The following is a 144,179-nucleotide window of genomic DNA, read 5'->3' on the forward strand; positions in this document are numbered from 1 at the left end:
CTTACAGTGGAATGCCAACTGATGAATGGAGAAGAAATGATGGAGTCAGAAAATCACCGTTTGGCAGACAGCACAAGTAACTGATTTAGCCCAGAAACACAGTGGATGCTAATATGCAGTAGGTGAAAGTTTGAGGAGGAATGAGCTAACTACATAGCCTCAAAGTACCTTCACAAAATACTTCTTAGTAACACAATTTTAAAAGGTAACTTTGTGATGAAGAAACCTGGCAGATAGTTCCCTACTCAAGAAGTTAAGGCTAATAGCACAAGTAAAGGAGCCAATAGAAATATAGGCTATCTAATAAGACGCAACGATAAGAACACAGCACTGCTTCAATGACATCCCTGCCAAAAAAAAATGTATAACCTGAATGTAATCATGCGGAAAGATCAAATAAACTCAAATTGAGAGATGTCTGACAAAATAGCCTATAATCTTCAAAAGTGTCAAAGTAATGAAAGTCAGAAAAGATCTGGTTGAATGGAACTAAAGAGATAAGATAACTAAATGTAATGACTGATCCTGAATTGGATACTTTTGCTATAAAGGACATTAATGGGATAACACATAACTTGAATGAGATCCGTGGATTAAATCGTAGTAACGTATTATTGTTAATATTCCCAATTTTGATTTTGTGTAGTGCTTATAAAGGAAAATTTCCTTGTGTCTTAGTCCATTTGTGCTGCTATAACAAAATACCAAAGACTGGGTAATTCATGAACAACAGAAGTTTATTTCTCATGGTTTTGGAGGCTGGAAAGTTCAAGATCAAGATGCCAGCAGGATTGGTGTCCACTGAGAGCTGCTCTCCGTTTCCAAGATGGCGCCCTATCACCGCATCCTCTAGAGAGAAGGAATGCTGTGTCCTCACATGGAAAAAGGGATGGAAAAGCAAGAGAGTGCTCCCTTCAGCCTTGAGCCTTTTTCCAAGGGTGCTAATCCCATTCATGAGAGTGGAATCCTCATGAATTAATCACTTTCCAAAGGCCACATCTCTTAAAACTGTTGCATTGGGGATTCATTTCAACATGAATTTTGGAGGGGACATCATCGTTTAAACCATAGCACCTTCTTCGTAAGAAATATACACCAAAGTATTTGGGTGTCATGAAGCATTATGTTGGCAACTTACTCTCAAAATAGTTCAGGAAAAATAACACCTTTTGTACTATGTCTGCAGCATTTCTTTAAGTTTGAAATTGTTTTAAAATAAACGCAAAAAATTACCTTCCCTTTCATGTAAGTAATTAATTTATTCATTTTATAATGGCCAGCAAAGCATATGCAATTAACTTATTATAGGCAGAGGCCAAAAAAAGTCAATGTATCTGATTATCATTAGTGAGGTTTTCATTCTCTGAAAGTATCATGCACATCTAAATTGAGACTAGAAAGAGCAGTGATATGCTCAACGAAGGTAGCATCTTCGGTTGACCTCCCTATTTGGAAGAAGAGAAACAAGCATTAAGACTGCAGTTTCAAGGTGACATGGTTTGGCTGTGTCCCCACCCAAATCTCATCTTCAATTGTAGCTTCCATAATCCCCGTGTGTCCTGGGAGGGACCTGGTGGGAGGTAATTGAACCATGGGGCGGTTTATTCCCGTGCTGTTCTTGTGATAGTGAATAAGTCTCACAAGATCTGATGGTTTTATAAAGGTGAGTTCCCCTGCACATGCTCTCTTGCCTGCCTCCATGTAAGACATGACTTTGCTCCTCATTTGCCTTCCACCATGACTCTGAGGCCTCCCCAGCCATGTGAACCTGTGAATCCATTAAGCCTCTTTCCTTTATAAATTACCCAGATTTGGGTAGGTCTTTATTAGCAGCGTGAGAACAGACTAACAAACAAGGTTTTCTTGCTTTTCTCACCTATAACTCCATTCTATAGCATGCCTATAGGATAATCTAGATCACAGTTGAGTTGGGTCATCATTTTGTTCAATTTGTTTATACATTCACTCAATGTTGGCAGAGTGAAATACTAACACAGATGTCACCCAATGTGTGAAGGGTTCAGGCCAAACAGTGCAGGCGGAACTCTACAAGCAGAAGGGTCAGCAGCAGGATTGGCATTTCATGGACACACATGTGTGGGCTCAGAATGGCTAGACACTCCAAAGGTTGTGCTCCAGAACAGAAATCTTGCCAGCTCCTTCCTCCTGAGAAGAGCCTTGCATGAGGAGGGAAAACGATCTGAGCTCAGAGGAATTGCACACCAGTGCTGGGAATGCCAGTTGTCCAGGACTGTTAGCATTTAGAACCCCTGTAGAGGGAAGAGGGAGCCATCAAGCCTAGCCAGCTTGTTGCCAAGCCATCCAGAGATAGCCTCGGGGGTCATCCAACAGACACTCCTGTTTTTCCCACCACACTCAGTTCTGGTGTATCCATAAACAATTAGTGAACTTTTATGTACCTGGCACTTAAATAACTCACAGTAAGATACCAAGTACATCTCCCAAATACTATAATAAAGACTGGTCTGTAATAAGTACTACATGAGTAGTCCAAGTATTAACTACAGAGGAGTTTTTTAGGCCTTCTCGTATTTGACCCCCAGATTTGACCCCCAGATTAAATATCACCTCCTCAGAAAAGACTTCTCTGACTTCCAGAGGAAGGCCAAAACACTAAATACATTTGCTGAGTTACTGATTTCTTTTGAACATTTCATCACACAGCAGTGTCACTACAGTCATTTTGCTGCTGCTGTTTTCCCCCAGGGGTTTATCAGGTCAGCTCAGTTGAATATGAACTTCGAGTGTATTTCATACCCTAGGATACTCACCACTGTTTGTAGGTGGACTTTCCATTAAAAACAATTTGCTGTCTTCTCTGTTTTTACAAACTGGAGCTTTGCCTCTATCCTTGCCACTGACAGTGAAACCACTACTGTGAACAGTCTGAAAACCTGTTTTCAGTTTTTTTGTACATTTGTCATTTGGCAAATTGGTCTATAGGCAAATTTGGGCAAATGAGGCTTCCCTGACTTAAGTCGGCATGGATTTCCACTTAACCATTTCTCTATCTCCTGGGGAGTACTCTCAAATAGTTGTCAGTGTCAGCACATTTATTCAGTGTTAGCACATGGTGACACTGAATAAATATTTGTGGAATTAATAAATGAACATCCTGGGCAACATGGTGAAACCCGGCATCTGCAAAAATAAAAAATAATATATAGATACACATATATATACACATACATATATGCGTATGTATATATCTATATATATACACAAATACTATAATAAAGGATGGTCTGTAATAAGTACTATGTTAGTAGTCCGAGTATTAATTATAGAGGAGTTTTTTAGGCCTTCTCATATTTGACAAGTATATAGTGTGTGTGTGTGTGTGTGTGTGTGTGTGTGTGTGTGTGTGTATATATATATATATAAAAGCTGGGTGAGGTGGTGCATGCCTGTAGTCACAGCTACTGGAGAGGCTGAGGTGGGAGGATCACTTGAACCCAGGAGAGTGAGGCTGCAGACAGGCACATCACACCACTGCACTCCAACGTGGGCGACAGAGCGAGACCTTGTCTCAATAAAATGAATGAATGAAAGGCTCAAGAAAGAAAGAATCGCTTTTACTGCTTAAAATCTATTACTAATTTAATCCCTCCAAATGATAGGAAGTAGACAGCATAGTCAGTCCCACTTTACAAATAAAGAACCCACAACCAGAAAGCCCATGGTCATTGAGCTAGGAAATGAAAGAGTCAGAATTTGAACTCGGGCAACAATAGTAATAAATGAAGAAACAACTTAATGTCCAATAAGTAGGGTATAATATCTAAGTATATGATAGATACTATACAGTCATGAAAAGTGTTGCTACTGGGGTCAGGCATGGTGGCTCACATCTGTAATCCCAGCACTTTGGGTGACGGAGGTGGGCAGATCACTTGAGCTCAGGAGTTCAAGATCATCTCGGGCAACATGGTGAAACCTCATCTCTACCAAAAATACAAAAAAATTAGCTGGGTGTGGTAGCACATGCCTGAGTTCCCAGCTACTGACTGAGGATGCTGAGGTGGGAGGATCGCTTGAACCCAGGAGTCAGAGGTTGCAGTAAGCCGAGATTGTGCCACTGCACTCCAGCCTGGGCAATGGAGGGAGATCCTACCTAAAAAAAAAAAAAAAAAAGCTACTGAAACATTCCTAAGAATGAGAAAATGTTTATGCTATAATGTTAAGTAAAAATAAGATACAAATTGTGCATTACTACAACTATATTAAAATATATACAAATTTATGTGCAGAGAAAAGATTTTTAAAATGTTAACAGTGGCATTTTAGCATTGGAATTACAGTTGCTCAATACCCCAGGATAGAGAAAGGTGATAAATTAATAAATCTTGATAAGAGTATCAGTATGTAGTGGAAACAGAATGAGTGAAAACAGATGGCATAGATGGCATGTAAGAGGGCAAGTAAAAATATAAAAAGTAACCTAATTATTAGTATTTTTTTCTGAGTGTGGCAGAGACAAGGCTGTTCACATTGCCTTTTCTTCCTGGACAGACTACATTTTCCAGCTTTCCCTGGAGTCAGGTGAAGTCATGTGACTGTGTTCTAGCCAACAGAATGTGAAGACTAATTTGTGCTGCATTAGGCCTGACCCACAAAAGTCACCTGTGGATGACCCTGTCTCTACGTTCTTGCCCCTTCTGTCTTGATGCAGATGAGCAAGGTGACCTTAGAAGCCACGTGGTGAAAGGAGACTTGGTCCTGGGTCGCCATATGGAGGAGAGCCACATGCTGAGCAGGAATACCCTTTTTGGACTTTGCATAAGTGAAAAATAAGTGTCTATTTGTAACACTGTAGAGACTTCAACTAAGATATTGAGCAATATCCTCTACTAGTGTAAAAGAGAGAAAAGTAAGTAAACAATATATGTATAAAGCAATAAGCTGGATTACCACAGAAATACAAAAACATCTAAATATGCTCACCACTCTCAAATATCTTACAGTGAAGATGGAGGGTATATACACAAATGAAGATGACAGTTCTCAAAGATGTAGCCAATAAGTGCCAAATTAATGATGCAGACAACACATGCTTCTAAATCAATCAGGATTCCCTTACCACAGGAAGAAAAGACATAAAAGGGGCCAGTTCCATAACAAGAGGGTTAGCTAGAATACACAGTAAAAGGAAACTGCCAGTTTCATTTCAAATGACTGTGAGTAGGAATTGTTAGACCTAAAAAAAGTTTCAAAAGACACATTCATAGAACACAAAGCACTTGGTAAATTTAGTAATAGATAAAATTACAGACTCCAGTACACTGCCTGCCTCCATAAAAGCAAATAATTCCTTTTTTTTTTTTTTAAGATGGAGTCTTGCTCTTGTCACCCAGGCTGGAGTGCAATGGCTGACTGCAGCCTCTGCCTCCTGGGTTCAAGTGATCCTCCTACCTCAGCCTCCCAAGTAGCTGCAATTACAGGCGCCCACCACCACGCTCAGCTAATTTTTGTATTTTTTAGTAGAGACAGGGTTTCACCATGTTGGCCAGGCCGGTCTTGAACTTCTGACCTCAGGTGATCCACCTGCCTCAGCCTCCCAAAGTGTTGGGATGATGGGCGTGAGCCACTGCACCCGGTCAATAATTCCACTTACAATGCTCTACTGTTCAGTTTATTCCATTCTTTTAAGTGTGGATACCCTGATTCCCCTTGGTTTTTTGGGGGGTTTTTTTTGGCATATTTATATATATATAAAATGTTTGAACTGGTGCAAATTTTTAAAGTCCAAGTCTCTCAATTCAGTTATTCATTAATTTATTCATTCCAGAAATTTGCCATCATGTGCCGGGGAACCAATTACGTGCTAGTAAATGACTAGTAATAGCAACAAAGGAGTTAATGAACAAAAGACCTTTTTCTCTAAAAGAGAGTGTAGTTAGTGTTGAAACAGGTGGGTAGAGCCCATGTGACAGAACAATTAGTGATCTGGGGAAGTCAGAGAAAGCTTCAGATATGAATTGCCCATTTGAGCAGGCATGGAGATTAGATGAGGAGGCATTTTTCAGGCAAAGCAAACGGGGAGGGATTTCTAGGTGGTGAGAACATCTTGTGTGAGTATGTGGAGTTGTGAGAAAAAGCATGGCCGGCGGTGCAAGGGCCAGCTTTGCGGTTCGTGGGACGGAAGGGAAAGAGATGAAGGAGTTTGTTTTAGGCTGCTAGTCATGGGTAACCAACAAAGGTTGGTGAGCATCCAACTAATATGTTCAGGTCTTCGGTTTGTTTTGAAGAAGAGGAGGTCAGATAGCTCTGGCAACAGGGTAATATATGAGGAAGTAGAATAAGCTTTAATTTTAAAAATTGGATTCAATGGAGACATTTGAGGGGTGAAGGAGGTAGGGGGAGACTGTATGGCACAGGATACTACGGGGAAAATTCCATGAGGTTTTGTTTTGTTTCCTTTAGTGTTTTGAGAACAGAGAAGTCCTATTTGTACTGATTAACTTTTAAGTGCTTATGTGGCAAACAGAAATCCTACTCCAGATTCACCACTGCCACCCTCTGGAACCACGGCAAAAAACAGAACAGTGTTTAAAGTCAGTATTGAATGCTGATAATCTACTTGAGTGGTTTCCAGCCATTTCATCCATGGACTTCTTTTATTACCTAGTCTCCCCCACAGATTGAATCTATGATTTACAAAACTCAAAGGTATCATTTATTTAAAATTTGTTAAATTTATTTAAAATGTATTAAATTAGCCGGGTGTGGTGGCATGTGCCTATAATCCCAGCTATTCGGGAGGCTGAACCAGGAGAATTGCTTGAACCAGGAGACGGAGGTTGCAGTGAGCCGAGGTTGCACCACTGCACTCCAGCCTGGGTGACAGAGCGAGACTCCATCTCAAAACAAACAAATAAATAAAGTTGCGAACATGTTTTGGAATTATATAGAGGTGGTGGTTGCAATAACATTGTGAATGTACTACATGCCACTCAATTGTATACTTTGAAATGGTTAATAAAGCATGTGAATTTCATAATTAAAAGTTTTTTTTTAAATGCATAGTGAAAAGTCTCATCATTGTCTGCCCTCAGTGTAGTTCCCACTACATCCATAGGTAACCTGTGTTCTTAGTATCTTCAGAGCCCTCCAGTATATCTATGCACATACACAGAAATGGATAGCTTGTTATCCCCGCCCTCTCTTTTTACACAGATGCAGCATATTTTGTAAGTTATTCTGTGCTTTGTCTTTCTCAGCAATTTATCGTGGAGATCTTTCTGTGGCCTTGACACTCTTGAACACTGCAGGCCACTTTGTTCCTCAATGTGGTTTGTCGGATATTTCCTGATTACTAGATTCAGGTTATGTGGCTTTGGTAAGAATACCACAGAATGCATCTTCTCTTTGTATCTTATCATGTGGCACTTGATTTTGATTTTTCAATTGCTAATGATCGTTGTTTGATCATTGGATTGTAATAAGATAGTGTCTACCAGTTACTATAGTGAAGAAGACTGGAATTAGCCAATGTTAGAAGGAATCCTGGTTCCTTTAGTGGGGAGCGGTTTCTAGAAACTAAAACCTGAGCATTAAGTATGCTCATTGGTATAGGTTGATTCCTTTGATTAGTGCCCTTGTAACAAATTTCCCTTCCTGCCACTGTCCCCTCCCCTGCATTTCTTCTTCATTCCATTCAGGTTCTGACACGGTGCGCCAGGTCATTCTGCATGGACATCCTCCTCGCTTCCTTTAGGCTCTGACACTCCACAGCAGGCCACCCTCTTCCCTGCAGTGTGGACACCCTCTTTACCCCACTCAGGCTCCAACACTCCCCGTCAGGCCACCCTCTGGGGATGCTTCATTCTACTTGGGCTCCAATGGTTGGTGCTGGGCTGCCCCTCACCACGTGTGACCACCATCCTCACCTCCTCAGGCACCAACTTCCCATTTTGCCCGCCCTCCTATGTAGATACCTTCCTCCTCCTACTCAGGCTCTGACACCCCACACTGGCTGCTCTCTTATGTGGATGCTCTCCTCCCTCCATTTGGACCACTGTGACTACCCCATACCCCAGCACAGGTGCATACTTTGCTCACTCCATCTAATGGTTTTAAAACCGTATCTTCAGGAAGGATAGAGGAACAACCTTGTATTAACTCCTAACATCCACTACCACTCTGGAAGAAAGAAACAACTTTCCCTGTGTCATGGGAAAATAAGCTTAGTGAGGGCGGGTAACAAGTTCCCACTAGTAAGTACTGGGGGCAGGATTCAAACTCAAGACTCAAATCTGGCCTCTAGAACCAGCATTATCAACCATTATGTTGCCAATCATATAAAACAATCATATAATGTGCTATTAAATATACTGTTTTTATTATCTTCTGCTACCGATATACTGCCTTCTATTTTTGAGACAGAGTCCCATTCTGTCGCCCAGGCTGGAGTGCAGTGGTGCCATCTCAGCTCACTGCAACCTCTGCCTCCTGGATTCAAGCGATCCTTGTGCCTCAGCCTTCTGAGTAGCTGGAATTACAGGCGTGCGCTACCATGCTTGGTTAATTTTTGTACTTTTAGTAGAGACGAGGTTTAGTAGAGATGGAGGTTTCACCATGTTGGCCAGGCTGGTCTTGAACTCCTGGACTCAAGTGATCCACCCACCTCAGCCTCCCAAAGTGCTAGGATTACAGGCATGAACCACACTGCCCGGCCTATACTGCTTTTTTAATATAACTCAATATATATGAACAAATTGTAGGCATCCACTTATTTTCTATCTCATCTGTTTTCCAGGTCCTTGATTGCTAGTTCCCTCCAGCTCCCTCTGCATTTAATGACTAATAAATGTGGTTTCCGGTCTGGACTAATCTCTTATATCTTGAGTTATCAGGCGAAGTAATTTTCTGGTCCATAAAGGGATTGGTCTCCCCATAAATATATAAGGTGCTACTTTTACATTGGTTTTACATTACTTAAACCAAAGCTCTAGGGGATAGATTTTGATTGATTATAAATGTAGAACAACCATTTATCGAACATTGACTACTGACCAGATAGTGTACTGCTTTGCATATATTACCTCATTTAATGTTCTTCATTTAATGTTAACCCTGTGAGAGTCAGGAGAGAAGCACAACTTTAGATAGCAAGGAGTAAACCTGCTATCTCTCCACAGGTGCCGAAAGGAGACAATGAGACTCAACGGATCAGAACAAGACAGTTTATTACACACAGCAAACAGCAGAAGCATCGTCATAGCTGTGTCAGCCTCCCTTGCCCCCCAAGTCCCAAGAGGTGAAGTGATAGACCTAGACAGATAGATGTCAGGCACACAGTGGATTCCAGCACAGCTGAGGAATCAGAGCCAACGGCCCAGAACTTTTTGAGCAAGCAGCAGTTTAGCAAGCAGTAAACAAGTAGTCCCATATTAGTAATTAGTGTTAGTTATTAGTAGGTCACATTGACCTACTCACGTGCCTATGTACCTTGCTACAGAAACTATTCAGTATCAGGAGATGGATAAATACCACAAATATTGTATCCTAATAGCAGCCTTATAAGATGGGTATTGATCTGGGCATGGTGGTATACACCTGTAATCCCAGCCACTTGGGAGACTGAGACAGGAGGACTGCTTGAGCCCAGGAGTTTGAGACCAGCCTGGGCAACATAAGTAGAGCCCACCTGATTAAAAAAAAATTTTTTTAAGATGGGTACTATCATGATCATCCTCTTTATTGATGAGGAGATTGAAGCAGAGATAACCTGCACATGGCAAAGACAGGATTTGAACTCAGACAGTCGTGGCTCCTAACCACAATACCAAGTTTCCTTTGTTGGGGTTCAGAAAATGATACCCCAAAGCATGGTGCTTTGACATACCAATACTTTGTACTAAAGCAGCAGCCTCAGAACTAGGGTCTGTCTCTGACCTTCTCCCACCCCCTATCTCTTGCCCCTCCTCCTCTCCTGAAGCACAGGAAGAGACTTTTCTCTGAAGTTCCCTTATCTACTTAAATATCCAATCCACTGAAGAGGAAAACAATTGTCTTCAGTCTTCTTACTGAAATTTCATTAACCAAGGAAAATTAAACTCATATCACAGAGGAAAAGACTGAAAATCAAACACCGTACCTACAGCCCAGATGAACTTTGTCCCAGACTATTGTCTGTTCTATGGACCCATTCATCTCATAAAAATCATTACTCTTCTAAAATTGCTTACATCCTGCATTCCCTTCTCCCCTATGAATAAGGGTATATAAACTTCTAGACCTTATTGGGTCTAGTGCTACTAGAATTGGGCATTCAGCTTCCTGTGATGCTCCCCTGCGCATAATTCAATTACGCTGTGCTTTTTCTCCTTGTAATTGGTCTATCGTCTATTTATTTCTCAGACTCAAATATCAAACCTCAAGAGGTGAGAGGGGGGTTCTTATGTTCCTACACCTTTGAGGTATGATTGTCTCTCTACAGTGGTACAATGGGCTTTGAACCACCAAAAAGATTTGAATTCTAATCTAGGTTCAGGGTTTGTATGATCCAAGGAAGCTCATATATTTTTTAATCTTAACTTCTTCGCTAGACAGAATACCATATCTCTCAGGTTTGACAAAAATATATACAAAAAGCTTCCACCAGACAGAAAGCACTCAAATCTTGGATTTTTCCTCCTTTAAACCTATTCCGACCATACCTGTAGCTGATTCTGGCCATAATAAAAAAAAATAATAAGATGTTGGAATTATGAGAATAAACAAAATAAAAAGAAGAGCTCATCAATTTCAAAAGTAACTTCGTAAATGCTATCCCTCTTCATCCTGCATTAATATTTGTATTTCTATATATTTGTTTATTTGTACTCTACTTAACCACATTTTTGGGAGCGGCAGCGTGGTATAAAGGAAAAATCTTAGGCTTTGGAGCCATTTTACCTTCCACATGGCTTTTGACAAAAATACATAATCTCTCTGAAGCTGTCTCCTCATCTCTAAAATGGGGATTATAATAATATCTACCTTGAAGTACTGTGAGGATTTAAATTAGACAAATTACATAATAAAATATCCTGGCATAACATGAAAGGCATTCAATACATATTGGTCCCCTTCTTCTCAAAGAGGTTTTAAAGTTCCACAAGGGCAGACATTACACATTCATTTTACTCACCTCAGTAAATATTTCTAAATCATTTCATAAATTCCTTTTTAGATGATTGTATACCACTGGAACTTTTGTGTTATAGGATAAATAATGGTAGAACTCACCAAACTGTTCATCCTAATTAACAATTAGGGGTCATTTTCTTCATATGTGCTCAAAATGTATTCTATCTCATCTTTGAAAAATATAAAGCCTGTTATTTCCCCTATATTTGAACCAATTATTCTGATGAATATTCTGTGGAGCTATATGCCAACATGGCAATATATATATTTGCTTTTAAAATAGTAATGCCTTATAACCTAGGAATTGTATTTTTAAGAATTTATGGTAAAGAATCAAAAATACACTCGAAGATTCATGTAAAAGTATATTCAGTGCAGACTGTTTATAACAGGAGGAAAAACGAAAATAATAGAATAATATGTTATCACAGATGCAAAATACAAAGTATAATGAAGATATTAAGCCACCCACACTTTAGAAGAGTATATTTAGTCATATGAGAATTTGCTCAATATAAAGTGAAGAAAACAAGTTACAAAACTGTGTGTAGGCCGGGTGTGGTGGCTCACACCTGTAATCCTAGCACTTTGGTAGGCTGAGGTGGGTGGATTGCCTGAGCTCGAGTTCAAGATCAGCCTGGGCAAAGTGGTAAGACCCCATACCTACTAAAAATAAATTTTAAAAAATTAGCAAAACATTAGCTGGACATGATGCTGCATGCCTGTAGTCCCAGCTACTTGGGAGGCTGAGACACGAGAATTGCTTGAATCTGGGAGGCGGAGGTTGCAGTGAGCTAAGGTCGCACCACTTAACTCCAGCCTGGGTGAAAGAGTGAGACTCTGTCTCCAAAACAACAACAACAACAACAACAAAACAAAAAACAAACAGCAAAAAAACTGTACAGCTGTTGTAAAAAAAAAAAAAAGTACATATGTTACAATAAAAGTTAACAGTTTTCTTTGATTGGTGGGATTACTAGTGATTTTAGGTTTACTGTTTAGAACTTCCATATTTTCCAAAATTTTGCATAATATTTATAATTAGAAAAATATTAATGACTTATGCCCACTTAATTTTAGTAAGGTATTTAAGATTAAAATTTAATATGGGCCAGGAATGGTGGTTCGCACCTGTAATCCCAGCACTTTCGGAGGCCAAGGTGGGTGCACAGCTGGAGCCCAGGAGTTTGAGACCAGCCTGGACAACAAAGCAAGACCCTATCTCTACAAAAAGAAATTTAAAAATTACCTGGGTGTGGTAGCACATGCCTGTGGTCCCAGCTACTCGGGAGGTTGAAGTGGGAGGACCTCTTGAGTCCAAGAGGTCAAGGCTTCAGTAAGCCAAGATCACACGTCTGCAGTCCAGCCTGGGTGACAGAATGAGACTGTCTCGAAAAAAAAAAAAAAAATTTAACATGAAGAGAAAAACCAAACTTAAATGCACAATCTTTACATAATGTGTTTATTGTAGTATTTTGCTTCACTTCACTGAGAAAACAGCTAAAGAGTCAGGCTTCTCAAGTACATATTGAGTCTTTGAAAGGCAGCTTCATGAAGTAGAAAAAGCAGAGTTTTGAAACCCAGGTATGTGGTCCTGAGCAGGTTATGAGGCAGAAGAATAGCGGCTGGAGGCAGGGAACCTAAGGCCCATTCATGCTGACTGGGTATCAGAGGCTACTCCCATTTCAACCCCTCCTTTTTCTGCGTGGCAGTTGAAAAATGAAAGTACCTCTTATTGGTCCCCTCCTGCAACCAATCGGACCGGTTGTGGGCCAATGGGAAACCTCTAGAGGGCATTCAAACCCCAGAAAATTCTGTGACCAATGCTCTTGAGCCGCTTGCACCAGGCGGTGCCCACCCTGTGGAGTGTACTTTCATTTAAAATAAATCTCTGCTTTCGCTGCCTTGCTTTGTTTGTGCGTTTTGTCCAATTCTTTGTTGAAAACGGCAAGAACTCGGACAGCTACCCTCAACTGGTAACAGTTACCTGCTGGGCCTGCTTCCTCATCTCTAAAACGGGGCTGTCACCCCGAATCAGACGGTAAGGTAAGATTTCCACAATTGTTGAAAGAGCCTGACACATAGTAGGAACTCAAAGTCTGTACAAAGACTTAAAGTTCATGAAACAATATACAAACTAAGGAAGAAATCCACTTAAGTTTAGGGTGAATAAATCTAATAACTGTTTGGTAAAAACTACACTGACAATGACTGTCTTGTCAGTGTTCAACACTTATGTGAAACACTGAGCTTTTACAAGGCCAAGCCCCGTTTTAGGTTAAATTCTCGCAACCACGCTGAGGATGGTTCCGTTTTTAAAGCCGCGTTCCTGCCGTGGAAACAGTGGCCCTGAGGGTTAAGACACTGCCCAACACCGGCTGCGCCTGATAGACGCAGGTTCCGAATGCAGGCCCTCTCCAAAGTCTTGCCCACTGCTCCACAGTGCCTCAACAACCAACATTTCATCCTCAACCTCAAATCCATCTCTTCAGGGCCGCAAAAAAGCGTTACTTCCCAAAGGGCGTGTTCTCCAAGAACTGCATTTAGCATTTCAGATCAGAGTGAGCCGAACTCACTAGGATTACGACAAAAACCAGTGAGATTCAGATAACACCGTTACGTCGAAAGTTTTAATCCGTGACAGCGGAAATATTGCTTACGCCCTTAGGTAATTTCAAATGCACGTAAGAAGGCCGTGCCAGTCTCTGCTGGCGATGCAAAAGAAAGATGGGGCCGGCGGGGTCGTGGGGGGTGGGGGGACATGACACCGTATCCCAGACACAACCTGACCTCGTTTAAAATAAATTCTGTATCCGACTCCCTTCGGTGCGTTTCACCGCCCCTAGTCTTGTCTGGCTACCCCCGAATTCCTTTAAAAGGGGTTGAAATGGGTGTTGCAGAAGAGAGAATACTCAGGTAGAAACGGCCTGCGGCAGAGGCGCCCCCAAATCATGGAACCTGTTGGAAGAGTGAGGAAGGAACTCTGGGATCCTGAACATTCTCACGGGTGTAAAAAGACAAAGTAAAATCCCCATTAACCAAGTTGGGGAGAAGTCACATCCGTCACACAGCCTCTCCCAGACCGCACATTTACAACACCGGCCTGCCTCCAGTCCTTGGCTGCCTCACCTTGCTCCTCAGAGCGGGTTTCCCAAGACCCGCGCGCAGCCGGCCAGGCGCAAACTCAAGCCGCTGCTGGTTGCCAGGAGATACTGGTCCAACCATCTCCTCCAATCAGCGCGCATCTCTTTTCGTCCAATCACAGAGGCAGGAAGGGCCGTGGTGGGAGGTGAAAGGTCACACTCCTGTTTGGCGGCCATTTTTCTTGAAATTCAGCGGCTCGGGACCTGGGGTACCTGCTGTAGTCACGAGGGACAAGCGGCAGCCTGGTCGGCAGTGAGTAGCCTGCAATATTCGGCCGTGGTTACGATGGTAAGGAGAACGAGAACGGCGGGAGAAGCGGGGAGAAAGAGAAGGAGGGAGACCACCTCGCGGGGCCTAGTGGTTGCTTCGCGCGTTTCCCATTCATCCGCGTGAGGCGCCGCGCACCCGGTCGCCAGCTTCTTTCACTCTGCTTTTAGGATTTCTGAGGCGCGTGCTCCTCCCGATGCCTTTCTTTTTCTAGGAGTGCCCGTGCCTTCTCCTCTTTGTTTGAATCCGGGCTTGGGATATTCTTATTTGTGGCTACAGGGTCGGGGTAAAACTCAAAGAGAATTTGCACTTCCCACTTAACCACACTCCAAAATTCACTTTCATTGCATGAAAGTAATGATACGGCCATGCTCTAGTTTAACTCGGTTGGGGAAGACAGACAGTCAAAAAATAACAAATATGCAATTGCAAGTAATAAGTGCTAAGAAGAATGCAGACAGGAGGCTGTGAGGGTGCGCGTTAGACATTTAGAGGCTTAGTCAGAGATGGCCTCCCTAGGAGGTGGAATTTAACCTGAAGCCTAAGTGTCATGAAATAGACCCTTTAAAGAGCAGGAGGAGGAGTGTACCGAGCACAGAGAATAGGCGCATAAGACCTGCGGCCGGAAAGAAAGCTTGGTCAGTTGGAGAAATTGACAAAAAGGTACAGCCACTTGCAGGAAGAGTGGTTACGAGATGGTGTCGGAGGAGCAGGCGTTGGACAGGACCTCTTAGGCTGTATTGGGAGGTTTTGATTGTACTCCAAATCAATTGAAAATGATTGAGTTGGAAGCCATTGAATCATTTTAAGCAGAAATATGACAATTTGATGTGCACTTTAAAAAATCATGTTGCTGTGGTGGATAATAAATTGGAGAATGAAAACTGGAGACCCATTAGGTTATTGGAGTAATCGCCGCATCAAGTCACTCCGAATATGTTTATGTTAGAGGGGGTTAGTAGCCAAGTTTCTTAGTTCTGTTCTTTCTTTGACTGGTGAGTGAGCAGAAAAAGGCAAAAACCGAATTCACTGGAGATGTTAATGGTTTGCTGAGCAAACTTTAAGTGATTGCTATAAGAGGCAGTGCTAGTGACAAAGTCATTTAGGACCTAGCCCTAGCTTCCACAGTTAAAGACTGTCAAGCGTCATCTGCCCTCTGCTTCCTTCTGTAGTCTTATATTTGGGACTTTGACTGACAATGCTGAATTGTATGTCCCCAAAATCACCTTGTTGCTTCACTCTTCCCTCCTTTTACATAAGTAGCTAGCCTTGCCTGGAACAGGATTTTTTCCCGCTCTGGAAATAAATTCTCATTCTTTAAAACTGAGGTTAACTTATTTCAGGCAACCTTTCCTTTTTTCCCTGGATTGCTTCGGTACCCTTGTGCCTAGTATATCTCCTCTTATTATGTTGCAATATGCAGTATAATTATTTGTATGTGAGGAGCCCCCCTCCCCATCTCCAACTTCTTGACAGGGACTCTGTTATTTATTTATGACAAGGTCTTGCTCTGTTCCCTAGTAGCCGGGACTACAGGTGTGCACCACCACATCTGACTATTTTTGGTAGAGAAGGTGGTCTCACTATGTTGCCTGGGCTGGTCTTGAAATTCTGGCCTCAAGTGATCCCCCTGCCTTGGCCTTCCAGAATGCTGGAATTACAGATATGAGCCACCCTTTCTGGCCCGCATTTTTTTTTTTTTTAAGTGCCTTTATCTTTGTTTCTTTAGAGCTCAGAACAGTAAGTGATGTATGTAGTCGGTGTTATCTTAAGTGAATAGTGAGTATTTTGTTTTGATGGGTTAAAGGTGATACTGGCTAACTGGATATTTAAATTTCCCTGGTACTCTCCAATAAATGAAAGTGAAAATTGTGTACTAAAATAATGAGTCAAGAGTTTTCTTCATTTGCATACCACAAAATATTGGTATTTAGTAGAAGAGAGTTGGTGGTGGGAGGAAAAATAATTAATTGGATCCTTTTTTGTTCTTTGTGCAGAGTTTACCCCTCAATCCCAAACCTTTCCTCAATGGACTAACAGGAAAGCCAGTGATGGTGAAACTTAAGTGGGGAATGGAGTACAAGGGCTATCTGGTATCTGTAGATGGCTACATGAACATGCAGGTAAGCTAAAGAGCTGTAAAGGTCATAACATTGCATTTAGTTTGCTTCACCTTATTGCTCAAAGGTTTAGTCTGACTAATAAGAATACATACAATTAAATTGACAAATGTACGGCAAAATTAAAAAATAAAGTCAAAGCCAGGGAGGATACTATGATATACTAGGTACAAGACATGGACTTAAACCAGAATTCAGCCACAGATTTTATTCCTAGTAGTTAAAGTAAGAAGAGCTCAGACATTTAATTCATAATAATACTGTAAGGGAAACACACTACTTTGCTGGAGAAAACAAAACATTTCTCATCATTTAGCCCTGAAAGAAAGTTTTCAAGTGAAATTCATGAGTCTTTTAATGAATGATGCTAAAGGCACAACACCAAAGTTATTGAGGAAATTCATTCCTTCAGGGGAAAGACACATCTGCCGAAGAAATTGAACTGACTGTATGTCTGTCAAATGAGTTTCTGTAAATGATTCAGCCATGTGTTTTGGTGGGGTTTTTTTTGTAATTAATTTTCTTTTTATTGTGGTAAAATATACATTACAATTTTGCCACTCTAACCATTTTTAAGTGTATAATTCAGTGGCACTAAATACCTTAACATTGTTCTACAGCCATTACCATTATCCATTTCCAGAACTTTTTTATCATCCAAAAGTGACATTTTTTGCCCATTAAACAGTAATTTTCCATTAAACAATAATTTTACAATTAAACTTTAAACAATAAGTTTCCATTGCTTCCTTCACCTAGCTAACCCATGGTAACCACTATTCTACATGTCTGTGAATTTGACCATGCATAATACCTCATACAGATGGAATCGTGTATTTATCCTTTTGTGTCTGGCTTGTTTGACATAGCGTAGTGTATTATTCAAGGTTCATCCATGTTGTAGCATGTGTCAGAACTTCCTTTTTATGACTGAATAATATTCCATTGTATGGATATACCACATTCTAATCTGTTTGCCTCTTGGTGGACACTGGGTTGCTTCCCTCTTTGGACTGTAGTAAGTAATGCTGCTGTGAACACGGATATACAAATGTCTGTTCGAGTCCCTGCTTTCAGCTCTTTGGGATATATACCCAGAAGTGGAATTACTGGATTACTGGTAATTCCAAGTTTAATTTTTAAGGAGACCAAGCGTGGTGGCTCATGCCTGTAATCCCAGCAGTTTGTGAGGCTGAGGTAGCAGATTGCTTGAGCCCAGGAGTTTGAGATTAGCCTGGGCAAGATAGCAAAACTGCATCTCTACAAAAAAAATACAAAAATTAGCTAGGCATGGTGGTGTGGGCACCTGTATTCCCAGCTACTCAGGAAGCTGAGGTGGGAGGATCACCTGAGCGTGGGGAGGTTGAAGCTGCAGTGAACTGTGATCACATCACTGCACTCTAGTCTGGATAACAGAATAAGACCCTGTCTCAAAAAACAAAAAAAATTTTTTTTTTCCTTTTGAATAACTGTCACGCTATTTTCCACAGCAGCTACGTGGTTTTCCATACCCACCAGCAATGCACAAGGGTTCCAGTTTCTCCACATCCTCACCAACACTTGTTATTTTCTATGGGTGTTTATAAAATAGTTATTCTAATGGGTGTGAAGTGGTATCTTATTGTGGGTTTGATTTGCCTTTTCCTAATGGCTAATGATGTTGAGCACCTTTTCATGTGTTTATTGGCCATTCGTTTATCTTTGGAGAAATGCCTGTTAATGTCTTTTGCATATTTAAAAAATTAGTTTGGGGTTGTTGTTTTTTAATAGTAGTAGTTTCCCGCCAGGTTTTTAAAGGCTATCAAGACAGGTGGTCAATCCAATCATGAATCCAAGGATTCCATACTTGTTAGCAGAGTACTCAAAGGAGTACTTATGTAGGCAGAGAGCTATGATTTTCCTTAACTTAGGCAATTACCACCTGAGCACATGACACTAAGGTCCCCAAAACATAGTTTGAGTTTGGACAATTCCCTAAACAGGAATCATTTACCAAGACCATAGAAAAATCTGGGAAGTATATGAATTGTGATTAAAATATTCTGGAATTAGTGGTGATAGTTGCACAAGGTTGCACAGGTTTTTGAATATACTAAAAACCACTGAATTGTACACTTTAAAAGGGTGAATTTTATGCTATGGAAATTAACATCTCAGTAATAAAAGATTTACCACTTAATAATTGTTTTAGATTAATATAGCTTGCTAGTGACCCTGCCAGAGTTAAAAAGTGTCTAAGTAACCAACCACTTTGAGTAGTCAACCATATTGATACCAGTGTTTGAATTTGTTCACTCAGCAAATATTTATTGATTCCCATTATGTGCTTGGCACTGTGAATATAGCATTGAACAAAACAAAATCCCTGCCCTCAAGAGTTTATGTTTTAGTGGTGGGAGGTGGTAATATAATGTGATAATAGGTGTGATAGATGCCATGCATGAAGAAAAAGAGAATAGAGAGACAGTATGTGCAATATTATATAGGATAGCCACTCTGAGGAAGCGAATTCTGGAAGATACCAGAATTAGTGTACAACTCAGGTGAGTGTCTGGGGAAAAGCATCCCAGTTTGAGGGAATAGCAAGTACAAAGGCCCTGTGGTGGAAGCATGCTTGGTATGTTCAAAGCACAGCAAAAAGGCCAGAGCAGATTGAGTTAAGGGACAAATGACAAAGTTAGGTTAGAATGGTGGCCATAGAGAGCCTGTTAAGTGATGGTGAAGACTGAATTTAATACATGATAGAAAGTATGTGGAGCATTATTGTGTAATTTAGAAACCAGTTAAATGTCGTAATTACCTTTTACAAAAAATTAGTTGCTCTTAATACATTATTTCTTATAGCCGTTACATACAAACTAATTGTCTCAACAACTTCATATATTTCAGACAAAACTATCATCTGGATAATGAAGATTACTTTTTGTTTTCTATAAGAGAGGGAGTAACATCCAGTAGTAGTGTTCATTAACATGTTTTTCATGCCTTATGTCACATCCTATTTTGATCCTTATTGTTAAGCCGTGTTTTTCTTTTCCTTTTCCACATGCCTAGTTGTGAAGGAAACCTCCCTGTCTCCCTTCACTCCTGTTAGTGTAGTCGCTGAGTCCCAGGTGGCATTGATTGTGATTTTTCTTTTAATTACAAGTAAAGATTGTTACCTATATGTAGAAGGAAAGCTAAACATTTTGATATAAAATTAGAAATAATAGGGTTCAACAAAATAACTGTAAAAGTCACTGTTAACTATTTAACTTTCACTTAAGAACTTGTTTTTCCCTGTTTATTGGTACATAATTTTAAAAAATTTTCTTATTCAGGCCCAGATGTGGTAGCTCATGCCTGTAATCCTAGCACCTTGGGAGGCCAAGGCAGGAGGATCACTTGAAGGCAGAAATTCAAGACCAGCTTGGGCAGTATAGCAAGATCTCATCTCTACAAAAAAAAAAAAATTGTTTTGAAGTAGCCAGACTTTGTGGCACATGCTTTTAGGCCTAGCTACTCAGGAGGTTGAGGCAGGAGGAGCCCAGGAGTTCAAGGTTTTGCTCAGCTATGATTGTGCCACTGCATTCCAGCCTGGGCAACAGAGGGAGACCCTGTTTCTTAAAAGACAGGAAAAGAAGAAAATTCTAACTCAGTTATCTGCTTTGGTTGCTGACTAATATAAAAGTATTTGGCATGCTAGCCATAGCTTTTGTATACCCATTTGGACACCTCAATATGATTTATGTTTTACTCTGAGAAAACTTAACGTCTGGTTCTTTAGAATGAATTTTCAGAAAACTTTTTAATCACAATTTATTCATAGAGACTGCCTTCTTCCACACACTGTTTTGATATCTAATGGAAAGAAATATTATATAACCTGGGAGATTCAGAGGCTTATGTTGAGACAAACTTTATTATATATTTGTTCTATATCCATGAATATTAATTTTATTGAAGGTTTATATGAAACCAAAAGTACTACAGTAGTAATAGAAAGCTCATCCTCTGTTTATTAATTATAGATAAATTTGAGTTGTTGGTATAGGAAGGTCATAGTAAGTTCTCTCACCAGTATTAGCTGTATTGTAATATTTTCCTCCTGTGTGATTATACTAATTTATTTCTTTTTATTGAAAGCTTGCAAATACAGAAGAATACATAGATGGAGCTTTGTCTGGACATCTGGGTGAAGTTTTAATAAGGTAACGAACAGCAGTGGTATATGTAAGGAGTTACTGGTGAGCATTAGGAATACCTGTTCTAAATATATTAGTGCCTCAATTTTGGAAGTACTTTTAAAAAAAAATTACTATTATAATACTTTATAATTAGACTTCAAAAGTCTTTGAAATTGTTAAACTTGTCAAAGGTAAGTTTTCAAATGTTTTAGAACTGGCCAAAAGATTTTTCTAGTGTTAAATTTTCTGGCTCTTAGCTATAACCTTTTACAGTGGCAACCTTTTGCAGTGGCCTTCATTGCAAGAACTTAGTTTTGAATTTTAGTTGGGTCTGGCTGTTTGTAAGGATTTTTGTTATATTGATTCTCTGTACTAGCTTCAAAGCTTCAAATTCTGGTAATTGTTTCCTTTGGAAAATCATAAAGGTGTCATTTTAACAACCATATGGTGGAAAATAAGTGCAATGTGCTTTTCAACAAGTCTATGTAAAACTCTTTTTAAAAACAAATATATTAAAAAATTTTTTAAGACAAGAATATTGTAAATATAGCATTCAGTATTTTCATAATAAAAATACAGTAATTCAGATCATTCTGGTTGGAACAACAAAATGGACTTTTTGTATTTACAGGTGTAATAATGTCCTTTATATCAGAGGTGTGGAAGAAGAGGAAGAAGATGGGGAAATGAGAGAATAGCATCTTTTGTTGGGGATTTTTTTTTATATATATATTTCTAGACAATAAAGATTTGTTTGTTTTTCAACTTGACTTGCGAACTATTTGTATTCAGATATTTACAAGCAAAGCTCAAATGTTGAACCAGTTGGGAAAGATTACTCACAGAACTAATGCTTTAAAAGCCACCGAATTTCATTTAAGTTGCTTTTCTTTTGTAAGCTCAATACTCTTTTTTTTTTTCCCCCATAAAGGATAATTATATGCTTTAGATATTTTTATGAAGGTGAATTTCAGACCTTTTCTTGTAAAATTATCTATTAGCTGCGACCTTTTAAGTGCAACGTTTTCAAGTTATTTTTGAGCCACTTTTAACATGTATAAAATTAAACATTTTCTTGGCATTAATAATATTCTGTCTTATTTTACTTAGTCAATAAATTACATGTTAATTCGGTGTCAGTATAAGCTAAATGCACATATTGTAGCTAAAACTGAAACATCCTCTAAAAATTAAAATGATTGTACAGACAGGGCACAACAGAAATTGGGAACTGACATTCAGGCTAAGGGCATATGATTTGTTTACTAAGGAGAAAAAAGTTCTTTGAACAAAACGTAATGTGGAATAAAAACCGGTCTCACAGTTATGTTCTGAGACCATAACTTCGAGGTTAAGTTTTAAGCCTTTCAAAACCCTTCAGATATTTTAGAGTTATACATTGTTAAAATGTATATTCAATAGTAATAACAGCATGCTATGAACTTCCCTACAGATGGGTTGAGAAAATATATCATTTACATTCTCATGTTGTAAGAGAATGGCCATTATTACACTTCAGTGGTCATTTACCATACAGTTTTATCAGTAAACTATCTTTGTGTATCCCCAAGTGGAACAACTCAAAGTATAGATAACAATGTTGAGCTATATGGACTAATACTTATGAATAAAGACTTCAACAAAAGAAAATAACTTATTCCTAATCCTATGGCCCTCAGAATAAGCGCCTGTCTTCCTCAAATTGATTAGGCCTGGTACATGGGGCAGAATATTGTCATTAGTGAAAGCCAAGATTTACAAAATATACCTAAGACATTCTGGTAATAAAATGTCTTACTGCTTTTATTCAAGTAAAAAAATATTCTTCCTCTTGTGCTTTTGTTTTTGTTTCATTGACTAAAGGTAGCTGCTGTTTGTTAGCAGATGGAGGTTTTGAATGATAGACAAGTCGTCTTCCCAACTGAAAAGAAAAACAAAATACTCAATATTTACCATTTTCTATTGAAATTTGTGAAATACCAATATTAACTTGATTTTTACAAGGAATAATGTGGTTTGTAATATTAACTAATCACAGTTAAAAAGGACTTGTAACCTAACGGATGTCTAACATGCTAGGCAAAGTTGAGTAGCAAACTGGACACCAATAAGTATGCAGAAGGAGCAACAGTTAGGTTTTATTGGGAAGTGGGAAAACTTAGGTAAAGTCATCCAGTAGTATACGGTTCAAATGTGGTCAACCTAGAAAAGCACCATGTTGAAGGCCACCATTTTCTCAGTAAGTGCCATAGCCAGTTTTTCCTTCATGGTTGGAAGAGATGGCTTTCTCCTGTTGAGCACCTGACTAGCATTTAGAAATCTTGTGAAGTCCAGAAAACCGTGGACCATCTTGAACACTGGCTGGCTTCTGGAGGTGTTCCCAACAGAAGAGGCTTTGGGAAACCCCTAGTTCATACCTATTCATTCTCTCTGGGGCATATATACTCAAGTATATTACTACTTATTTTTCTCTTTACTTTTGGGATTCCCTTGCCTGCTTTTTATTTTGTTTTGCTTTTGTAGCTGAATTTGTATAAATTAAATGTATAAGTGGGAAAACTGCCATAATTCTGTGAGATTTGATGGGACATTGCCACTGTGTTCAAAAGGCACTATTGACATTTTAGGACAATTCTTATGTGAGATTGTCCCCTGCATTGCAGGCCCAAGAGAACCTAAATAACAATAGCACTCTTCCCCATCACTGTAACAACAAAAATGTCCTTGGGGGACTAGAATCTCTGAATTCATTCTGCAATATCAGAATTTTTCACTGTCAGAGATCTTTGGTAACATTTGTTATTAATACTGTCTGAAAAAATTACCAATGATGAAGTGTCCTAATTGGGTCAGCTTCTATCAGAGGTCATTGTGTGTTGTTGATTTATCAGATAACCATTTTTTCCCCAATTTTTTTCAGGTTTAGTTTTTATGCTCATTTTTAGTCTGTTAATTCACTATACATCAAGTATCCATGATGTGCCAGGTATTAGGGATACAAACGTCATAAAACTCATGGTCTAGAAGGAAAGGTGAATATATTAAAAAATAATTTCAATTTGGTGGGTTTACTAAGTAGTCCATGTGGAAGGGTGATGAATGGTTAATTCTTGGGAGGAGAGAACAGGTGAGGAAAGTCGTCATGGAAAGAATTGAACTAGATAAATACCCTTTTTAAGGTGAAGTATTTCAATAAAATATTTTGAAGTAATCATCTTTTTGCTATGGCACATATTAATTCCCATATTTCAAAATTTTTTTCAAGTTCTTACCTCAAGAGGTTGGTTGTCAGGCACACAGTAAGCATTCGTTATGCGTTAGCTGTTACTATGGTAAGAATCAGTGTCCACAATAGCTTTGCAGATAACCAGGAAATTGTCCTTCTGGAATATATTTCAGACTGTATCCCAGAGGAGGGAAAGAGTGGCATATAAAACAAAAGGCCCTCCTTACCCTGTGTAGAAGTGATGGACCACATGTACGTGACTGCCTAATCCCAAACTTCTGATTGGACAGGTGGTCTTGCAAAATAAGAACTTTGGCTTCTGGTCCTGATTCTGCTGCTACGTCATAGTGACTCTGGGCAAATCATTTTGACTCCAGCTGTCAATCTCATTATCTTTACAATATGGGGATTGTACACAGTCCCCACAGTTACATGCGATTCTCTGGGTTCACTTATCTCCAAAACATTACTGAGTGAAAGAAGCCAAGTTCCTAGCTATCAGTAAGAAAAGGAATATGTACATAAATACATATATGTGTATGTATATTTCCAGAGCGATGCAAATGAACCTGTTAACAGTGGTTGCCTCCAGGAAGGGGAACTGAGGAAGACTGACTTTACACTGAATACTCTTGTATCTTTTGAACTTTGAACAATATGCTTTTATAATCTATTCCAAAAAACTAAAAAAAAATTACCTGATTTTAATGAACCTAGGGCTAAAGAAAAAGAGGAGAGAGAAGAGGCTTCTTTTACTAAAAAGTGTTTAATTGAGAACTAGAGAGCCACTAATTTGAATTATTCTAAAAGTAACAAGGAACCAGAGAGACCAATTGAAGCTGTGAGCAAGAAAGATTATCCTTCTGAAGTTCAACCTGGATAAGTTAGACGAATAAAGTATTTTGTTTTTGTACCACAGAGGCACTCACATATTGATATGGCTGGATCTATTAATAGCAAAACAAACCTTTTTCTTTGGTTGTGCTACTGCTTTTTCCAGAGCAGCTTTTAGCCTTTCCTCTTGGTGTCTTTGTTTTTCTCTCATTTTCTCATCACGAAACCTGTCACAAGAAGGGAGAAACATTCTTGTAACTATAAATCACATTAAGAAAAGTACATTACTCTTTGATAATGAGCCATGTGAATAGAAGACCTCCTTTAAAGTTAAATGAAAATGATACTTCATCTTTACTCATAACAATGGCTTTTGAATATTCAGGTAAATCTCAAAAACAAATACTATTTTGAAATGGGAAGAAATTTCATCATTTTGGAAAATATAAAATATACCCAGATCTTGGTCTACCTTTTTTTTTTCCCAAGACACAGTCTCACTCTGTTGCCCAGGCTGGAGTGCAGTGGCATAATCTTGGCTCACTGCAACCTCTACCTCCTGGGCTCAGGCAATTCTCCTGTCTCAGCCTCCCAAGTAGCTGGGATTACAGGTGCATGCCACCACACCCAGCTAATTTTTGTATTTTTAGTAGAGACGGGGTTTCACCATGTTGCCCAGGCTGGTCTTGAACTCCTGACCTCGTGATCTGCCCGCCTTGGCCTCCCAAACATTTCAGCACTTTACAGATAGTTTGTATTATAGCTACTTGAATTAACTTTCAGCTACTTTTTCCTCTTTTTAAACCTTTCAATTGAAGTGTCACATACATACAGAAAAGTACACAAATGCATAGCTTAGTGAGCTGCCACAAAAGTGTACCTTCCAATTAATCTTTTTGAATAATATCCTCAAATTATGAGCAAGAAATGCTATTTGTCATACTCTCTTCAGGGTTATTTTGAGGGAAAAATTAATCTGTGCAACTTATCAAGTACAAAGTGGTGAGCAATAGGCACTAAATACGTGATAGCTATTTTATGAACCCATTTAATGATATTCTAAGTGTAAGGTTTTATACTAGGGAATGGAAATAACATGTACTGAGCATTTCTATTGCAAAATTAGGTGCCCCAAACCATGAGGAAAATCAGCTAAAATTTTTTTTTTGTTTTGTTTTTTTGAGACAGAGTCTTGCTCTGTTGCCCAGGCTAGAGTGCAGTGGCACAATCTCGGCTCACTGCAAGCTCCGCCTCCCAGGTTCACGCCATTCTCCTGCCTCAGCCTCCCGAGTAGCTAGGACTACAGGCGCCTGCCACCACGCCTGGCTAATTTTTTTGTATTTTTAGTAGAGACAGGGTTTCACCATGTTAGCCAGGATGGTCTCGATCTCCTGACCTCGTGATCCACCCGCCTCAGCCTCCCAAAGTGCTGGGATTACAGGCGTGAGCCACCGCGCCTGGCCCAGCTAAAATTCTTTTTAAGAAGAATGTAAATAATTGGAATTACATTCATGTATCACTGCTAAAAATGAGTTGTAATTACACTTTGATGCAAATATATTTTTACTGTAAAAAAGATGCAAGTGCTGTTAGTGTAGTCATAATGAGGTCATCTTAGGGAAGGAGTAACTTTTCATTTATAATTTTTTTTAAAGCTTGCTTTATGTTCAATAAGATCCCATCAGAATCACCGTAATATAGTCTGGACTTCATTTTTACTATGGGTAAGCATACCTATACATCTGTAAAGTAGTAGGCAATAACAAAATATCTAATACAAGTGGCTAATATTTGAGTGCTTACTATGTGCCAAGCATGCTCTTGTAATTTACTTGGATCATCTAATTTAATCCTCACAACAACCTGTAAGTACCATTATTACTCCCATTTTACAGATAAGGAAACCGCCTAGAGTGCTTGTGTTGCCTAAGGTCACAAAGTCATAAATAGTTGAACTGAACTCACTCAGCATGGTCTAATCCCCAGCCTGGTAGCCAGAGTACTAGTTGGCCTCTCAACATGTTTTTTGCTATTACATGAACATCATCCCACTTGTAAACATTCTCTACATGCCACAGTAGGCTAGGGGTCATATTTACAATAATCATTGCCTCAAACTAGGACAGTAGGCCCTCCATATTCACAGTTCCACATCTGGGCATTCAACCAACTGCAGATTGAAAATATTTGGAGAAAAGCCCCAACAATAAAAATACTACAAATTTTAAGGAATACAGTATGACAGCTCTAGCATTTACATTGTATTAAGTAGTCGAGAAATGATTTTAAAGTATACAGGAGGATATACGTAGGTTATATGCAAATATGCCATCTTATATGAGACATAAGCATCTGCAGATTTTGGCATCCTTGGGAGGTCCTGGAACCAATCCCCTACAGATACCAAAGGACAACTGTTTGTCCATAAAAGTTCTTATTTAACTTGGTATGGAAATTTGTAAATGAATGCATTCTGAAAGGCCACGGTCAGGACATACCACCCTCAATGCACAGATCTCCTTTGAAGGGCACCAAGCTATGCAAGGGTATGAGGGATGGGGTGGGGCTCCAGGGACGATAATCCTCATGTGGTTGTCTTGAGGAATAAATGAGTGAACGTTGCGTAAGTGTTGGCAGTTATACACTGCGGAAAACCCTCACTATGTAGCTCTGACTGTCAAACAATTCATTAGGAATTAGGACCCCTTCATGGGAGAACTACAGGTAGATTGAGTCTGCTTGCAGTTTTCCCATGACAGGCTCCTAATTCTATGCCTTGGGTCCTTCACCACCAATGCAATTCTCCTTCCCCATGATAGGTAGTCAAAACTTTTCATGTAATTACTTATTCATAAATTTTATATAATTACGAAAGATTTGCTTTTCCAGGCTAGTTTGTCCATCCCAAACTAGGTCAGTTGCCCCTGGTGAACTCTGTTCACCCAGTTCCTTCCTTCGCAGTGCTCATTACCATTGGTAATGACACATTTATTTCCTAAGAATATTTGATGAATGTGTCTTCCACGCTAAATAATAGCTCTATGAGGAGAGCAGGGCTGGATTTCATTCCTCCTCACTGTGTCCCTATAATATGGCATTACACAAGAGACTTGCTAATGTGTTTGTGGAATCTGAGCAAAACCAGCTACTCATTAAGTCATTCTTATCCTTATTGAATATACTTTTGCCGCCGTTCTTTCTGTTTCATCCTCTCAATTGCCTCCACATTTTCTCTGGGAATGGATTCGATGAGATCACACAGTTCTACCAGGCGAGACTCTACTTTTACCAGCTTTTGAATTGGGTTGAGGCCGTCATCCTCAGCATCCCCAATGCAGACTTTGTATACTTCAGTAATCTTTTTACTAAGTGAGTCTATCAGTATTTCCTGAGATTGAGAAGAGCAGAAAACATTAACATCACATTGCACATTCAATAAATATATAATACCATTTTACTATATTACAGTAAAAACCCATGTATATGCTATTAAATGTTTACTTTTTTTATTATTATTTTTTTTTTTTTGAGATGGAGCCTCGCTCTGTCACCCAGGCTGGAGTGCAGTGGTGCAGTCTCATCTCACTGCAACCTCCGCCTCCCAGGTTCAAGCGATTCTTGTGCCTCAGCCGCCCAAGTAGCTGGGATTACAGGCATGCGCCACCACGCCCAGCTAAATTTTGTATTTTTAGTAGCGATGGGGCTTCACCATGTTGGCCAGGCTGGTCTCGAACTCCTGACCTCAGGTGATCGGGCTGCCTTGGCCTCCCAAAGTGCTGGAATTACAGGCGTGAGCCACTGTGCCTGGCCTGATGTTTACTTTTTTAAAGGAGAAGTTTTAATAAAACAGATCATTGAGAAAATGCAGCAGTGACATTTAACTTATAATTTATAGTCAGAGCATTACTATAGTAACACCTTGGATTATTTTCTTAAAATATATTGAACTCTAGATATAAAAAGTAATTATAATGGGCAGAATATTTTTTGCTTGAATGATTTTGTATATCTGACTCCCTGAGAATTCAAATAGAGGCAACAAACATTTTAAATCGTTTTTTGCCGCTCAGATGCATTTCCTTTTGGCACAATATGTAACCCAGTTCCCTTCTTTTTTGCATATATTACTCTGTTATAATTGTGAAACTATAATCATCCTATATGATAGTTCTCTGCCTTATCCTTATAGACCAGGAGAGCAGGAGCTACATCTTATGCTTAAACTTACGACTAAAACAGTGCTTTGCACATAACTGTGCACTGGATAAATGTTTGCTGAATAAATGACTGAATGCATTCTCTCAGAAAAAAAAAGTTGCAAGCAAACAGGTACCCAGGCTGGCCTACTAAAGCCTTTTTAGAAGTATCATTTTCACTGTTTTCGTTGGGAAGCCGTTGCAGTATTCTAGTCTAAACAAAAGCTTAGGCCAAACCTTGCTGATCCCCGTACCTCGACACTGTGCCGTTTTAACTGTAGGTGGAGATTCTTAAGGTGGTAGGTAACTTGTCTCAGGACCGTAAGAAAATTGTCATCCTCTTTCACCATTGTGAACCCGGTGTTTGCAATTAAGAGGAGCTCAACAAACTGCTAGGCAGTGTGAATCACTCTCTAGGTAGTATTCTGCCCCATTTCCTGCTTCCGCTCAAGAAGATGAGCATCACCATAAATCCAGCGACAAATAACTCTCAAGACAGATGTGGCTCCTGGAGCCATGGGAAGCCCTTCCTGGCACCATGAACACCTTACAGAGCCACCAACACAATTACAACCCAAGATAGGATATCAAGAGTGTACTTCCAACAGCTTTTCTCTTTCACCTCCTAGCTTAAAAAGCTTTCTGATGGTCCTGTTTAGCATAAAGCTCCTTTTTACCTTCGTAAGGTAACACTCATTATATTTCCTATTTACATGAATGACATGATCCTTTTAGAAAACTTGGAGAAATACATAATAATAGAAAACAGCGAAAGTCCTATATTGGCCATAAATTTCCCTTTTCCCCTTTCTCTAAAATAACACTATGTTTCTTATTTATGTAACAGCACGTTCTTTTTCTAAACCTTGGAGACATAGAAAAATATAAAAGAAAATAAAAGTAACCCATCGGATTGAAATATTGTAAATTGCATATGAAAACAACATTGCTGCAACGTGAGTCACTAAATAAAGCAGAGAAAAATACTTTAAAAATATATTCACCACTGGTTTTGAGGAAAAATAACTTTAAGATGAGAGTGGTTGCTAGTTGATGGAAATTTCTGAAGGAGACCTGTTGAACACTTAGATGGCTTTAGAGATGGATGAGCAGGGCAGTGGCTTTTTCCGATGTCTTTTCTACACCACTGCCCCCTCCCCCTTTTTTTCTTAAATTCCCTCTTCTAAGAGGAGAGAAAATGGCGAGAAGAGATATTTCCTTAAGATCACAAGGTAAGAACAAGAGATAGGAGACAGGAGAGGAGAATGGGATGAATGAAGGTATTCATGTATGAAAAAGGGATTGAGAGCCTGGCCTGACAAAGCAAAAAGGCGAAGAAAAGGGAGCACAAGGCACAGGCCAATTGACGACAGCGAAGGGAAGTTTCAGCCCCATCCCTGGAACTGCCCCCAGATGGCAGGCCCAGCCCACCGTACCTAGGAGCTGTCAAGAGCGTATGCCCGGGTAAATGGGACAGGAATTATGGAAGACTGATAGCAGAGAACTTCAGGTGCCTTTCAACAGTGAATGGGAAGTGATATGACCAGAGCAGTGTTTTAGGAGGAATCATTGTATCAAAACTGGAGAGGGGAAGCCGGGGATGGATATCTAGATGTCAATGAAAGTCTTTTCAAACTCAAGGGTTCTGTCATTCTAATCCATATCACATTCTGTGTGTTGACTGTACACAGTTCTCTCAATTGCAACTCATCGGCTCCTTGTGCAAAGAAAACAGTAAAACCAGAGATAAACACATTCCTCAAATTGAACAATGGAGCAGTTTATGTTCCATTTCATGTTCGGTGAAGAACTAACAACTGCTACACTAAACAACATGGATGAATCTCACAAACATAGTGTTGAGAGAAAGAAGCCAGACATGTTACAGGATTCCATTCCAATAAAGTTCAAAAACAGGAAAGCTGATTGATGGCATGAGAGGTCAGGACGGTGGGAAAGAGGGCTGGGAAAGACTGGAAGCAGGTGTGAGGAAGGTTTGCAGGGGCTGATAATGGTGTATTCCCTGATCTGGGGGGTAGCACACGGGTGTGTTTGCTTTGAGGAAATTCCTTGAGAGGTACACTTGTGATTTGTGTACTTCTCAACATTACATTGTACTTGAACTTAAAATTTTATTTTAAAAGTAAAATACTGGATCAAGGGCAAAATTTTTAGGGGATTAAGTGTCATTAAGAGTGTGGAAGTTTTGAAAGAATAAATTTCATTTCATACTGATAGCTCCAGAGTAACATAACTTGTGAATATCACAGTCAGATATGTCAGTTATACCTCAATAAAGCTGGGAAAGAAACTTAAAAAATGAGCTGCAGTTAAATTTACTCCAAGGATTATGTTTTGTATATTCTGAGATCTGAAAAAAAATGGAGGCAGAGAAGCAAAAAATCCTAAGAATACCTTCCCTCCCAATTTTCCTGATTCGCCTCCCCCTCCCCACCCCCCCATTTCACATCTCTAGAAGACACTACGGATTATTAGTCCCACTTCTCCAGAGTGTGCAATACATGAATGCCAAATTTATACTTGCGATCAAAATTTCATGGATAGCCATTTTAAAAGGAATTTTATGTCAATTCTACTTTCTTTCTTTAGGTATCTGGTTGCCTCAATGTTAAAGAGTATCAAAAATGCCACTTTTATTTTTTAATAGTTGCACCAAATTTGGATGAAAGGGGCTTAGTTGGGGTGGGGCAGGGAGGAGGGGAGATATCACAAATATTTATCAGACATTTTGCATGTCAATTGGTTTCAGAATTATTTAAAACAGTTGAAGTGTGGAAACCACTCAAGTGTCCATCAATAGATGAATGAATAAACAATATATGGTATAAACATACAATGGAATATTATTCAGCCATAAAAATAATGCAATCCTGATACATGCTACAACATGGATGAACTTTGAAAACATGCTAAATGAAATAAACCAAACACAAAAGGACCAATACTGTATGATTCTTTTTTTGTGACGTACCTAGAATAGTCAAATTCAGAGAGAAAGTAAAATGGTGGTTTCCAAGGGCTAGGAGAGGGAGGGAGGAATGGAAAGTTATTGTTTAATGGGTATAGAATTTCAGCTTTGCAAGATGAAGAGTTCTGGAGATTGCAAAACAACGTGAATGTACTTAACACTACTGATCCGTACATTTAAAAATGGTTAAGATGTTAGATTTTTATGTTGAAAAGATGATGAAAAAGTTGTGGAAATAGTGGTGATGGTTCCACAACATTGAGAATGTACTTAATGCCATCGAATCGCATGCTTAAAATAGGTAAGTGGTAAATTTGGTTATGTATATTGTACCACAGTTTTAAAAAAATGGTTAGGAAAAAAACAGCACTGAATTGAAAGGTGGCTATCATCACACTTCTTGGCTCCGGCAATGCACAATCCCATCCCCTACTAACTCATGGCACTATAACCCCCTAGGAAAGTGTGTGTGTGTGTGTGTGTGTGTGTGGAGGAGCCATAAACAGCTTGTGCTTTTTGTAACCCTGTTCACCTGTGGGTAAGGGAGGACAGTCTTCTTCTGATGCAGTTACCCCTGTGTGTGTGTGTGTGTGTGTGTGTGTGTGTGTGTGTGTGTGTGTGGAGGAGCCATAAACAGCTTGTGCTTTTTGTAACCCTGTTCACCTGTGGGTAAGGGAGGACAGTCTTCTTCTGATGCAGTTACCCCTGTGTGTGTGTGTGTGTGTGTGTGTGTGTGTGTGTGTAAGGGAGGACAGTCTTCTTCTGATGCAGTTATCCCTGTGTGTGTGTGTGTGTGTGTGTGTGTGTGTGTGTGTGTGGAGGAGCCATAAACAGCTTGTGCTTTTTGTAACCCTGTTCACCTGTGGGTAATGGAGGACAGTCTTCTTCTGATGCAGTTACCCCAGTTCAACCTCTGTTTGAAAATCAAGTTCACATCCATAAATGTGATGTTGTGGCAGGCCAGTCTCACTAACGCAGGCTTCCATAACAACCGTTTCAGTACTGACTGAGTGGTTAAGTTCAATATTGAAAGCCAGTGCCCCTATACAAAGGCTGGAATGTAACAAAAGCCCACCAAGAGTTTTGCCTAGGCCTTTCCTGGGCCTTAAAGTATGACAAAATAATGAAGGAATTCTTAACAGGACCCATTTAGGATTAAGCAAGTTTTATTGGGGGTGAAGAAACTCCCCAGGCCTCCACAAACAAGTTTACTGGGGGTCTGAAGGAACTACCTAAACCTCCCTGATTTAGCAGGAGACAAGATAAGGGTAATCACCCCAGCACCTGGACCCATTTAGATTAGGTAAACTTACTGAGGCTCTAGAGGAAGGTCTTCAGGACTCAGACCTTAGTTATAGATGAGAAGAAGTTAATCACTTACATCTTTAGATGAATGCACACTTACACATAGACATATAGCTTAGAAGGTATATAAGCTCTGGAAAACTGTAATTTTGAGTTGGTCTGGCAATAATTTCCAGGCCTTTTCCCTGTAACTAGTTACAGAAATCAAAACTCTCTTCCTCCCCTGTTAATCTGCATCTCATTATTAGGCCACGAGAAACAGCAGCCTGACCCTCAGTTTGGTCTCAGAACAATGTTAGCCTCCTATGTTAGCTTTGAATTTTTATTTCAAAGCTATTTGAGGTTTCTATAAGGTATTCAATGTTAGATGGAGCTGGTTGTGGGTCTAAAAGCTAACCTAATCCTTCGTTCAATAAACATTTATTGAGCACCAACTTTTAAGGGGACCCTCAACTGAACTAAGAATAATAAGTTAATCCCTGCCCTCGAGGGGGTTTGCATCTAGCTGAGAGATGAACTTCTCAATAAGTAAGTGTACTAGCACACATCACAGCTGTTTTGATAATGAGTCTACACAGGCCTGAAAAGGCAGAAATCTAGTACAGGCTCGGTGCTGGGAAAATTTTCTAGTCAGTGTTGAGTCCCTGTTAATTTTGTTGATTCACTACTTCCTCTGTTAATTACTCCTTGAATTACCACCAAAATGATAACACACAGTGAACTACTACATATGTCTAGGCTCTGACTAAAATAAATGTATTTCAAGGGGAAACTATGGTCAATATCACGGATTGTAATAAAGCAACGTTTTAAGAGAACTCCAATGCCAATTTGAATGCTTTCTGCCTATGTACATTGGCTATTACATACTGGCAAGATAAATTCCAAGCTGGCTTTCCACTTCTGTCGTCAATCTAGGACTTGTGATTTGCTTTAACTCCCCTATTCACATACTTAGGACACAGGGAATAAAAATTACAATCATGAGCCAAAATGAAATCACCATAGGCAAAGAGTGATTACCTGAGCATCTGAATTAAATTCTCCAAAGCTAAAGAGCCTGGACCTTAATTGCAATTCTGCTGCTTTCTCCTCTTCTCTCACACAATTAGCTTTAAGCATTTCTTCTTGCTCCAAAAGAAACTCTATGTTGCTATTTCTATTGCAAAAGAAGAAAGAGACCCTCATCTGAAATTTGTGGTTAGTGAAATAGCCATCAGTCAGGAGCTTCAACACTCTAGATCATGTGTCAAAATCCATGTAGTGAGCCAAATACAAGCCTGTATTTGAAGACATTGCCAAAGTACATGCAACTTTTCAAGTTAAAATGAGAAAAATACATGCACAAATCCTGCTTTTAACTTCCATCAGAAGGCATTTGCTTCCCCTCCCCTACTTTTGTGGTTCCCCTTGAGTTCCCCCAAATAGCAGCAGAGCGGAGGCATCAGGAACCCAGTGTTCTCAAATGTGGCTGATAATCAGAATATCTGGGGAGCCAAGAGGGAAAATATAGACTCCTAACTCCCTCACCTAGAGATTCTGATAAGATCCTCTAGAGATGGATTCTATAGATCACCCTTTCCTGACCACCTGCACCCACCCTGTCCCAGAAAATCTTATTGTGGAGGTGGGTGGAGGGCCACCAGACACTGTGAGGACTGGAAAAGATACAAGGATTAAAAAGTCTCACAGATGATAATGGGTAGCTGTGAGATAATGATTTTTAGGTTCTTACCTTCTGAACAAATTAATTTGTCTTGAAGTTAAATGTAGTTTGACCTATTGTTTAAAAAGATTTTCATCTTCTGGCCCAGAAAACTTTCTGAAAAAAAAGATTCTACACATTTTTGCAATGAGTAGATATAAAGATCTATTCTCTGTAATTCAACTCTTTTTCAAGTTTGTAATATTATATATTTTTAGATGAGGAAGGAATTTTGTGAGGGATCAAATCCAGCCGCTTTCCCCTGACAGAAATCCTTTCTATATTTGCCCTGATATCTTGACAGGAACTTTATAAAATGATATAATATTTAATCACAAAAATTGTTTTTTGAGAGTCATGGCCAGTGACAATACATCTGTTAGCATTATCATCCACAGCATGATTTGGTAAAGTAAATGACAGCTAGCCAAGAGGGTGAAAACTACGCTGGACAAAAGTTAAGGCAGTAGGTACCATTTTAATTCTTTTTAGTCTTTTTTCAAAATATCTTTTATTGTTACTAGCTAGGAAAATATGTTGACAAGTGAAAGGAAGTAGGGACAAAATTAAAGCCAGTCTATTCTGTGTAAATGTGACATCTACCGTTTGCACTCCACAATGTAAACTATTAAAAACCCCAGCCTACATTCACAGAGACCACGAGGAAGAGCCACATGTGGATGAGTTGGACCCAGCCTCTGGTTAGAAATTGCTTAATGGAATAAATATACTTGTTTATAATGACTTACGTTTTATCCTGTATAACTTTTTCTCTTTTGTTTACCTCTTCAAGATTTTCATCTACATCTTGGGAATATTGAAACAAAGTAAGATTCTGCTCTTCCAGCTCTCTGAGGACTTGAAGTAACTCCTCTGGTTCCTTGAAATAAAGCGCTGGCTCCTAATTAATCAATAATGAAGAATATAATTTACTTAAAAATACGCTACCTATGCACATGTGACTTATCTAGAAAATATAGTGGGGTAAAGGAAGGTATTTCTAAGCATGAGGGAGATGCAGGTAGGGATTTGTATGGGAAACTCGTCTATTTCCAAGTGAGAGCTGGCTCTCAGAAAGAGCACATTTGAAGTGTTGTGGGGAGAAAAGGATATTAAAAAAGGGATGGGGAAGAAAAAAGGAAGAAGAGGGCGAGGAAAAGGCAGAAGAGGAGGCAAGTACAGGAAAAAGGGAAAGGGAGAAGGAATAGAAGATGACAGGAGGCTGAGTGAAAGTCATTTTCTCCCCACATTTTAATTATTTTATATTTATATGTGTTACCTTAAACATTTTTTAAAAAAATGACTTGGGCATTTGCACACCCATGTTCCTCATTATTCACAATAGCCAAGACATGGAAGCAACCTGAATGTCCATCAATAGATGAATGGATGAAGTCCATGTAGTGTACACATACAATGGAATATTATTCAGGTTTCAAAAGGAAAGCAATCGGCCGTGTGCAGTGGCTCACACCTGTAATCCCAGCACTTTGGGAGGCCGAGGCAGGTAGATCATGAAGTCAGGAGTTCAAGACCAGCCTGAGCAAGATGGTGAAACCCCGTCTCTACTAGAAATACAAAAATTAGCCAGTCATGGTGGTGGATGCCTGTAATCCCAGCTACTCAGGAGGCTGAGGCAGAGAACTGCTTGAACTCAGGAGGCAGAGGTTTCAGTGAGCCAAGATCATGCCACTGCACTTCAGCCTGGGCAACAAGAGTGAAACTCCGTCTCAAAAAAAAAAAAGGAAAGAAATCCTGTCATGTGCTATAACATAGATGAACCTTGGGTACAGTATGCTGAGTAAAATAAGCCGGGCACAAAAAGACAAATACTGAGTGATTCCACTTATATGAGGTATCTAAAATAGTAAAACTCTTAGAAACAGAATGTAGAATGGCAGTTGCCAGGGGCCATGGGAGGGAGAAAAGAGGAGTTGTTTAATGAGTATAGAGTTTCTGTTTTGCAGAATCGGAAAGTTCTAGGGATCTGTTGCTTATAGTTGACACTACGGTACTGCACGCTTAAAATGGCTAAAATGGTAAATTTTTTATATGTTTGTTTGTCACAATTTTTAAAAAAGATGACTTGGGTAAAGTGTGTAATATACAACAATGAATGGTATTTGTTGTCCCTTTTGAGTTTCTGTGGTTGCATTTAGGGTGATGTTAGCTCAAAGTCAATCTTGCAGCAATAAAGGGTTGTTTTGTTGAAGGCCTGTTTATTTTATGGTTCAGCTACCCAATACATCACAAGTCCCAATAAAATGCAATCAGAAAGTGGCTATTTTTACCAGAAGATTGTTGATTTTATATATATATATAAAATATATATATCCTAAATCATTACCTTCTTCTAGATACTTATAAAATGTCTTATGACAAAGATAAATTACATATCCAATTGGAGAATAGTATCAAAATTATATTTCTTTCTGGAAGGTTTTGTGCAATATTTTGAATGAAATATTTTAATTTCAAAAGAATAAATGATCATCAATATTTTTCACCAAACACAATATTTAAACCAGCAAATATAATCTAGTTACCAAATCAAAGTCCATTTCATCATCTAAAAGGAATTCCAAACTGTCTTCTGAACCGAAACTTTCAGTCAGGCTGTAAAAGAAAAAAGAAAAAGAAAATGTCTGATTTGTGAGCCATTTTCTGTCAACAGGTTTGCATTCCTTTCTAAATTGTCTTTGGAATGCAACTGTAACATAATTATTTTCAATAGCAAGTTTAGCCCTTTAGGGAACTGCTGATTGCAGAAATCAATGGATTCCATGAATATACAAAAGAAAATTGGATTCTGTCCCAGACAAAGCTGACATACACAAACAATGAGACCACATGGGAGGGCCATACCATATGGTACCAATTATTTGAGGTGTATCTATAAAGTAAGGTAACTTTATTTTTAAAGAAATACATGACAGCCTACATTGCCTCATCCCTTTGTCCCTTTGAATACATTCTTCTTGAGAATCTAAATGTGCTCTACTGCTCAAAGTGAAAGCTGTATCACAGCCTTCTGACTGTCCCCAAGTAAGGCAATGCTTCTCTCTTTAAGAGCAGATTTTACTTCTCAAAATATCTTCTAATCAGACTGACAAAATGTTGGTTGGGGCGATGGACAATGAGGTACCTCCTTAAAGCATAATCATGTGGCTTGAAAAGTGGCTCTGGAAAAATCCTGTAAGAAAGATGAATGGAAACTGATTGCAATATTAAAGAGGCAGGGATAGGGACAGAGTAAGTTGGCTGTTGGTGTGATCTAGGTCATTAACATTTTCAGATAGAGGGCAGTGATGATGTCAACGATGAGTAAGTGTATGGGGAGGGAGGAGAATTTAGAGATATATGGAAAAACGAAATAATGGGAACCAAAAATAGAAAGGGGTCTTGGGGCCATAAGAGAAGAGACAAAGATGACTCCAACATTTGTGGTCTGGAGCCTGGAAAAATGGAGGTAGCACTCATAGGAAGGAAAATGGCTTACAGATGGGATAAGAAAAAGATTAATATTTGCTTTATTCATGTTGAGTTTGAGGGGACAAAATACACACCTGGAGCTGCCTGTTGAGCAGTTGGAGAGAAGGTGTGGGAAAACAGAAAAGGCCAGGGACATAGATTAGTTTTAGGGAAACATACCCTGAGAAAGCATTTGATATTACAGTCTACCTTCTCTGCTCTTGGGTTGAGCAACATCACTTTCTAGTCACTCTCTTCCCACCTCTCTGATACTTTTGTCGTCTTTTGGGCTCCTCCTCAGTCTTCTTCCCTTCTCCTTCTACCCATTCTTTTGGGGAGACCTCATCCCTCTCATGGATTCAACCACTGCTAATACACCAATGACTCCCACATCTCTATCTCTTTCTTGAGCTCTAGATTTCGGTGTTCAACCTTCAACTGGACGTCAGTACCCACAAGGCTGTCCCATAGGGAGCTAAAACGAACATCCAAAATCACACTCCTTCTCTTTTTCCTCAGGCGGGCCTGCTCCTCTTACTGGATTCCCAATATTATTGGATGGCAAGACCATGCTAGTAATCTGGGAGTTATCTGTAACCACTCTCTTTTCCTGACACTTCCCTCAATCTTTACATAAGCCCTTCAAAGTCCTGTCAATGCCACTTCCCTAATGTCTCTCACAGCCTTTCCTTCTTTGTTCCCGATGCCATTATCTGGTTTAGGCAGTCCAATCTCTTTCACCTGAATTGCGACAATAGGCTCCTAACTGGCCACTGTATCTCTAGTTTGTCCTCCACCATTTCATTCTCTAAAATACTGCCACATCCATTTTTCTAAAGTGCAAATAGGATTGGGTCTCTGTCTTACTCTTCCTTAAAACATTCAGTGTCTCCCCAGGGTCCTTGGAACAAAGCACAGACTGCTGAGATAGATAGTATCACCACTTCCCTGCTTATGGTGCAGTGCCCATATACTCCTTGAGCCTCTCCCCTTTTTACCCAGAATGATAAACCAGTCATTCTGACACAACCAAACTCTGTCATCTCTGTACCAGAAAGCACTCCCTCTTCCAGAGCTTGTCCTCACAAACTCCTCCTCCTCTCATAGACTCAGCTTAGAGGCAACCTGCTCTGAAGCACATTCACCGATCCTGCCCTTGCCCTCCCATGCCCTCACCTCTCCTCTGGGTTAAGAGTCCTACCTTTGCATGCCTGTGGCACTCTGGGCTTATCCTTCTAATAACGTTATCACATTGTATTGCAATCAACTTGTCCGTCTTCCTCCCTAAATGGTAAGCCCCATGAGGGCAGAGATGGTCTTTTATTTATTGTTAGGGCACTCAATAAATATTTGTTGAATGAATGGATGAGACTAGGAGAGTGGTGAGCTTTCTGAGGGAGCGAATGTGGTGTCTGCATGTTACTGTGTGCATCTAGATGCAGAAAAGGCATTTGGCAGGATTCAACACTCATTTTGATAAGAACTCTCAGGAAAACTGGAACAGAGAAGAACTTTCTTAACTTGATAGAGTATCTACATCTACAAAAATTCTCCAGCTAACATTATACTTAATGGTGAAAAACTAAATCCTTTCAAGACTGGGAACAAGACAAAGATAACTGCTCCATCTACTCTTATTCAACATTGAAAGTTCTACCCATTGCAATAAGGCAAGAAAAAAAGATAAAAGGCATAAAGATCAGAAAGGAAGAAATAAAGCTGTCCTTATGTGCAAATGACATAATGGTCTACGTAGAAAATCCAAAGGAATCTTTAAAAACAAAACAAAACTCTTGAACTAATAAGTGAGTTCAGTATGGTCAGGGTATACAATCAATTGTATTTCTCTATATTAGCAATGACTTCATAGACACCAGAATAAAAAGTACAATACCATTTACACTTGTTCAAAAAGAAAAGACAAAAATATTTTGCTATAAATCTAACAAAACATGTATAGGATTTGTAAGCTGGGAACTACAGAAGGCTGAAGAAATCAAAGAAGATCTAAACAAATGGAGAGGCAGACTGTGTTTATGGATTGGAAAATGTAGCATAGTAAAGAAATCAGTTCTCCCCAAATTGATATACAGGGTTGTGTTAGTTTCCTAGGACTGATGTAACAAACAACAGCTTAAAACAACAGTAATTTATTCTCTCACAGTTCTGGAGGCTAGAAGTCAAAAATCAAGGTGTCAACAGGCCATGTTCTCTCTGAGGGCTCTAGGGGAGAATCTATTAATGCCTTTCTCTTAGCTGCTCCTGTTGCCAGCAGTCCTTGGCTTGCAGCCACATCGCTTCAATCTCTGTCATTACATGGCATTCTCCCTGTGTCTCTGTGTCTCTTCTCTTGTAAGGACACCAGTCATACTGAATTAAGGGTCTACCCTAATGACTTCATCTTACCTTGATTACATCTGCAAAGGTGTAATAAAAAATATGTTTTTTCCAGATAAGGTCATGTACATAGTACCATGGGTTAGGATTTCTTTTTTTTTTTCTTCTTTTTTTTTTTTTTTTTTTGAGACAGAGTCTCGCTCTGTCACCCAGGCTGGAGTGCAGTGGCCGGATCTCAGCTCACTGCAAGCTCCACCTCCCGGGTTTACGCCATTCTCCTGCCTCAGCCTCCCGAGTAGCTGGGACTACAGGCGCCCGCCACCTCGCCCGGCTAGTTTTTTTGTATTTTTTAGTAGAGACAGGGTTTCACCGTATTAGCCAGGATAGTCTCGATCTCCTGACCTCGTGATCCGCCTGTCTCGGCCTCCCAAAGTGCTGGGATTACAGGCTTGAGCCACTGTGCCCAGCGGGGTTAGGATTTCAACTTATCTTTGTGGGGGACATAATTCAACCCATAAAAAGACTTAACACAATTCCCATCATAATTCCAGAAAGATTTTTTGTAGATGTAGATAAGATTATTTTAAAATTTATATAAAAAGAAAAAGGAGCTAGAATAGCCGACACAGTTTTGAAAAAGAGGAATTACATAAGAAGTCTCCCTGACCTTAAGACTAATAGCTACAGGCCATTTTCCGTTCCCTGTGTTGTGTCTTGGAATCTGGAGCAATGAAGACGTCTGTGCTCTTAGGCAGGTCCTTCCTGTTTTCTCTATTGTTTTGGAATTCTTCTGGACTCAACCCAGACCTAAGACACAGATCTTCAGTGGATAAAGAAGACACTGGACTGCAGCAATGACTGAGTTGACTACTGATGGCCTAGGTCACTGTCTGACTTGCAATAGTTTCAACGTGTCCTGATAATTGATTGTTAGTCAGAATGAAAATAAGGCCCTTTGATAACAACACAGAAATTAAAACTAGCGACATACACCTGGGAGATAACTGTCCTGTAACAAGACTGTTGCCATTTAACTATAAGTTTTCTTACCCTGTCACTTCTTGTAGGATCAAGAAAATTATGTTCCAAAGAAATGATGTTGCTATATTATCAGAGATCAGTTACAGATCAGTGCTGCATACTACCTATAATTTCTAGTGGTTTGCTTTGTAAAGAGGCTTAAATTCCCATCTGTGATGCATTTTGGAATGAGTGGATTTGATGTCAACACCTTGAAAGATATCACTCAAAACACAGAAGAACAAGAGTCATCAGCTCCCACACAAAGTGAAACATGTGAACCTAATTTTAGCAGTGTTAATTAGGAGCAACTATTCACGAGTCATTGCATCAATACCGCCTGTGTTATAACATCCTCTCCTCCCTAAGGCATGGGAGCAAGTGGTACATACTTGTCCGGGAACCAGTTCCATTAATACTATGGTTGTATCTGTCCAAAGATAAGTAGCAGTATGTTACCAGTTTCACTACCTTTGGATTTTGGATAACATATCTATACTGTGATATTTACACGTTTTAATGAGTTAATTTTAAGTGTAATTGCCATTCTAACTTTGTATGTGAAATCAAGACCACACGTAATAAACCTTGCCTATATTAAATAATAAAAATAAAAAAGTAATAGCTACAATAGTCAAGATCATGTGGCAGGACAGTTATATAGATCAATGGAACAGAATAGAGAATCCAGAAATAGGCCCCAGTAAATATGCTTACATGATTTTTGACAAAGGTGCAAAAGCAATTCAATGAAAGATGCCCTTTCAACAAATGGTGCAGGACCAATTGAGATACACAGGCAAAAAAACACCATCACCACAATCTAAACCTCACACTTTATACAAAAATTAACTCAAAATGGAAAATGGATCACAAACTTACACGTAAAACTATAAAACACTTAAGAAAAAATATGGAAAAAATCTTTGAGTCTAAGGCTAGGGAAAATGTTTTAGAATTGACACCAAAAGCATGAACTATAAAAGTAAAAATTCATAACTCGAAATTCATCAAAATTAAAACTTTCACTCTACAAAAGAGCTTATTAAGAGGATAAAAAGACAGTCTACACACTTAGAGAAATTCTTTGCAAACCACATATCCCCAAAGGACTAATATCTAATTATATACAGAATTTTCAAAATCCAACAGTTTTTTTTAAAAGGCAATTCAGTTAGAAAATGAGCAAAAGATATGAATAGATATTTCATCAGAGGATATAAAGATGCAAACAAGCACACGACAAGATGCGCAACACCATTAGCTACTAGGAAAATCAAATTAATACCTAACAGAATAGTTAAAATAAAAGACAGTGCAAACACCAAATGCTGTTGAGGATATGAGGAAACTGGACCCCACAAATAATGCTGGTGGGAATGTCAAGTGATATAGTCACTCTGAGAAACAATTCATCAATTTCTTTAAAAACTGAACATGTGGCCGGGTGTGGTGGCTCACTCCTGTAATCCCAGCACTTTGGAGGCCGAGACGGGTGGATCACCTGAGGTCAGAAGTTCGAGACTGACCTGACCAACATGGTGAAATCCCGTCTCTACTAAAAATAACAAAAATTAGCTGGGCGTGGTGGCAGGCGCCTGTAATCGCAGTCAGGAAGCCAAGACAGGAGAATTGCTTGAACCTGGGAGGTGGAGGTTGCAGTGAGCGGAGATTGTGCCATTGCACTTCAGCCTGGTCTACAGAGCAAGACACCATCTCGAAAAGGAAACAAAAACAAAAAAGACTGAACACACATCTACCACCCAACCAGGCATTACATTCTAATTATTCCAGAGAAGTGAAAATTATGTTCACACAAAAGGTGGAACAAAGATATTGCTAGCAACTTTATTCATTATATCCCCAAACTCAAAATAATCCAGATGGTCTCCAATGAGCAAATAAACTACAGCACGTCCATACCATAGTATACTACTCAACAAGAAAAAGGAACCAACTACTGATAGACCGAACAACTTAGGTGAATCTTCAGAGAATTATGCTTAGCAAAATAACCCAATCCCAAAAGATTACATACCGTAGATTTCCATTTATAGAACATTCTTGGAATAACACCATCATAGAAATGGAGAACACATTGGTGGTTGCCAGGGGTTAAGGGGAGGTGGGAGAGGGAAGTGGATGTGACTATAAAAGGGCAACATGAAGAACCCCGCGCTAATGTTCTGTATTTGATGGCATCCATGTCAATATCCTGGTTATGGTATTGTGCTACAGTTTTGCAAGATGATACCATTGGAGGGAACTGGGTAAAGGGTATATGAAGTCTCTCTGTACTATTTCTTACAATTGCGTGTGAATCTAAAACGATCTCAAAATGAACATTTAATTACAAAAAATAGCGATTGCCAAGTGCCACAGAAGCGGATGTCCAGAATTCAGAGGGTGCCTAGAATTCACAGCAAAATGTTTCTGTTTTCCTCAGAGATTGTCATGATACTGTGATGCTGGCCCAGATCCCTTCCTCTGGGCTGGTGTACCCAACCCAGGCATCAACATATTTTCTTAAAGAAGCTGTCTTGGGGTAGAAAGGGTTGAGAACGAGTGACTTCTGACATAATGAGTACAAATGAGCGAACAATTAAGTGAGGGGGGAAAACAACAACAACAAAATACTTTATGATCCTAATTGCGGCAATTTTGAATCACATGGTGAAACTGCAAACACACAGGCTAGCAGAATAGCTTAATAAAAAATAGGGCAGTGGATTCTGAGAAGCAAAGACCCAAGATGCAAGGGGGCAGATAGTTTCTGCAAATAATAGCTATAGATACTTAACAAAGAATGGAGAGAGGCCTGTGAGATCTCAGGAGTGCACAGAGATGGCACCACTGCCTCCAGGATCTCTTACAACAGTTTTGGATACATGACATAGATGTTGAGAAAAGGCTAAAAGTTATTTGCTGAAAACCATTCCCAGTTCCCAAGGGAGTTAGTCAAGTATATACTGTACTTTGATTTGATTTTCTCTGAGGTGCGAGTCAGGATTCTGCTTGGCTTTCCTGTTCAAAATGTCCAGGTGAGGCCGTGCCGTTGGTGATGGTGGAGTGAAGAGAAATAACATGGAATTAGAAATAAGCCCATGCACTTGGGGCAAGGTATTCATTTTTCTGCACAGACATGCCCATTACTTCTTTATTTAAAAAATTATTTTATTATTGGAATAATTGCATAGAAATTGGAGGTCTTTTATTCTATTGAAACTGAGTTGCACGCATAAGAATAAAATGAAAGGCACACACTCTTCTAAATGCCTCAGGGAGAGATCACATTTTTGGCTTTTCCCTCCAAAGCCCTCACTGTCTATAACTATATATCACTCACCCCATTATAGTGTGTAGTTCAGGAGTGCAGAACTATGTACTATTTGTGTTTGTGTACGTGGGGTCTTGAAGAGCACCTGAAATATTTATGTCTCCAACAAATACATGGTGAGTAAAGGAAAGAAGGCGAAAAAATGGATGAAGAAGAACCAACCGGATGGGTCCCGTCACCATCTTAAATTATTGTTTCAGCTTTTTTTTTTTTTCTTTTGAGATGGAGTTTTGCTCTTGCTGCCCAGGCTGGAGCGCAATGGTGTGATCTTGGCTCATTGCAACCTCTGTCTCCCAGGTTCAAGCGATTCTCCTGCCTCAGCCTCCCGAGTAGTTGGGATTAGAGGTGCCCGCCACAAAGCCCGGCAAATTTTTGTATTTTTAGTAGAGATGGGGTTTCACCATGGTGGCCAGGCTGATCTCGAACTCCTGACCTCTGGAGATCCACCCACCTCAGCATCCCAAAGTGCTGGGATTACAGGCACGAGCCCCCGCGCCGGGCCTATCTCAGCTTTTAAGCTGGTACCCTAACATGTACTACTAAAAAGTATTGTTAAGAGGTGTTATTTAAACTGAGAAACTTCTATATTCAAAATTTCAAAGAGAAGAGAACATTGACACCACCTCCCACTCCCTCTACCCCACCCCTGCCCCCACACCCTACTCTAGATCCTCCAACAGGCAAAATAATATGTCTTAAAGTGAGCCAAAGTAGCCTCACAGCCCAAAAGAGTTTACTTTTCAATCAGCTGGCCAGATGCACAATGCTTCAGGCTCATACCAGGGTCATTTCTGGGCAGGCAACTTGTATTCCTGACCTTTATCCCACCACTAAATACATTCCAAGGTTGATAGTAGGATACAGGAGAAAAGGAGTCCCCAGGGGTCAGCCTGTATTAGGGGCTGCAAACTCGGATGGATACAGGGCAGGGCAGGTAAAGGAGTGGAGTGGTCCCAATAAAGACAAAGCAACATGAGAGATCAGACCCCTCCCACGGGAAAGTTCCCAACTTGATCCCAGACATCAAATCTTGTGGTTTTCAAGAGAAGATAGAAATACAGATTTTTTTTCATGAGATATGCTTATTTTTACTTTATTTATTTATTTATTTATTTTGAGACAGGGTCTCACTCTGTCACCCAGGCTGGAGTGCAGTGGCACCATCACTGCTCACCGTGGCCTCGACTTCCTGGCCTCAAGTGATCCTCCCACCTCAACCTCCCGAGCAGCTGGGACTATGGGCATGCACCACCACACCCAGCGAATTTTTGTATTTTTGGCAGATATGGGGTTTTGCCATGCTGCCCAGGCTGGTCTTGAACTCCTGGGCTCAAGTCATCCACTGCCCCAGCCTCCCAAAGTGCCGGGAGTAAAGGTGTGAGCCACCATGCCTGGCCTACATGTGCTGATTTTTAAACATTGGCCACCGAGCCAAACACCACCAAAACACTGGGGCCAGATAGCACAGCCCAGTGGGGCCAAATCTCTGGTCTGAATTTGTGATGCAGAGCGGGAGAAGGAGGGTCATTCCACCAGGGAGGGACGGTGATAGTGAAGGACTTCTTGGAGTTGATGGTGGGTAGGTTAGAACTACCTCTGCTCTAAATTAATCCTTTTCCCAAGGGTTAATTCTCTGAATCACTGGCCAAAGGCAGTCACCTGGTTGCAAATGGCCTGGTTTTCTGGGCCCTGGGAGTGGGCCTGTCAACAGCAGAAGGCAGGCCTGCGCCAGAGAAACGAGGCGCCTCAGCTTGGAAGGACTTTAGGACATGTGCTGGTTAGCCAGGGGATGTTTCAGGGACCCTCTTCCTCTGATTCTCTGCCTATTCTATCCACTCGTGCACCTCTCGGCATTTTGTGATAACATGAGAGAGAGAACCAGAGCCCCTGGCTGCTAGGACTGAGGGTGGGGTGGACACAGCCCTCCATTTTCCAGGCTGGCTTGTAGTCCTGTCTCCACTTTGAAATGGACATTCTCAGGTTTTACTTTCATGAGTCCCAAATCTACTTTTACCTTGGCTGTCTCTTTCCTGAGAAGCATCTTCTGAAAGGATGTCTGTCCCCCCAAACTCCTCAAGAATGCCTTCCTTTTTACTCGAATGTAATGATAATTCTAGAAATGGAAAATGAAAAGGAGAGACAAAAAGAAAGATGGGGGGAAAAAACACTGCTGAGAAAGAGAGCTTTGTCTCAGGCTGAAGATAGAGTTATTGTCAAAACTTCCAGGGACAGAAATATAAGTTGGAGACATCATCAACCAGCAAACATAATATGCAGATGGTAATATGCAAACGTAATATGCAGATGGTAATAAACAAACATAATATGCAGATAGTAAGGACTGGTCTCTGGGATAGGAGAAGGTAGGAGAACTGACCAGTAGGGCGCTAGGACATCTCCATTTTCAACATCCTTCTGTCGTAACTCCTAAAATCCCAAATGTTAGGTATTCAAGCCTCTGGACTGACAGACTTAACTAGTGTCTGAACATTCTCTATTTAGATGATGAACCCAGAACTGAATCTTTTTTTTTTTTTTTTGAGACAGGGTCTTGTTCTTTTACCCAGGCTGGAGTTCAGTGGCACCATCACAGCTCACTGCAGCCTTGAGCTCCTGGGATCAATCCATCCTCCCACCTCAGCCTCCTGAGTAGCTGGGACTACAGGTATATACCAGTATGCCTGGCTAATTTTTTTTTTTTTTTTTTGTAGAGATGGGGTTTCACCATGTTGCCCAGGCTGGTCTCCAACTCCTGGGCTCAAGTACTCCGCCTGCCTTGGCCTCCCAAATTGTTGGAATTATAGGATTGAGCCACCGCACCTGGCCCAAGAAGGACTAAATCTTAAGTTGCTAAATGCAAATACTTCTTGGGTTTTTTTTACCCACTTGTTTTCTCTCTTGTGCAACACCATTTAGCTTTAACCAAATGTTATCATGTCTGAACACTTTACACATATGGCCTAATTTAATCACACTCGGCACAGTGAGGGATGCAGGGAACCAAGCAGGGAACCCATTAGTGGTGTGTTGGTAAATGTTTAACAACTAACTCTCTAGAAAGCAAACGCCCCCTGATTTGTAGTCCGCCAATTTCTGGGGTGTAAATGCTCCTATCCTGGAGTAGTGGCGTCAGTTCTCAGCTGGGCTGCCCCTGGCTCCCATCCCTGCACTGCATCCTGGAAACTCTCTCCAGGTAGTAAGCTGAGGCAATCCTAGGGCTCACCTCACTGGTTTCCCCTCTCCAAGGGATCAATCTACTTTGCTGTTTGATGTCCAATGTCTGAAAATTCCTGTTTCATATGTTTATCCAGTTTTTCAGGCAAGAGGATAAGTCTGGTCCTGTTAGTTGAAAGTGCAAATCATCCCCTTGATTTGTGACCCCGCTTTCACTTATTACATTTTTTTTTTTTTTTTTTTTTTTTTTTTTTTGAGTCAGGGTCTCTGTCTTTTGCCCAGGCTGGAGTGCAGGGGCATCATCATGGCTCACTGCAACATCCTTCTCCTGGGCTCAAGCAATCCTCCCACCTCAACCTCCCTAGTGGAAGAACTACAATTGTGTGCCACCATGTTCAGCTAATTTTTAAATTTTTTTAGAGATGAGGTCTCAGTATGTTGCCCAAGCTGGTCTCAAACTCCTGGCTCAAGCAATCCTCCCTCCTTAGCCTCCCAAAATGCTTGGATTACAGGTGTGAGCCACTGCACCTGGTTAAATTCTTATAAATATGTAATGGGGCCCTTCTCTGATCCGCTGAGCTGACCTAATGCCAGTACATGACTGTTTCGATTCCTGAGATTCCATGATAATATATTATATACAGTTTTAAAGGATTTGTAATCTTCCTCCCGTTACCTTCCTAATTCAAAAGTATTTGCTTATCTTTCTAGATGAACCTTTGGATCATTGTGCAAAGCTCTCCCCACCCAAGACCCAATTCCCTGTCACATTTTTGGTAACATTTTACTTAAAATTCCATAAAATTATACATTAGTTTTAGACAATTTGGCAACTTTACATATCAATCTTTCTATCTGAAAACATGACATAGTTACATAGTTTTCTATTTCTCAAATCTCCAGGTCACACACATTAAGGTTATTGTTTTCTTAGATTTAATTTCCTTGTATATTTTCCTTCCTTCCTTCCTTTCTTCCTTCCTTCCTTCCTTCCTTCCTCCCTCCCTCCCTTCCTTCCTCTTTCTTTCTTTTGTTCTTCTTTCTTTCTTCTTTTCCTTTCTTTCTTCCTCTTTCTTTCTTTCCTTTCTTTTTTTTTCGTTCCTTCCTTCCTTCCTTCCTTTCTTTCTTTCCTTCTTTCTTTCTTTCTTTCTTTCTTTCTTTCTTTCTTTCTTTCTTTCTTTCTTTCTTTCTTTTCTTTTCTTTTCTTTTCTTTCCTTTCTTTCCTTTCTTTTTTCTTTCTTTCTTTCTTTCTTTTCCTTTTCCTTTCTTCCTCCCTTCCTTCCTTTCTTCCTTCCTTCCTCTTCCTGCCTGCCTGCCTACCTGCCTTCTTTTTTGAGACAGGTTGTTTTCTTAGATTTAATTTCCTTCTTTTCTTTCTTTTCTTTTCTTTTCGTTTTTTTTCTTTTCTTTCTCTCCTCTCCTCTCCTCCTCCTCTTCTTTCTTTCTCCTTTCCTTTCCTTCCTTTCTTTTTTGAGACAGTCTCACTTCCATCACCTAGGCTGGAGTGTAGTGGCATACTCATGACTTACTGCAACCTCGACTTCCTGGGGTCAGGTGATCCTCCCATCTTAGCCTCCTGAGTAGCTGGGAGGTGCGTGTCACCATGCCCAGCTAATATTTTGCTTTTTGTGGAGAAGGAGTTTTGCCATGTTGTCCAGGCTGGTCCCAAACTAAGTTATCTGACTGCCTTGGCCTCCCAGAATGCTGGGATTACAGACATGAGCCACCATGTCCCACCTTCTTGTGTATTTTCTAATTAATAATATTAGTTTACTTAGGTTAATAAAACATAAATGACGGCCGAGGTGGGCAGATCACAAGGTCAAGAGATTGAGACCATCCTGGCCAACATGGTGAAACTCCCTCTCTACTAAAAATACAAAAATTAGCTGGGCACGCACCTGTAGTCCCAGCTACTCAGGAGCCTGAGGCAGGAGAATCACTTGAACCTGGGAGGCAGAGGTTGCAGTGAGACGAGATTGCTCCATTGCACTCCAGTTCTGGGTGACAGAGCAAGACTCTGTCTCAAAAAAAAAAAAAAAAAGAAAGAAAAAGCCACATAAACGACTTAGTGTCTGTTTACAGAATCTTTTAATAAAATCAAATAGCCTCTCAGGGTTTTAGAGGGGATTTCTAGGTATGCTACCATATCAGTTGAAAATAATATATTTTATCTTTCCCCCATGCATATATTTTTATTGCTTTATGCTACACTCCAAATCTCATGTTGGAATTTGGTCCCCAGTGTCAGAAGTGGGGCTTAGTGAAAGATGCTCAGGTCATGGGGGTAGACCCCTTGTGAATGGCTTGGTGCAATCCTGATAGCAATGAGTGAGTTCTCACTCTCTTAGTTCCCACAAGAGCTCCTTGTTGAAAAGAGCCTGGCACCTGCTTCCCCTCACCGTTGCTTCTCCTTGCACCATGTGGTCTCTGTACACGTTTCCCTTCTGCCATGAATGGAAGCAGCCTGACGTAATAATTAAATAAATGCTGAAATAAATGCTGGCACCACACTTCTTGTACAGCCAGCAGAACTGCGAGCCAAATAAACTGCTTTTCTTTATAAATTGCCCAGCCTTAACTGTTCCTCTAGAGCAACACAAATGGACAAAGGCACTTTATATCTGAAATTAGCCCAAGTTTCCAAATTAATGATACACAATAACAGATATAGTGAAAATCTTTGTTTAGGTTCTGTTTTAAAAAAAAATCTATTTAGATAAATAAAAAACATTGAAGCAGATGATTTTGGAGTTAGGAATATTCACTTCATGGAAGTCGAGAATAAGTAACTTACTTGCTAATATTTTTGGAAGGATGATATTGGCTTTACTTTTTGATGCCTGTGCTCTTTTTAGTGCTTGCTGGATTTGCCAATGTTTTGGAGACAATTGCAGCAGAAAAAAACCATATTTCATGTACTCCTTGAGGAGGAATTCTGTTTTTGCTATTTCACTACTCAAAAGAAAGAAAGATATGATTAGGTATATCTGTGTGAAAGCATGTTCATTAAAAAAAAATTTACAAAATTTTTGCTCTTGATTGTGTACTGAATTAATAATTTAATTATCAAAAAGGATAAATATGGCCATAAAAATATGGGCTTCAGTGAAATATGAAATGAGATGAAATAAAACTTTAGGAATGCTGTTTAAATAAAACATGTCCCAGGATACACACACATTTAGAATAGACATGATAGTTTTACTCGACTTATTTATTATTTCTGTGGGAAACACTGTATTACATTTTAGACATAGGGAAAAATTAGAAGGTAGCAACAGGACCGGGCACAGTGGCTCATGCCTGTAATCCCAGCACTTTGAGAAGCCAGGCAGGTAGATCACCTGAGGTCAGGAGTTTGAGACCAGCCTGGCCAACATGGCGAAACACTGTCTCTATTAAAAATACAAAAAATTAGCCAGGTGTTGTGGCAGGCGCCTGTAATCCCAGCTACTTGGGAGGCTGAAGCAGGAGAATTGCTTGAACCTGGAAGGCGGAGGATGCAGTGAGCCGAGATCGCACCATTGCACTCCAGCCTGGGCAACGAGAGCCAAACTCCATCAAAAAAAAAAAAAAAAAAAAAAAAAAAGTAGCAAAAGGTGGTACATTTGTAAGGAGAAGAAAGAAACTAACACTTAATGAGAACCTACTACTGTAGGCAGGACACACTACAGACATATGCTTATCCTCAGGACAGCACTTTAAAACAGGTACTATTGTTCTTATCTTGGAAAGGAGATGTAAATGGTAGAGCCAGTACTCAAACCCAGGTCCGTCTGACTCAGATGCCCAAGCTCTTGCCAATACTGAGTGACTTGGACCAAAAACTTTTGCCCAGCTTCACATTGCATTATAGTAATTACATTACAAAGTGGACAGAGAGGGATGTTAAAGTAACAAAAGAAGGCCCACTTGAAAGGGAGCTTCCAAACCTTTATCTTTCAGAGCCTTCGTTGTTCAGACCCTCACCAATACTCTTATCAATAGTACTTTGTATCAGTGTTTTCAGCTTTAATATTTCTATCTGTCAGAGGCTTCCTTCAGCCCTGGTGCGAGAGTGATATTCAAGGGTCAGTAAATGGCTGCCTCACATATCACCAGTTGGAAGATTGATGGGAGCCCTTCCTTCTATGGCTGCCTCCGTTTTAGATTGAAATCCTCCCGGATATGCTACAAAGAACACGGGGTGACAACTGGCTGGAACGATACAGCTTCCAAGCAAAAGCTTCAGAAGATGCCCCCTTCCCTTTCCAGCGCTACCTGTAGAGGAGGCCTCCTGGGGCCATCTCGAGCCATAAAGAGAGTAGAGAACCTGCTGCCCTTGCTCCACTACAGGCTTGTTTTTTATGATCTCCTGCACCTTTCTAGGATGATGTGACACATAATCGATCAAAAGTTCTCTTCGGCAAGGCCGTTTGGAGGGCTTAACTCGGTGGCTAGTGTGCATAAATGCAGTACTTTGCACTAAAATAGAGGCTGCTACTCTAGCTCTAGAAACATTCTATAAATGGATAGAATCTTCTAATTGCATTAGGGGGTGAAAGAGAGAAGGAAATGCTCCATCTTGGAGCAGCTTCAGTTTTAGGCTCCTAAAATAGAAGAGCCTACTGTAGCCAGAATGTGAAACACACATTCTGTTAGTGCAGTTGGTTTCCGAGAAATCAACTCTGCTTCATTTCAGACTAGCTTGTCTGAAGGATGTAAGAAGCCTAGGACCTAGTTCTAGAGGAGAGGTAAGCATCAAGTTCTCACCAAGGAAAAGTAAGTTTAGCATTGACCTGATACCAACACTACAGTGTCTGCTGAATCATGAAATTAGTGTCCAAAAATGATGACAGAAGGAAGCTTCTTTAGCTACTTAAAATTAGTTAGGCCGGGCACAGTGGCTCATGCCTGTAATCCCAGCACTTTGGGAGGCTGAGGTGGGTGGATCATCTGAGGTCAGGAGTTCGAGACCAGCCTGGCTAACATGGTGAAACCCCGTTTCTACCAAAAATACAAAAAATTAGCCAAGCGTGGTGGTGTGCACCTGTAATCCCAGCTACTTGAGAGGCTGACGCAGGAGAATCGCTTGAACCTAGGAGGTGGAGGTTTCAGTGAGCCGAAATCACGCCATTGCACTCCAGCTTGGGCAACAAAGGCGAAACTCCCTCTCAAAGGAAAAAAAAAAAATTAATTCAGGTGAGTTTCCTTGACCATGGAAGGAAACATCCAAGTTTGAAAAGGGGTGGCAAATGGTACAATTTTACCCAACACCTGCTCCAATACTTTTTTCTCTTTATAGAGCTTAGCTTTTTAATTTTTATTTATTTTTACTAGGGATGGGGTCCTGCTGTGTTGCTCAGACTTCACTTGAACTCCTGGGCTCAAGCAGTCCTCCCGCTTCAACTTCCAAAGGAGCTGAGAGGCAAGCAGTGTGCCCAGCAGATCTTAGTTTTTAATAACAATACTAGTTTCTACTATGTAAGCATAAACATAAAAAATACTGCCCATGATGATTGTAAGATAATTGTAGAATGAGTCCCAATTTCAGAGATGTTAAAATGTGGGGGAAAAAACGTCTCAGAATGAATGAAAAAGTGCAACCAGACTAAACTAAAAATATACAAAGAAAAAAATGAATGAATGAAGAAGGGCACTTAGACAGTAATTTATTGTTTATTCCTGATTGTTTTGCTTCAACTAATTTCTTTGCTTCTGTATCTACAAGTTAGAGAGACTTTCCAGCCACATACTGTCCTGATACCCAGGCAGGAACAAAGCTTGATGGACAGGTTACTTATTTTTAAAAATTCGTTCATACTTATGACATCATCAACTGATAAGGATGATCAGGATTATTAGGTCTTATCTGGCATAAACAGGTTTTAATGGGTCGTGGAAATTTGGCCACGAGAAGATTGTACCCACCCTCACCTTTTCACTGCTTGTACCTCCATGCTTGCTTTCTTCAGCTCTGCTGTCATTTGGAGTTTGTTTATAGTTTCCTGTGCTGCCCTGAAAAGCAATGAAGATCTGTTAATTTACTTCTTAGAAACAAACAAACAAACAAAAGAGGTGAGAGGGGTTTGGCCAGAGTGATGAAACTAACAATTTAAGAGCGTCTACAGATCTCTGGTCGTTTTCTCGAAGGAACTCTTCAAAGGCCAGTGCATCATCTTGGAGCTTTTTCTCTGCTTTTTTGAGTTGCCGTTCCCTCATTGCTATGTCTTTTTCAAACTTTTTGATTGTGTTTCTTTTGGTTGACAAAGCATACTAGGGGCATTGAAGACAGAGGTGTAAAAACATGATTCCACACACAGCAAGTAAACATTTGTATTGGAAATAATAGTATGCCTAAATCTTGGAGCAATGGACTTTATTTCTTGAAGGAGTTTTATTTTCGGGGATTATTAGAGGGGAGACTAATTTCCCTCTCTTACTTTTATGAAGAGGGTCAGTGTTATTCCAAAAGAGCTCTGCCCTAGAAATAAAAAATAGCTGCATATTCCTCCAAAGAGCAGATGCATCTGGTATTACCTACAGTGTATTACCCTCTAGTACTTTCTGGGATTTGGGAAACTGGGCTGTCTGCAGTCACAAAAGCTACCAGCATCTCTGCCAATAGGAAGACCATGAGAGAAAGCAGTTTCAACTCTGCCATGCCAGTGGTGCATTCCTGGGAGCCAGCCCAAGGGTACCACATCTAATTGTAATCAAAAAGGCCTATTTAGATCCCCAAACACAACTTTGACATCTGCCTGCTATTTCCTTCTATTTTTTTGGTATAGAATATAAGAATCCACGTGGTGATTTTTGTTTTGTTTTGTTTTTGAGACAAGGTCTCGCTCTGTCACCCAGGCTGGAGTGCAGTGGGGTGATCTTGGCTCACTGCAGCCTCAAACATCCAGGCTCAAGCAAACTTCCCACCTCAGTCTCTCAAGTAACTGGGACTATATAGGTGCACACCACCATGCCTGGCTAATTTTTGTATTTTTAGTAGAGATGGTTTTTGCCATGTCGGCCAGGCTGGTCTCAAACTCCTGAGCTCAAGCAATCCGCCTGCCTTGGCCTCCCAAAGTGCTGGGATTACAGGTGTGAGCCACCACACCCAGACCCATTTGGGTTTTTAATGCCATACAGGAAAAAAAAAATCATAAATAAGGCCACATACATTATAATATAAATGAATTTAAAATATGGAAATGAGATGATTTTAAAGCGATAACAACCATGGTATGTAATGTGATATCTAAAGAGGGTCCCAACTCTGCTATAAATAAAAAAATAAAGATGCCATGAAGCCACTTCAGTTTTTGAAAACTAACAAGTTACCCAGAGTTAGCCAAATTGATATCTAAAGAGGGTTTTTGGGGTGGCGTTGTTTTAAAAGATGGGGTAAATAGGCCGGGCGCGGTGGCTCAAGCCTGTAATCCCAGGACTTTGGGAGGCCGAGACGGGCGGATCATGAGGTCAGGAGATCGAGACCATCCTGGATAACCCAGTGAAACCCCGTCTCTACTAAAAAATAAAAAAAAAAATTAGCCGGGCGAGGTGGCGGGCGCCTGTAGTCCCAGCTACGCGGGAGGCTGAGGCAGGAGAATGGCGTGAACCCGGGAGGCAGAGCTTGCAGTGAGCTGAGATCCGGCCACTGTACTCCAGCCTGGGCGACAGAGCCAGACTCCGTCTCAAAAAAAAAAAAAAAAAAAGATGGAGTAAATAGTAGGATGTTTGTATGTTGGTGGCAATAATCCAGCAGAGGGGGAAAAATAATAGTTAGAAAAGATGAGTAATTGTAGAATCATTTTTGTAATTTTTTTCTAGCTTAATTGAGGTATAATATCCAATAAACTCCACATTTTTAAAGTATACAATCTGGTAAGTTTTGACATATGTATATACTTGGGAAATCATCACCACAATCAAAATAATGAACATATTCATCACCTTAAAAAGTCTACTCATGCCCTTTGTAATCCATCCCTTCTTCCCTCCTCCCCAACTCCTTTCCCAGGCAATTACTGACCTGTCTTCTGTCACTATAGACGAGCTTGCATTCTCTAGAATTTTATCTAGTGAAATTATAGTATGAACTATTATTCTATCTGGATTTATAAACTTAGTATAACTATTTTGAGTCATCCATGTTGTAGAGTATCCATAACTAATTCCTTTTTATTGCTGAGTAGTGATCAGTTATGATGATGTACCCCAGTTTGGTTACCCATTTACCTGTTCATGGACATTTGGCTTGTTTCCTACGTTGGGCTACTTCGAATAAGGTTGCTATGAGCACATGTGCTTTTATTTTTCTTGGATAAATTCCCAGGGGTGGAATGGCTATAAATAAGAAACCATTCTTTATTTCTGACCCAGGAGTCTGGTGTCTTCTATTGAAACTATGAAACTGTATCAGACTAACTTCTTAGCTTGCAAGTAGGATAGCATTTTTGATCTTCATAGCTCTGGAAACTAGGTCCTTTGCATTTCTGTATAAAACTTAGAATCAGTCTTTCAATTTCTACAAGAAAGACTCGTGGGATTTGCATTTAGATTGTATTTATAGATTAAATAAATTAATCTGTAAATCAATCTGGAAAGATTTGGCATCTCAGCAATATTGAGTCTTTGGATCAATGAACATGGTATCACTCTCCATTTTTTTAGGTCCATAACTCGTACGTTATGGTAGTTTTAAAATAGATTTCTTCGGATTTTCTGCAGAGAGGATCATGTTGTCTGTAAATAAAGACGGTTTTAATTCTTCATTTCCAATCTGGATGTCTTTCATTTCTTTTTCTTGTCTTATTGCACTAGCTAGGACCTCCAGAACACTGATGAAAAGAAGTGGTGCAGTGGAAATCCTTGCATTGTTCCTAATATTAGGGGGAAAGCATTCAGTCTTTCACCATTAGATATATAATGTTAGTAATAAGTTTCTAGTAGATGTCTTTTTATAAAGTTGAGGAACTTCTCTTTCTACTTTGCTGAGAGTCTCTATCAAGAATGAATTTTGGGTATTGTTGAGTGGTTTTTCTGCATCAATTGGGATAATCATATGGGTTTTCAATTTTAATTTGTTAATGTGTATTACATGGATTCATTTTCAAATGTTAAATTACTTTTGTATTCTTAGATTAAACCCTAATTTGTCATAATGTATTATCATTTTTATGTATTATTGGATTTGGTTTGTTACATTTTGTTCAGAATGTTTGCATATATGCTCACAAGAGATCTTGGTCTTTAGTTTTCTTGTCTTCTAATCATTTTATCTAGTTTTGATATGAGGGTAATGCTGGCTTCACAGCATGAGTTGGGAAGTATTCCCTCTTTCTCATTTTTTTGAAACAGTGTGTATAAAATTAAATTTATTTCTTCTTTAAATATTTGGCAGAATTAACCAATAAATCTGGGTTTTTCTTTGTGAGAAGATTTTTACCTGTAAGTTCAATTTCTTTAAGAGACATAAAACTATTCCATTTATTTCTTTCTTTTTGGGTAGGCTTTGGTAGTTTGCATCTTTCAAGGACTCTGTCTATTTCATCTAAGTTGTCAAATTTATTGGCATAAAGTGTTTATAATATTAAATTCACAATATGTCAATGTTAATAATTTTTAAATGGGTATTTCATGTCCCAACTCTGCTATAAATAAAAAAATAAAGATGCCATGAAGCCACTTCAGGTTTTGAAAACTATTACAAGTTACCCAGAGTTAGCCAAATTGAAAATTTCATATCGTAGTCCCCAAGACTGCTCTCACTTCTGACGCTGACTGTAAGTTTGAGGGGTTCCCCCAAATACTGTCAGTTTTGGTAATTTGCTGGAAGGACTCACAAACTCACTGAAAGCTACTATACTCATGGGTATAGTTTATTAAAAGGAAAGAATACAGATTGAAATCATCCAAAGGAAGAGACCCATAAGGCAGAGCCCGAGTGAATTCTAAATGCAAAGCTTCCAGTGTTCCCTCCCCACGGAACTAGGAGGCGTTATCCTCCCTGCATCTACATGTGACAGCACACACAGAATACTGTCAACAAGGGAAGTACAAATGAGCTTCAGTGTCTAGAGTTTTCACTGAGGCTTCATTAACTAGGTATGATTGGTTGACCGTGTGGTTGATCTGTCTCCAGTCTCCAGACCCTCTAAGTGTGACCCAAAGCCCCACCTCTAAGTCCCATTGTTAGTATTTCTGGGATGGCCAGCCCCCACCCTAAGACTGTCAGATGTGACCAGTTCTACATTAAAGAAAGACACCTTTATTAAGTATGATATAGATTACCACCCAGAAGTCAAGGGCAAAGGTCAGACTCTTTCTGGACAAGGTCGAATTTTTTACTACAAATAGTTGTTCCTTGGCATCAACAGGAGATTGACTCCAGGATCCCCAAGGACACCAAATTTTGTGGATGCTCAAGTCCCTTATATAAAATGGAATAGTATTTGCATATAACTATGTACATTCTCCCATATACTTTAAATAATCTCTAGATTAATTACAGTACCTAATACCAATGTAAATGCTATATAAATAGTTGTTATACTTTATAATTTTTCAAAATTTATATTATTTTGTTGTTTTTTTATCATTTTTTCTCAATATTTGTGATCTGCAGTTTGTTAAATTCTCAGATGCTGAACCTGTGGATACAGAGGATAGACTGTACAAGTCTTTTTGATAAGTGGACACTTCACCAAACTAGTTGAGGAAGGGAGGGACATAGCAAAGAAAGGAAATGAGGTATATTTAATATAAATGTCCTAAAATCCTAGTGTATCTGTCAAGCGCCACCTTAAACTACCTAGGACATCTGTTATGTTAGTAGGACTTTATAATAAAGACCAAACTCATACCCAGGAAATGCTTTTTAACAAACGAAGCCATCAGGTTCTATTTATAACTTTATCAGTTACTTTAAGTGAGATATTTTATGTTGATTGTGGCTGGCAGTGTACGGAAGTACTAACTAACTAAATTTATGCCCCAAAATGTGTGATGTGAAATTAGGAAAAGTCAAGTACATTGTTATTTACTCATTAGCATCAAAGAGTTTAATTGAGACATGTTAACATCTTTAGATTATTTATTTATTTTTTTAAATTTATTTATTATTATTATACTTTAAGTTCTAGGGTACATGTGCATAACATGCAGGTTTGTTACATATGTATACTTGTGCCATGTTGGTGTGCTGCACCCATCAATTCGTCAGCACCCATCAACTCGTCATTTACATCAGGTATAACTCCCAATGCAATCCCTCCCCCCTCCCCATGATAGGCCCCGGTGTGTGATGTTCCCCTTCCCGAGTCCAAGTGATCTCATTGTTCAGTTCCCACCTATGAGTGAGAACATGCGGTGTTTGGTTTTCTGTTCTTGTGATAGTTTGCTAAGAATGATGGTTTCCAGCTGCATCCATGTCCCTACAAAGGACACAAACTCATCCTTTTTTATGGCTGCATAGTATTCCATGGTGTATATGTGCCACATTTTCTTAATCCAATCTGTCACTGATGGACATTTGGGTTGATTCCAAGTCTTTGCTATTGTGAATAGTGCCGCAATAAACATACGTGTGCATGTGTCTTTATAGCAGCATAATTTATAATCCTTTGGGTATATACCCAGTAATGGGATGGCTGGGTCATATGGTACATCTAGTTCTAGATCCTTGAGGAATCGCCATACTGTTTTCCATAATGGTTGAACTAGTTTACAATCCCACCAACAGTGTAAAAGTGTTCCTATTTCTCCACATCCTCTCCAGCACCTGTTGTTTCCTGACTTTTTAATGATCGCCATTCTAACTGGTGTGAGATGGTATCTCATTGTGGTTTTGATTTGCATTTCTCTGATGGCCAGTGATGCTGAGCATTTTTTCATGTGTCTGTTGGCTGTATGAATGTCTTCTTTTGAGAAATGTCTGTTCATATCCTTTGCCCACTTTTTGATGGGGTTGTTTGTTTTTTTCTTGTAAATTTGTTTGAGTTCTTTGTAGGTTCTGGATATTAGCCCTTTGTCAGATGAGTAGATTGCAAAAATTTTCTCCCATTCTGTAGGTTGCCTGTTCACTCTGATGGTAGTTTCTTTTGCTGTGCAGAAGCTCTTTAGTTTAATTAGATCCCATTTGTCTATTTTGGCTTTTGCTGCCATTGCTTTTGGTGTTTTAGACATGAAGTCTTTTCCCATGCCTATGTCCTGAATGGTACTACCTAGGTTTTCCTCTAGGATTTTTATGGTATTAGGTCTAACATTTAAGTCTCTAATCCATCTTGAATTAATTTTCGTATAAGGAGTAAGGAAAGGAGCCAGTTTCAGCTTTCTACTTATGGCTAGCCAATTTTCCCAGCACCATTTATTAAATAGGGAATCCTTTCCCCATTTCTTGTTTCTCTCAGGTTTGTCAAAGATCAGATGGCTGTAGATGTGTGGTATTATTTCTGAGGACTTAGATACTTGACAATAAAGGTATAAAAATGTTCAATTCATTCATTTTGTAATTATTTTCCCATTAAGTGCTTGGCATCTCTGCTTTACCTATGGTAAATGAATATGCATATAGACATAGTAAATAATCATGTTTTCAGTTATACACCTGGCTTCTAGTTAAAGTTTTTGATGGCAGGAAAAAAAGCCTCTATCATTTTTTATAAAAGACTCCACAAGGGACCTGGCACACTGTTCTGACATGAGTAGGTATCAAGAAAGCTGGAGGGATTCTAGAATTGTCTGAATTTCCAGAGTGCTTGGATTCCCACCATATTCAGCCAAAGCATCAGGAGAAGCTGCATTAAACAGGGCATCTCAGGTGCTATCCTGGTCATAGGAGAGATAAGTGGGGAAAAAGGAACAAACTAGAACCAGATATTTTCTAGAATAATTTTTCTGATAGGTTCCAGGAAGTATAAAAACCTTGTCTGGGATATTAGAATGTAAATCCTTTGAGGGGCAGACCTTTGCTTTGTTTACTGCTTGGCACATAGTAAACTCTCAGTAAGTATTTTTCAAATTAATGAACACATGAAAAAACCGACCTGTTCAACCAATATATTTGGGACATGTAATAGAAAAGCAAAATGTCAAGGTAAATATTTGACAACATTACACAAGAAGTCTTCCATTTGGCTAGGGGAGCAAAGTTATTTTTACTACCTCGAGCAGAAACCTGTCTCTCTGGTCATTAATAAATTCATGGACAGTCCTTTTTGTGTCTGAACCTGTGAAGAAAGTTGAAATAGACTTAAGTTTGTGCATCATCCTTAAAAATGCTGTATAAAATAAAAGCCATATAATTAAATTATTCTACAGTATGTATCCGATCTTTTAAAAATACTATACCTTCAAATAAACCTTTTCCTAACCACTCAAGTTAATTTAATAATGGTAATTACAATTTATTTTATGTCTATCATATTCCAGAAACTTCATTAGCCACTTTAAACATATCACTTAATCCTAACAACAACCCGAATAAGGTACTTACTACTATCCCTATCCTGTCTGTAAGGTCCTGAAGTGTAGAGCTGTCAAAATTCTTATCCAAGGTCACACAACTAACCTAAGCCTGTTCTGTACCAAGTAAGACTGAAGTATTTTAAATCTTAATGTTTGGCCAATCTACACATAAAACCAAAGCTCTTAGGCAAAATCTTTTTGGGCTCATAAACCAAATTTATGTCAGGAAAGGAAAAGATGACAACTAGTTTTACCACCTAGCAATAGAAAATACCAAATATTTCCTTTCAAGCTTTTTTCATTCTGGAAATTTATACATATGCTACATTTCAATAATGTTCGCTTCATAAAAACCAACAGAATGTGGCATAAAATAAAATCTCTTAATAAGAATGTAACTATAGCTAGCAGAAGAAAAGAAATAACTAAAATCAGAGCACAACTCAATGAAATTGAGAGGAAAAAATAAAACCATACAAAGAATCAATGAAACAAAAAGTTGGTTCTTTGAAAGAGTAAACAAGATTGACAGACCACTAGCTAGATTAACAAAGAAAAAAAGAGAGAAGATCCAAATAAGCACACTCAGAAATGACAACAGTAACGTTATAGCTAATCCCACAGAAATATAAAAGATCCTCAGAGACTATTATGAACACCTCTATGAAAACAAACTGGAAAATCTAGAGGAAATGGATAAATTCCTGGAAACACACAACCTCCCAAGATTGAATCAGGAAGAAATTGTAACCCTGAACAGACTAATAATGAGTTCTGAAATTGAATCAGTAATAAACAACCTACCAAACCAAATAAAGCCCTGGACCAGATGGATTCATAGCCAAATCCTACCGGAGGTACAAAGAAAGGCTAGCACCAGTCCTACTGAAGTTATTCCAAAAAAATCAAAGAGAAGGGATTCCTCCCTAACTCATCCTATGAATCTGGTATCATCCTGATATCAAAATCTGGCAAAGACACAACAAAAAAGAAAACTACAGGTCAATATCCTTGATGAACATAGACACAAAAATCCTCAAAAAACACTAGCAAACTGAATCCAACAACACATCAAAAAGTTAATTCACCATGATCAAGTGGGCTTTATTCCTAGAATACAAGGTTGGTTCAATATACACAAATCAATAAATGTGATTCACCACATAAACAGAATTAAACCCAAAAAACCATAGGATCATCTCGATAGACACAGAAAAAGCATTCAATAAAATCCAATATCCCCTTATGATAGAAACCCTCAACAAACTAGGCATGGAAGGAACATACCTCAAAATAATAACAGCCATCTATGACAAACTAACAGCTAACATCATACAGAGGTAAAAGTTAGAAGCATTTCCCCTAAGAAGTGGAACAAGACAAGGATTTCCACTCTCAGCATTCCTAGTCAACATAATACTGGAAGTCTTAACCAGGGCACTCCAGCAAGAGAAAGAAACAAAAGCATCCAAATAGGAAAGAGGAAGTCAAATTATCTCTCTTCACTGATGATATGATTCCATATCTTAAAAACCCTAAAGATTCCACCAAAAGAATCTTAGATCTGACAAACAACTTCAGCAAAGTTTCAGGATAAAAAATCAATGTACAAAAATCAATAGTATTTGTATACATCAATAACATGCGAGCTGAGAGCCAAATCAAGAATGCAATCCCATTTACATTACACACATACACACACACACACACACACACACACACACATATACACACACAAAATACCTACGGATATTTGTAACCAAAGAAGTGTAAGAACTCTACAATCAGAATTACAAAATGCTGCTGAAAAAATTCATAGACGACACAAATTGAAAAACATTCCAGGCTCATGGATTGGAACAATCAATGTCATTAAAAATGTCCACACTTACCAAAGCAATTTACAGATTCAATGTTATTCCTATCAAACTACCAATGTCATTTTTCACAGAATTAGAAAAAATCTTTCTAAAATTCAGGCTGGACATGGTAGCTCATGCCTGTAATCCCAAAACTTGGAAAGGCCAAGGTGGGAGGATTGCTTGAGGCCAGGAGTTCAAGACCCGACTGAGCAACACAGCAAGAAACCCATCTCTACAAAAAAATTAAAAAATTAGCTGAGCATGGTTGTGCATGCCTATAGTCCTAGCCACTCACGGGACTAATCCAGGAGGATTGCTTGAGGTTAGGAGTTCAGGGTTACAATGAGCTATGATCATGCCACTGCACTTCAGCCTAGGGGACAGAGCATGACACTGTCTCTAAATTAATAAATAATTTATAAAAATAAAATAAAAATTACATGGAGCCAAAATAGAGCCCAAATAGCCAAAGTAATCCTAAGCAAAAAGAACAAAGTTGGACTCATCATATTACCTGATTTCAAACTATACTACAAGACTACAGTAACAAAAACAGCATGGTACTGGTACAAAAAGAGACCAATGGAACAAAATAGAAAACCGAGAAATAAAGCTACATACCTACAACCGATTGTCAACAAAACTGACAAAAATAAACAATGGGGAGAGGATCCCCTTTTCAATAAATGGTGCAGGGAAAACTGGCTAGCCATATGTAGAAGAATGAAACTAGACCCCTTCCTCTTACCATATACAAAAATTAACTCAAGAGGGATTCAAGACTTAAATGTAAGGCCTCCAACTATAAAAAGAAATCCCAAAAGAAAACCTGGGACATACTTTTCTGAACACTGGCCTAGGCAAAGTTCTCAAAACGAAATGCAACAAAAATAAAAATTGGCATTTCAGACCTAATTTAACTAAAGAGCTTCTGTGCAGCAAAACAAACTATCAACAGACTAAACAGACAACCTATAGCATAGGAGAAAATATTTGCAAGCTATGTATTCGACAAAGGCCTAATATCGAGAATCTATGAGGAACTTAAACAAATTAACAAGAAAAAAAAACACATTAAAAAGTAGGCAAAATAAGACACACAAGTGACATCCAATAAACTGGAAAGAATGCCCAACATTGCCAATCATCAGAGAAATGCAAATCAAAATCACAATGAGATGCCATCTCACACCAGTCAGAATGCCTATTATTAAAAAGTCAAAAAATAACAGACGACTAGGTTGCAGAGAAAAGGGAATGCTTATATACTGTTGATGGGAATACATTGTTAATTCAGCCCCATGTGGAAAGCAGTTTGGAGGTTTTTCAAAGACTAAAAATAGAACTATCATCCAACCCAGCCATCTCATTACTGGTACCTACCCCCCAAAAAATAAATTGTTCTACCAAAAAGACACATGCATTTGTATGTTCATCACAGCAATGTTAACCATAGCGAATACAGAGACTCAACCTAGGTGTGCATCAACAGTGGACTGGATAAAGAAAATGTGGTGCATGTATACCATGGAATACTATGCAGCCATAAAAAAGAATAAAATAATGTCCTCTGCAGCAACATAGGTAGAGCTGGAAGTCATTCTCCTAAGTGAATTAACACAGAAACAGAAAAGCAAATACTGCATGTTTTCACTTGTAAGTGGGAGCTAAACATTGAGTACACATGGACATAAAGATAGCAAAAATAGACACTGAGGCCTCCTAAAGCAGAGAGGGAGGAGGGGAGCAAGGGTTGAAAAACTTCCTATTGGGTACCATGTTCACTATCTTGGTGATGCAGTCAGTAGAAGCCCAAAGCCCAGCATCATGAAACATACCCTCATAACAAACCTGCACATGTATCCCCTGAATCTAAAATTTAAGAATTTAAATATTCACTCCTAAGCTAAAAAAGTTGACCTCATAGAAGTAGAGAGCAGAATAGTGGTCACTAGAAGCAGGAAAGGATAGGGGTGGTGGGATAGGAAGAGGTTGGTTAACAGCACACAAGTACAGCTAGACAACAGGAGTAAGTTCTAGTGTGCTATAGTGCTGTAAGGTGACTATAGCTAGCAATAGTTTGTACATATTTTAAAATAGCTAGAAGAATGGATTTTTGAATATTCCCAACACAAATAAATGATAAATGTTTGAGGTGATGAATATGCTAATTACTCCAATTTGATTATGGCACATTGTATACATGTATTGAAACATCACACTGTACCCTATCAATATGCATGATTATTATGGGGTCAATTAAAAATAGTAATAAAAGCAGGGCCAGGAGCAGTGGCTTATGCCTATAATCCCAGCACTTTGGGAGGCTGAAGTAGGTGGATCACTTCAGCCCAGGAGTTTGAGACCAACCTGGACAACATGGCGAAGCCTTGTCTCTACAAAAATATACAAAAATTAGCCAGGTGTGGTCATGTGTGCCTTTGTCCCAGCTACTTGGGAGGGGAGGCTGAGGTGGGAGGATCACTTGAGCCAGGAGGTCGACGCTGTAGTGAGTCATGATCATGCCACTACATTCAAGCCTGGGTGACAAAGTGAGAACCTGTCTCAAAAAGTAATAATAAAAGCAAAAAAATGCAAATAGAAGTAGAAAGGAAACAATATTTCCAAGTAACCTGTGAGCCTGTGCTGCCTAGGAGGCCCACGTTGTCCTGGGTCACATTTCACCTTCACCTCTTACTAGCTGTGGGAACATGAGTAAATTACCGTCTCTCCATGCCTCAGTTTCCTCATTTGTGAAATGAGGATACTGCCTATGGCTGATTATGTTATTGTTCCCAAATATTTGCTGCCCCTCTCTGTGAGAGGATTCTGTTTCCCCACTAAGCTGATGTCAGGCTTGCCTGTTGACAGATTCAGCCCAGGAAATGGGATTGGATGGGATTTATGTTGCCTCCAGGAAGAAGCTTCAAGAACCACCACCTGTTTCTCTCCTTTCTCCCTTTGCTAACTCCAGCAACATCCCAGACAGGAACTGTTCTTTCAGCAGAAGACCCAGTGAAAAGCACCCACGTTGGAATGTGAAGGATAATTAAACCTCTATTATTGGAAGCCACTGAAATTTAGGAGTGGTTTATTACCAAAGCATAAGTAAGCCTGGGAAGATACACTACTTCATCATGGTGTTGTAAGAGGAAAATGACGTAATATATTACAAAAACACACAGTAATTTCTTAATAATTGTTACAGGCTATTATTTAAAAAATACAATTGGGATGCGTAATCATTTAATTTCTCAAGGTTAATAATGGTAACAATGACTATTATGATCATTAATAATGTTAATTGGGAGGTAACAAACAACAAGCTTTGGAGTCAGACAGTTCTTGGCTTGAATTCTCCACCCCCTGAGAGACTTCGAATCAGTGACAGACTCCGTGAGCCACTTTCATGAGACACAAAGAGGAGGCAAAAATATTTAACGATGTTTTGTTGAGGATTAAATAAAATATATATGAAATCTGTCAGCACTTATCACACAGCTGTCTTTTTAATAGATTTTAAAACTTTAGGCCGGGCGTGGTGGCCCATGCCTGTAAACCCAGCACTTTGGGAGCTTGTTTAGAGGTGTTAGCAGGGGAGTGCAGCTTCCTATGCCCTTGACGGAAGACCGGTCCTCCCCTATCGGGGATGGTCGTCCTCTCTGACTGAGGGCGCAGCTTTGGGAGGGATGCACATGGAGGGGTGAGGGCGGAATCAGACACCCGCCTAGCTAGCCACATCAGCCAAATCAACTCTGGTGATCAATGGGGTGACAGATGTCACAGCCAGATCGCCCTCACATCCAATCCCAGCACTTTGGGAGACCAACACAGGTGGAATACTTGAGGCCAGGAGTTCAAGACCTCCCTGGCCAACATGGCAAAAACCTGTCTCTACTAAAATACAAAGAATTAGCCAGGTGTGGTGGCATGTGCTTGTAGTCCCAGCTACTCAGAGGCTGAGACACGAGAATTGCTTAAACCCAGGAGACAGAAGTTGCTGTGAGCCAAGATTGCACCACTGCACTTCAGCCTAGGTGACAGGGCAAGACTCTGTCTCAAAAACGAAACAAAACAAAAATACTTTATATTATGGGAATCACTGACATTCAAAGTAGAGAGCCATATAAGGTTCCCCCGTGTACCTGTCACCTACTTCAACATTATCGACATTTTACCAATCTTGTCTCATTTATTGTCACCCTCCTTAATGTCTCCCTCACTGGAGTATTTCAAAGCAAATTCAAGCCTTTGTATCATTTCATCTATAAATATTTTAATATGTAACTCTAGCCCATAAAAAGTTTTAAATTATAACCATAATACCACCATCAGCCCTAACAAAATGAACTATTCCTTGGTGTCATTTTATACCCAGCCTGCATTCAAATCTTCCCAGTTGTCTTAAAAATACCTTTTTGGAGTTTTAAAAATTAAAATCTAAACATTTTATGGTAAGGATCCTAAAGTGTCTTTTTAATCTACAACAGCCACCCCTGTTCTCCACACCTTACACCCTACACACACTAACTTTTTTTTTCCCATGCCATTCATTTGTTCAAGAAATGAGGTCCATTTCTCTGTAGAATTTCCCATGTAATCGATCTGACATAATGTATCCTCATGGTGTTATCGAACATGGTCTTCAATCCTCATATTTACTTGGTTAGGTTCAGGTTCCATTTACTCAAACATTTTTAATAGAAGAAAAGAATGAAACTGCTTACTGTAGCTTTCATTTGATCACTTCTGATGGGTTGGCCAAATTGAAAATAAACTTCAAGATCCGAAAAAATCCTGTGCTGTCAGCTTACTAAATATTAGAGCCATATTCACCATTTCAGCCTACTTTGACATGGTACTAGCTGGGTGAGTTGATAGAATTTTATTCTTCAACTCTAAGTAGACTCGTTATAGTAAGTTTCCTGTTTTGGCTATTCTAGCTGTCAGGCAGATCTTTGAATCAAGTGGCCAAGAATAATAAAACCCTGCCCAACGCACTAGCATTCCTAGACCTGAGGGCACCTCCACCACTCTCTGGGGGTGTAAAGACCAGTTTGAGAGATCTGAGGACATAGAATACTGCAACAGAGAGTCCTGCAGCTATCCCAGGTGTTGTGCTTTGAGAGCAAAACCAGAGTCAGGCTGCTAGCTGTGCGAAGATGGAAATGGCACTTCTCTCACGGAGGCGAACCGATCTGTCTCTGACACTTAGTTGTGCGTGTGATTTCTTTGATGGGGACCAAGCAGTTTGCCACTACTGCGTACACAAAAAATAAAGTCACCTAACCTCCCAGCGTGTGGTTGCTTGCTCATTCTGCTTTCATGTAGGTTTGTTTTCAATCAGGATTCAGGCAGGGGATACAAGGTTAAGGAGTAAGGGTTTCACTCAAATCAGCTCCTGATTGGATATACAGTCTGAGGGTGACTTGTATATTTTAAGTTAAAATGTCCAAATTGCTTATCTGTGCAGTTGGCAGAAACTGACAACCTGGTTTCCATTGCTGACAGAGCCCAGATTGCCTTAGATGATGCCAAACCATTTTACTGTTTCCTTTTGAAGAGTTGACCCTATGCCATTTACTTTTTTTTCCCTTCGTACCCAAAATTAATCCAAGACATCTACTCTTAAGAGACCAGTAATCTCTCTGTTAAATAGCAATTCTGCTGAATGGGGTCATCTGCAAAGCCATATTTTTGAGTTATTTAAGAACTGCTGGAGTGTCCTGGGTTTTTTAAACCAGCCACTTGGTGTATAACTCTTTCTAAAACATATCACATGTAATTGTAAATGCTTTTGATGACCTAAGGTTTACTATTCTACATAGGCAAATTATGAGGCATGTGATTGAACACAGATATGCCCTAGAACTTGTGGTACAGGCCCTGGCATCACCTTGCTGCCTATCATTTGCTGCTTTGACATACAATTATATATGCACCTGGAAGCTCTTCTGAATAAGTTAACATGGCTTCCTTTTCCTACATTAATTATTGAATCCAAAGCCCTTCCCTAAGTGGTTTGCTTGTTCTCTGAAAAATTTTTTTACAGTTTGGGAAAATGCATCGGCTTTGGGATCCAGAGAAATTTTTTTTTAAGTTATCACAGCATGATGTATGTCCTTCTCTCCCTTCCTTCCTTCCTCCATCTCTCCCTTCCTTCCTTCTTTCTTTCCTTCCTTCCTCCCTCCTTTCCTTCCTTCCTTCCTTCTTTCCTTTCTTATTTTAAACTTTTTATTTTAAAAATTTGGAAAACATTCATTTTGGGGGAAGATTTTATTACTCCATCATCCTAGCATTAATCACTTTATTTTCATTAACTTCAAATTACTTTCTATCTCATTTATAGGTACTACTTGGTTTGACAAGTAGGATAAACCTATGACATTTTTGATAATCAGATTGCCTTCTTTTGTTGAGCAGTAATTATCATCTTGCAGTATTTTAACATGTTGCCTCCAAAGGTCACTAAAACCAGATTAGGTATTTGCAACATCAGGTAAGCTCATTTAATTTTATTAGCGTCCTCATTCTGGATGCATGAGTTCTATGGCTTGGATATCAAGGCTTTTTTATCTTTAGAAACTTTCTAAGTTTGACATCTAGAACTGAGTGTGAATGGCCAGAGTTATTACCTTTATATTTTATCCACTTTTGCAAACTTTAATACTATATTCTTTTGGCAGTAACTGTCTTCCTGGGAGGACGGTTATGAAAATGAGTAACAGTCATCTTGGAAAAGCATGTTTTCTTATTTAACATAGAGTTTCTCCTAACTCTCAATCCCCATTTACTAAGACTCCCTTACCATTATAAGAGAGCATACTGTCTGTTTTAATCACCCTCCAACAAAGCTCCCAAACCTGACATTAATAGTAAATATTCAAAATGATGTCCTTAAAGAGTAATTTCAACTCACCTTCTAGAAATCTAGAAATCGGAGCAGGACCTGGCCCAAACTTTTCAAATGACCTACCACCCCTTTTAGGGTAGAAAGCTAGTTGGCTCAGGTATGAACGACTCTTCATTCTGGATGAAAAAGTAGTTTTCTGGTAGACTTTCATGTTATGGTTCATAAGTTTTTCCTGCCCAAGTGGAAAAGTTGGAAAGAATTTTTAATATACCAAAGTATGTTATCTTAAAATTAGTGATCATATATGAAAATAACATTTGCAACAAAAATCTTAACATTAAAACAACAACCCCACATTCTTCTCTTTGAAGGAATGTGTGTTGTTTTAATTTCCTTCTCATATGAAGCTGAGACCATTTAACTTTCATTAAATATGTACATCACAAATACAAGACTGGAAAATGTCCTCTCAGCTTCATTTTCACAATTTAGTCTTGCTCAAAATGCAGTTAAAATTTGGAAATTCTAGGCTGAGTGCAGTGGCTCATGTCTGTAATCCCAGCGCTTTGGGAGTCCAAGGTGGGCAGATCACCTGAAGTCAGGAGTTCAAGAGCAGCCTGACCAAGATGGAGAAACCCCGTGTCTACTAAAAATACAAAAATTAGCCAGGCGTGGTGATGGGTGCCTGCAGTCCCAGCTACTCAGGAGGCTGAGGCACGAGAATCACTTGAACCCGGGGGTGGAGGTGGCAGTGAGCCGAGCCCACACCACTGCACTCCAGCCTGGGTGACAGAGCAAGACTGTCAAAAAAAAAAAAAAAAGAAATTCTAAGGGTTGGTTCTGTGGAATTAAAAACTTGAGAGGAAAGGGATCTTCCCAGTAGATATTTAAAAATTAGGCTTGTGATTTCATTCATCTTCTCTTAATTTAATTTTAAGTATATTCCACAAAACCATACAACACATGCTGAGGAACCATCACATACAGATGAGTCTGTTGTTGAGCATTTGTAGATAATTTCCCTATCTTAATTAGGGTAGACAAAGTCCTGTAATCAACTTTTACCTCTGGGAAAAAAAGAAAGTAAATCTACTGAAATGTGAACCAGGCGATGTAGGTGTGATGACCACACCAGTGGTGAGATTAACTCTGCAAGGCACAGTGGGAAAGTTAGCCTTATCATTGATCTAGCTTCATACCACATAATTTGAAAACAACACCCCCTCCTCCACTTTCATCCCTTCTTCCTTCCCCAGCACACGCATATACATTGTCTTATCCATATCTGATTCTTGAAGACCCACCTCCTTTTATCTCCTTACCACTAACACCCTTTTTTCCATCTTCTCATCAACAAAGATGAACACCCCTTTCTCTCTATTTCCTTGGCATGCCTCTGTTACTGTATTTCCTCCACTCTGAGTTGCCACTTATTGTAAGATGTGCTATTATTTTACTCACGGCCAGTGATGTATGACATCCCATCTATGGAAGCTAGATACCAATTTCAGAAATGTAAAAAATGTGGAAATGTGGGTGTTGGAATCAATGAAGGACAGTGTGCCATACTTGTCCTACTGGACTGCTGCGGTGTATCTCTCTTCCTCCATTAGGTGGCGATCTTCGCGGTGCCTACTGTCAGCTGGATGTTTTTCTGTCATTTGTGTTCGTACTGTCTCCCCATCATGATGTGAGGCACACACCACCTGTGTCTAGTTGACTCCATGTCTTAGCCCAGCAAAGTTCATAAGAGCAATATATAAGTGGATATGATTCTAACATTAATTGAGTTTGTGATTTTAATTAAACCTTACCGTTTTCTTTGCTTCCATTTCATTTTCTTTGAAAAGAAAGAGATCTCTGAAAAAGATCTTATAAGGCCTGTCCTCTTTGATTGAGCCATCCTTTACTTTATCTGTTAAAAAAGAAAGAATGAATGAATGAATTCTGTCATCCTTCCTCTACTGACCAGAATAGTAAGTCTCCCACCAGCCAGGGTGCAATGAATGGGATGCAGGGGTCTCTGAGAAGGTAATGTTAAAAGAAAAACTTTGCCCAAATTAAATTTGAAGGAGTTTAATTGAGTAATGAACGATTTGTGAATTGGGCAGCCCCCAGAATCACAGCAGAGTCAGAGACTCCAGGGATGCCTCATGGTGAGAACAAATTTATAGATAAAAAAAGGGAAGTGAGGCACAGAAATCTCAGGTGAGGTACAGAAACAGCTGGATTGGTTACAGCTCAGCGTTTGCCTTATTTGAACACAGTTTGAACACTCAGTAGTGTATCAGTGGTTGAAGTACGGCTGCTGGGATTAGGCCAAGACTCAGCTATTGTTACAGGGCATACTTCTAAGTTAGGGTTTCAATTTTGTCTGTCTATTAAGTTAGGTAGCAGTTCGTTCCCAAGGACTCAAATATAGAAGTACGGAGTCCTTCTCAGGCCATATTTAGTTTGCTTTAACAGTAGAATGCAGACAGCCTTGCTTCCACATCTCCTGGGTAGGAGCCACAGCGTCTCTGTCTGTTTCCCACAGCGCTGACATATCTCTTACTGCTTCATGAGGAATGAGTTGATAAAATAAGGAGGTCTTTACCAAAATAATAGGATAAAATTTTGAGATATTAATATGTTTCTTCTCACCACTACACATATGCCACCATTACCCTTACACCTCCATTTCAACAGCAACAGATAAAGCCACTACCCTGAAGGAGAGCCTCTGCCCAGATTAGAGAATCTTAAAAAAAGAAGTCAAAGATAATACAAAGTGCTGGAGAGCATGTGGAGAAAATGGACCCAAATACACTCCTAGAAGGAATGTTTAAGTGGGGCAGTCACTTTGGAAAACAATCTGGCAGTTCCTTAAAAAGTTGAACATAGAATTGCCACATGACCTAGAAATTCTACTGCTAGGATATACCAAAAAGAAATGAAAGCATAGGTGCTCACAAAAACTTGTACATGAATATTTAGAGCAATGTTATTTATAATAGCCAAAAAATAGAGACAACCTAGACATCTGATATGGTTTGGCTGTGTCCCCACCCAAATCTCATCTTGAATTTTAGCTCCTATAATTCCCACGTGTCATGGGAGGGACCCAGTGGGAAGTAATTGAATCACGGTGAGGGGTTCATTTTTGTGCTGCTGCATGATCGTGAATAAGTCTCATGAGATCTGATGGTTTTATAAAGGGGAGTTCCCCTGCACACACTCTTGCCTGCCAAGGTGTAAGATGTGACTTTCCTCCTCTTTCACCTTCCACCACAATTGTGAGGCCTTCCCAGCCATGTGGAGCTGTGAATTCATTAAATTTCTTTCATTTATAAATTAGCCAGCCTGGGTATGTCTTTATTAGCAGCATGAAAACAGATTAATACAATATCCATCAATTGATGAATGATAAACAAAATGCAATATTTCCATACAAGGAACTCTTATTTGCCCAGAGAAAGGAATGAAATACAATACATGCTACAACGTGGATGAACCTTGGAAACATGTTGAGTATAAGAAGCCAGTAACAAAGGACCACACATTGTATAATTCCATTTATATAAAATATCCAGAATAGGCATATTCATGGAGATAGAAAATAGATGAGTGGTTGCTTGGGGCTGGAGGGTGGATGGGGCCTAGGGATTGATGGCTGAGGGATGCAGGTTTCTTTTGAATGAGTGAAAATGTTCTAAAATTGGCTGTAGTGATTGTTGCACATATGTTTGCATACACTAAAAACCATGGACTCGTACTCTTAATAAAAAATGAAGGCTGGCCATTAAAAAGGTAAAAGAAAAGTCAGCTGAATTTCTGCGTGGACTTCCTGTTTTTATTTATAACATTTGATATGACAAAAAAAATCTTTCTCTCTCTTTATTTCTTATTTCTTACTTTCTAATTCTTGGGATGTGGCACGATGGAAATCTTGGTGTTCAAAATCAATAATGAAAGTCAAGTGTATTTGTCTATTTTCACACTGCTATAAAGAACTTCCCTGAGACTGGGTAGTTTACAAAGGAAAGAGGTTTAACTGACTCACAGTTCTGCATAGCTGGGAAGACCTCGGGAAACTTACAATCCTGGTAGAAGGCTAAGGGCAAGCGAGCACCTTCTTCACAAGGTGGCAGGAGAGAGAAACATGAAGGAGGAATTTCCAAACACATATAAAACCATCAGATCTTGTGAGAACTCACTCACTATCACAAGAGCATGGGGCAAAACGCCCCCACCATCCAATCACCTCCCTCCCTCAACACGTGGAGATTACAGGTCCCTCCTTTGACATGTGGGGGGATTCTAATTTGAGATGAGATTTGGGTAGGGACACAGAGCCAAACCATATGACCAAGAATACTGGGAGCCTGGAGTTGACACCTTAAATCAGAGATAGGAAGAGGATTCCTGAGGACACATTCCCCAACCCATACCCCACATCCCTTTCCACCTAAGCCTCACAAAAAGACTCCACATCCTCCCAGCAAGCAGAGGGCCTGTGAAGAAACTCAATGATTCTCGCCCCAAATCACTAGAATCACTTTGGCTCCACAAAACTCCAGAGATTCTGACTTAATTGGTCAAGGAAACATCAGCACTGGAATATTTTGAGAGTCCCCCAGGTGGCTGTAATGTATATCCAGGGCTAAGAGCTAGTGGACCAAAGTTTAAGGAATTAATGGACTGGAGCTTAAAGTCTACCTGAGAAGCAGCCATTTGCTCAAGGATTTAGCACAGAAAGTGGGAGTGGCTGGGATTATAGAAACTCCAGACATTTTTCTGTAAGTCATGGGTTAGAGGGAAAGAAAATTGCAGAGTGGAAGTCTTGGATTCAACACAGAGTACTCTGATCATCTCCTATTCACCCTGATGGTGATGGAGGGATCCCCCATCCTAAATACTATGAGATGGCTGAACACATGATACCCAACACTGGACAGATGAGACTGAGAGCAATGTATAAGTCATATATACTCATAGTCTGGGGGAGGAGAATGCTGCCTGCAATGCAGGGCCACATGGGAACTGCACTCAGGAGCACAGTGAATCACCAGTGGTGGGAGGCAACTTTGTAGTAACAAAAGGCTGAGGTGTCCCCTGGTCCCCACAGGAGGATGTGATTGACTTGTTTGAATAATTTCATGGCTGACAGTGCAGTGAAACCCATTAGGCTGAAGACCAGGTGGAATGCAGCTGGTCCAGTTGATAGAGCAACTAGCTAGGCAGGCAGACTTTCCTGGTAGGTGGAGATCATATTTGGCAACAGCAGGAGGATTTATGGTTAGGCTTTTGGGGCCCTGTGAGGCTGAAATATGTCAAGGCAGCACATAAAATTTTAGGCCTTAAAAACATGAAGTAGAAACAGCTGAGGGTGGGTCCAGGCAGCTGGACTCTGGGACAGCAGGAGTGTGGATGCGCAAAGCCAGCAGGCTGGAGACCAGGAGGGAGCAACAGAGATTGAGGACCCAAAAGGATGTGGGGCCGGGTGCCTGTGATGGTTAATCGTGTGTGTCAACTTGACTGGGCCATGGGTGCCCAGATGAAACATTATTTCTGGGTGTGTCTGTGAGGGTATTTCCAGGTGAGATTAGCATTTGAACTGGTGGGCTCAGTTAAGTAGACTGCCCTCATCCATGTGGGTGGGTCTCATGCAATCTCTTGAGGGTCTGAGTAGAAAAGCCTGAGGAATTAGGAAGTCACCTCTTCTTTTCTGCCTCACTGCTTGAACTGGGACATCTCATCTCATCTTCTCCTATGCTAAGACTGGAACTCACACCATCAGTTCCCCTGCTTCTCAGGCTTTCTGAGTCTGATGGAATTACATCACCAGCTCTCCTGGGTCTCCAGCTTGTAGATGGCAAACCATGGGACTTCTCAGCCTCCATAATTATATGAGCCAATTACTCATAGGAAATCTCCTTCCTATTGGTTCTGTTTTTCTGGAGAGCTCTGGCTAATACAGTGGTGTTTCCAGAGTCTGTGGACCTATGCCTTATATACCATCACTCCCAGGCCAGAACTGGGCCCCAGACATCCCAATATGGAGCCACCGTTGTCCTCCAGGGGATGAGTTATTGGTGGGCTGGACACCTCTTCCCCGATCAGCCTTCTCTTCTTCCAAGAGAAACTCTACAAACTTAGATTCTGCCCTATCCCAAGTGTCTTAAAATCTTTAAAGCCTGAGTTAAAATCTCTACTGACCAAGTTTAAGTGTCTTGGAATTGACAAGATGATATTTTTGTCCCTCCAAGTTCAAAGCTGAGTTTATTTCAGTTACAGAGAAATAGAAGAAAATTAAATTTCTGAACACCAAGTGTATTAGTTTCCTCTTGTTTCCATAATAAGATATCACAAAATTAGTAGTTTAGAATGACAGAAATGTATTCTCTCCATTCTGGAGGTCAGATATATGAAATCAAGGTGTTGGCAGAGCCATGTTCTCTCAGTGAAGCCTCTAGGGGAGGATCCTTCCACACTTCTAGCTTCTGATGGCTCTAGACATTCATTGGCTGGATAACGCCAACCTCTGCCTCCAACTTCACATGGCCTTCTCCTTTTCTTTCTTTTCTAAAGACACTTATCATTGAATTTAGGGCCCACCCTAAATTCAGGAGGATCTCATCTTGAGATCCTTATCTTAATTACATTTGCAAAGATCCTTTTCCCAAATAAGGCCATATTCCCAGGTTCCAGAGGTTAGAATAGGAAGGCCAACCATTTCTGGAGGGCCGCCATTCAACCCGCTACACCAAATTTCCTATATTATAAACTCACCACATGAACTAGCCCCTAGGTAACCCTTCTCCCTGTATTTCTTTCCTAGTCACAGAAGACTAGGGCTGCTGTAGCAGATTACCACAAACAGCGTGGCTTAAAACAACAGAAATGTAGTCTCTCACAGTTCTGGAGGCCAGAAGTTCAAAATCAAGGTGTTAGCACCATTGATTCCTTCTGGAGGCTCTGAGGGGGAATCTGTTCCATGACTTTCACCTAGCTTCTGGTAGTGAAATTCCTGGGATTCCTTGGATTGTAGATCTATCACTCCAATCTGTTCCTCCATTCTTCACATGACCTTCCCCTCTGAGTGTCTGTATCTCAAATCTTCCTTTCTGTTCTCTTATAAGGACACTAGTAATTGGATTTAGCACTTGTCCTAAATCCAAGAAGATCTCATCTTGAGATCCTTACTTTAATTACTTTTGCAGAGCTCCCCCTTTCCAAACAATGTCACATTTTCAGGCTGTTGGTGGAAATATCTTTTGGGGTCTGCATTCAACCCCTTACAGCACCCCATACCTGCAATGTACATCAAATTCCACCATTAATCATAGTCTTCTGCCTCAACAAAGAGTCTCATTCTACCAGCTCTTGAGCAAACTGGACACTAGGCTCAAACTCTCTCCAACACTCCATTTTAGCAATAAGAGGTCTGCTTAGTTCTACAAGTCAAATGCTAGTAGCTGAATCCTGGCTCCTCTAAACTCTAAACTCTAATCCTCTCCCTTTTGTTACTATTATATTCTTCTCTAAGTTGCCTTGCAAATCCCTGCCATTACTAATTAACAACCTTGGGAGAAGCCTTTCTGTTCTCTGCCTCACTGTATTAGTTTCTTATTGCAGCTGTAACAAATTACCACAAACCTAGTGGCTTAAAACAATACGAATTTATTTTCTTATACTTCTGGAGGCCAGAAGTCTGAAATTAGTCCTTTGAGCATAACATCAGGATGTTGATAGGGCTGTGTTACTTCTGATGGTTCCAGGTGAGAATCAATTTCCTTTCTTTTTCCAGCTGTTAGTGGCTGCCTGCATTCCTTCATTTGTGGTCTCTTCCACCATCTTCAAAGTGCATCACTTTAGTCTCTACTTCCATTGTCACATCACCTTCTCTGTCTTTGATCCTCCTTTTATAAGGACTCTTGGATTATATTAGGCCCATTGGCTAATCCAGGATAACCTTCCCATATCAGGGTAATTAACTTAAACCCATTTGCAAAGTCCCTTTTGCCCCATAACATAATGTATTCACAGGGTCCAGGGATTAGAATGTGGAAACATTTGGGGGGCCATTATTCTGTCTACCACACTCACACAGTCTCACTCCTTTCTTAGCCTTGCTCCTTACTGACACTGTATTTGTCTTGTCCTAATTCTTCTATTTATTCATTAATTCATTCATCCACTCATTCATTCATTCAACAAATGCCTATGAAGCCTCAACTATGTGCCAGGTACTGTTTTAGGCACTGATGTTACAGTGGCGAACAAAACAAGGATGGCTGCTCTTGAGGATCTTATACTGAGGTGAAGTGGGGGGTTTGGAAATAGAAAATATAAACATTAATGTAATAAAGTAACTTTTATAATATGTTTTAAAGTAATAAAATTCTGTGGGAAAAATAAAGCAGAATATAGGAGGGCTGGGCTGAGCAACTTTAAGTAGAGTGGTCAGAATGGGTCTCACTGATCAAGTGGTATTTAAAGGAGTTGAGAGAATCTGTCAAGTGGATATCTGACGAAGAGAGGGACTGGCTGTGGCAACGGCCAGTGCAAAGGTCCTGAGGCAGGATCATCTCTTGTGTGTGTTCAAGAAAGGCTAGTGTAGCTGGAGTGAAATAAATGGGGTCAGGGGGACTGTAGTAGCAAGGATAATTACTTAGTATCCTGTAGGCAGTCTTGAAGACTTTGGCAATGACCCTCAGTAAACTAGAGAAGCATTGGAGGGCTTTGAACAGAGAAGGAATGTGGTCTGACCTACTTAATACTTTGTAGTTGGATAAGAAGAGACTTGGAGTGCGGGAGTCAAGGGTTGAGATCAGACTAGTTCAGGTAAGAGGTAATGGGCTGAGACCAGCACGGCAAGAGTTAAATGGTGAAAAGTGGTTGGGTTCTGAGAACCTTCTGAAGGGAGAGCAAACAGAATTCCCTAATGGATTGCATACGGGGTGTTTTCCCTCAAGCACCCATTTTTCCTTCCTTCTTTCCCTCCTTTCTTCCTTCCATTTGTTTCTTCATTTTTTTGTATTGTTTCAGGACTCGATTTTACTTTTTTTTAAATCATATTTGGAGTACCTATCAATATTAAATATCTTTTTAGAAATCATGGCTTTCAGTGTCTCCAATCATACTGATATATTCATATTTGAACCCTGAGCAGCTAGGTTAGTATATAAAAGGCACTGAAAAACTGCAGAATTGATTTAACTGCATAACATAATCTTAAAATACATTAAAGTAGATCTAAATTAATAGAGAGATGAGTCATGTTTGTAGATAGAAAGACATGATTTCATAAAAATGCCAATTCTCCACAAATGATCAATGGATTCCCAGTAATATAAGTACATAGTCCCACAGGAGTTTGTCTAAACTTGATAAGTAAATTCTAAAACTAGTAAGGAAAACCAAGAGACAAGAATAGTGAGAACCCTTCCCAAGAGGAACAGGAAGGGGAGATTGCTCTGCTGTGTATTATTATGGAGCTACAGCAAAGGGAAAGACAAATTCACTAATGGACTAGAATGGAAATCTCAGGAACATATCCACATATGGAGAAAGGAGAGACTGTTCAAAAAAAGAGTTGGGGAAGATGGTTATTCTCATGGAATAAAAGAGGAAATTGGATCTTTACCTCACACTCCATACAAAAATTAACTACAGATGAAATAAGCATAAAATTGTCCCCCAAAAACCTTTAAAACAAGTAGTAGAACCTACAGGTTATATCATTTAGGCCTTTGCTAGGGAAGGATTTCTTAAAAACATACAAAGTAGTAACTATACAAGAAAATATTGATAAATTCGGCTACATTAAGATTAAAGACTTTGCTCATCAAAAGACACCATAAACAAAGTGAAAGATAAGTTCAAACTGGGAGAAAATATTTGTACTCTATACAGACAACATAATTGGGATATGCCATATCTACAAAACTACAAATCAATATAAAGAGCACTAACAACCTAAAGACAAATAGAAAAAAGACTGTATTAAATAGGCGTTTAACAGAAGAAGAAACACTTACGGTCAATAAACATATGAAGAGTTGTTCAACTTCATTAGTTATCAGAAATGCAAATAAAGACCATAATGAGATCCAAATTTCACCCATTTGATTGGCAAAGCATTAAAAAATTTGACAATACCAAGTGTTTGGAGAGGATATAATTCCACAGGATCTCTAACACATTTCTTGTAGAGATGTGATTGGCACAACTTCTTTGGAAAACACTTTGACATTATTATCTGAAGTTGGATATCCGGCTAATGTCAAATTCAGCAACTCTATTCCTAGGTATACATGCAAGAGAAACTTTCTTGTATACCAGGAGATGTGAACAAGAATGTTCATTGGCAGCACCATTTAATAGCAATAAGCTGTAAACAACCCAAATACCCAAAGAAGCATCAACTGTAAACTATAGTATATTTGCATTTTGTTATATTGTACAGCAGTGACAATGAATGATCTAAAACATACAACAGTATGAATGACTCTTAAAATATAATGCTGGCTGGGCATGGTGACTCACTTCTGTAATCCCAGTAGTTTGGGATGCCGAAGTGGATCACTTGAGCCCAGGAATTCAAGACCAGTCTGGGCAACAGGCAACATGGCAAGACCTTGTCTATAAAAACAATTGTTTTTAAAAAATTGAAATAAATATGTATGTATGTATATATATATAATGTTAACTGAAAAGTTCTAAAATATGATAGTCAACAAGATATCCTTTTTTAAAAGTTAAAACTAAAATGAAAATTATGCTCTTTAAGACTACATGTATACAGTATAAAACTATACATACAAATAAAAAAGTAAGGAAATAATCTAAACAGACTTCAACATGGTGCCTGGCTTAGGGGATGAAAGCCAAGGGATAGGGTATGTAGTTATCATCAGGATGTAATTTCTTGTGAAGATCCTTGTCTGTGGATTCTGATGGGTTCAAAGATTCATATTATGTTGTTAATACATAATTGTATTAATCTTAAAAGAAGGCTATGGGTCTTAGGGTACTGGTACCAAATATGTCAGAACTCATGCTGCTTGTCGTGTTGTGAGTAATAAAGTCCTTTGTCTCTGACCCAAGGGTTTTGTATCTCTTGTCAGCATCCAGGAAACTGTAGCAAGCTAACTTACTAGTTTGCAAGTAGAAGAAAATCAGCCCTGTCACAGTTCTTAACAAAGTAATATAAATCCTTTAATTAAAAAAGGCATCATCGGCCAGGTGTGGTGGCTCACACCTGTAGTCCCAGCACTTTGGGAGACCAAGGCGGGGGGATCACCTGAGGTCAAGAGTTGGAGACTAGCCTGGCCAGCATGGGGAAACCCCATCTCCACTAAAAATACAAAAATCAGCCGGGCATGGTGGGCACCTGTAATCCCAGCTACTCAGGAGGCCGAGGCACCAGAATTGCTTGAACCCAGGAGGCGGAGGTTGCAGTGAGCCGAGATGGTGCCACTGCACTCCAGCTTGGGTGACAGAGAAGCTCTCTGTCTAGTATCCCATTATTCCATTCCCTGGATGTATTACAGTTTATATAACCAGCGCTTTCCAATGGATATTATGATTGATTCCAGTCTTTTGCTATTGTAAACAATGCTGCAATAAATATTCCTGTACACGCATTTTTAATCACTTGTGTATGCATATCTGTAGAATAAATGCTCAACATGGCTCCTTTTAAATATCTTTTTTTAAAAATGGTAGTGGAGTAGAGACTACTAGTGAACCCCCAATATCCATTCTTCCTTCTTCTATAGGAATAGAACCCTAAATGAACATTCAGAGTAGAGGCTATGTTTCTCAGCCTCCCTTGGAGGCAGGTATAACCACGTGGCTACGTTTTGGCCAAGGGGATGTCAGCGGAAGTGGCGAATGCAACTTCAGGGCATGTCCTCGCCTTCCCCTTTTCTCCTGGCTGGCAGGAATATGGATGTGACCACTGGTGTGGAAGCAGCCCTCTTGGACCAAGAACATAGCCCAGGAACAAGCCAGAAAGAGTTGGGCCCCTGATGTGAACCTCTGTATGGAATGCTTCCATCCAGACTTTACCTGAGCGAGAACAAACGTTTATCATGTTTAAGCCACCGTTGTTTTATATTTTCTGTCACTTGCAGCCAAACTTTTACATTGTAAATACAAATAGTGCCAATTATTCCTTTAAAGAGAATGCCTATAGAGTGCCTGAGTGCCTGTTACCTATTACAAACTCTTAGTGTTATCCACATGTTAAATCTTTGTCAGATTTATAAGTGAAAATTGTAATTCCTTGTATACTAATAAATCCTTATTCCTTGTATGCATATAAATAAGCAGAAGGAGACTGGGCACGATGGCTCATGCCTGTAATCCCAGGTCTTTGGGAGGCTGAGGCAAGTGGATCATCTGAGGCCAGGAGTTTGAGACCAGCCTGGCCAACGTGGTAAAACCCTGTCTCTACTAAAAACACAAAATTAGCTGGGCGTGGTAGCGCATGCCTGTAATCCCAGCTACTTGGGAGGCTGAGGCAGGAGAATCACTTGAACCCAGGAGGCGGAGTTTGTGGTGAACTGAGATCACGCCAATGCACTCCAGCCCGGACAACAAGAGCGAAATTCCGACTCAAAAAAATTAATTAATAAAATAAAATAAATAAAAATAAAAAATAGGCAGAAGAATGAGATGAGAAAGGATGGTAAAGGAAAGAAGAGGGCAGATTTTCATAAAGTTTAGTTATATATGTCCTGGACTATGACAAATAATTGAGTTAATTGTTTTATGTCATGAGAGACTGGGGCAATCTAGCTAAATATGACAATTTAATGCACCCTCTGATTTAAGATTTTTTTGAATTACAAAGTAGAACAGAATCTTCTCTGCAGGTAGTTTATAAACTAATTACATTTTATATTTATCGTGTAACATTCTCCTTTTCTTATGCTCACAATCTGCTATTGAGCCTAACATTGCTAGGCCCAAACAAGAATATATTGATTGATCTCTTTTTACCTCCAGAATTCAGTGTTGGCGATAAATTTGAGGACATTTTGTTGCCTGGCCCTGTTGAAAGAAAAAAAAACACATTAAAAAAAATTATATGAATATCATATAAAAGGGCTAAATTCAACAGCCAGTGACTCCTTAACAGTCCTTATAGCTTTTAAAAGCAGTGAGCACACTCATACTCTTTGACCCAGCAATTTCAATTCTAGTATCTTATGTCGAGAAAATAATCAGACAAGCAGCCAAAAAAGCATGTGCAATAATGCTTGTTCAGTGTCATTTCATAAATACAGAGTTGACCAAATAGCTATGGTATATCTATAAAATGAACTACGAATTGGCCCCTTAAAATGATGCTGTAGTCACTATTTACCTCTGTCCATGGTATCGATTGAAAAACAAAACATTTCAAAAGAGTAGGGATAGTGTGGATTAAAAAAAGCATGGAAAAATCTGAGAGGTGTTTTGAAATGCTGTTCAGCAAACACGAATCGTGATTATATGTGATTTGGTGCAGTCTCTCATTTTTACTAGGTTTGGGATTATGGTTAGGTGATCGAGGCACTCAACCTTAGCTGCAAAACTTAAGAATTGCCACAATAAACAAACAAAAGCAAAACAAAAAAAAAACAACCTGCAGTTATTATGATAAATTGTTAATGCAATATATTTTTATAAAATTCCAAATAAATGCAGGAAAGTCTATAATGAACAAAATATCAGAATTGTAAATACAGACAGTATCTGACCCTGTACTTGTGTGACCCTGAGAGCCAGTGCCTCACTCTACTCACCCAAACCCTGGCCTACAGAATTTGTCTCTATTTAAAATTCTGTTATTTCATTTATCATGAATTTTTTACATTAATTTATATATTTAAAATAGTGAATTAAAACATTGCTTATTTTGATTACTGAGTTTTTGCTTTCCCCTTAAATTTTGTGCCTGAAGCTGGAGCTTCACTGGCCTTATTCTAATCCTTGTTCTGATTTCTATACTTTCAGTATCATTCAAATTTCTCAGTGAACTGGTGTAACTCTTACAATGAGAAAAATAATAAAGATATATTCATTTTAGGGATAAAGGACACCCAGGAATTTGTATTTAAAAGTGTGCCCACAACAGAAACAATGGACAACACATTCTATTTGGGGCTGCCCATTTAAATTTGTGCCTCAGGAATCTCAAAGAGCTATATTTAAGAGCTAAATATCCTGGAAGCAGAGCAGCAGATGATACAGAACACAGACTCTGGAGAAGCCTGATTTTTGAATTTTGGTTTGGTATTTTCTTATGTGTGAGCAAGTTCATGTATCATTCAAAAAACATTTATTGAGTAAATAATATGTGTCGGGTACTGTTCTACGTGTGAGGGGCGGGGCAATTTTTAAAAAGGCAAAAAGAAGAACAAAAACCGTTGTCTTCATGGAACCTACATCTTAATTACTCAGCATCTCTGAGCCTCTGCTTCCTGTTTCATAAAGTGGACACACCTCTTAAGGCTTTCTTGAGGATTCAGTAGGCAATGGATTTAACCAAGTGGGGTGCCTGGCTTACAGACCAGCTCAGTAAGTGAGAACTATTATGTGCTAATATTTACGAATTAGCGTCTGATTTTAGTTCCAGTGGTTATAGAAACAAAGATTTTTTTTAAATTATGTTAAAGCTTATAAAAGAGAAAAAAATGAATACAAACCTATAACAATGATATTATACTTTTTCAAATGACCGAACATTTTTTCACAGGCATTACATTCATTCTCACGGGTGGAAAAGAAAGATTGGTAAAAAATTGGTGACAACCTGTGGTTGATGAGTATTTGGAATTTGGATGGCTAATACTAAAGATTTGTAGATTTTCTTAATTTTACACTCTGTTCTCATCTCCACTCTTAAGATTCTGATCACCTCTTTCTTGTCACATTTTCACTCCTTTGATCCTTCTATCTAAATTCACTCTCCTTCCCACTCTCATTCCTTTTATCCTTAAAGTCTTTCTGCAATGAGCATCTTTATCCATGGGTTCAAGGACTTTTTCACTCACAGAAAAACTGGACGCTCTGTTCCTCTAAGCCAATTGCTAAGAGCAGATGTCTGCTCTTATTCTGTCTCTTATATAGTTCATATAACATGTAAATGCAATCAGCAGTCTCTAGACGTTGTTATACGTCTATACTTTCATATGCATGAATTCCCGTATTGATGAATGAAGGGTTGGTGAACAAAAGAGAGGGAGAGGAACAGGACCAGTTATTCTTAGGAAGGGATTATAAAGTCCCCTTTCCAATCAGAAAAAATGTTAAAGTCAGTGGATGTCTTTGTTGTGCAAAATAAAAATAGCATGATGGCTAAACAAAGGCTCTGTACCAAAAGAGAGGGAAAATGTAATTGGATTGCATAGCAAATGCCTGAAAATTCACATCTTAAATACATGTTCAAATCCAACTTCCAATAGATGAAAAAGATGAAAAGCTCAGAAATATCAGGAATGTAAAATGGCGGTGTATAACCGCCAGCCATCCTTTTTAGAGGTGCCATAAGCTAAATGATTAACAGCATAGACTCTCTCTGTGTCCCTTAATCCTCACACTTCTTTCAAGAGGAATGATGCAAATAGTGTGTACCTTGTGGTATTGTTAGATAAGTTACTATGTCCAGCCTTTGGATGGCCTCAGTTGCATAGTAAGTGCTATGGGAGTGTAAGCGCATGGAGAGGTGCACTCTGAGGGAGGAATGTGCCTGGTGTGTTTCAAGAATAGTGAGGAGACCAGTGGCCTTAAGCACAGTAAACAAAGGGGAGAGCACCAGGTGAAGCCAGAGAGCCAACAAGTCCAAGATCACTAGGGCCCTGGAGGTCATTTTCTCAGTGAAATGGAACCACACAATGAATCACTCTGATGCTGAGCTGAGAAGAGACTGTAGAAAGGGAAAAGGGTCACACAGGGAGATCTATTAGATTACAGCCATTGGGGGGCAAGAGATAATGCGGTCCCTTGGGATAGCAGTGGAAGTGGTGAGAGGTGGTTCGATTCTAGATGTGTTTTGACAGGAGAGCCTACAGGATTGGCTGATGGTTTGGATGTGAAGTATGAGATAAAGAACTGATTGCAGAAAGGATGGAGTTGCCATAAATGGGGACAGAGAAGGCAGTGGGGGAAGGGGCAGTTGGGAAGATCAGAGGCTCATTTTGGAACATGTGAAATTTGAGATGTGTATTAGATATCCAAAGGGTCATGGGTATAACGTATACTGCTCTTTCAAGTGAACACCATGCTGGTTGATTCCATTAATTGTTGTATTCCTTTAATAGCTGTACAATTATATGTGGTCTGTGAGTCAGGTCCCTTGACAAGTGTCATTGCAAGGGTAGTAGGAATGGCACTAGGGAAAGGCCCCTGGCCTTTAGGGGCAGGTTGGTTTAACTCCTGCCAATGACTCTTATTCACTCTTTCTCTGGGTCTGGAGAATTATGCTTAATGCACCACAGAATCTTCTATCAAGTATGAATAATAACACCTTCCTTACAGGCTTGCTGCAATTTTCAAACACAGATAATATATGCAAAGCGCCTGCTCATAGCTTGTAAAGAAGTGATCCCTTATACTTTTCTCAAAGTATATATTGTCCAGATCCTTCCTCTTTCTGGCCCACTCCGTCAACTGCCACCATTTGAAATGGAAGCATAACAACTACTTTTCGTAAGAAACTCCCAATCAAAGTTCTTGAAACCTGGTCACTGGAGAAGAGTCTACCAGCCATATCAGTGCAAATCTGGGGGACCTGAATCAGCTTCATGTAGATTCTTAACATTCCGACCTCCAAGGGAAGTGGGGAAAGAGGAGTGGGATTTGATAAGGCCCAGTCCTAAGGTTCTAAACCAACTCTAAATAAAATGAATAATAACACTGCCTGCCAGATGTTATTCGAAGCAGTTTATTTGTTTTTTGCAACAACCCCCTCTAAAACCCAATGAAAATGAATTTCTAGATGTGAGAAAAAAAGCAATGTTTATCTTCACATGCATATAAGGATTTAGACCGTTTCTCTCAGACCCAATGCCCTTCCATTTTTTTTTCCCACCTCCTCTCCGCCTACCTTGGACAAATACTAGGAAAAGGGGCTGTGAACTGTGTCCTTGGATGGTGTAGAGAGATCAGAGCTAGCAATTTTTTGTTTGCCTAAAAGCCAGGAGCCACTGGGTCCTTGGCCTGCTTAGACACACGCTGCCTCTTTTGACTGGATCAGAGCACAGCACAATGATGAGGAAATTACTTTCAGCTTGACCTTTAAGGCACTGCTGGCGTCAGGCTGTTTAGTATGGACTTTTCTGTTGACATTTCTGACTGCCCCTTTTGCGAAGTAAAAACAAAAAAAACAAAACCAAAAAAACCCTGGAGGTCAAGAGGAAGGAAGGATGGGTTAAAGAGTCAGCATATATGAGTGAGATAATGTGAAAAGTACTTTATAAGAGCTGCTATCAGGATGCTGGTTATTACTAATGAAAAATGTGTCATCCATATCTATCTATAACCACTGAACAGTAACGAAGGAGAGAAATTCACTCATCCTTTCTGCTTTTGCAAACCTCCTGTTTGCAGGAGCTTATCAGGTAATGTTGTCTGTCTGAACTGTGAATCAGATGCACAGTTCACTCACAAACATAAATACCTATGAAAAAGAAATATAATTTCTTTTATACTCACCCAGAACTTGCAAGCTTTAAGTACATGGTCTGTGAAGTCAGGAGAGGAATTATGCTATTGGCTGAAATCTAATCCTTAATTGGCCAGCAAGACAAACAGCAGGATTAAAATAAACTAATAATAGTAATAATACCTATTACTTGTTTAGAGCTGGGCACTGGGCTAAGTGATTTGTATTTTATTTTAATTAAAACTCAGACAAGCCCATAAAGTAGAAATAGCTCTCCCTGTGATAAGGATGAGAAAACGGAGGCTTCAAGAAATTACTGTAAATAAATTCCCCAAGGTCAAACAGCTCATAGGAAACAGAACCGAGACTAAGACAAGTTTATTGAACCCTTTCTATTTTTCTATAGTTTTAACCCATCCTTTATACCTATAATTGCATAGTTCTGCAAATATGCCTAAAATTGCAAAATGTAACTGATTAAAGTCTTCAGTAGAAATTTTATAACATAAAATTGTAATATTTTTCTGTGAATTAGTGACTTTATGTGTTTCTATTCCCCACTATTTCTACTTCTCTTTTTAAAGACATAGAAATATATATGTATAAACTTTTTAAAAGCTATGCGCACGCACACACACACACACACACACACACAGCCTGTTTGTGATTGTATTTATGAGCTGTGAATAATCTTCTGATGCCCCCTCCCCTACCCACCTTTAGGGTCTCTTTCACTCACATTGTCTGTATATTTTCCAATTTTTATCTTTCCTCTCTATTTCCTAACTGATCTCTCTTTTATAGGCCATAATATGAAGCTAAATTATATTCCTATTTATTGTGGTCATCTAAAGGAGTTTTTGCTTTCTGTTCTAGGTGCTTTTAATGACACGAAATTAATTTTTATATTTTGTGGTTTTGCAGGCTCAGTCTGCTTTTATAGTATATTATTTGTGTCCACATGTATCATTTTTATGGTAAAGTTTGCTGGGCAGGAAAAGCGCCTTTCCTGTCTTTGTATGTTCCACAAGACTTAACACAGAGGTTGTAATAAACGTGTATAAACGAAATTAAGTAATTAAGGACTCAAAACAAAAGCCTGTGCCTGGCAGTGTTTCCACAGCAATTGGTAGCAGGAAGCGACAAGGCTGAGAATCACAGACCATCTTCCATAAACTTGATTCTGTCTCCAATTTTGGTCGCAAGTTGCTTGTAGACCCCACCAGACACTGCTGAGGGGTGGGAGGGGGCATCCGGAGGGGCGGACACTGAGCTGAAACCTGTTTTACCTCAACGAGTTTGAGTTTGGATCCAGGAGCCTTTCCAACCTATCCTTCGGAAAGGCGTTGTGGGAAATGTGGGCGGAGGTGCCAATCGATCCTCCAGTCTCGGCTCTAGCCTCCCTCAGCCCGGTTCCGCGTTATGTCAGGGACCGTCTGGTAGCGGATCCCGGAACGGAGCTGGCCAACGGATAAGTGCGCGGCACCCGCCACCTCAGGGTGGCGGCACCCGCGCGGACCCAGGAGCACCTCCCCTACCGAATCTCCCTCCTCCCCACCCCCAGGTTCCCTTGGCTCGCGGCCCTCCGAGTCCCGGGCTCCCGCCTCAGAACCTGTGGGCAGATGTTTCCTCCACTCAGTACCCTCCCGGGGCTCTGCCTCCAGGCTCGCGTCCCAGCACCCTAGGCAGAGGTTTCCCCCACTCTGTCCTCTCCCGGGATTCTACCTTCAAGCTCCGGTCCCTGCCCCTGGGCACAGCTTTCCCCTACTCTGCCCTCTCCCGGAGCGCTATCTCCAGGCTCCCACCCCAACCCCCTGGGCAGAGGTTTCCCCTATTGCCCCCCTTCCGGGGCTGTACCCCAGGTTCCCGTCCCTCACTCCCGAACACTCTGGGCGCCCTCACCCCACCACCCCTTGACCCGCTTCCACATAACCACGTGATAGACACAGCTCACTTTGCTCTCTCGGGGTGACCAAACTTCAGTTTCCTTATCTGAAAAGTAGGGACACTAGTCTCCATCTCGTTTACTCAGGACGGGACAAGACGACCAAAAAAGAGAGGATTCCTCATCAGGTTTACTACTCATTGGCATTCTTGCAATGCTTACCGCCCCGGTTGCTGTGGTTGAGGGAGGCGAGCAAAGGGCAGCGGCTGCGAGCGCCCGCCCCCGCCCCACCCTCCCGGCACCGGGCGGCGCAGGCTGCGGTTTTTCGTCCTCCACTGAGTCCTGCCAGTGGCCGGAGCCCGGTGGCCTCCCGGAGACCCTCGGCGCACGGGGACATGGCAGGCGGCCACAGCCTCCTGCTGGAGAACGCGCAGCAAGTGGTGCTGGTGTGCTCTCGCGGTGAGCGCTTCCTGGCGCGGGATGCGCTGCGCAGCCTGGCGGTGCTGGAGGGCGCCAGCCTGGTGGTGGGCAAGTAAGTGGCCGGGCGCGTAGGGTGGGGGCCGCCACGGGCGGAGCTGGCCTCTCTTCCTCTCACTGTGCGCTCTGAAGGGAAACAACGCCGTGAAAGCGTCCCTGCACAGAGACACATGGGCAAGCCAGCCTTTGGGGCACCTGTTGCTAACACGCTCTGCTGCTTGGGGTTGTCATTCCGTTTAAAGAGCTCAGAGAGGAACATCCCATTGGAACGCATTGGGGTCCTGCCTCTGCTGGTAAAATATCACTGTCCAACCATCAGAAGGGGTTGAGGTCCTCCCCAGTGCTTCTTAAAGTGAGGCCAGGAGACCATCTTTGTCAGGGTGGCCTGTGGTTATTTTATTCTTACGCCAGATTTCTGATTCCACCTGCGTCCCCAACTCCCTATCCCTAGAATTTTAGAATCAGCATCACTGGGGCTGGAGTTCTGAGACCTGAATTTTTCAAAAGTACGTTTCACATCCCCCTGGTCTCGTACACTAAAGCTTTAGAAACACAGAGAACATGTAGACGATAATGGCCCTGAGTGATAATAAATCAAGATTTGGCTATCAGAAAACAAGATATTTCTCTTACTCTTCTGAACTTCCTGCCAGATCTGAATAAAAGAACAAAGTTTGAGGGCGACTTAGGGTAGCAAGGGAAGTTGGATGAGAATTCAAATCTAAAGGGCCCTACGGAGCCACAGTTGCACACCATGAATGAGTCTCACAAACTGACCACGGCTTATCTGAGGCAGTTTAGGATTGTGCAAGAGTCCAGCTTTTGAGGTACTGTGGGTTGGTTTAATTTTATTTATTTATTTATTTTCACTGTGTCGCCCAAACTGGAGTGCAGCGGCGCAATCTCAGCTCACTGCAACCTCCGTCTCCTGGGTTCAAGCGATTCTCCTGGCTCAGCCTCCTGAGTAGCTGGAATTACAGCAGCCGCACCACCATGACCGGCTAATTTTTGTACTTTTAGTAGGGAGAGGGTCTCACGATGTTGCCAAACTGGTCTCTAACTCTTGACCTCAAATGATTTACCCGCCTCAACCTCCCAAAGTGCTGGGATTACAGGCATGAGCCACTGCGCCCAGCCTATATATACATATATATATATTTTTTGAGACAGGTTCTAGCTCTGTCGCCCAGGTTGGAGAGCAGTGGCTTGATCTCGGCTCCACCTCCAAGGCTCAACTGCAACCTCCACCTCCCAGGCTCAAGCCATCCTCCCAGCTCAGCTTCCCGAGTAGCTGGGACTACAGGCGCGGGCCACCAGGCAAGGCTAATTTTTGTATTCTTTGTAGAGACAGTGTCTCGCCATGTTGCCCAGGCTGGTCTCGAACTCCTGGGCCCAAGCCATCCACCTGGTTTGGCCTCCCAGTGCTGGGATTACAGGCATGAGCCACCACGCCCAGACTGATTGGTTTATTTTTAATTAATAAAGGGATGAAAATATTCCCAATTTACTATAAAAATATTATTTAAAATTTTGCTTAGAAAGTTGAAAAATATCTACCTGGGTTGGGACTGGAGTATCTTATAAAAATTACATCAATGAGGCCGAGTGCAGTGACTCATGCCTGTAATCCCAGCACTTTGGGAGGCCGAGGCAGGTGGATCACCTGAGGTCGGGAGCGTGAGACCAGCCTGGCCAGCATGGTGAAAGCCGGTCTCTACTAAAAATACAAACAGTAGCTGGGCGTGGCGGTGCACGTCTGTAGTCCCAGCCACTCCGGAGGCTGAGGCAGGAGAACCGTTTGAACCGGGAGGCGGAGGTTGCAGTAAGCCAAGATTGCACCACTGCACTCCAGCCTAGGGGACAGAGTGAGACTCCGTCTCAAAAATAAATAAATAACTAAAATTACACTAATGCACCAACATGAAATCTCGGGTTCCAAGACATGTTCTATGTTCACATCAAAACCACAAAATGTAGGGAAAGCAAAAGAAAGGAATTGATGTGTGGTCTGGCAGGTGGGGCTTTTTCATTCCAGTCTGCTACGTTGTTCTCAGAGTTTGTTGGATTTATTACATTGAAATAAATTTATAAGAATATCAAGAACTTTGCCATTCAAATATGATTAGCTCAGTACAGGATGTTGCTGTTTTTATTTTCACTTACTATCATCACTGTCTTATATATCAAGTTGGTACAAAAATCAAGTATAGAATTGGAATAATTATCTGGTGATTCGTGGTGCTTTGACGTATATCTCCCACCTTCATTATCTGAATATTTTAAGGTAAAAGTGCTTTCAGGGTGAATTATTTAGGTGATTGTCTTAAATTGTCACATCACTTCCCTTATGCAGAACCTGTGTGTTCAAAGACAACTTGATCCAGCTTTTCTTTTGGTAGACAAGAAGAACACAGGCTGTGAGTGTGAGTGTGTGTAGGGGGAGGAGTACTGATTAAAAGCACAGAGAAGTGGAAGAAAGTTCCATTTCAAAGCCCAGAAATGGATGGATTTTAACTGTGTGTTATTTTTTTTTTCAACAAGTATATATATACCATGGTGTGTCCTGATTAGAATGAATCTCAGTGAGATCAACTAATAGTCAATCCCCTATAAGCTATAGATATATAAAATGAGTCCTGGAAAAGAATATGGTTTGAGAGTCACCAGAAACTCCCGCTTCCTAAAAATAAATATCTCAGTGATTGTCCGCCACAGGGTGTAGATACCACCATTGTATTCATTCATTTAGGTCTCTAAAGGTATCTCATTCTTAAATTAAGTTCTCTCTCTCTCTCTCTCTCTCTCTCTCTCATTCTGTGTGTGTGTGTGTGTGTGTGTGTGTGTGTGTGTGTGTGTGTGTGTGTGTTTGTAGGCTGTAGTTAATCTTGAAGAAGCTCCCAGTTGTGGAAAAGAAGCACAAACTGTCAGTAATACGTATCTTTATAATTTTAATGGCTACCTTAAAAAAACACTTTTGGGGGAATGCTTTTTGTTAGTTTCCTTCAATAACTGTCCTCATTATGTCTTCAACAAAGGACATAAACCTTTATTCAAACATAGATAGGCCGGGCGCGGTGGCTCAAGCCTGTAATCCCAGCACTTTGGGAGGCCGAGACGGGCGGATCACGAGGTCAGGAGATCGAGACCATCCTGGCTAACACGGTGAAACCCCGTCTCTACTAAAAAATACAAAAAAATAGCCGGGCGAGGTGGCGGGCGCCTGTAGTCCCAGCTACTCGGGAGGCTGAGGCAGGAGAATGGCGTAAACCCGGGAGGTGGGGCTTGCGGTGAGCTGAGATCCGGCCACTGTACTCCAGCCTGGGCGACACAGCGAGACTCCGTCTCAAAAAAAAAAAAAAAAAAAACATAGGTAGGACTCCACCAATGAATGAGAGAACCACACTGTTGAAAGGTAGATAAGCATGGGATTAGTGGGGTCAGGAAGAGGATCCAGTGCCCTTGAAATTCCCCTCCTGCACAGAAGGAGAATGTTAGAGATTTATTTCTTAGGTCTGACTTTGTTAAAACAACCTCTCTTAAAGCAGCGTCAGTCATCAACTCTTTGCATAAGAGCATTATCTTTGTTCTTTCCCATTTAAGGGTCAATTTCTAGTCCTGCTGGTCCTTTCCACCACCAGATTCACTGCACACTGGGTAGATTATGTAACTGGGCCAGATAAAAGCTGTTAGTGATGAAGAATTGTATTAATCAGGATACTAAATTCTATTTCAAGACTTAATTTCTTATTCCACCCTAAGTTTATCCTCTCCATGCCCCCATAATCGTTATTTCTTTTCCTATCGTAACATCTTCTCTTTCCATCCGGTTTCTTCTGCTCCTCCACTCTTACATTTTGTTAGGTTACCCCAACCACTTCTGCCCCAGTTCTGAATCCCTTATCCTAACTGCTTTTCACAACACATTCCAGCTCTCAGGTTAATAGCCCTGATTCTCCATGTTGGAAACACGAATTTGCTGTAAGTGACCAAGACCTAAATTAACATTGGCTGAAACAAGATGGAAATATATTTCTCTCCTATGTGAAAATCCAGACATAGGAAATGCAGGGCTAGTTGATTGCAGTATTCCATGGGGTCCTCAGGAGCCAGGGCCCTGCTGCCTTGCTCTCCCATCCATGGCCCACTTTCTTACACTCACTCCATGACCCAAGATGGCCACCCCATCTCTAGTTATGGTGTCTGCGTTCCAGCCAGTAAGAATAGGAAGAGAAGACAATCCTACTAACTAGACCTTAGTCTCGTTAGCCACACCTGGCTAGCGGGAGACGGAGAAATGTAGTCTAGATTTTGGGTCGTCATGTGTCCAGCTAAAATTTAGGGCTTTACTAGTGTAAAAAAAAGAGAACACTGATCTTGGGGAACAAATGGCAATTGTCTGCTACGTATGTTTGATGTTTAAAGTTTTTTTAATTGTAAATTTTCATGGTACATAGTAGGTATATATATATGGGGTACATGAGTTATTTTAAAACAGCCATACAATGTGTAATAATTATATCAGGGCAAATGGGGTTTCCATCATCTCAAGCATTCATCATTTCTTGGTTTCACAAACATTCCAGTCATACTCCCTCAGTTTTTCTAACATGTGCAACATATTATTGCTGATTGTATCCACCCTTTTGTGATGTCAAATACTAGGTCTTATTCACTGTATCTAACCATATTTTTCTAGCAACTAACAATCCTCATTTTTCTCTTCTCCCCTTATATTCTTCCCAGCCTCTGGTAACCATCATTTTACTCTCTGTCTCCATGAGCTCAATTGTTTTCATTTTTAGCTCCCACAAATGAATGAGAGTATGCCAAGTTTCCTTTCTGTGCCTGGCTTATTTCACTTAACATAGTATCCTCCAGTTCTATCCATGTTGTTGCAAATGACAGAATCTCACTCTTTTTTTATGGCTGAATAGTACTCCATTGTGCATATGTACTACATTTTCTTTATCCATTCATCTGTGGGTGGGCACTTAGCGTACTTCCAAATCTTGGCTATTGTGAATAGTGCTGCAATTAATATGGGATGCAGATAGCTCTTTAATATACTGACTTCCTTTCTTTCGCATATAGACCTACCAGTGGGATTGCTGGATCATATGGTAGCTCTATTTTTAGTTTTTGAGGAGCTTTCATACTGTTCTCCATAGTAGCTGTACTAATTTACATTTCCAACAGTGTACGAAGGTTCCTCTTTCTCCACATGCTCGCCAGCATTTGTTATTGCCTGTCTTTTGGATAAAAGCCATTTTAACTGGGGTAAAATGATCTCTCATTGTGGTTTTGTTTGCATTTCTCTGATGATCATTGATGTTGAGCACCTTTTCTTATACCTGTTTACCATTTGTATCTCTTCTTTTGAAAAATGTCTATTCAGATCTTTTGTCAATTTCTTAATCAGATTATTAGGTTTTTTTCCTATTGAGCTGTTTGAGCTCCTTATATATTCTGGTTATTAATCCCTTGTCAATTGGATAGTTTGCAAATTATTTTCTCCCATTCTGTGGGTTGTCTCTTCACATTGTTGATTATTTTCTTTGCTGTACAGAAAGAAGCCTTTTAACTTGATGTGATCCCATTTGTCCATTTTTGGCTTGGTTGCCTGTTCTTGTGGGGTATCCCTCAAGAAATTGTTGCCTGAACCAATGTCCTGGAGAGTTTTCCCAATGTCTTCTTTGAGTAGTTTCATAGTTTAAAGTCTTAGATTTAACCCATTTAGATTTTATTTCATTCTTTTGCATATGGATAGCCAGTTCCCTAGCACCATTTATTGAAGAGACTGTCTTTCCCCCGATGTATATTCTTGGCATTTTTGCTGAAAATGAGTTCACTGTAGATGTATGAACTTATTTCTGGGTTCTCTATTCTGTTCCATTGGTCTATGTGTCTGTGTTTTATGCCAGTACCATGCTGTTTTGGTTACTATAGCTCTGTAGTATAATTTGAAGTCAGGTAATGTGATTCCTCCAGTTTTGTTCATTTTGCTGAAGATGGCGTTGGCCAATCTGGGTCTTTTATGGTTGTCTTGAACATGGCTAGAGATGCTTTTCCAAAGACTCAGGTTCAAAATAGAAACACAGTAAATGTTGACTAATTAACACCAAAGGATCTGAAATCATATTTTAAGTCACTCATCAGATTTCTAACAAGATTTCTCCAAATTTAGTAACTACTTCTTGATTTTTCTTCAGAGATGGGTTTATAAAAGCTATTGGTCCTGCTGATGTTATTCGAAGACAGTTTTCTGGAGAAACTTTTGAAGAAATAATTGACTGCTCTGGGAAATGTATTCTACCAGGTATTTACCTCTTTTTCAGTAAAGGTCTACAAGTAGCTTTAACAGTAGCTCCTGAAATGTAAAGAGGAAGAGTAACAGCTTATTTTAAAGTCTCAAAATAATATTTTAAAAATCATGGTTCCATGTATTGAATTTCTATTATTGATTGTCTAGCTGCTTTCAAACATGGTTTCACCTTGAATCCTTATAACTTCCCTGTGTGGGAGGTATCATTATCTATACTTTACAGTTTAGAAAATTGAAGGCTAAGGGTGAAATATGTTACCCAAGGTTCCTAAACAGGAAAAAGGCAACCTAGGAATCAAGCCCATTCATTAGACTCCACTTCTTCCCACTCGCATGCTGAATAGAAACCAGCTGTGTTGTGTTTAGGTTCAAAAACAGTCAAAAGAACTTTATTAATCCATAGGAGCAGTTTCATAGTTTCATAGGAGTAGTTCCAATGGCATAGGAGAGGCTAACAAGGCAGCTGCTGTCTCTACTACCAGAAATACTCTAAATTTGAATAGGGTGTGAAACAAAGGATCCAGCTCTGGGCAGAAGAAGAAAAAAAAAGTGCTAGAGCTTTCACTGCAGTTCACTTGTATCTTTAATGATTGACAACAGAATCAGTTTATTAACCATCATCTCCTACATTAACTATGTTGTATGACTTCATGTAATCATCCAAAACAAGTTTCACAAACTTTGAGTTCTACAGAAACAAAAGGGCTTCATATTTATATCTTATTTTTATATAAAATTTTTATGCTTTTAGATGTTTATTGTACACATCTGACAGAGCTTCTATCTGATGGGTTTTCATTTGTTTGTTTATTTTGAGACAGAGTCTCATTGTGTTACCAACGCTGGAGTGCAGTGGCGTGATCTTGGCTAACTGCAACCTCCACCTCCCAGATTCAAGCAATTCTTGTGCCTCAGTCTCCTAAGTAGCTGGATTCCAGGCATGCACCACTATGCCTGGCTAATTTTTGTATTTTTAGTAGCAACAAGGTTTCACCATGTTGGTCAGGCTGGTCTCGAACTCCTAACCTCAAGTGATCTGCTGATCTCAGTCTCCCAAAGTGCTGGTATTATAGGCATGAACCACCACGCCTGGCCTTCCTTATGATTCTTGAGGGTCAGGAGACAAAGTCAGGGTGAAATGTTACGAAAAAGAGGTATATAGCAGAAAACAATCTGAGTAGGGGCTTTTGATTTTAGTCCAATCAGAGCCAATAATGAGTCATTTAATCCATAAGATATCTAAAATATTTTGGAAAGAAACACTTTGCTGAACTGTACCTGGATAAACAACAGTTTCAAGTGATTGCTTTACAGTTTCTCCTTAATTAAAATACATTTCTTTCTTGAAGATAGATTCATCTTTCTGATTTCATATTTTCCCTTCTCAGAGTTGCAGGGGGAGGGGATTGTAGTATTATGTTTTCATATCCAGATTATTCCTTGTGATAAGGTTCATGGTTTTGCTTAACTAGGGGGCTTGACAACCTGATTTCAAAGTTTATTTGGGCCAGGTGTAGTGGCTGATGCTTGTAATCCCAGCACTTTGGGAGGCCAAGTCAGGTCGATCATTGGAGGCTGAGGCGGGCAGATCGTTTGAGACCAGGAGTTCAAGACCAGCGTAGGCAACATGGTAAATATTGGCCTGTGTGGTGGTGCACGTCTATAGTCCCAGCTACTAGGGAGGCTGAGGTGGGAGGACTGCTTGAGCCTGGGAGGTCAAGGCTGTAGGGAGCCATGAGTGTGCCACTGCACTCCAGCCTGGGTGAGAGTGAGAACCTTTCTCAAAAATAAATAAATACATAAATAAATAATAAAATAAAATAAAACGAAAGCTTATTTGGTGAGCATGGACTTACTGAGCAAAAGGAGCTGTATTTCTGTAAGGGATATTTTCATCGTGTTGCATCCCCTCCTTCATTAAAGCTTTTCTAGACCAGCCACACAACAGGGCGGTCTTCTTTTCTCTCTGTCAGGGGAACCAGACAGACAAATTCTTCCTTTCATGTTCCTTCAAAATGGATGGCTACCATCACGCTTTCCCCAGAGCAGCAGGGTGTAGTGCTGCTGTTTGCCTGCTGTCTAAGTGTTCTCTATTTCTTAATTGTAAGATAACTTGATTTATTGATTACAGGTTTGGTGGATGCGCACACACATCCAGTATGGGCTGGTGAAAGAGTTCACGAATTTGCAATGAAGGTAACTGCAACAAATCATGGCAAATCAAAATAAAGCACAAATATGAAGTCTTTTGCTGAAGAGTTAGCAGGCTATCAAGCTTTGCAACATATGTCAACATATTTTTAATGGATATTTTTACTTGCTCGGGCATGGGAAACAAATGACAACAAAACTTATTTATATCTGCCCCATATCATTGTATTATACACAGGGCTCTTCCTGCCCACTAATGTCTCCCTCTCTTTCCTTCCACACATTCCCCTTCCAAATCACTATCTCTAGTAGCCTTTGAAAGGGCTCCAAGGAATAGTTTGAAAATCGCCATTCATTGGAGTAAAGCTTGGAAAAATATGTTACTAATCACAAAAATAAAATGTCTTATATTTTTCTCTTTTTCAGAAAACTGAGACTTATTAAGAATCACAAAATGTAATCTGTGTTAGTCATATATCAGCTGTAGCCAACTTCTAAATCCCTGGTTGGAGCAATTTTCACATGTGTTTTAAAAAAAGAAAGAAAAAAAAAAAATGTGCCTCCTGGCAGCTAAACTGGCTTATTTCAGGAAAAGAAAAAAAAAAAATTCTTTTCTTCAGATATCATGTACTTCTTCAACAAACTAGAGCTGTTTTTAAGACTGTTTTGTTGGCCAGGCGCGGTGGCTCAAGCCTGTAATCCCAGCACTTTGGGAGGCCGAGGCGGGTGGATCACGAGGTCAGGAGATCGAGACTATCCTGGCTAACATGGTGAAACCCCGTCTCTACTAAAAATACAAAAAAAAACTAGCCGGGCGTGGTGGCGGGCGCCTGTAGTCCCAGCTACTTGGGAGGCTGAGGCGGGAGAATGGCGTGAACCCGGGAGGCGGAGCTTGCAGTGAGCCAAGATCACGCCACTGCACTCCAGCCTGGGAGACACAGCGAGACTCCGTCTCAAAAAAAAAGACTGTTTTGTTAAATCACAGAATTTCAGAGCCAAAAGCAGTCCAATCCTCATTGTACAGATGGAGAAAGAGATTTACAGTCCAGTCCTCTCATTGTGCAGATAGAGACAGCCGGGTCTAGAGAAGGGAAGAATGTTGACTAGGGCCACCAGATGGAGGATGGCAGAACACAGATGAAAACTCTGGCCAGGAGACCCCAGGCCTGCATCCTTTCTCTGCACCATACTCCTTGCTGCCCAGAGCAACTGGAGCCCAGTGGGACCCCAGAAAGAGCCTCTTTGAGTGACAAAGGTCAAGCTCCAAACTCTGATGGCCAAATATTGAGACAAGGAGACTTCCCGGGGCCGCTTTAGTGGAGATCTGAATAATTGCAATGGGGTTCCCTGCAACTCCTGAATTGCCTAAGCTTTGTTTTCTCAAACAAGCTGAGGGATGGAGGGAGGGCTGATACTTAGCAAGTACACATTGTGGGCTGATTGACTTGTTAAAATATTGCAATACTCCTGTGCCAGGTTATTTTTGTTGTTGTTGTTTGTTTTGTTTTTGTTTTGTTTTGTTTTTTTGAGACAGGGTCTCGCTCTGTCACCCAGGCTGGAGTGCAGTGACCCGAACTCCACTCCCTGCAACCTCCACCTTCCGGGTTCAAGCGATTCTCCTGTCTCAGCCTCCCGAGTAGCTGGGGCTACAGGTGCTCACCACCACACTCAGCTAATTTTTGTATTTTTAGTAGAGACGGGGTTTCACCACGTTGGTCAGGCTGGTCTTGAACTCCTGACCTCTGATCTACCCACCTCGGCCTCCCAAAGTGCTGGGATTACAAGTGTGAGCCACCGTGCCCGGCCTGTGCCAGTTTTTAATTGCCACTGCTCTGAGATCCCAACAGGCCACTCACCACATCTCCCATCTCTACCACTCCAGCGTCTTCCCCGGACCCCTTTGGAGCTCCCCACAATCCAGTGTCTGGCAGACTAGGGCCTTCCAGGACTGTGTATCCCAGCACTTTTCTAATCCGATGGATTGGTGCCCGTGCCATATGGCTTCTTAGTCTTTACATAATATTGCCCCTGGAGGTAGATTCTTCAGACCTCCCTGCAACTTCCTCGCATTTGCCGGCCTAAAGGTGAGGCGTGTGTTCAGTTGGCAGGGGCCACCTACATGGAAATTCACCAGGCCGGAGGAGGGATCCACTTCACCGTGGAGCGCACGCGCCAAGCCTCAGAGGAGGAGCTGTTCCGCTCCTTTCAGCAGCGTCTCCAGTGCATGAAGAGGGCTGGCACCACGCTGGTGGAGTGCAAGAGCGGATATGGCCTCGACCTGGAGACCGAGCTCAAGATGCTGCGCGTGATTGAGCGCGCCCGGCGGGAGCTGGACATCGGCATCTCGGCTACATACTGCGGGGCTCATTCAGTGCCTAAGTAATCTTAGCCAGTGGGGACCGGGTTTTCACTCAGAGCATTGAAAATGAGCCCCGGGGGTGGAGGTGCATTAGCACTTTAGCTCTTGCAGGGAGATGGGTAGAAGTCTTTGGAAAGACCTGATTCTAATGGCCACTTATCCCGCAGACTCGGTTTTAGGAAGGCGATCCCTTGGCCTCATCAGTCTGCTAGTCCTTTAATTATGATAGAAAAGCTGTTTCAAGCTCTTTGGGTTAAGAAAAAGAAATGGCCCCTTGTAGGTCTTTTAAAATTACACATATTAATTTGAATAATTTCCCATGATAATTAATTAGCATTTCTAAAAGCACTTTAGAAATTAATAGTAACACTCTTTAGGAGGTAGTTCAAACCTCGTGGTCTAGGTGACTCAAAGGGGTTCGTTTTTGTTCATCTGTTTGCTTTCTTAACAGCAAACATTTTTGTTTTGTTGTTGTAAATGATTTTTAGCCTTCCCCTTTATCTAAAAGTTCCTCCTACATGGCCTTACCGTAGAGAACTCTGTTCCTTTCTGCACTTGCATTTTACTTGTCCAGAGTTCCTTTGGGTCCTGAAATTTCTAAATAGGAAGGCTCATGGTTCCAACAGCCAATTGAACTATCTAAAAGAAACCCAGGACTTGAACATGCATAAGGTGCCTCCAAAGTCTTAGTGCGGTCTTAAGCACTAATAACTTAGATATATAAATACAATACTACAGATTTACAATCATTGTTTAAAAATCTAATTGTTTGCCGGTGCGGTGGCTCAAGCCTGTAATCCCAGCACTTTGGGAGGCCAAGATGGGCGGATCACTAGGTCAGGAGATCAAGACCATCCTGGCTAACACGGTGAAACCCCGTTTCTACTAAAAAATACAAAAAACTAGCCGGGCGAGGTGGCGGGCGCCTGTAGTCCCAGCTACTCGGGAGGCTGAGGCAGGAGAATGGCATAAACCCGGGAGGCAGAGCTTGCAGTGAGCTGAGGTCCCGCCACTGCACTCCAGCCTGGGCGACAGAGCGAGACTCCGTCTCAGGAAAAAAAAAAAAAAAAAAAAAAAAAAAAAAAAAAATCTAATTGTTTAAATTTCTTTTACATTTATCTGATTTTGGAAACTTTGGAAAATAAATTTATTTTTTAGGCCAGGTGCAGTGGCTCACACCTATAATCCCAGCACTATGGGAGGCCAAGGCAGGTGGATCACTTGAGCTCAGGAGTTTGAGACCAGCCTGGCCAACATGCTGAAACCCCATCTCTACTAAAAATACAAAAATTAGCCAGGCGTGGTGGCCCATCCCTGTAATCCCAGCTACTCAGGAGGCTGAGGCACAAGAATCGCTTGAGCCGGGGAGGCGGAGGTTGCAGTGAGTGGAGATTGTGGCACTATACTCCAGCCTGGGCGACAGAGTGCTCAAAAAAAATGTCTTTTTTAATTGACAAATAATATATTATTGTGTAGAGTATGTTGTTTTAAAATATGTATACATTGTGAAATGACTAAATCAAGCTAATTAATATATGCATTACCTCATATTTACCACTTTTTGTGGTGAGAACACTTAAAATCTATTTTTTAACAATTTTTAAGAAAACAATACATTGCTATTAGCTATAGTCACTGTGTAATGGAAAAATATAAATATTTAATGTTAATAAAAATTAACCCTTCATGTTAATTATCATCTTCGATCAGAGGAACTAAAAAAGTAACATTAAAATTTATTTTTCAAAATTCACAAAACTAGTTACGTGGAAAAGAAACATAAATATTTAATATTTCCAATGATCTTTATTATAAGTTTTTAGCATTTATATTTCTGAAATTATTAAAGCTTAAAATTTCACTGAGACTCTTGAGACATTCTCTATAGAAAACAGTAGATTTTTTTTCAAACAGAATATAAAGTGTATAACAGTCTGCTTTCTTTTTCAGTAGAAAATAGTGTGGCATGGTGGAAAAGTCTCAGTTTGAAGATGCCAGACCTGGGTTTGAATCCAGCTTGGCTACTTCCAGCTGGGTGATTTTGAGGTCATGACTTAACTTTTCTGAACATGAATTACCCATCTGTGAAACAGAGCTAAATGCCACCCTATTCTATATGATTGTCTTGAGAATTAAAAATAACTTGGTAGGCTGGGCATGGTGGCTCACGCCTGTAATCCCAGCACTTTGGGCGGCCGAGGTAGGTGGATCACCTGAGGTCAGAAATTCGAGACCAGCTTGACCAACACAGAGAAACCCCATCTCTACTAAAAATACAAAATTGACCGGGCATGGTGGCACATTCTTGTAATCCCAGCTACTCTAGACCGAGGCAAGAGAATCTCTTGAACCTGGGAGGTGGAAGTTGCAGTGAGCCGAGATCATGCCATTGCACTCCAGCCTGCACAACAGGAGCGAAACTCCGTCTCAAAAAAAAAGAAAGAAAGAAAGAAATAACTTCTGTAAGTGTCTGTCTCTCATAGTCCACCTCTACCCACCTACCCAAATGGTTTTGCTGAGTGAGAGCCTTCTGTGTGCCAAATATAGGGCTAAAGTTTCACAAAAATTTTCTTCATCTGCCAATGAGCCTCTGAGGTCTGCATCTTGATTCCCATTGGTAAAACCTGCGCTCAAATAACAGCTAAAGAGCATCTCCTAAGTTATGTGACCACCATGTGGTAGAACTCTGTGTCTACCTGACTCTAAAAGCCCAGGCTTTTCTAACATATAACTACTGCAGAACTTTATTTTATCTACTCTTCTTATTATTAATTTTTTTTTTAGAGACAGAGTCTTGTTCTGTTGCCCATGCTGGAGTGCAGTGGTGCAGTCATAGCTCACTGCAGCCTCAAACTCCTGGGCTCAAGCAATCCTCTTGCGTCAGCCTCCCCAGTTGCTGGGATTATAGGCATGAGGTACCATGCCCAACTCCACCACAATTTGAGAGAGAATTTCAGAGCCTCGTACTATCCTCCTTCCGCATGTCCCCAGATGGTGAGACAGAAAGTCTAAGGCAAGTGCTTCAGGAAACATTGTGGAGGAAGAAAAAGGCAGGGTGATAACTGGGCTCAGGTAAGGGGACCACAGGTAGGTTATCAGGGGGAGTGTCCAGGATGACCTCTGAGTGTCCTTTACAGGAAGATTATGCCTTTTTTTTTTTTTCTTTTGGAGACAGAGTCTTGCTCTGTCGCCCAGGCTGGAGTGCAGTGGTGTGATGGATCTCAGCTCACTGCAACCTCCACCTCCCTGGTTCAAGCAATTTTCTTGCCTCAGCCTCCTGAGTAACTGGGATTACAGGCACATGCCACCATGCCCGGATAATTGTTCTATTTTTAGTAGAGGGTTTTTGCCATTTTGGCCAGGCTGGTCTCGAACTCCTGACCTCAAGTTATCTGCCCATCTTGGCCTCCCAAAGTGCTGGTATTACAGGCATGAGTCACCGCACCCAACCAAATTAAGATTTTCAGCCAGGTAGCCTTGCTGGCATCCCCAAAGGTAACACAGGTCTGCCAGAATGGATGAACTATTTGAGTCTCTGTGTAGAGGGCCAGTGCATATAGAAGTCTTGTCAATACCTCCACTATGTAAACATGGCCCAATAGTTAAGAGCCCAGAGTCATAGCTTTGAGTCTTTCTCTACCTTTCTGAGGCTTGAAGTCATTTACCTCTACTGCTCCTCAGGTTCTTCAAATGCCAGATAACCCTATCCTTTTGTTTTTTGTTTTTAATATTTGCCCATGTCAATCTCATTTTCTTCCCCCAGAGGAAAAACTGCTACTGAAGCTGCTGATGATATCATCAATAACCACCTCCCAAAGCTGAAGGAACTTGGCAGAAATGGGGAAATACACGTGGACAATATTGACGTATTTTGTGAGGAAGGTGTCTTTGATCTCGATTCCACCAGAAGGATTCTTCAACGTGGAAAAGACATAGGGTTACAGATTAACTTCCATGGGGATGAACTCCACCCAATGAAGGCTGCTGAGGTGTGGCTGACTTTTAGTTTTCCCCTCATCAACATTCATTCTTGCACATTCATGCTATGGGAAACTTAATTAGTTTCTTCAAAGCCCTCTGAAAAGATACTGAATGGGGAAATTTGTTTGAACAATGTACAGATTGGTCTGGTTGAGACTTGAAAACCCTGACCTCTATTAAAAACTTACTTTTTTGCTGATCATTTACTTTCATTATCATCCACTGGTGTATTAATAGAAAAAGAATTGGCCGGGCACAGTGGCTCACGTGAGCCTGTAATCCCAGCACTTTGGGTGGCTGAGGTGGGCTGATCACGAGGTCAGGAGATTGAGACCAGCCTGGCTAACACGGTGAAACCCCATATCTACTAAAAATACAAAAAATTAGCCAGGCATGGTGGCATGCGCCTGTAATCCCAGCTACTCGGGGAGGCTGAGGCAGGAGAATCGCTTGAACCCGGAGGCAGAAGTTGCAGTGAGCCAAGGTCGCACCACTGCACTCCAGCCTGGGGGACAGAGCGAGACTCCATCTCAAAAAAAAAAAAAAAAAAGAAAAGGAAAGAGAAAAAGAATTACCTCAGTGATCTCTTTTACTAAATTTCTAATGTATTTTTCTTAGCACACAAAGCCACACTGGCACAGTATATTAATTTCACTTGGACCTTTTCAGATCTTTCTGTGGCAGCATCCAAATCATTTTAGTGGAGCACACCAAAAATAGCCACAGGATGATTTTCAAATTCATATATCTTTGCTCAAATTAATTCACTTATTCATCCTTTCAACAAATATTTGAATGAATACTGTGTGCCAGGCACTGTTCTAGGCATTGAGAATTCAGCGGTAAGACAAAGTCCCTGCAGTCCTGAGTCTAGGCTTCTCTCCTCTAAAGCCTTAGACCTAAATAAACAACTGCCTTTGGAGCTTAAAGACAGATATAGATACCCCACCTGCGCGCCTCTCAACTGCATTATATCCAGCTTGATCTCTTAGCATTGTTTCCAAGTCTTGTCCCGTTTTCTGCTTCAGTGAATGACACCATCACCTGTCTGTTGCTTAAGTCAAAATCTTGGATATCATTTTGACTGCTGCCTCTCCCTCACCTACCACATTTCGTCCAACCACCAATTCCTCCCAATTCTCCCAAATAGCTCTAGATCCCCTTCTCTCACCTCTGATCCATAGAATTTTCTGTTTCAGAAAATGTCTGAAGGATTTGTGTTTAAGAATAGTTTTTGAAGTAGCCCACTAGCTAATTTTCAAATGAATGCCCATTACAAACCCTTCACCCATTTGGGGGATTGGGTTTACAACAGTTGGTTGGCAAGAAATCTTAATAATAAAACGCTGTTTCTCTTTATGGGAAAAACAATTTACACCGGGCTTGGTGGCTCATGCCTGTAATCTTAGCACTTTGGGAGGCCAAGGCAGTTGGATCACGAGGTCAAGAGATCGAGACCATCCTGGCCAACATGGTGAAACCCCATCTCTACTAAAAATACAAACATTAGCTGGGCATGGTGGCACGCGCCTGTGGTCCTAGCTTCTCGGGAGGCTAGGGGGGAGAATCGCTTGAATCCAGGAGGCGGAAGTTGCAGTGAACCGAGATCGCGCCACTGCACCCAACCTGGCTACAGAGCAAGACTCTGTCTCAGAAAACAAACAAACAAACAAACAAAAAATAATTTAATGGAACTTCATCGATTCATTGTTGCTGTTTGTTAAATCTTTCCCTCTCTGCCCATTCTCCTTAGCTTGGGGCTGAACTGGGAGCGCAGGCAATCAGCCACCTGGAAGAAGTGAGTGATGAAGGCATCGTTGCCATGGCAACGGCCAGGTGCTCTGCCGTCCTTCTGCCCACCACAGCCTACATGCTGAGGTAAGGTCGTTTCTCACCCAAGACCCAAGAGCTGCAAGTACAAGCTGTAAAGACACAGACGTCCAAAGTGCCCAGACATTATTTCATTGCCATTACAAATCCCTTAAAAATGCAGATGAAGAAAACTCAGTTAATGAAGATGCCAACCCTGGCCTGATGTTCGTAAATGAATTTCCCTGAGGAAGGAACTTAGACCCAGATTGCCTTTGTGTGGTAGGATTATTGAGGAAGATGGAGCTTTCTTTTTCTTTTTTCTTTTTTTTCCATGGATTTTGGAATTTTCCAATTAAAAATAATTACTATGCATTATTTTTATAATTAGTAAATAATGAAATAGGTGCAATACTTTTAAATATATGCATAAGATGTTAAAGATATTTAGCAGTATTCAGAATCTGCATGAGCTGTTTTCTAAAGGGATGTTAGTGGGTGCCATAATTGTCACAAATCTTCATAAATCCTGGGGGTGGGAGGAAAGAGAAGACATATATTTTGTAAAATCTCCCCAGATATTTTGCTGTATGCTGCCTATGAATTGAATATACTTAGTTCATCTGTTATTACTGTTGCTCTGATTCTAACTAATATGAGATCCGATGTCTTCTGACCCTTCCCATTGTACCACTCACTTATATGATATCCGAGTTTGTGGTCTGGGAGGCCAGCAGTCAAGAGGAAGTTTATCTTCTCTTAGGACTAGGTGCTTTCTGTGTAGCTAGGATATGTGGTCTTTTGCATGGGGAGTGATTCTGCAGTTAAGACAGTGGTTCTCAACCCCAGGGTAATTTTGTCCCTCAGGGGACACTTGGCAATGTCTGGCGACATCTCTAGTTATCACAACTAGGATGCTACTGGCATCTAGTGGGTAGAGGCCAAGGTTGCTGCTAAACATTCCTCATTGCACAGAACAGCTACCCAAAACAAAGAATTATCCAGCCCAAGACATGAATTGTGCTGAGGTTAGGTAAGACCAGGCTCCGAGTAACTTTTAGAAGGGTGAAGAAAGGAATACTTCAGTTCTTTTCTCAAATCTACTATAATTTTATATGCACATCTATGATATTATACATTTTTATTATTATTACTATTCTCTTAATTTAAAGAGTAAACACAATGTAGACTACAATCAGGAAATATCAATAACTGTTCTTGGTATGACCAATGTCTTATGCATTTCAAGTGTCATCAGTCTAAGTCATCAATCAATATTTATCTCCACCATCCAAGAAATAATTTTTTTTTTTTTTTTGGGAAAAAAAGGCTTTCTTTGGCTGGGCGCAGTGGCTCACTCCTGTAATCCCAATACTTTTGGGAAGCCAGGGTGGACAGATCACTTCAGGCCAGGAGTTCAAGACCAGAATGGCCAACATGGTGAAACTCCATCTCTACTAAAAATACAAAAATTAGCCAGGCATGGTGGCACGTGCCTGTAGTCCCAGCTACTAGGGAGGCTGAGGCAGGAGAATCGCTTGAACCCAGGAGGGAGAGGTTGCAGGGAGCCAAGATCACACCACTGCACTCCAGCCTGGGCAACAGAGTGAGTGAGACTTCATCTCAAAAAAAAGGCTTTCTTTAACTGGTCTTGAATCTCTTGACATGGAGCAAAAGCATAAGACTTTGTGGTCCTGGAGGGCAATTCAGCATTAAAAGTCTGAACCTTGTTCCTGTGCCAGCAGAGGCTGTCATCTGCCATTGCCACAGACAGGTTTAGCCTCCTGTTAGGACCACAAGGGCAGTTGAAGTGAAGGCCACCCTCTGGTTTCTGGCTTCTCGTTTCTGTATTTTTCTGATCTCTGCATCAGGAGAGACCAGCAGGGCCCCCTGCTCTCCCCTGAACCCTCTCTTGACTCTCATTTCCAGAGTAATCATTGCCTTATGCTACTTAAGGACTTGCTTTAATCGTGTATTTTATGTATATTTGCATGTAATATTTAAATGTATTCAGGAAATAGTCACCTTGGTTTTTATGGAGCGCCCTTAATACTTTTACAGCCTCACTTTATTCTCTTTTACCCCTAAGTATTTATGGAAGGGGAGGAGGGACATTCAAATGACCTGCAGGGACATTTGAAGCTGTACCCTTTCCTCACTCTGTCTCTGCTTCACTCACCTTCTCTCATACATTGTTGAAAAACATTTTAAGTGGTCCTACAAGTGATCGATCATAGACTGGGAGTGATTCTAGGGCAAAAATCATCTCTGCTGGACTCTTTCTCTATTGCAGCAGTTATTCCCAAATTAAATCTGTCCTCATTGCTTTAACAAGCTTTCAGGCTTTGCTTTTTTTTGATGTAACACTTTTGAGATATGTCCTAAAGAACAAAGAATATTTCACCAGGGAGGTCAAGGAGATGCCTAATTCAGGAAGAAGTATAAACATTTTACACACTAAATTCTTGGGCCTTCAAGATTTTAAAGGACCTACAAAGATGTTTGAGGCAAAAAACAAAACAAAAAAAACAACAAAAAAGAGGGGTAAGGGAGAGAAATGCATAGGAAATTACAAAATGGAGCTAATAAAAATAGCATATTGTGGCCTGGCACAGTGGCTTATGCCTGTAATCCCAGCACTTTGGGAGGCCAAGATGGGTGGATCACCTGAAGTCAGGAGTTTGAGACCAGCCTAGCCACCATGGTGAAACCCCATTTCTACTAAAAATACAAAAATTAGCCAGGCATGGTGGCGGGCACCTGTAGTCCCAACTACTTGGGAGGCTGAGGCAGGAGAATCGCTTGAACTCAGGAGGCGGAAGTTGGAGTGAGCCAAGATCATGCCACTACACTCCAGCCTGGGCAAGAGACCGAGATTCCATCTCAAAAAAAAAAAAAAAAAGCATAGTGTAACCTCACTTATTATTTAATTTGGGAGTCACCAAAAGAGCTTACTAAATTTCAAAACCATTTGTAAGTTATATTTTCCTCCCTTTGCAAGAATGCCTTAATATGTAAGATGGATGAGATAAACAATCATTAATTAAAAGTTAGGCGTATCTAATTTCAAAAGTCGAATGATAAAAATCAGGAGTCCTGGAATTATATATGTAACTCTACCACTAATTATTTAATCTTGAGTTTCTGCTTCTTCTTCCAGAATATGAAGGCGTTCACTGTCTCAAGTTCTCTTCTGTTCTGAACAGCTATTCTACAAAAGTTCCCATTCTAGAGACTGACATATTTTTTTCCTCGCCTTAGACTGAAACAACCTCGAGCCAGGAAGATGTTAGATGAAGGAGTAATAGTTGCTCTGGGAAGTGATTTCAATCCCAATGCATATTGCTTTTCAATGGTAATTATTTTTTTCATGTGCCTTTCTGAGTAGACTATCTACCAAGCATATAAATAATTTAAAAATATTTCACTAGCTGTTAAAACAGTGTTAAAAATCTAAAAATACTTTCTGTGAAACAAGAAAAAAAGGGGTAGACAGCAGTGTAATTGGATTTTTCTGTCCCAGATAAATGCCTGCAGGCATAGAGAGAGGAGAGAAGCTTCTACGTGCATTATTTTCTGATTCAGCTTTGAACATTGTGGTTTTACAATAACCCATTTCCTTTCTCCAGAGAATAGCATAAACTCCAAGAGGTCTTAGTTAGTAAGGGTGGAAGTGAACTTCATTGTGTGCAGTAAGTGGTCTTGAAAAGTTGTCAATAAATATTAAATACACAATCCCTTTAATAAAGTAATCTTTTCCAAAGTATAAGAACCTTTATGTATAAACTTCGATTTTTCCCATTGCAATTGAGCCAATTCCTCCTATACCTTTAACTGCCTCTATTTGTTGTGCTGTGTTGAGAAATGTTTTAAATTGCAGTGCCATATGTCACTTTCCTCCAACACTTTTCTCTTCCTGCCTTAGCCAATGGTCATGCATCTGGCCTGTGTAAACATGAGAATGTCCATGCCTGAAGCCTTGGCTGCTGCCACCATCAATGCAGCTTATGCACTGGGAAAGTCTCACACACACGGATCGTTGGAAGTTGGCAAACAGGGAGATCTCATTATCATCAATTCATCCCGGTGAGTGTGCTCCCAACTTAGTGTGCTCCTGAATGATCCATCATAGACTGGGAGTGAGTCTAGGGCAAGAATCATCTCTGCTGGACTCTTTCTCTATTGCAGCAGTTATTCCCAAATTAAATCTATCCTCATTGCTTTAACGAGCTTTCTGGCTTTGTTTATTTTTGATGTAACACTTTTACCATATGTCCTAAAGAATAAAGAATATTTTGCCAGGGAAATATTTTATATTGTGCCCACTGAAGTATAGAGATGAGGCCTAAATCCCTTTTCCACTAATTATTAGTGTCAGACTCTGTGTGGACTCAGACACTAGCCAGTCCCCTCTGTGTTGACCCCTTTCCAATGAGCAAATCTACTGACAGGCCCTCAACGACAGGGCGGATCAAGTTTTCAAGATCTCTTCATCTACCTGGTATCTTTTGTAGATTTCCAGGTTTCTGCTCTGTTTACCTGGACTTTGGCCGGGTTGTGCCCTCTGGCATGTGTTTGTGTTTTTCTGCTCGGCTTCTGATTTTCAACTAGCTCCCAACTCTGGCTTGTCACCCTGGTTCTGATTCATTCCCTCTCCGATTTCTCATGCCGACTGGATCCCAAAAGCTTAAACTTAGTTTTCCTGTTCCTGGTGGCTTATCACTCACCCACCCACAGTCTGTTGCCACCTGGGCCTCCAGGGCGATATTAGTCTGTTGTCACACTACTAATAAAGACATACCCGAGACTGGGTAATTTATAAAGGAAAGAGGTTTAATTGACTCATAGTTCTACAGGACTGGGGAGGCCTCCCAATCATGGCGGAAAGCAAAGGAGGAGCAATGTCATGTCTTAAATGGCAGCAGGCAAGAGAGCGTGTGCAGGGGAACTCCCATTTATAAAAACATCAAATCTTGTGAGATTTATTCACTATCATGAGAACAGCATGGGAAAGACCTACCCCCATGATTCAATTACCTCCCACCGGGTCCCTCCCACAATGTGGGAATGATGGAAGCTACAATTCAAAATGAGATTTGGGTGGGGACATAGCAGCCAAACCATATCAGGGTCTTACTGTTCCAGATCTACAAGTCGTAAATCCTATGGCTACTTGACTCTTACAAACCCATTGCAGCCCTTGAACCTCATGTCCTCCAGAGACACCTGCTTTAAAATTCTCTCCATGATCAGAAACCACTCCCTGTATTGAATATAATGCTGATGGTGACATTTATGTATCACTTAATGAAGCAAATATTTTAAGATCAAGTACTTAAATGATATTATTAAATAATGTTTGATTTACCATAGACTAGTTAGTTATGTACTGTTTTTTAGAAAGCCCAAATACCATTGACTGGGTGTAAATAAATGTGTAGGGAATGCATTTTAAAATCAGCATTTATTGATAAAGTAATAATTTTTACTTGCACACATTGCAGTAATTTTTTTTTTTTCCTAGATGGGAGCATTTGATTTACCAGTTCGGAGGCCATCATGAATTAATTGAATATGTTATAGCTAAAGGAAAAGTCATCTATAAAACATGATAGATTTGAAAAGAGAAGACTTTTTGAGTATATGAAATAAGTCAATATAGTTATATTAAAAGTTAAAACACCTTAATATTTACCAGAATTATATCACTTAAACCTAAATGTACTTCAATGTCTTTTTAAGTCACTCAAAAAACCCCAGGGATAGATTTATTTTCATTTAACACATGCATTTGACATATAAACAGGTAAACCTATTGTGATTAAAATCATAAAACATCCAATTATTTCACAAATATTAGTTACAAATATTCCGTAGATTAATATGATGGGGTATCACAAAAATGCCTTTGTGGGGAAAAGTAGGCTTGACTTAAAATTTCCATTTTGTGTCTGTATTTCACGTTTCAGTTTTTAAACTATATTTAGTGAACATTGGGGAATGGAAAGAAATCTAAGTGATACACCCCAATGAAGCTAAAATATAGCCTTCTGTTAAGCAAATGGTATTTCCTTTCCCCAAGTAGTTTATTTTCTAGATGCTTTTCAAATGAATTAATGTCCTCTGATGAAGAGTGTCCTTCCATTTCTAAGGTCTTCTCAATCTCAGCAACAGAGCTTCCCGGCAGCGTTCAAGACACATCATTTAATACACAGGCATAGGGACCTTCCTGAAATGGATGCATTTTTTCCAACTACAATCATGTAATTTTTTTTTGAAATTTAAAAAATTGTTGATTCTTCACATTACAATTGGGTAAAACACATTTGACAGCTCTCAATAAATGTTTGCTCTCGCTCTTATTGTTGTTTCCTTTCAGCCTGGAAGTAGATCAGCGGCGTTGTCTATTCGAGTGTTTTAGGAAATTACAAGATTATTTGTAAAGAGTGGGTAATTATTTACATATAAATGGGTGTTTTTAAAAGCCATGTGAGTTGATTTGAAATCTTTTTAAATGGTTCAGTCATCTTTATAATCACAACTGCATTACCAAACTTGGTAAGAAATGATATGAGAAGTAAAGATTGACTCTCCAAATGATCACTAACGTCAGGTTAATAGAGCCTGAATGAAAGAGGCTTTGCTGTAGTCAATATAAAGCAATTCAAAATGCCCCTCATTGGAAGATTAAGGGTAACATTGCATACTGTTGTCATCACGATGGGGTCTCTGGAGCTCTGAACCTCATGTGATTGTTTAAGAAGTCTTGACACAGTGTGGGGGGCACACAGTTGCTGTGTGTGATGGCTCCCCTATGACCAGTCACCTAGGCACTGTGAGCATTTGGGATGCAGGAGATAGACATAAGGCCAAAACTGAATGTTAGGTCTGCTCTTCCCTGGAACTCAAGCAACACAAGACTAGCTTCTTCTATTGAAGAAACAAGGAGGAGAAGCACATCTGATTTTTCATCTAGCAGGCACTCACTTTAAACAAATAGCATTCATGCCTTTTTTGAATGAAGGCAGAAGACGACATCTACCCTAAACTGCCCTAGTCCTCCCAGGCCAGTGTGCTGCAAGCCCGTGCAACTCCACGGAGTTCGCTAGGAATGGGGAACCTCTGGCTGGACCCAGACCTGCTGAGTTGGAATCTGCGTCCTAACAAGCCCCGGGTGATTCACATGCACATTAAGGTCTGAGCAGCTCTGAGTTCTAAGCGCTAGTCACACCAATCTTCACACTGTTCCTTAGGGGACAGTGAGCTGCTCAGGGCCGTGCCGCATGGTTCTGTCTGCCCAGAATGCTTTCCTTCTCTTACTTACATGGGAATTGGAGCTGGATGCCCCTCCCTACATTCCCACATCTCTATGATAGCCTTTAAAGCATTGTAATTTTACTGTCTTTTCTATTTTAGACTAATGAAGTCTACCCTCTGGGTTGAAACTAATGTTCTCCAACTATTTTTTCGGTATATTTTCAATGTTTACATTTAATAAATTAATACTGTTAACAAAAGTAAGCAAAAAGGCAAAATGGGCCGGGAGTGTTGGCTCACGCCTGTGATCCCAGCACTTTGGGAGGCCAAGGTGTGTGGATTCCCTGAGGTCGGGAGTTCAAGACCAGCCTGACCAACATAGTGAATCCACGTATCTACTAAAATTACGAAAATTAGCCGGGTGTGATGGCGCATGCCTGTAATTCCAGCTACTCGGTAGGCTGAGCCAGGAAAATTGCTTGAATGCGGGAGTCAGAAGTTTGCAATGAGCTAAGATAGCACTTTTGCACTACAGCCTGGGCGACAGATCCGAGACTCCATCTCAAAATAAAGCAAAATGAACCATGAAGAGAGAACCATAAAGTTTAATAAAAAGCAATCTAGTGACCAGACCCAAAAATCAGACACAGGTTTAAAGCAGTATGAAATGCATCTGCTTTTGAATTTTGCCGGTTGTGATTTTTTTTTTTTTTTTTTTTTTTTGAGATGGAGTCTCACTCTGTTACCCAGGCTGGAGTGCAGTGGCGCGATCTTGGTTCACTGCAACCTCTGCCGCCCGGGATCAAGCAATTCTCCTGCTTCAGCCTCCCAAGTAGCTGGGATTACAGGCATCTGCCACTGCGCCTGGCTAATTTTTGTAATTTTAGTAGAGTCAGGGTTTCACCATCTTGGCCAGGCTGGTTTTGAAATCCTGACCTCGTGATCCACCTACCTTGGCCTCCCAAAGTGCTGAGATTACAGGCATGAGCCACCGCGCCCGGCCTCTGATGGGGTAGATTGTCAGATACGGGCCCATGGATCACGCCAAATCACACGCCCATGCCCCTGAGTGTTACTCTCCCAAATTGACTCTGGGCCTGAAACGTGACTTGCTTTAGCCAACAGGACATTAGCGAATGTGGCACAACAGGGGCTTGAAAAGCCCTTGTGCTTTAGGGTTTGCCTCCTCCGGCTGCCCTGAGACAACTTGTGACAAAGCCCAGGTGAGCCTGCGGGGCTGGGGAGGAAATCCTGATGCCTTCAACTCTTTTGTTGCTAGCCAACGGGAAAAAGAGTGTACTGAGTCAAGCATATGTTCTAAAAACAGTTGACATCTGTCAACTGAATCCTTCAGAAACTTGATTAACTGCTGTTAGAGGCACTAAACTCTTATAAAAACCTAAGAATAAAGCGACATAAGGCAATTGAGACTTAGTTTATTCCATGTTTCCCTTGAAGTTCCCTTGAAGGCGTGTGTTGTCAGTTACTAATAGAGCCCTGTAGAAAACTCAGTGACAAAGTGTCATTTTGACCTGGAGGACTGCAGGGGCCATGAGAATCCAGCATTCCCCAAACTGGAGCGAAGAGCACCGTCAGACCGCTGGGGGCTACTGGCTCAACGGCAGCTCACGGATGACAATGCACAAACCTCATTTGTGTGTGTTCACATTTTGACAAAGAATAGCACCAAGAACAACCTTTAGGTAAACAGGCTCCTCAGCACATTTTTTGCTCTCTGAATTTCTCTGGGCAGCAGTTTTCACTTCAGTGTCCACCTTTCCGGTAGACAGGTAGCAAATCTAAAGAGTGAAAACTCTATTGTGAAGTCCACTGATGGGCCCATTTTAGATGGCGATCAGGTAGGCAAGCTGACAAGTGTGTCTGTCCTCCTCTCCACCAGCTATGGTTTTTAGAGCCACGGTTTCAGACCACTTGAAGGGCCTTGCACATACATGCACACATGGCTGCAAAGTCACAGAGCTTAGCCTTGGGAAGCCAAGAGGTCATGTGACCCATCTTTCATTTGGACAGATACACTTAAGCCATCCCTGAAGGTCCTTTATCTTCTTGGGGGAAAAAACAGATTGGGTAATACATTCTAGGGGTTCATCTGACCTTTGTCAATAGGACTCATTTTAATGATTACCATTACAGAAAGGAGGTTGGTTAATCCCCAGAGATTCCTTATCTGTGAAATGAGGAAGGTTACAATAAGCATGTGAATAGAGTACTAACACCTAGGAAGTGAATATACTAACCTCAAACTCCCATGTAAGCATTTGGGGAATATGTGTAGTGATAAACACGAAATACACAATTTAATAAGAGCCACCCAGATAGCAATCTTTATATTCATTCTTTATCTCCTTTGCACATGAAACCTCTTGTTGGTTTTAATCACTTCTATAACTAATAGCTGAAGACCCTATTGACTACTCTTTACTACGATCCAATTAATAGAAGAAAAAAGCAGCTTAAGGACAAATTATGACTTAAAATGGTTATTTATGAAGGCATATTAAGGCATATCATGCAAAGTAAAATTAGCCAAAGAAAGTCAACTGGTTGAAGCAAATTAAAAACAACAACAAAAAAAAGGTTAACAGAAGCCTAATGTTTTTAGAAAAAAATGCTATCAATCTGTTTCCAAATTTGAATTCATCTAATGCTAAGAGTAAAAAACAGGCACACACAATTGTGGTTATTCTTCTTACCCTTAAGAGTGAGTGGCCTGTTGAAATTGTTAAGAAAGAAAACTCCTACAATCTGAAAATACCTGGTAGGTCTTGAACCATGACAACAGGAACACAGTGCTGAATTTAGCAACTATAATACTGCCATCAGCCTAACCAAAGTAGACTTTAGAAGAACTGAAGTATACAATGGATTGATCTACCTAGGAAAGTTCTCAGGTCTCTCCTTCAGCCTAGTATTGCTTTGTACTAAACTGACTGCCCTCTGATCTGCTACTCCATGACAAAGCCCATTAAAGGTCCTCAGTCTCCGGGATTTTGGTGGATTTCTTGTGCAGAAATTTCAGTGAAAAGGCTGTTGGAGAAAGAGGTCTTGATTCCGGAATATGCTCCATTCTGTATTTTTCGATGTATGGAGCAGCTACTTCCCAAACCTGAAAAGTAAGGACAAAACAAAGCTGAAATATTGACAACATTGTTTCCACATGCTATTAAACATCAACTTCATCCGAAGTCAAAACATCCTCTATACATGACTGGACACAGCTGCTGTTTGCTTGCCTTTATTTTAAGCCATTTGACATATGACCTGTGTCAATTAGTCTTTGGTTGCATTAAAGACTGTAAATATACAAAGTCCAAAACTTTCTAAAGTCGTCATAAAGATTTTAAGCTGCATACTCTTCCAAGGCAAAACAAGAAAGCAAATAACAAAACCCAGAGAATTCAGTGTGGACAGAGTGAAGGATAGTTGCTCCAGGGTCTTAACAGGACCTACGTGGTTTTTTTGTTTTGTTTTGTTTTGTTTTTGTCTGTCACCCAGGCTGGAGTGCAGTAGCATGATCTCAGCTCATGGCAACCTCCACCTCCCAGGTTCAAGCAATTCTTGTGCCTCAGCCTCCTGAGTAGCTGGAATTACAGGCACATGCCACCAGACCTGGCTAATTTTTGTATTTTTAGTAAAGACGGGGTTTCACCATGTTGGCCAGGCTGGTCTCAAACTTCTGGCCTCAAGTGATCCACCCACCTTGGCTTCCCAGAGTGCTTGCTGGGATTACAGGCGTGAGCCACCGCATATGGCCTGGAGCTGTGTGTTTTCTAAAGCAAGCCTTAAATGATAAAAGGAAGTGAATTGAATTTCCCTGTTGCCTTATTTCCATGCCACAGGGGCTCTGTTCCTTTGACCCTGCTACTTAAAGCATGGCCTGTACCCCTGCAGTATCAGCATCACCTGGGACAAGTCAGCATCTTGGCCTTCACCCAGACCTACTGAATCCACACCTGCATTTTAACAAGATGCCTAGCAGATTCATAGCCACATTAACGCTGGAGAGGCACTGCCTCAGATCCTTGGTTAGTTTTTACCTCCCACCCACCAACCTCTTTTTTTTTTAAGCATAACATCATCTCAAAGTAAGGCCCTGGACGGGCATGGTGGCATGTGCCTGTAGCCCCAGCTACTCAAGAGGCCAAAGTGGGAGGATCACTTGAGCCCAGGAGTTTGGGTCCAGCCTTGGCAACATAGCAAGACCCCTATCTCTAAAAAAATTTTTTTTAATTGAATCAAATTAAGGCCCTGTTTTTGGTTTATAGCTGCTTTTTAACTGCCACCGACAGCCAAGGAGCCTTTCCTATTCTTTTTTATGATCTTAGAAAATGAATACTCTTAAAGGCTAACTCTCACATACCTCCCTCCTAGCACCAAAACTGGCAGCAGAAAAGCAGCTTCCCCACCAAGAGGGCAGGACATGCTTAGAAATAATGGGTGTGAAAATCCCAGGGAAAATCACTCCCCCAGAGCAGAGCAGCTGTTTTAAGGAAATCAAGCGATTCTAGGGAACATAACACCCCCAAGTTATTCGAAAGGTTGAAAGCACTTCAAAAACGATATTTAAAAGATAAGCCAGCACGCTGGACATCTGTACCTGGCAGCTGAGTATACTGAGTATATGTAACCAGTGGAAATATGCAGAGAAGAAAAACCCGCATCTCACCAGAGCGCTAGACAGACTGAAAGTCTTCTGAAGTAAACACCTGGGCCTTGGTGTTCTCTCCAGGTCTACACAGCCATTGCAGCCAGTGGTGGTAGTTGTGATAGCGTCACCCAGAAGGGAACATACTTTTGAATGAAAGAGGACATCTTGCAGGGGTGGGGAGGCATCAATGAACCTGACATCTTATTTTTTCCCATGAATATTGTCCCAAAACTCCATTTAAAATCCATTTCTGTTTCTAATCCTTAGATATTCAACATTTGGCTGCACCCTGGGGCATGCAGTGTTTATTACATGGCTTCTTAGTGGTGCTGCAAGTTGTTGCTGAAATACCTTTTTGCTCATTCCCAAGGAATAGCCAGAAAACAATAGAATAAGGCAATGTTTCTCCATCCCCGACTTTGCTTTCCCGTAACAATTGAAAATTAAGAAACAAGCCAAGGGGCCAGCTTGCCTTCTGCTCCAGGAGCAGCCTGTGCGCTGCCTCGATGTCCGGGGCCATGAAACGATCTTTTATCCAGGGCCTGTAGGGAGAGCACATTCACCCATCAGCCAGACATTAAGCCCTGCCAGGGTTTACCGTGCTGAACTGACGTAACTCTCAGAGACCTGTTTGATCTTACCTTACAACAGAGCGCACCAGGTCATAGACCTTCTCCAGCGGAGTGGTTGTTTTCAGGGGACGTAGAAACTCTATACCCTGGCAGGCTGCAAGGAGCTCGATGGCCAGAACTGAAACAAGAAATTCCAAGAGGGTAGCTTATGAAAGTCTGACTTCATGCTTGAGGAATGTGGATTTCCCAAAGTTGACACCCATCACCAGCCAACTAACAGATGGTTTGTTCTCTGTCTATTGGTAGAATTAAGTTGCTTTGGTATTTAGTTGCCATTTTAACCGGTTTTCTAACCCCTTGACTGTATCTTTAATGCTGAGAAGGGGAGAATTGAGACATTTACCTGAATAATTACCAGACCCACACACCTACCCAGGAAGCTGCCCATTCATTTGCACTAGCAAAATCTGCCATGCCCCCCATTCACATCCTCTAACCAAGGTTTGTTGGCCAAGTTTGGGTCATGTGGGTAGGGAAGGAGGTCAGAAAGAAGAGCTGATCCTCATCTTGAGCCCCAGCTCTATTAAATAATTGTATGCATTTCATTGAGATGCTTTAAATCTCATGGTTTCCAATTCCATACGAATTGAGAGGTGGGGATACTGGACTAGAAGATGAGAAATTGCTTCCAGGTCCACAGTGAATTTCACAACTTCATCTTCTCCCATTGTGACCTGTCTGCACTCACCAGAGTTCATAATGTACTTCATAAATTGAAAGACAAGAAGTCAAATGTTTTTAATACTCTATTTGGGTTAACCACCTAGACAGTCTGATCAACTTTAAGCTTCTAAACTAATTTTCTTGGCAAGTAATGAAATCCAAAGTGGTTTAACCTTGAATTACCTTTCAATAAAAAACTTCTTCATAATCTAGACTGGGTCAAATGTAAAGAAATACAGATTCCAATATTCAAAATTTATTACAGGTATGGCACATTTAATAAGTGTTCTTAGCTCAGAAAGACAATATAAAGATTTCTGCTTTAGTTGACTTGAGAACCTTTAAGCTTGAAGGCCTGAAACAGACATTACAGAGTTAGTTCTAGGGCAACTAAAGACTCACTTGCGCATTCACTGACTCCCTCAAATCCTTGACAGAGGTCTATGTGCCAGGTATTTTAAGCCAAAGAGAAGAGCAAAACTAAAAGCAACTTGAAATTTATATAAAGGTGGAAATAGGAAACACTTGTCATCCGTCTTGATCAAAGAAGTTGAGTGAGGAGTTGGCAAGTGAGAAGGGATATTATTCATTTAAAGCCACTTAGATTACTGGAATAAATCCTGACTTATTGCCAAATCAATGACCCTATTTCCCAGTCCCAAACCTTACAGGTATTACAAAGATCTGACTAAAGTAGCATACTCTCAACTCACAGCGATTTCATTTTGACATACTTCCATGGGAGGACATATATGAAGCAATCATGCAAATGGAAGTCCAATAAACCATGAAGATGCTAGTTCGTTTTTTTGGAATCAATATGGCAGTATAGGGGAGTGGTTAAGACAGTGAACTTGAACCAACTGCCTGGGATTGCAATTCTAGCATTGCCATTTACTATCTGCATAACCCCAAGCACATTATTTAACCTCTGCCTTGGTTTCCTGTCCTATCAAATGGAATAATAGTACTTACCTTTTAGGGTTACTGTGCAGGTTAAATGAATTAAAAGACTGAATGCACATAAAAAATGTTCAATACGTGTTGGTGATATGATGTTACATCATGAGAAGCGTGGTCTGATAGGTAATGTCAAAGACCAGAAAAAACTGGGAAGTAAATATTTGCAAGATAAATGTGAAACATGTTAGGAAAACCTTAAGTGGCCACCTCTGCAACATTTGGTTAAATGCTCTTCGTTGCTAGCAGTTCTCCCTGAATCCATCAACTGCAATTTTAAAAGTCTGACACTTTCTTGTTACAAATTCAAGGGGTTCGATGCATCTTGATTTCGCTGGATATATTTCAAATGGCTCTCATTTATTTTGAAATAAGCTGATATTCTGTGGCCTAATAATCCTTCAAATCTTCGATCCTCAAAATAAATTTCTTAAACACACTGAAAACACATATTGGAAGAACCATGGAAACACCTTTTGGTTTTATATGATTATTATCTTCACTTTAACCGAGTATAATTCGCATGAATTAAAATAATCCCAAGCAAATAAATAATGGTACCACTTAGATATACTGCAAACATATGTTCTACTTAGATGTATTGCAAATATGTTCTCAAAGTTTTACAGTTTGAATACTATTCATTTTATCTGTCTCTGAGATTAATTTATACCTGTGTTCCTTTCTCTAAAAAAAGATGCTTCTCTTGACCTTGCAGACCTCTGCTACCCTGAGCTCTTGAAGCTATTTCCTTTGAAAAGGTTTCCCTCCTTCCTCCCATAGGCTATTACGTTTCAGGTTATGCCTTTTCCCTCGAATGCAAGGTTCTGTTCCTGGTATTCTCTCCTTATGTCTAGTAGTTTTCAGCTGCCTCCGTGCAGAGAATGCCGACCTTCATCATTATTCCCAGGACATGGATAGGTGCGGTGGCTCATGCCTGCAAACCCAGTATTTTGGAAAGCCAAGGCGGGCAGATCACTTGAGCCCAAGAGTTAGAGACCAGCCCAGGCAACATGGCAAAACCCCATCTCTACCAAAAATATAAAAGTTAGCCCAGCCCACTGGTGGCATATGCCTGTAGTCCAGCTACTTGGGAGGCTGAGGTGAGAGGATTGCTTGAGCCCGGAAGGCGGAGGTTGCAGTGAGCTGAGATCTCACCACTGCACTCCAGAATGGGCAGCAGAGTGAGACCTTGTCTCAAAAAAAAAAAAAAAGAAAGAAAGAAAGAAAGAAAGAAAAAAGATGAGTCTTCAGACTTTCCTGAGCTCTGCATCTGTACTTGGATATCCCATCTCAATATAACCCAAGACAATATATTTTGTGCACATCCCCTTTCCTTTTCCTTGCGAAACTAATGTGGCACTTTTATTCATGCACACATACACACACCCATTAGCTGGCTCTATTTGCTGTTTAGGCCTTAATCTTAAATACTTCTTCAGAAACACCTTTTCTGTTCTTTCAGACTAGATCATGTTCAGTTATTTCCTCCTAGAACTGTTTAAATAATTTTGTTAAGTGCTATGAAAAGTTACCATGTTGTTCAATATCAACTTCTCTGGCTAGACTTAAATTTCTAAGAGGGCAGAGGCCAAGTACATCTCTTTCACTGTTTAATCCACTGTGCTCAAGTGGTAGATGTCTTTCCGCCCCAATCAGGTGGAATTATTCTTTCTGTGTTCCCACACTAGTTACCTGTGTAACACAGAATCACTAGTAGCAAGCAGGTGCTTATACTCTATATCCAGTATCACCGGATTCCAAGATTTATAGGTATTTGTTTAATATATGTAGACAAAGCAAATTTAAGTAACAATAAACGTGCTTGATACACAAAGTGCTTTTTTTTTTTTTTTTTTTTTTTTTTTTTTTGCCAACTACACATTTCTGATATAAAAGGAGAGAACTACATTGGACAAGCTGCATCTATCATTTGGACCTATAGTGCCAACTTTATTGTCATGCAAAATATTTGAGCACCCAGTCTGGGCCAGACATGGTTCTAGATGTTCTAGGTCCACCTAGGGGTGTGATCAAGACAGAGAAGATCCCTGCCCCAATAGACCTTATATTTTCCTAGGAAAGACAAGCCTAAGTATATCACAGGTATTATACTAAGTGCTGTTAGGAAAATAATAACAACAAACAAATGAAATAATGGTTGCTGCTTTAGCTGAGGTAGACAAGGAAGGCATCTCAGATGAATTCTAGGCAGTTCCATAGATAGAATGAGTGAAGTCCTTGGGACCAGTGCTGCAGGCAAGCAGTCCAGCAAGTGCTGAGGTAGGGATGTATTTTTTGGCAGATACAAGAACAACACTGGGTTTCCAGGGTTGAAAATGGGATGGAGAGAGGTTGCAGTGACAGGCAGAAGCTGGATCATGTAACCAGCCATATTACCATTGGCTTCAGTAAGGGGGTTGGATGTTATCTTGAGCAATAGAAAGTAACTGGTAAATTTCCCATAGGGGCATGATGTGGTCTAAATTACACTTTCAAAAGCTCATTCTAGTTTATTGTGTGTGGTTCCTAGAGAGAAACATTAGTGAAAAGAAGGGGACTAAGACCCATCTAAAAAGAAAAAGAAAAAAATTCAAAATGGGAGTAACCAAGAGCCATTTAAGAAATTATTTTAAGAAAAAGAAATGAAAACAAGGGGACCCATCAGAAGGAGATGGCAGAGGCTGGATTTGGTGTCTTTTGAAGATAGGATTGATTTGCTGATGAACTAGATAGAAGATAATCGATAGAGAAGGGTGACTCTAAGCTTTAGACCAGAGCAACATGTTCAATAGAGAATCCTTGTGAAGAATGAACATAAGGAACACATTATGGTAGATTGATAATAACAAGTCCTAGGTCAGGTGCAGTGGCTCCTGATCGTAATCCCAGCACCTTGAGAGCTGAGGCAGGAGGATCATTTGAGCCCAGGAGTTTGAGACCAGCTTGGGCAATATAGCGAGACCCTATCTCTACAAAAAAAATAAAAAATTAGCTGGGCGTGGTGGCCCATGCCTGTGGTCCCAGCTACTCAGGAGGCTGAGCTGGGATAATGGTTTAATCCCAGGGAGTCAAGGCTTCAGTGGCCACGTTCATGCCACTGCACTCCAGCCTGGGTGACAGAGGGAAATCCTGTCTCAAAAAAAGAAAGAAAGAAAGAAAGAAAGAAAGAAAGAAAGAAAGAAAGAAAGAAAGAAAGAAAGAAAGAAAGAAAGAAAGAAAGAAAGAAAGAAAGAAAGAAGTGCTGGCAAGGATGTGGAGAAATCGCAACCTTCAAATACTGCTGGTGGGAACATAACATGGTGTAGCCACTTTGGAAAACAGTCTGGAAGTTCCTAAAAATATGGGCATAGAGTTACCATGTGACCCAGCAATTCCACCCTGGAGAAATGAAAACATCATCCACACAGAAACTTGCACATGTTCATAGCAGGATTATTCATATTAGCCAAAAGGTGGAAACAAATCAAGTGTTTGAAGGGATAAACAGAATGTGGTATATTTATATGATGGAATATTATTTGAGTATAAAAAGGAATAAAGGACTGATTCATGCAACAACATGCATGAGTCTTGAAAACGTTTTACTATTGGAAGGAGCAAGATTATATGAAAAATTAGAAAAAGTAAACATTTTACTAACTAAAAAAAAGGTAGACACAAAAGACTATAGGATTCCATTCACATGAAATGTCCAGAATAGGAAAACAAACAACAAAAACAAAGACGGAGACAGAAAGTAGATTCGGACTAGGACTAGGACTGGGGGAGTAGGGAGAACAGGGAGGTCAGAGTTGAAGAGCACCAGTGTCCTTGTGGGCTGATGAAAACATTCTAAAATTGATTGTGGCGATGGATGCACAGCTCTGTGAATCTACCAAAACCCATTAAACTGTACAGTTTAAGTGAGTGAAGTATAACATATGTGAATTATATCTCAATACAACCGTTACCAAAAAAAGGACTCAACTCTCACATTTATCTTAAAATTGAGCGATTCTTTTGTCAGCCATCTGCTTCCAATACTGTTGGGTAAACTTAGAAACATAGAGAAAAATGCCTAAAGGAAAGCAATTCCTCTTTCTTTAAAAACAGAATAAACAGGCCAGGTGCGGTGGCTCATGCCTGTAATCTCAACACTTTGAGAGGCCGAAGTGGGCAGATCAATTGAAGTCAGGAGTTTGAGACGAGCCTGGCCAAGGCGGTGAAACCTCGACTCTACTAAAAACACAAAAATTGGCTTAGTGGCGCACGCCCGTAATTTCAGCTACTTGGCAGGCTGAGGCAGGAGAATCGCTTGAACCTGGGAGGCAGAGGTTGCAGTGAGCCGAGATCACACCACTGCACTCCAGCCTGGGCGACAGAGCAAGGTTCTTAATCTTTAGCGAAGATCAGCATCACCTGGAGGGTTGGTTAAACACAGATTGCTCCGCTCTCCTCCTAGAGTAGAATTAGCCGGCCTGGAAGGAGGCCTGAGAGTCTGCCTTCCTAACAGGTTTCCAGGTGATGCTGATGTTGCTAGTGGGCGATCCCACCTGAGAAGCACAGGCACCCTGGTCTATCAGGGAGGCCCGCCATCCCGGACTCATCAGCATTACCTTGCTCCACGTGCTCGATGACCCTGAGGGCCTTCCTGGCTGCCCATCCTCCCATGGAGACGTGGTCCTCCGTGGCCGCGCTGGTGGAGAGGGAGTCAACAGACGAGGGATGGCACAGAGCCTTGTTCTCAGAAACTGCGAGAGACCCGTGCCAGTTAAGAAGTGCTCCTCATAGGATGAGCTGTCTGAAGGACCCCTGGCTTCCACAGAGTGCTCCACGGCATGGGATACACTCTCCAGAAGATCTGGGACATTATTCAAGCCCTGATGGTAGAAAGCTGCTTTGGGAAAAGGAAGCAGGTCGTCTTTTTCCCCAAGTGAGGACTCTAAAGCAATAGTGAGTTCTGAGGTAAGACGGGGATGGGACAGCTGGGAATTCTAATATAACAAGGCCAAGATGAAAACCTGGGAAGCATTTAGCATGCCAGGGAGACTAGGGGAGAAAGAGACATGATGGCCATTTCAGGTACTTGAGATCAATTTGGTTGTGTCACCAGAATTCAGGCGTGGCATTTGGGGACTGAGGCTGGACCCACAAATCTTGGGCAAGAAAACTTAAGACTTCAGAATGTTCAAGGATGATATAAGTGGATGTAAACACGGGCTCGATGACTGCCAGAAGTATCTGGGAGGAGGGGGAATTCTAGAGAGGACCAAGATATGGGACTCTCAAGCTTTCCAGTGCACATGAACCACTTGGGGACCTTGTTATAACAAAGAGACTAAGCTTTGGGTGGGGCCTGAGAGTCTGCTGTTCTAACAAGCTCTCAGGTGATGGCCATATTGTTGGTCTGAGGACTACACTATAAGTAGCAAGGACTTAGGTTAGGAAGTTCCCTTGCCCTAGCTTAGAAGTCAGAAAAGGTCAGACTCAAAGTCTCTTCTCTTTCTTAGGCTTTAAGAGTGGTCATGGGTGAAGTTTCTGTTGTTTTCTATGCCGTATGGGATCACATCCTAAGATGATCTCGCTTTAAACTAGGGTCATGCTACTTTGTCAAGGTCATGTTGGTTGGCCAAGGACTTTCCAGGTTTCAGCACTAAGTCCCCAGTCCTTGGACCCTAAACTGAGGACTATATTGATAAGCAACCTGTGGTGAGGCTTGTTCAGAAAGATAACTTACAAGGGCCAAAGAAAGAAAAACCCTAATTTTACTGCAATGAAAGCAAGCCGAATAACCTCAATAGGCAGCTTGGGAAACTAAAACATATTCAAATGAGGCTTCCCAATGTCCATCATGTTCTCTAGAAATCAATGACTACTCCCCCACTATGTTATTGTGAGAAGTTTCTACCTGTTAAAGGGTTATTTTATTAATAAGCAAGTGAGCAAATAGAAGATATTGGGTCAGAGGAGGTGAATTCAGTGGCTCTTAGTTGGTTATTTGTGTTGGTTGGGAATAATATTAATAGCAACTAGTATTTATTTAGTGCTTATGATATACCAGGCTTTATATGCATCAATTCATTTAATCCTCCAAACTACCCCCTTAGGTAAATTTATCATCTCCATTTTATGCAGGTGTAAATTGAGGATCAACAGGATAAAGAGGCTCACAGATCTAGTAAATGGCAGAGCTGGGCTTCTAATCTAGCGTCTACGCACGTAATAACTCATGCTATCCTGCCTTTTAGGGTAGGGTTGTTAGATAAAGTAGAGGATGCCCAGTTACATTTTGATTTTAGATTAAAAAAACATAATTTTAGTATAAGCATGTCCCAAATAATTCAAATTTAAGTAGTCATCCTGTGTTTTCGTTTGTTAAATTTGACAACCCTATTTTAGGGTTGGATTAGTATGGATTAAAATGAGATCCTCATTAATTAAAGTAAAAGCACAGTTTTGCATGCCAAAATTCACAGGCTTGAATTCTGCTTTACATCTTGCTAGCTGTGCAATATTGGGCAAGTCTCTTAACTCTCAGATCTTCAGATATTCATCTATAGATAATAATAGCCCTTTCCTCAGGTGACAATTGTGACAATTAAGTGAATGAACATAAATGAGGCCCTTAGCACTTACTTAGTGCCAGGGACTGTTCTGATGTGTTACTCCATCTGTCTCTTACAATCTTGAGTCAGAAATAAACTATATTGAAGCTCAGTTTTCATAGAGGGTATCCTGCTGCTTATAAGCATTTATTTATGTTGCAACAACATCTTTATGTTTTTAGTGGTTGTTATATTTAGTGAAATGTATCCAAAGTTAAATTATAGGTTTGAAAGTTTAATTAAAGTTTAATTATAGGTCGGTTCAAGTTTCACCATTAACTATAAGCATCTTAGTCTTTTTCCAATAGTCTTCCAATAGAGATTTGGAAAAAAGCTGTAGAGATGAAGTTCATATGCAATGTCAAATTGCTTTCCACAGATAAATTGTCCATTACAGCCTTATTATTGTATTATTATATATCAGTATAACAATATTGAATTTGTTAAACTATCTTTTTCTGAAAAATATTAGAATTAACCTGTTACCTTTGCACTGAGAAAGCTAGGATGCAAATAAAAGTGGTGAAAAGTTAGATCTCACTCACAGACCACATTTGATACTTCTGGGTGAAATGGAAAGACCCTTAGATGGATAGGCGTGTGTTCCGGGAAAAGGGCAGTATCCTTACCAAGGGCTGCTGCCGTGCAGTGGGCTATCATGAACCCAGAGTTCAGACCACCTTCAGCCACCAGGAAGGCAGGCAGCTCACTGAGGGAGGGATTGCAGAGCCGCTCGATTCTTCTCTCGCTGATTGCAGCAAGTTCATGAATGCCAATGGCCAAGTAGTCTAGGGCCTGAAAGAGGGTGTCCATTCAGTCAGCCTATATTGGAATGTGCTTTCTGGGTCAAGAGCAGTTCAAAAAGCTTACTTTGGCTGGGTATTCGCCATGGAAGTTTCCTCCAGAAATTGTCTCTCCCCTACTGGCGAAGACCATCTTTCAAAACAGGTTAAGGCTTGAAGATAACGTTTGCCAGTCACTTCAAGTACAACCCTTTCCCGCCCTCTTTTTTTAATGTGGAGGTGACAGTCCGTGTACAAATGTGGGATGAATGGAAAGAGACAAGTCTTCCTGCAAGAGACATAAAAGTTCACAAAAGCAAAAAACAAAAAGCCTTAAAGGTGGATCATGTACACCTAATTTGGAGGCCAAAAAAACATGAACCTTGAAATGATGTTTTCTTTTGAGATTAGATTCTCAAGCACCATAACTGAACTAACCTGGTGGTTAGTACCTGCCCTCAAAAGGTTTATAGCCTGAAACTAAAAACAGAGACCAACACATCTGTTTGAAAGCAAATTCTGTTTCTTCAATGGGCACTGCAAACTTGGGTTCCATAAAAGAATCTGTTGAATGGGAAATTCTGCTGATAAGCAACTACCAAAATGTCTGGAACAATCAATTTTGAGAAAATTTTCGAATTCTTTACTCAGTAATCTGGTGTCAGCATTCAACAACAGATGGTGGCCAATATGTCCTCATGAATCCATTTTCAGTAAGTGGCAAGTTTAAATTTGCTGAGTATTATTATTCTGAGATAATCCTTTTTTTATTTTCTGTAATACTCTGTCGCCCAGGTTGGAGTGCAGTGGTGCCATCTTGGCTCACTGCAACCTCTGCCTCCTGGGTTCCAGTGATTCTTGTGCCTCAGTCTCCTGAGTAGCTGGGATTACAGGCACGCACCACCACACCCAGTTAATTTTGTATTTTTAGTAGAGACAGGGTTTCACCATGTTGGCCAGGCTGGTCTTGAACTCTTGGCCTCAAGTGATCAGCCCACCTTGGCCTCCCAAAGTGCTGGGATTAAGGGCGTGAGCCACCAAACCCAGCCTGAGATAATTCTATTCCATCACGCCCTTTACTTAAACCAGCAAGCACCCAGGAAAAGGCAGTAATAGATCCTCTTTTCTGGTTCTAAAGAGCTAATCTTTGCCTCCTGGGCTCAAGAATATTCATTACCTATTAACTGAGAACTCGCTGTGTGCAAGAAAGGTTCTAACTTCAAAAGAGTTGGAGATGTATGTGTTACATTAACCTAGTCAAGTGTGGATTACTCTGTTCTGCACATGTAACTGTGAGCCCATTGGGTCTAGCTCCTTGACCGTGGCCGCCTCTCCATTCTCTGAATCCCTGTAGCAATGGAATTCTGCATCAATTTAGAACTTAGACATGTTTTTATTGTCCTCTAGTTGTTCCAAATTTGTTTGTTGGCTATTAGATGAAGACAATTAGAATTTAACTCCCATAATATCCAGCATGTGTGATGGGGCTCCATATCTGCAATAGAAAATTGAGAAACATATTCTTTCAGGTAACGCCAGTATTGCAGGAGAACTCCCAAATACTAGCCTATTGGAAATTTATCAATAATTAGCAGTCTTTAATTTAAAAAAAAAGACTTTTGACTGAAATTCTTGCTGAGGCAAGTGGTAGCAGAAGAATTTAGTGCGGAATTAATTATCCCCTGCCCCATACCCAGTAATTAAATGGTAATTTCTAAAAACTATGAGATTCCCTTTAAAGGCAGTGATGTAAACGTAGAAGAGATACCTCTTCCATAGAGTGAAAAGATTGGTACTGAGATAAGACTACATAGAGTCATAAAAACTACTATTCCATCTGGAGGATGGGGTGGTATTGAGGTGAACAGAGAGACCCCCAATTCCTGAGGCTTATTTAGCGTGGGTTTGATTTCAGTGTAAACAATGTGAGAGAACATAAAACACACATTCTGAAGTAAGCTTGTCAAAAAACATACGAAAGCCATCTCGTGGGAAACCTTACAGAGCTATCACATAACCATCTGCTACCCCAGCCTGTGACTTGCTTTTCAGGGCTGCTGATTCAGCACTTTCTCTGGGATTTAGAACTGAGGCAGATGTGGAATAGGAAAAATAGATTCCAAAGGCGTCTGGCAATCTTCAGAGGCAGTGCTGTCTCCGTGAAAACTTTGCCAGTGTGACTCCTGACTGATCACCTCAACATCTGGGGAACTAAGTAATCATGGAACATTCCATAGCAAAAAACCAGATGGCTCTGAGATAAGCCATTCCATTAAGAAGACAGGAGCTCCATCCTTGAGAAATGGAATCAGTCTTACTATTTCTTTGAACAAATGCAAAAGCACTAATTTGAGCAAAGTCCGCATGACAAATAAAAACCCAGCGATGGGGGCCGGGTGTGGTGGCTCATGCCTGTAATCCCAGCACTTTGGGAGGCCAAGACAGGTGGATCACTTGAGATCAGGAGTTCGAGACCAGCCTGGTCAACACAGCAAAACCCTGTCTCTACTAAAAATACAAATATTAGCTGGGCCTGCTGGCACGTGCCTGTAATTCCAGTTACTCAGGAGGCTGAGGCAGGAAAATCACTTGAACTCATGAGGCAGAGGTTGCAGAGAGCCGAGACTGCACCATTGCACTCCAGCCTAGGAGATAGAGTAAGACTTTGTCCCAAAAACAAAAACAAAAACAAAAAAATGCCAAAAACCTCAGGATAAGGAAGCCATAACTCTTTAATCAATACTTTGGTGAGTGTTAAAAGGCTGGCCTCTGTGTAACACAAATCGCTCTCACTCGAAGCAGAGAGGCCTGCATAAACAGTCTAGCATCTCTGCAATCACATTTGTGACCTAGGTCTTCACCCTTCCACCAACAACCATGGCAGTGGGTTTCAGGGCAAGTGTCTTCGGGAAACATGTCAGCCAATGCTGGAAATATCTTCTTAAATCTTGAACGGGTCCATTTTGAAAGTACAGCATGTTAGACTTGGAACCTGAGAGTAAGTTCACAGGCCACCTCTGCCACTTACCAGCTCTGACGTGGGGAAAGTCAGTTAACGTCTGGGCCTCGGGTACTGATGCATTTACTCTGTGAAATGGAGCAATGGAACTGAGAAGCTGCACAAAACGATTGTCTCAGTAGATCTTAAAATTACCAGCTGCAATTGTATAATTGCAGGTTAGCATACAATCAAAAGATACAGGATTATCTGTTGCGCTGTTCAGTTCTATGGTAATGATGTTCTTCACAAATGCTATTGTATCATTTACCACACCATGGACCTAAAATACAATCAGAATAAGGTATATGACCCATTTGATTACCTGAAGATACCAATATTAAAAGAATATAGAAGATCTGATCTTAAAGTTATAAAGACTACAGAAATCTTGTCTTAAATTATAACCATGGAAATTATACTCTGTTCATTTTGAACATGAAGATAATTTTGTTATAATTCTTTTGGGTTTTCACTGAAACAAATTAGAATAAATTCATTATCATACATATTCACATTAGATCAATCTATACAAAGCAGCATGGTGTGGGAGGAAGAATGCCAACTCTAGACACAGGCAGATTCACTCCCAGGTTAGAGGTAGGACTTGGGCAAGTTCCTTAGGTTTATAGTTAAAAGAGAGGAAGACAGAAAACAGACAATAGCACTTATGGCTTTTGAGAAATACATAAAATAATGCAAACAAATTCTTAGATGTGACTCACAGAAATTACTCAAATGGTAGCTATTATCCGAGGTGGTAAAGTTCATGAAGCATGAAGGTATCATATTAGAAGATGCTCACACATAAGGCAGCTACCCTGTACAAATCCCAAAGATAGCCACAATGCTCTAAAGCAGCACCTGGCTTCTGGTTTCTCCCAGAAGTCAAGGAAATAATAATCTATCTGTGTGATCTTGGGCAAGGTACTTAATTCTGTGCCTCAGTTTCCCCATTGCAAAATGGGAGAAAGAGTATCTTTCTCATAGTTGGGAAGATTAAATGAATTAATACATGAAAGATAAAGATAATACATGAAAGTGATAATGGTGCCTGTCACATAGAATCTGCTATCATTATTAAAATATCAGGGAGGACTTAATCTTCCTGTAGATCTAATTTGACAATTCTTACCCATAGGTGTTTTGATCTATTGTTTAATAAGCTAGCTAGAAAAGATGACTTGCTGAGTAAAGGGAAATGAGGGTATTTATTCTAGAGAGGACTCTATTACACCATAGACTGAAACTTGGCACAGACCGAAATACTCTGAAAGTAAGTTGAGCAATCAAAAGAAAACAAATAGTTCACCATATAGAATAGAACTTTACAACAATTGTACACATAAAGGTAAAATATACATAACTTTTCATAGAGTCAGTAAGAAATTTGGACTATAGTTGACCATTACGTGTTTTTCTAACACTTTCCTGTTTTAAAATTTTTCATCCTGAACCGGGGGAAAGAAAAACTTTATTGGCATTTTTTATTGACTTTTTTTTTTTCCCGCTTTTACCTGTGGACAGCAGCGCAAGGTGTATGCATCCTGGACGCGATCACAGAACCTGTGACTCTCTGTGGAAGAGGCGGAGGGGAAGAGACAGGGGTCATGTTACCAATTCTTTTCACAAAACACATAACCAAATAGGTCACTCCCATAAACATGGTCAGACCTGCTATTTCTGATGGGTGGTGATCTGAGTCCAAGAGTGACCGAAACCGAAAAGCAACTTCAATTTGCCCACGGTGAGGTCGAAGAGCATGAATGTCTAGAATTGATGAAGGAGAAAAAGTCTGAATAATTCCACTTTTTTTTTAAAGATGGGGGTCTCACTACGTTCCCCAGGCTGGTTTCAAACTCCTGGGCTCAAGCGATCCTCCCGCCTTGGCCTCCCAAAGTGCTGAGATTATAGGCGTGAGCCACCATGCCAGGTCGAGTAATTCTGATATTCGAATAAATGACCATCAATGGCTCAGGACCATTTACAGTGCTGATACAACCCTCAAAAGTCCCAGGGGTCCTTAGCCACCACTCAGAATTAGAAACTTACCTCCAAAAGCACAATTTTCCTTGTTGACTTGATTCCTTCTACTTTAAATATCTGATAGCAAACTATATGTTGAGAACACTGGGAATTCCACTCAAGACACTGGGCCTACCTTAAAGGAATAGGGCTAATAACAGGAGGGAGCCCTACAGTGGCCTAATTTAACTCAGTTACTTTTAGACAATGTTCTGCCCTTTTCATATTATAGTTGGGGGGTCGTCGAAATTCACTACTTTCTAAATAAGCTACCAATTCGATAGTTTTTCTTTCCCAATTTTCTAGTCGGGACCAACCCTAATCCTACTCTAGTTCTAAAGTCCTGTAAAAAGATTCCTAAGACAACACAAAGCTTGACACACCCAGATCCCCAGGTGATCTGAGGCAAGTCACTCAACTTCCGGGCTCTGTGCATCTGTAAATTGCGGTTCTTTCAAGGATCAGGTGAGCCATAGCTTAGATGAAGAAGCAGCACACTGGGTACGCCATAGGCACTTGGATTTTCTCCTTCCCTACCACTTGCCCCCACCACTCCTGTGTCTAAAGACCTCAGTCACCCCACCCCACCACCTCTGGTTGAATGAATAACAACCGCAAGGAAGAACTCTGCTGACCAGTGTCAAAGGCTTTGGTGGTGCCCTTCAGCACTTCAAGGGTCAGGGCTGCCACAATGTCAGCCTGCCGTGCAATAGCACTGGCTCTCTCTACAGCTTCGCAGCCCAGGGATGTGATCATCTGCGTCCCGTTGATGAGTGCCAGGCCCTGTTGGGGGAGAGAGCAAAGTTTCCTACTGTGGTTATTGTGACGAACATACATACCAGTGGATTTTGTATCTTTTGCTTTCATAAGAGAAAAATTAGCCAGTCAGCTGAACTATGTTTGTTTTCTAAAATATGGAACAGTAATGTTTATTTAAGCCCTTGAAGAATAAGTGCTATCATATGTGAACTCATAAGCACAAATCTGGCAAATGAAATACTCGTTAAGTATCCCCATTCCCAAAGCAGCAATGCAGCTCTGGAGTGTAGACTGCACATAAAATCTTTAGTGTATTAGGTTGCATTTCTTCTTTAAATTCTTACTGTTATTGATGAGACATCCAAAAAAAAAAAAAAAACTAATTCTGGTCCAAGACTCTTAGCTTAGAGCATTCTAAGGAATTTTGGCTGAGAACATCTGTCTCTCAGAGATCCTAACAGAACTCAATTTCAAGTTTTAAGTTCCTAAGAGACCCCCCCTGTGCATTGTGGCATGAAGAATCTTTTTTCTTTTTTGAGACAGGGTCTTACTGTGTTGCCCAGGCTGGAGTGCAGTGGCTCCCTGCTACTGCACTCCATGGCTCCCTGCAGCCTTGACCTCCAGGGCTCAAGTGATCCTCCCACCTTAGCCTCCAGGGTAGCTAGGATTACAAGTGTGCGCCACCATGCCTGGCTAATTTTTGTCTCTTTTTTTGGGTAGAGATACGGTTTCACCATGTTGCCCAGGCTGGTCTCAAACTCCTGAGCTCAGGCGATCCACCCATCTTGGCTTCCCAAAGTGTTAGGATTACAGGCATCCACCAGCACGCCTGGCATAAAGAATCTTTTAAATTCTTATAGAGGTGACCCTTCTTCAGGGATGAACTTGAAACAAACACACAAGCTACATTTAAGGAACCATTGAGGCTGAGATTAAAACTGAAAATACAGCATAAATAAAGACTTAGGCACTATGAACATATTTTCCTTGAGTTTCCTTACCTCTTTTGGTTTTAAAATAACTGGTTTCAATCCATGGGCTTCTAGGACCTATAGAATGATTAAAACTATGAAAATGGGTATCAAATGAAATACTAGCCTATTTCCAATATCATATGGAATCCAATAATAGCTCTTTACGCCCAAAAGTCCATCTTATAAGAGATGAGACCTATAGGAACTGGCTCTACTCATGTTCTCTGGTCTATTCTCTAGTTTCGTTCTTTATTCATGAAAGCAGACTTACCTTTCAATCAATTTTTGTACTGAAATCAGGGGCTCCATTGTCTATAGAATCAACCCTAAATTTTGGTCTCTAGATCCTTCATGTTCAGTTTCCACCTTAACGTTCACCTTTTTTACCGCTGACTCCTGACATACATGTACCTGACACACAAACATGCGTCTGTGTTGTGCTTAGGCTGGACTCCTCCCTGTTCACGCTCCCTTGCCTCCAGAGCTTGACCTAAAAAGTCCTCTAACCTCACTAATGCTTCATTTAAACACTGGCAAAACCTCAGAGCAGGGCTTTTGTGGCACATGTGTGAGCACCAATGAAGAAGGGATTATAAAATTCCCTCTACTAGATGGAGACAGAATCCCGAGGGAGATTGGGCAGAACAGTCTTTCCTTGAAATAAAAGAAGTAGAGAGTCATTAAGTTAAGGTCCCTCTAGGAAAGAAGGAAGGGGAAGTTAAGGTAAGAGAAGGACAGAGTGGTCCCATTTACGATGTCAATTTCACAATTAGATTCAAGCATCAACTAGAGGCTGGATTCTGTTCTGGGTGTTGGGGTGGTTCTAGGAGTAGGCAAAATGAAGACAGGCAAGCTCAGGGGCAATCTGAGCTGAGTAATAGCACATTCAGTGCGAGGATGTGGGAAGTGGGTGGGGTGCAGTGGAAAACAATCATGTAAGGTGCTAGGAGAGCATACAGGAGGGTCACAAGGAACTCAAGAGGTAGGAAGTGGAGCAGCAGAGAGGAAAGCTTCTTAGAGGGCTTTTCTTTTTTTCTTTTTCTTTTATTTTTTAGACACCCGTCTCTGTCACCCAGGCTGGAGCGAGCACAGTGGTGCAATCCTAGCTCACTGCAGCCTTGAACTCCTGGGCTCAAGTGATCCTCAGCCTCCTGAGTAGCTGGGACTACAGGCACAGGCTGCTGTGCCAGGAAAATTTTTATATTATTTTTTGTAGAGGTGGAGCCTCGCTTTCTTGCCCAGGCTAGTCTTGAATTTCTGGCTTCAAAAGATCCCTAGAAGACGTTTCAGAAGCAGAAATTGGAGAGAGAAGAATGTATCTGTGCCGGACCCTCTGCCCAGCACATTCCCACTGCAGGCAACCTCCAGTTTCTGCAATGTAGAACCACACATAGAAGGGATTAGGGGATAACATGACAAACAAGACCCTTGAAAGCCACTTTAAGTTTAGCCTTTATCCTGAGGACAATGGGAAGCATTACAGGTTTTCACCAGAACATGCTTGAATTTGCTGTTTAGAAAGGTCAGGGTGATTGCTGTGTGAGTGTAGTTGGAGGAAAACACAGATCATAGTGAAACAATCAAAGACAAGGCTGCATGGAAGACAGATGATCTGGAAGTTGTATCCCCAAAAGGATTATCTATTTCCTTAGCTGTTTCCTCTTCCGGGGCCTTCTGCCCCTTTCACTTACTATCAGGGAACCTCCCAGCAATTCATCAGGGATGATACATTAAATGATGCTTTGTGCTGCTGTAATGAAATCAGACACAGATGAAGAAAACATCAAAGCTTTATCAAAAACAGGCTTTTTTGATTAGCCACTAGGGTAGGAGGGAAAAATGAACCCTGCTTTCCAGAAGCCATATAGTAAGTGCTATGAGCCACACCGCTGCACCTGTGAGACCAGCTCCTAATTAAAATTGTGACAGTGTGTGACCTTACTGCTAGGCACTGGAAATGTTGTAGGTGCAGGATAAATTATTAACAGTAGCAGTTATACCTTTTCACCAAGGTGATTACCAAACCCAGAAGGCTGACAGCTAACAACAGTCTTGCCTCATCTGACTTCTAAGCTTTCGTTGTCTCATCTATAAAGTAAGGATAGTAGAGGCTCCCTCACTGGGCTATTGTAAGGATTAAGTGATACGAAGCATGCAAGCACAGTTGGTGTCCAGCCTAGGGTAATTGCTGCAGATGGAAGCTGTTGTAAGTCTTACATATTTAGCATCAGCCCAACCACTCTTTGGAGACCACATCTTCCCTTCTCCAATTAACCCGAGAGCAAGATGAGAGAGTGGGGCAAGGTCTCCACTGGCACCAACGGTTCCTTTCTCTGGAACATAGGGCAGGCAGGAGGCTGGGAGAGAAGTAAGTAGCAATTAGTTCAAGAGTACTGCATTCTGACTCTCCTTGCTTTGTCAGTGAGTGCACCCTGCCCCCCACCCTGCCTCCAATAGCTATCACTTTATGGCATAAATACTTGGGGAAAGACAATTCTTCAAACTCAGCTAATATGTAAGGGACCTAGATGAATTGCTATAGAAAGAAAAAGAGGAGAGAGGGAGGAAGGGATGGCTGGAGAGAGAGACAGCAAGAAGGAAAGAAGGGCCGGGCACAGTGGCTCACGCCTGTAATCCCAGCACTTTGGGAGACGGAGGCAGGCGGATCACTTGAGCCCAGGAATTCAAGAGCAGCCTGGGCAACACGGCGAAACCCTGTCTCTGCAAAATATGCAAAAGTTAGCCAAGCATGGTGGCGCATGCCTGTATTCCCAACAACTAGGAAGGCTGAGGTGGGAGAATCACTTGAACCCGGGAGGTGGAGGTTGCAGTGAGCCAAGATCGTGCCACTGCACTCCAGCCTGGGTGGCAAAGAAGGACCCTGTCTCCTAAATAAAGAAGAAGAAGGAAGGAGGACACTTCTGGATGCAAAGCCCTCAAAATCTGCATGCTCTAATCCGACCTAGTACTTCCACTTGTAGAAATTTTAGCAATGTATCTTAAAGACGTGATCGGGAGCTAGCTGGGTTTTTTGGTCTGTTTTTGTTTTTTATAGTTCATTTGTTTATTATAGGAAAAATAGTTAGAAATTATCTAAATATGAAGTTAAAGGACATTCATTTGACCAAGTTTAGCCATTCAAAGCTATTGGAAAATGTTTGGAAACATTGGAAAGGTAATATAAAATGTTCCAGAAGGAAGTGGTGCACCAAAGCATTAAAAGGTTTCCCAGGGGAAGAGAAGTCATAGGCAACTGAGTCTTTTCATTTTACCAGTCACCCAGTCTACACCCCACTGCCCCTTATCAATAAACACGTGCCATTTTCTAAGAAATTCCCAAAAAGTTACCAAAAAAGAGGCTTCATTTTTCTGATATAAAATCAGATTCCTGACAGCAGCATTTTTTCCAACTGTTAAATAATATCAGTTGGGTATGGTAGTGCCATCCACAGACCAGCTTCTGGCTCAAGTTCACACTGGGGAACTCTCAGAGGTACCTTAGACTCACCCATAAAGTCCAGGTGGGTTTAAGGTTGGAGTGCTACTGTCTGGGATTTTAGGGCTATATAGTATGGCAGACCAAGGTAAGAGTACAAGTAGGTGTTGGAATCACTACTAGTCTGTTCAGCACAGCCCTGTGGACAACAGACTGTTCATTCAAATTGCTCTCCACTCATTGGCATATCCTATTTATGTGCCACTTGCGTCTATAACATGGAAACTCAATATGCTTTGCTCCTTGTGACTGCCTCAGCTCTGCTTCTCTTCCCTTTCCTTTGCCTCAAAGAGTTCTGAGTCTCCACTGACCTAGAAGGCTTGTCCTTACCTGTGAGAAGGGACAATACCTCCAACCACTGCAAATCTGGTTTCCACATTAGAATTTTCCTAACGAAGAAGAAAGCTCTAGAGTTGAGTTCCATCATATCCTGCCACTACATGGCTTCTTGATTACAAAGGAGTCATTAACCTCTTTGCATGTCTGTTCTACCCTTGCAAGAAGTTGGATTTTAGTGTGCAAGTCTGGCCATCACCTGGGGGACATTACGATTTCAGATTCCCAGGCACCAACCAGAACTACTGAATTGGCCTTTGGGATGGACATCTATATCATTATGCAATTTTTCTAACCATATTCATGTACCACTTAATCCAAGGTTCTTCTAGGTAGGCTTGAATGTAAGGGCAGACTTAAGGGTCCTGTTCTAGTCTTGAAAATGACAAATACTAGGGAAAGGGTCTTGCAGAATAAGTTAAAGTTCACAGGAGTAAGCATCTCTGATCGACTTTCTCCTCTTCCCCCATCTAACTATCCTTCTTTTTGCCAAGCGCATTTCTCACTCATTTCAATTATTTCATGTCTTCTTATCTCAGGTGATTCCTCAGCAACTGGCCAATCAAGTCTACCCTGTGGTACACGCCCAGCCTCCACAGAGGTTCCATCTGGAGAGCCATTGCATTACCATTAAACATTTCAATAACTTGTTTGAGGGTCTCCAGGGAAATGCCACTGTATCCTTTGGCTAAGACATTGATCCTTAAAGCCAAGAGCATCCGACACCTTTCAGGAATTAGTGGTTTCCCAACACCTACAAAACAGAATTGATGTTTTCTCCAAGAAAAGCAAACTCCTTTCTATCTCCTGACAACCTACCTCCCTCCCTCCCTCCCTCCCTCAAATCTTTCCCATATGTAGCCCAGCCTGCTATTACCTTCTCCTCTCGGCTCAGGTAGTTGGACTGCTCTCCCTCCTGCCTGTCTGACTTGTCCAAGCCCCATCTTCCTGACAAAGGTGAAGACCCCAGTTTTGCCTTCTCAATTCCCCTTTTCGGGACGCTTCAGTGAACCCCTGACCTCCCACTCACCTTTAGAATAGCATCCAGAGTCCTTAGCACAACTTCTTTACCATTTGATGGGTGCTGATTGGTGACAGTCTTTCCCATCTCACTGTGCCCATCCTAACTCAATCTCTGAGTTCCAGGCTTTATTTCCTTCCCTGAATGCAACACTCTTTCCACGGCATGGGACATGTGTTCTCGTACCAACCCTATCCCTCCACCTGGCCCACTTCTTTTTCTGAGGCTCAGCTGATTCTTTCTGCATCCCTTCCCACCTCAGCACCTAGTTCTTGAAATGCTGTTTTGAGAAACTAGCTTTTTGTGACTATAACTGGATGACTCACACTGTGCTGTGCTTTATTCATCTAATCACACAAGATCCAGGAGGTACTCAACGCTTTGACTTACCTGAAGAATGCGAGCGTACTAAGTTGACTTGAAGCTCCCTGCAAGAGAAAGGTAAAAATCCTCTTAGATACACTGCAGTGAGAAAATGTTCCCTCAGCTGGGAAAATGAAGGGAATCATGGTCAAATCCTTGGAGGGACAGAAGGAAGGCAATAGGAGAAACCAGTCAGCCTGGGTTTTCAATACCAACTCACATGCAAGTTAACCCAAGCCTCATTCTCTCATCTGCAAATTGGGGCAAATGCGAATTATTTCCCTTGCTGAAAAATATTTCAAAGATGGGGGTAGGTGGAACATGAACATATGTGTGATTTAAACTTACTGTAGCTTATTGATAGGTATTACAGTTCTAGCAAATTTCCCGAAACCTGTAGTAATACCGTAAACAACTAGAATAAAAAGAGACATTATACAATTAGATGCAGGGATTTTTGTTTGTTTATAAAAAATATTTATAACATAAAGATAAAAGGATACCTGTTTTCTCTTCTATGATGCTATCTATGACCTCCCTGGATTTCTGTACCCTCTTCTCAGCGGTTGGGGTGAGCTAGGAGAATGTTGATCAGAACTGAGCATGCTAAAGTCTTCCACAGGCAGCAAAAACAGCCAGACATCTTTCCCCTCCCTCCCCATACCTTTATTTTGTAGTGTCCCTTTCCCAAGTTGACCAGATCCTCTGTGGTCAGACTGTCTCCATCTAAGTCGATGTACTACACAAAAGAAGGGGATCTCAGTGAGTCTGAACAGCTTCATTATTCTAACCAGAGTAGTGACACCTCCGACAGAACCGAACTGACACTTCAGAGATCTGATCACCGCATGAAACATGAACATGCTAAATAAAAAGGCAGCTTGCATAAGAGGAGGCTGAGTGGTGCAAAAGCATAATGCCTTTCCAAGCCCCCTTTCCCTACTACAGAGCTGGATAAAGCCCTGTGGGTGGGTGGTTGGTTGGTTTGAGACAGAGTCTCCAGCCCAGGCTGGAGTGCAGTAGTACAATCATGGCTCACTGCAACCTCCACCTCCTGGGTTCAAGTGATTCTCGTGCCTCAGCCTCCCAAGTAGCTGGGATTACAGGTGCCCACCACCATACCTGGCTAATTTTTGTATTTTTGGTAGAGATGGGGTTTCACCATGTTGGCCAGGCTGGTTCTGCCCACCTCAGCCGCCCAAAGTGCTGGGACTACAGACATGAGTCACTGCTCCCGGCCAGCCTTGTTCTAATTGACAGTGTTTACTCAGAAGTTGTACTGGCTTTCCTCCCTCTTAAATAAGGAGCCTTAATTTTCTGAAGAAAAGGAAAGTGGTTTGAAGCTTACCTTTTCAGGTTCCCGGTATTTGCTGTATCTGTATCCAGGTAAAGGAATATATAGGGTGGTGTGGAAAAACCCCAGCCCCACCATATGCAGGAGCCGCCCCCAGAGCAGACCAAAGAGCCTGTGGGAAAGGATACAGATAAACTCCTTCTGGTTGAGATGGAATGAAGTCAGGAGACATGGCATCACCCTCTATAACTAAAACAAGAATGCACGGGGACTCATTACAAACCACATTGTACAGCCATATTCCCCCTAATAAACCAAGGAAGGGCCCATCATTGGCCCATGAATTATATAGAAATGGCTGCTTTAAAACCACTTCAGATGGTTTCATGTGGTCTTAGCATCTTTATGTAGGAGGAGAGCAAAAAGCAGAGAGGTAGGTGTCAGGGCAGAGACCAGGGGTTTAGATGAAAGTTCAAGACGGAATTCCACTTCCATCCCCATTCCCAGCTTTATTTTCTTTTAAATCTGAACTGATGCTGTGCTGCTGGCCTCCAGTGTGGGGGTAGCCGGTGGATTCTTTTGAAAGGCAAAAGGACCTTCAAAATCCCACTGCAAAGGGATTCAGACCTGCAGCCTTGAGTATCGGTCTAGTCTTTGTTATTTATTAGCTGCTGGAGTCTGGGTAAGTTACCTCCTCTCTGATTTCTCCATGGCTATCAGAGGTGGAGGAGAATCCTACCCATCTCACAGGGTTGTGTGAGGACTTAAGATCCCCAGAAGTGTGGCAAGTGCCTGCACAGAGCCAGCCTCGGCAAGCCTGACCTCTCCCTATCATTTTCCCTGAGGCGGGGGTTCAATGCTGCAAGGACTAAGCCAGGACCAAACCACACCCGTTCGCGGCCCTCTCCTGCAGCCACTCACCCACTTCCACGAACTCGTTGTCCTCTAGGGCCACTTCAAGCCGGTCCCCATTGTCCAGCAGGCCCAGGCCCTTGCAGCGGCGCACAAGGAAGTGCACATCATCCACGGAGGCAAAGCCACCATTGTCAGGCTTATTCTTGATATAGCGCCTCACCGCCTCTCGGCCCAGCCAGCCCACAGTGAGCTGCGCGTCCTGGCAGGGCACTGCCAGCCATTCCCCACGGACATGCACCGTGTACCTGGGCATAGCTCTGCTGCAGCCTGAGGTCCTCAGCTGGTCACAGGAGGGGAGAGCTTTAAGCAGGAGTGGCTACTGGGATGTGTTCAGCTGGAAGGACGAGAATAGACTTTCAAAACACTCCCCGTCCTTCGCCTTTACTCATTCATGCATTGGGCAAATATTTATTGAGGTATTGAGGTACCCGCTGTCCCTTTGGTTTTGTAGCCTAGTAGGGGCAGGAGCAGGGGATGCAGGCAGGTGAGCCTCCTGTCCATCTTCCATCCAGACCTGCCGCCAGAAAGGCCTGGGGTCTTCTACCCTGGGAGGTGCTGTTCTTGTCCCTGATGGCACCTACCTGCTGCTGGCCCCCTTTCTTCAGGGTCCCCAATTTCTGTCTCTGCTCTCGTTTCTGTCTGTGTACTCTGCCATTAAGGGCAGCTTATAAACACCATGTTCCTGTCTTTATCTTAAATTACTCAACTGTAAAATGTGTCCTGCTGGCCAACTGTGACACCAGGAGTGTGGCAATCGTTACTCATTTGTTTATTTCACAAACATGTATTGAGCAACTGCTTCCTGTCACCAGTAAGGTTTTCTGAAGTTTTCTTTCCACCAGGGAAGACTGCAAAGGCCAGAGATCATTTTCACAACTGAAGGTTGTCATCTGGGCAAATGAACCACCCTGACTTGGAGATTAGGGTCTCAGACAGCCATGGATGTCAGACTCCAGCTCCACTACTTATTAGCCTTGATTAGGTGACTATTACCCTCTATTTCCTTATCAGAAGGGCGAACTGCCTCCCTCCAGTATGTGCAGGATTTACGTGTGATCAAATCCTGGCTCTGCCATTTGCTAAGTGTACGACTTGTGGGCAAGTGATTTGACTTCTCTGGGCCTCAGTTGTCTCATCTGTAAAATGAAGATAATGATAATGATAGTATCTTTGTCAAAGGGCTGTTGGGAGGATGAAGTCAGTTCGTATTTGTAAAACCC

At 40.8% G+C, this 144,179-nt stretch overlaps 4 protein-coding genes, 1 long non-coding RNA gene and 1 pseudogene across 8 annotated transcripts; 3 read left to right on the plus strand and 3 right to left on the minus strand.

Annotated features, from left to right (window-relative positions):
- Positions 1-723: 723 nt before the first annotated feature.
- On the minus strand, positions 724-14,361 carry LOC107000979 (uncharacterized). Its single transcript, XR_013401271.1, has 3 exons — positions 14,284-14,361; positions 12,404-12,539; positions 724-4,135 (listed from the first exon to the last, which is right to left on the minus strand). It is a non-coding gene; the product is annotated as an uncharacterized LOC107000979 (long non-coding RNA).
- A 100-nt stretch (positions 14,362-14,461) lies between these two features.
- Positions 14,462-36,244, plus strand: SNRPF (small nuclear ribonucleoprotein polypeptide F). The gene is made up of 4 exons (XM_015152468.3): positions 14,462-14,586; positions 16,563-16,688; positions 20,811-20,875; positions 21,483-36,244. The coding sequence occupies exons 1-4, from the start codon at positions 14,584-14,586 to the stop codon at positions 21,547-21,549; spliced, it is 261 nt and encodes an 86-aa protein (XP_015007954.1). The 5' UTR covers positions 14,462-14,583; the 3' UTR covers positions 21,550-36,244.
- CCDC38 (coiled-coil domain containing 38) lies at positions 22,631-90,310 on the minus strand. Of its 2 annotated transcripts, XM_077954779.1 has the most exons (17): positions 90,199-90,310; positions 89,534-89,856; positions 83,597-83,647; positions 72,418-72,518; positions 70,670-70,835; positions 61,586-61,650; positions 54,540-54,703; positions 54,365-54,445; positions 51,243-51,400; positions 47,286-47,384; positions 44,910-44,958; positions 37,653-37,722; positions 35,856-36,007; positions 34,425-34,560; positions 28,094-28,299; positions 25,045-25,138; positions 22,631-22,772 (listed from the first exon to the last, which is right to left on the minus strand). In XM_077954779.1, exons 3-17 carry the CDS (start codon positions 83,631-83,633, stop codon positions 22,659-22,661), a joined length of 1,692 nt encoding a protein of 563 aa, XP_077810905.1. In that variant the 5' UTR covers positions 83,634-83,647; positions 89,534-89,856; positions 90,199-90,310; the 3' UTR covers positions 22,631-22,658. The 2 variants fall into 2 exon arrangements, with proteins under 2 accessions (XP_077810905.1, XP_015007953.1); XM_015152467.3 differs by lacking the exon at positions 90,199-90,310 and having other exon boundaries at positions 89,534-90,023.
- LOC144332987 (oocyte-secreted protein 4B pseudogene) lies at positions 38,236-42,302 on the plus strand (annotated as a pseudogene).
- AMDHD1 (amidohydrolase domain containing 1) lies at positions 89,968-113,590 on the plus strand. Of its 2 annotated transcripts, XM_015152469.3 has the most exons (9): positions 89,968-90,661; positions 96,816-96,922; positions 99,060-99,124; positions 101,181-101,458; positions 105,202-105,427; positions 107,173-107,297; positions 110,490-110,583; positions 111,154-111,314; positions 112,753-113,590. In XM_015152469.3, exons 1-9 carry the CDS (start codon positions 90,525-90,527, stop codon positions 112,838-112,840), a joined length of 1,281 nt encoding a protein of 426 aa, XP_015007955.1. In that variant the 5' UTR covers positions 89,968-90,524; the 3' UTR covers positions 112,841-113,590. The 2 variants fall into 2 exon arrangements, with proteins under 2 accessions (XP_015007955.1, XP_077810906.1); XM_077954780.1 differs by lacking the exon at positions 96,816-96,922 and having other exon boundaries at positions 90,461-90,661.
- A 3,212-nt stretch (positions 113,591-116,802) lies between these two features.
- Positions 116,803-143,708, minus strand: HAL (histidine ammonia-lyase). Of its 2 annotated transcripts, none has more exons than XR_013401272.1 (21): positions 143,541-143,708; positions 142,966-143,293; positions 142,233-142,293; positions 142,099-142,126; positions 141,415-141,489; positions 141,254-141,326; positions 141,099-141,165; positions 140,778-140,815; positions 139,995-140,120; positions 137,752-137,891; positions 135,562-135,609; positions 134,437-134,584; positions 133,451-133,546; positions 133,294-133,352; positions 131,979-132,059; positions 128,867-128,932; positions 128,626-128,791; positions 126,008-126,142; positions 119,796-119,904; positions 119,173-119,696; positions 116,803-117,612 (listed from the first exon to the last, which is right to left on the minus strand). XR_013401272.1 is itself a non-coding variant. In XM_015152471.3 (21 exons), the coding sequence occupies exons 2-21, from the start codon at positions 143,210-143,212 to the stop codon at positions 117,472-117,474; spliced, it is 1,974 nt and encodes a 657-aa protein (XP_015007957.2). In that variant the 5' UTR covers positions 143,213-143,293; positions 143,541-143,708; the 3' UTR covers positions 116,803-117,471. The 2 variants fall into 2 exon arrangements, 1 of the variants encoding a protein (XP_015007957.2); XM_015152471.3 differs by having other exon boundaries at positions 119,627-119,696.
- Between the last annotated feature and the right edge of the window lie 471 nt (positions 143,709-144,179).

Source organism: Macaca mulatta, chromosome 11 (assembly GCF_049350105.2).
Source record: "Macaca mulatta isolate MMU2019108-1 chromosome 11, T2T-MMU8v2.0, whole genome shotgun sequence".
Lineage (NCBI taxonomy): Eukaryota > Metazoa > Chordata > Mammalia > Primates > Cercopithecidae > Macaca > Macaca mulatta.

Coding starts and splice junctions, on each gene's coding strand:
- SNRPF (XM_015152468.3), top strand. Junction 16,689..20,810: donor ATGGCTACATGAACATGCAG/GTAAGCTAAAGA, acceptor TTTTATTGAAAG/CTTGCAAATACAGAAGAATA. Junction 20,876..21,482: donor CTGGGTGAAGTTTTAATAAG/GTAACGAACAGC, acceptor TTGTATTTACAG/GTGTAATAATGTCCTTTATA.
- CCDC38 (XM_077954779.1), bottom strand. CDS start 83,633: ATGTCCTCAAATTTATCGCCAACACTGAATTCTGGAG. Junction 72,519..83,596: donor GCCAACACTGAATTCTGGAG/GTAAAAAGAGAT, acceptor CTTTTTTAACAG/ATAAAGTAAAGGATGGCTCA. Junction 28,300..34,424: donor AATTTAATTCAGATGCTCAG/GTAATCACTCTT, acceptor TCTCAATCTCAG/GAAATACTGATAGACTCACT.
- AMDHD1 (XM_015152469.3), top strand. CDS start 90,525: ATGGCAGGCGGCCACAGCCTCCTGCTGGAGAACGCGCAGCAAGTGGTG. Junction 96,923..99,059: donor TGGGAAATGTATTCTACCAG/GTATTTACCTCT, acceptor TATTGATTACAG/GTTTGGTGGATGCGCACACA. Junction 107,298..110,489: donor ACCACAGCCTACATGCTGAG/GTAAGGTCGTTT, acceptor TCCTCGCCTTAG/ACTGAAACAACCTCGAGCCA.
- HAL (XM_015152471.3), bottom strand. CDS start 143,212: ATGCCCAGGTACACGGTGCATGTCCGTGGGGAATGGCTGGCAGTGCCC. Junction 140,121..140,777: donor AGTACGCTCGCATTCTTCAG/GTAAGTCAAAGC, acceptor TCTGTTTTGTAG/GTGTTGGGAAACCACTAATT. Junction 135,610..137,751: donor GTTGGGCTGATGCTAAATAT/GTAAGACTTACA, acceptor ATCATTCTATAG/GTCCTAGAAGCCCATGGATT.